This window comes from Gossypium hirsutum, chromosome D02 (assembly GCF_007990345.1).
Source record: "Gossypium hirsutum isolate 1008001.06 chromosome D02, Gossypium_hirsutum_v2.1, whole genome shotgun sequence".
Lineage (NCBI taxonomy): Eukaryota > Viridiplantae > Streptophyta > Magnoliopsida > Malvales > Malvaceae > Gossypium > Gossypium hirsutum.
Window position 1 is genome coordinate 70,481,285 of NC_053438.1, and position 133,600 is coordinate 70,614,884.

Consider the following 133,600-nt stretch of genomic DNA (forward strand, 5'->3'; position numbering starts at 1 on the left):
GTGTTAGGCCGTGTGATCAATTTTGAGCATTCTGTTTTAAAATTTTAAGATGCAGGGGACACACGGCCAGAACACATGCCCATGTGCTAGGCCATGTGTCACACACAGGGTGAGACACACGCCCGTAAATAAAGCCTTATAAAACACAAATTACTAATTCAAAAATCTTTTAAAAACCACATTTGGCTCTTAAATATTAAATAATAAAAATTTACGAGCTTATTTGCCGAATTTGGTGGTCTCGAACCACTGTTTCTGACATCACTGAAAATCGGGCTGTTACAATATTCAACCATGTAAGTCAAAATTCAAACTCGTTTGCACCTGCTACATGGACAACTTATATTGACTGTGCTAGAAGAATAACATCAGTAAAATCTAAGAGAGTTATTTCTTCTTATCTTAACACCTTAGATTCAAGTTGTCCAAATGATAGTTTATCATATGTTTAAAATTTAACCCATGTACTCAACATCAAACTTGAGCTATCTTCTAATGTTTAAGCTGACAGCTACATTGACAAAAAAAAACTTGATTAATGCAATATTAATACTTTAAAAGCTCAATTAGACTACTCTAACATTTAAAAATATATATTTTTTGTAAAGGATTATGGGGATGCAAAAATACGTGTTGAATTACAGGATATATTATATTATTTTATTTGGTCCATTTAATTATAATATAATATTTTATTATTTGATTGGTAAAATATAATATTCTAATTAAGTACTTAAAGTATCAATATCATATATATATATATATATATATATATAAAGGGGTTTTTTATTTGCCTAATCATTAACTTTGCCATTAAATTTTAAATACGTTTATAGTTATTGCATGAAGTTTTGGACCAACCATGGAACTACAAAAGAGTTGGAATCAACACAACATTGGAGCATGTAGCATGTGCCTTCTTAATGGGACTTTATTAATTGGACCAACGCATGGAACTGCAAAAAAGTTGAAATCAACACAACATTAGAGCATGTGCCTTCTTAATGGGAGTTTATTAATTGGACCAACACATGGAACTTCAAAAGAGTTGGAATCAACACAACAATGGCGCATGGGCCTTCTTAATGGGAGTTTATTAATTGGACCAACGCTTGGAATTGCAATAGAGTTGGAATCAACATAACATTGGAGTATGTAGCATCTGCCTTCTTAATGGGATTGATGAGTAAGAGTATCGTTAAAACTTTTTATATTAAGAATTGGATTACATTTTGTCTTTTCTATTCAAAAAAATTTCACTCATTTCTACTGTTAAAGATTGATCTCTATACGTCAGAATGAGGTACACATGACATGTCACGTGTAACCGTCTGGTTATTCTATAAAAGATAATGAAACTTTTAATAGAAATGATCAATTTACTCTTTGATCTAACATACAGATAAAATTTTACCCATTTTTATAGTAAAACGAGCAAGACTGCTGCTTTGCAAAAGAACATGTGTGTATGAATATAGTTCAAGGTAGGTAAGAACAATGGAATTAAGCCCACTGGTCACTGATCAGTCCAACCCATGATGAAAGCAAACACATAAAACACACATGTTGCACAAGATTCAAGTGATAGCTTAAGTTTTCACCCCTACACTATGAAGCCAACAAGATGAAATTATTGGAAAAAAATATCCATAAATATTTATTATATTAATATTTACGAATAGTAAAATACAATATTTTAATTTTAAAAGGAAAAAAAAATGGATAGGATCACTTCCTTAAAAAGAAATTAATGACTTGTCTCTTGAATTGTCGCAAAATAATGATTCATTTTGCCATTTAATTATATAAAAACGTCATTTTAATTTTTCGTTCAATTTTTTATCTCTTTTAGCCCATGAACTTGTATATTTGTCAAATCACCCTAAAATTGATGGAAAAACTAACGTTCGTTAACTTTGCTGATGTTGCATCCACGTGGTAGTCTATGTGTGTGCCACATGACAATTAATTTTTTTATACACTATACGAACTTACCTAAACTGAAATAACAACAAACACGACACTAAGGACTACTAAGCAATTCTTCATTTTTTGCGTTTGTCTACTGGTTGATTCGTTTTGTGATCTATATGATAATTTAATTCAATTAACCATTCAAATACCTTAAAACATTTAAATTCATGCATATAACCTCTTTATTAGAATTTTACCCTCAATTTTTACCTTTTATTCAATTTAGTCCCTAAAATCGAAACTTACATATTTTTCATAATTAAACCCAAGACTTTCCGGCCAATTCATATACCATCCCTTAACAGCTCCAATTCAACTAAATTTTTAGAAAATTTATTTAAATTTTAATATTTTAACATTTTAGTCCCTAAACTCAAAACTATCCAAATTCACTTTACAAATTAATCCTATTTCTTAATAAAGTTTCATATTCTACCATTTAGCATAAAAAATTGTAAAACCCTTGATGGTAACTTTTCAAACATTTAACAATTTTACGAATTAGTCTTCGGGTTAGCTAGATTAAGTTACAAGGATTTCAAAAACATAAAATTTACTAAAAACAGAAGCAAAATTCACTTACATGCAAGATAGATGCTTGGCCAAACTTCTCAAAGCCTTCCAATGGTGATTTTCGGTCAAAGATGATGAAATGAAGAATATGAGTGTTTTGTTTCTTTTGTTTATGTTTATTTATTTATTTACTAATTTGCCCTTTAAAACATTTCATAATTTCCATTCAAAACATACGTAAATCGTCCACCAACATACATTTTTGTCTAATTACCTTATAAACCCTCCCACTTTAACAATTAGCCTTTTTAACTGATAAAAATCCATACCAATCAAATTATTCATCCTCCTATTTATAGTATAGGTGAAAATCGTCTCTTGTTCGATAATTAAAGCAATACATAGTTAATTAGCATAAATTGATTTGTAAGAACAAATTAATATAGTCTAAGTGAAAAGGTAATCAGGTTATGTTAAGGGATTGAATAGTTGGGTCTATTAGTTAGAGTTTGGTTTTTCTTTATCATAAAGCTCGGTTAAATTCTAGAAGCATCTTTTTAGGACTCTTGGATTGGCAAGAGTCCGTTGTCGAGCTATTCACATAAGGAAAAATTGGTGGCCTGAAGTTGTTCTTCAACCATTTCTTTTTTTGTCATAACTAGGGTATCTACTACCGATAGTCATGACTAACCCCTTTGCTACAGGTGCTTTCAAATTTAGAATTTAGTCTTTATATTTATATTTATATTTTTAAGATTTTTTATTTTTTTTAAAATTTAAAATTTAGGTATAATTGTTAAAATTGTTAATATTTTTTAAATTAAATTTATTGATGTGATAATTTAAAATTTAAAAAATGCTCGCTTGATAGCCATGTAATTAAAAAAATGGTGTTGTAATGAACCTAAATTGACCAAAATAATTTTAGCAATTTGAAAACTAGAGAAACTAAACTCCTATAAATAAAAACACAAAAATTAAATTCAAAATTTATGAACAGTATAAAGACTTATATCATATTTTAATGATAATAAGTGTTATGAACATAGTACAAGGCAGTTGAGACCATTGGTTCCCTCCCAACCATGGAAACAAATGCTCCACGAGATTCAAGGTATATTCTATTTTTAAAGAGAGGACTCAAGTCTGAGTCTCAGAAATTAATTATTTAGAAGGGTAATCACGAAATTCAATAGAATTAAACTTCATGGATCGTAAAATAAACATGGAAGATACATTGGTTCTATATATATATAGAACAAGATTACTATGTTAGGTCAAATTCTATTGTTATGTGTAAATTGTGGGTTTAGTCATTATATTGTAATTTTAATCATAAGATGAAAAATAATTTTTTATCTTAGGGTCCCTTTAGATGGATAATTTTATCTACGATTAGTGTAAAAATAACGGTGATGGTGAGATTAAGTATTATAAAGATAGAAAAAAAAAATTAAGTACGTCACACTGAAAATAAACATCCGTCCAAATAACCGTTATAGTAAATGAACATATTTTAATAATAATAAAGCTATGGAGAAAAGTAGAAGGAAGATAGGTAAGATAAGACCAAGTAATACCATTGGCCTTCACAACCATTGAAACACATGCTCCACAATATTCACAAGTCGTGTATAACGTGACACGTTCGTTCAAAAGGTTGTAATAAAATTCTCAAAAAGAATTTTCGATATTTATTAAATTATCGGATATGTTACGTTATCTTTAGACGTGTATAAACAATATTAGCATATAAAACATTTCTTTTATTATCACTAAATTTGTAAATTTTACAATAAAATTAGTAAAATAGCATATATCCCGCGATACATATTTAAATTTTTTTTTCAAAATTTATGAAATTAAAAAAAAAAATTCTTTTTTAATAATTTAATATCACATTAGTAATTTCAAGATTTTTCAATTAAATTTAATTTTATTTTAAAGATAAAAAATATTGATGTGATGTTAGATTATTACATCATTTCCCAACGATGACGTGACACCAACTCTTGAATTCATGTCGCTTGAACTGTGGCTTTCGAAAAAGAAACGTGGTGCTCCCAGTACCAATCAATTCAATGACATAAATAGGTTTAATTTCACCTGACATCCTCAATTATTGTCCAAATTTCAATTTAATTTTTAAACTCCAAATATTCTCAAAATATTAGTATCATTCCAAGTCCTTTAGTCAACTTAATTGTTAACTTAAATATAGTGTAAAACATATTTAAAACTCAAAGATAAATTTGTAAATATATATACTTGAATTTGATTTGTAAAAAACAAATTAGATATGAGGTTATTTTTTTTAATATTTAAAATTTAAATTGTTCATGCGATAAATAAATGCATTTTCGTTTTAAATAGGGTAAGTAATTACATTCATGGCCACTTTGTTAGCATCAGGTTACATTTTAGTGACTTACGTTACCGTGTTACAATATTTTAGTCACTGAGCCGTTAATTATCATTAACAGTGTAACAGTAAGCTAACGTGACATATTAAATCATTTCAAACAAAAATTTTAGGTTAAACTATATAATCGATCCCCATATTTTTTCGAATTGACAATGAAGAAATAAGTAAAAAGTTGAAAGCCATCATTGTCTATAACCAAAACCCATAAACCCATACTATGCTTCTTTCTTCATTGCCAGTTTGACTTACTGATATGTTAAAAGAAATGGAAAAGGTAGGAAAATATAAGGAGAAGCAGAAGAAAATGGAAAATAATGAAAAAAAAAAGAAAGAAAGTTAAAAGAACATAAAAGAAAAAATTAAATTGCTCAAAATGAAAAATATGAGGACCAATTGTATAATTTAACCTAAATTTTTTGTTTGAAATGATGATTTAACGTACTACGTCGTTACACCGTTAACGGCAACTAACAGCTTAATGACTAAAATGTTACAACACGTTAACGTAAGCGACTAAAACATAACATTTCAAACATAAGTGATTAAAACGTAACCTGAGGTAAACAAAAATGACCATAAATGTAGTTTACCTTTTTTAAATATGTTCCACCTTATGTTTAAAACGACATTTAATGTTTATATTATTGAATAAATTGATAGAAAAGCTTAATTAATACTTTAATAATTTAATTAAAATATTTTTAAAAATTTATGCATAGTCAAAAGTTATTTCATTATTAAGAAACTCCTGATCTCATAATTAATAAATGAGGTTGTTTTTTGAACACATAACACATAAAGTAATGTCTATTCATTAATTTCTTGGGGTAGAGTAAATGTATGAGATAGAGGTGCCGGTGCTTTGCTTCTAACATATTTGTCATACTTAAAAGTCAATCAAAGTGTGCTGTGATGAAGTGAAGAGAGGTCAAGTTTATTGTCGAGTTATCCTCTTATTTATAAGTTGAGGAGGAACTATAAATAATTCTTTTTATGAATATTTTTTTTTACTCTGACGTGATTCACATTTCATTAACAGAAGCAAATTATTATCAAACACATCGTAACTATATATTAATCTATATGACTTGAATATACGACGTGATCATAAGATAAACATTCATGACCAATAAATCGAACAATGAAATTAACATTGTTACTCCAATTTAATAAACTACAAATAATTGAATTGACTATAACTTCCGGTAAACCCTTATATTAACTATTTCGAGAAACATAGTGAGAACTTACCACATTTAGTCCTCTACGTTTAAATATTAAATTAATATTTAAATACATAAAAAAAATCGATAATCTAATCAATTCGATTTACATTCAAATTTTTGGAGATTCGAAAGAAAATCTATTTGATGTATTCAATTTTAATCCCTTCAATGGATACATTACTACAACTTGTAGTCCTCGGTACGAATGTTACCCATATACTTTCATCTTCATCAGCTTTCAAATCTTTCAACAATTCAGAAATTCCCAGTTTAAGCTTCATCTTCTTCAAGTCGTGGCCGCCGCGGCCACCGCCGGGGATATAAGAAAAAGTGCCGGCGAATTCCCTGAACTTGGGGTTCATTTTCGTGTCATCGCTTAAATTCACGTACACATCGAACTTCACGTATTCATTCCCTCTCACTACGATACCGTACACAACGACGGTCTCTTCTTCGTCAACTTTCTCCCTCTTTACCGATCTGTTCACCGTTACCGTTAACTTACCGTCTAAAACTCGCCGGAAATCGGAGGAAAAAACTGGGTTTTCGTTTTGCTTCAATTTTATTATCCGGCGAGCTTGTTCCGGTGGTACAGACGGCGGAGGACGGTGGTTTAACCATGGACGATCAACTTCTTCGTATGAATAACCGAGTTTTGTTATATCAAGAACATCTTTAACTTTAATCTTTACTAAATTCAGATTCTCATCGTAGAATAAAAAGAAAGAATTAAGCCAATCGGAATCGTCGATATCCAGTTTCCGATCGTTGATATCCCGCCAAACTTCCCAAAGACGATCGATATTTGAATGATGAGCGTAAAAAACCGGATCTTTCGCCGCCGAGTAAAACTTGCCCATATCTTCCCTTCCCGGGTTTAAACCCGACCCGATCCATGTATGTAAAGTATTATGAGGTGCACTCTCTATAGTTCCCGGCGAATCACAGTTCTTGTCGCCGGCTTTATATGTACATCCCATGAACAGCTCCGTTTTCTTAGCGCCGGACACCATTCGATTATACATAAAAGCCAAATTGGTTTCCGTTTGTTCTTTCCCATCAAAACGTGGATCGTTATCATCGGTGCTATAATCTAAATCCGCCACCCGAGGTGGAAAATGAGAGAAATCGCGCTGGCTGTGAAAAAATGGCGAGCTCTTGTCTACGTAAAAGTCCGGTATCGTCATTCCGTCCGGGATATCCCAAGCCCAAAACGGCAACGCGAAAGTATCGTCTCCGATGAGGCTACCAAGGATTCGTTCGTGAAAGTATATCATCATCCGGTGCCAGGGAAAGAACATCCACGTACGGTGGATGTTCAGCTCCGAGCCGGAACGGTTCAACATCTCGTAAGCGCCGGTACAGAACTGACAGTGTAAATTAGCTTGCCGGAGAAAGCTTCGTGGATCATCGTATGGTAGTGACTTCATTATTGATAAAGCTTTATTATATTTAGCTATAAAACTTTCGTTTAAAAGATGCGCCGGTCGTCGGACCCGGACCGGTGATGGGTCAGGGAACTTAAAATCGGTAAAGGGTACTGGAGTCTGAAACCCCGGTGGACAACAATAAACCAGAAGATCTGGTCGACCGTACGATGAATGACAAGCTGTTAAGTTAGGTCCAATTGCTAAGTTCTTTCCACCATTGTTGAATGGTTTCCGCCATTGTTGAAGCTTTTCAAGCATTATGCTTGCTAGTTCCCTGCAAAAACACAAAATCATTGAACAAATCATGAATTTATACATATATATGTGTATGCGTGTGTGTGTGTGTGTGTGTATGTACGTATACAGTACCCCATGTATAAATGGTGAACTTGAGACACTGCAATGATGAAAGTTAAAAAAAGTATCAGAATCCATTTCTTTTCCGCCATGGCTGGAATCTATAAGCTTGCTTAATTGATGAACAACTAAAAGAAGAAGATGAAGAACATGAAATAAAGCTTGAAGGACTTAAATAAATAAAATATGCTATTGTGGAAACTTTTCAATTCATTTATTTATTTATGTGAATAAATATTATATTAAATTCTCGATAGATTTCAAACAATTTTAGTCAAAATATAAAAAATTTTAAAAAATATATAAACCAATATTAGGTTATTTACATTGAGGAATAAAATTTTTTTTTTATAGAAAACCGAACAATTATACAATATTTGTTCTAAAATAGAGGTGCTGATGAGCTATGTCAAGTCAGGTTGGATTTGAGTCGAATCTAAGTATGATATTAATATATTTTATGTTTACCTAAGCTTAGCCTGGTATGAAATCTAGACTTAAAATTTTACCCAAACTCATTTTAGGTCTGCTTATATTATTTTTATTTTTTTAAATATTTATATTATATTATTTTAATATTTAATAATTTTATACCTTTTTTATTTATTGAAGTTTTCTATATAGTCATCTTAACATTATTTTAATGTTTACATTAGAGTAATATTACATAATTAGTATAGGTTTATTTTTTTATGTATTTTAAATTATATAATATAAAGTATTATAAATTTAAAATTGGTCGGGCTGGGCTCAGATCTTGAATGTTCAAGCTCGAGCTCGGCTCATATTTTAAATGGGCCTAATTTTTTTGCCCAAGCCCATTTCCAGGCCTAATATTTTTGCCCTAAACCTTCCTAAAATTTAGGTGGACCTTCGGGCATAGGCTAATAACCCGACTCATGAATAGGTATATTCTGAATTTGATTCTTGATTCAACCGAAGGACTAGTGGAATTATATATTAAAAGATTTTTTTTTTCAAATTTACACTATGAAAGGAATGATAAGACGTTTTAATTATTTTCTTCAAACACGTAACTATAAAAATAAAGTATAATATCCACTATCAAATTTTTTTTCAAACATAAAGTTTTGACCATAATCCAATTGACAAGGAGTCATCCCTCAAAGTCAGGAATCTTATTTAGGAAATCGAGATAAATATAAAGGGATTAAAAATGAAAATTTCCCACTTATTCAATAACTATAAATATTAATTTGAATTATTTATATTTGGAAAAGACAAAATAAATTATTACGAATGGACGAACTGCAAATTTATACCACTCTGTCCTTTTTACCACATGCCTTTTACATTATTGATGGTTAAATTTCAACTTCAATCCCTATATTACTCTCAAATTTAATATTTAACTTTTATACATTAGCTTTTTACTTAAATGTCATTAGTTAATTTCAATATTTTATTTTGATTAAAATGCAGCGGTTAAAACTCTCTATCTGAATTACAATATGTTTTTTTATCACGCAGCCGCTAAGTTTTTTCTTTTTAATTTTAGAATATTACACCAGCAAAATTAATAAAAGAATCTTAATAATGTAAATAATTAGATGGGTATTTTTAAATTAAAAAAAATAGGAAAAGCGAATTCTTGAAATTAAAAATATAAGACTAAATTTGAGCATATTAGATGAAAAGTGACAACACAATGGTGATTGAAACTATTCGCAACGGGTTGGTTACGGTAAGTAGTGTTGCTGAAGTAAGACAGATTTACGATTGGTGTTTCAAAAATTAGAAAGTCAAATTTTAACATATTCAGTGGAATGTCAATAAAATTGTCGATTGCATAGCTAAGGCAGATGAAGGCATAATTGAGCAGCAGGTTATTTTAGAAGATCCTCTGCATTTTTTATTAGGACTAATACTAGCTTAATTTTCTAAGCTTATGTTGAACACACACAAAAATTCGACCATATTATAACTTTTAATTTTTAATTTTATAAATATCGTGTCGATTGAAAATCATTTAATTATATATTTAAAAATATTATTTTTCCGAATTGACACAGGCAACATATGTTTGCCTTTATGTGTTGTATTAATTATTGCAATGAGACAAGATGTCTAAAAAGTAGCAACAACACTTTTTAAAATTTTATTTCAAACACATACACCGTTAATTTAGTACTATGTCAAATCAGTTTTTCTTAATGTATTAAAATATTAATTTTTTAATGATATATTGATCAACAACAATATATTATGTCGGCTGTTTTACCAAAATAGTACAAAAATAAATTTTTGAGACACTCAGCTTCATCTTCACCACAAACAGAAGTGAAGTTAGGAAATTTTTTTTTGGAAAAGATTGGAATTAAATTGTATATTTTTATAATAATAAAAATATAATTTTACTATTTTAATAGTATATATTTTTTATAATTTTTAAAATATTAAATTAAAATTTTTATCATTTTGAAGAGGTAAAAATATAATTTTACTATTATTAATTTAAAATTTTATAAATTATAAAAAGCCTAAATGAAAGGACTGAGGCCTCTGCTAATCCCTTAAATTTAATCCAAACTCAAAACTTCACTTAAAAATGTTTGAACTTCTTAATATACTTCCAACGTTAGCTTTAAAATCCATGACTCGTCAATGGGTCCTAAATATGTGGTCTGTCAGCCACAGGGATTAGAATTGAAGTGGAAAATGACATCTGTGGACGTGGATCACATATTATTTCATTAAAAAATTATAAAATTTAAATTTTGTTGAGAACGTGATTAATTGGATTAAATTGAATTTAAATTTGAAATATGAAAATAATTTGAATTTTAAAATGATTTAAAACAACTTGAGTTTGAATATCAAATCCAAATGAGAAAAAAAAAGTACTCTAAAAAAGGCCAGACCTGAAAAATCCGAATAACCCCTCGTATTTTTAATATTAATTTACGATTAGTCTAGTTGAATTTGGTATCATGGATCAACGGACATCAATTTATTTAATGAAACTGTATATAAAAAACAAATCTTACAATAAATAAGTAAAATATGTTATAAGCTTTTGTACTCTTCAAAAATTTAGAATTTAATCATTGTAATTTTATTTTAATATTTTTTGTTTAAATTGATGTTAATTAAAACGTCTTTTTTTAATTACATGACTAACAAGTGATTTTTTTTAAATATCACGCCAACAAATTTAACAAAAATAATTAAGTGTATTAATAATTGGACCTAAAATTTGAAATATAAAAAGTATAAGAATTAAATTCCTGAAAATAAAAATATAGAGACTAAACTTCAAAATTTTCAAAAAGTATTGGCATATTTTAACCTATATTTATCTGCCATCAAATGATTTTTCATGTATTATTAAAAACAATTTATTTTAGAATTGTTTAATGCTTTTACATTGGTCACACATATTCATGTCGTGGTAGCACTGAAGCATTAAAAATTTGAATTTCGTGTGTTGGCCTAATGATTAAGGTGTTTGTCGTCCGAGTTATAGTTTGGGTTTGAATCGTACTAGTCGCATTGCTATTAAGACTTTGTCCTCCTCTTATAATTCATCAAATAATTTTGTCTGGTAGTGTAGAAAAGGGGAGTAGGAATTCATAAATGGATTTAAATGCATTTTGATATTCACATTTGTGAAATATGTGTACCAAAACAACATAATTCAATGATCATAAAAAAAGAACCAATTTTATAAAATATTCTAGCTATAATATTTTGGTTCTATTTTCGGTTTGAGCCCTCTACTATATCGAAAATTGAAAGTTAATAATTTTACTGTAATTTGATTACTCTATTTTTATAATGTTATTAGCAGGTCTAATTTGATAACATTATAGGTTATGATTATATTTGTTCTCTTTGATACAATGCCTAAAATTACCTATAGTCCCTCCTCAACATATAAATACGAGGATAATACGTTTTAGTACACTCAAACTCCTGTTCTTTTGCATTGACAATAATACTTATACCAATTCAGTTAAAACTCAATCCACATTTAATTGAATTTCTTTGTAAACCTAGTTATGTGATGGAAAGATAATAGAAAAAAAAAACCATACCATCGCTTTAATGACAGCTACTAATGACTTTAATAATTATCGAATATCATCGCCACAATCATCTTCTTTTCCAAAATCTTTTGATATTCGATAATTACACTAAATTCTAATCACGTCTAGAATGAAATTAAGTCGAAACCTAAACTAAAGGTAAAGCTCTTCAAATATTATTTTGTTTATTTACTATAAATAAACTCGAAACCATGTTTAAGAGATATTAAATTCTTTATTATTCGATTTATCATACGTTGGAATATGATGAACTACCAAGATAACTCAATTACTTGTGTGACATATGTGGTCAGCCAGTCACCTCCACAAAAATTGAAGAGAAATTATTAAAGATTCATAGTGTCCACTTGACATGGACCGCTCCCCATTACATTTGTAGGGAAATGTGATGCTTGACTCCCACTGATAATGATATTTCTGCTTAAAAAAAAACTTGATTCGATTTAAAAAATTCGACTCTTTTATTATTCAAAATTTCTATATTAACCTAAGGTTTTTATAATCAAATATGATATTATAATTCAATAGACTTCAAATTGAAAACCGATTTAAACCGTAATATTTAATCTGGTTTTATTAAAATTGGTTTGAGTATTACTTAAATTTATTTAATTTTAAAAAATTGTTGTTATTCTATTTTATTCCATCCGAATTGAATTTTATTTTTAATCTATAATTTTTCAATAAAATTTCCCACTATAAAAAGTATTACCCGGGGGTTTTTATTAAAATAATACAAAAAAATTAAAAAATTATTAAAATAGTATACTTTTTTTTATTTACCAAAATGATAAAAAAACAAAACAAAACAGTTAAAAAAAAAAGCTGAAATATGGGTCTGCCACAGGCGGCACCTTTGGCAGCACCAACATCATTATTTCAGCCATTTGTTTGTATTTTTTTTTAGATTTTATAACTTAAAAAAATACTATTTTCTAATTTTATTGTTTTACATTATTTTAGCACTTATGTTTGAAATGTATTAATTTAGTGTGTTTTTTATTGAAAGTAATAAAATTCGGGAAAAAAATACAAATAAATGACCGAAATAAGAGTTTTTTTAATTTATTTAAAAAACATACTAAATTAATACATTTCAAACATAACGTACTAAAATAATGTAAATAATAAAATTAGAAAATAATATATTTTTTAAAAGTAATAAAATCAATAAAAAATACGAACAAATAGCCGAAATAAGGATATCGGTGCTGCCTCTGCAACAGGAACCAAAGGTGCCGCCTGTGGCATGCCCATATTTCAGCTTCTTTTTTTTGGTATCATTTTAGTAAATAAAAAATATATATACTATTTTGGTATTTTTAAAAAAAAATTTATATTTTAGTAAAAAACCCTATTACCCGACATCTACAATTTTTTTTTTCTAACAATCGATCCCAACCCGATTCATTATTACACCAACTCATGTCATTCCTGACTTTCCATATTATTAAAACATTTTTTTATTAATCACGTGAGTGGCATCCAACTGATCACACATTGGCAGTCATTTTGTCCTTTTGTCGTTTAATGTTATTTGGTAGAGTAGAAAGTGGTTAAGAAAATCAAAGTGGTAGGTGGTAGGTGGGAAAGTGAAAAAATGTAAAGTTATTAAATTATTACTACATTTATGATTTTATCAATTAATTTTGAAAAGTTATAAAAATATTTATTGAATTATCAAAAATTTTTATTCAAGTCGTTGGTTTGTTAAAATTTTTTTAATCAGGTTAGTGAGCTCTAAGTGACAATTTTATAATCAGTACGGTGGATTAGTACACATTGACAAGTAGAAAGGAAATATCTTAGATCCGAATCGATTTGATGACAAGTAGAAAGTTGTTTAAATTTTGATTCACAGATTCTTAATGTTCAAAACTATTTCATGAAAAAAAATTAATTATAGAAAAAAAGATAAAAATGAGCTTTCGATTAGGATTAACCGTGCAAACAAAGAAGACCATATAACGGCGATTTTAACGGTCCAACAACTTAAATTGAAACTTTCAAATAACTCACTGACATTGGATGGGTTTACCATTTTATTTAATTGGGTTAATGAAAAAAAATATTAAATAATATTGAGAGTGACTAAATTGTAAAATTTACCTGTTCTCACATTTAACGTTTGTTAAGAACAATATGAAACTTTCTAATAGTTCAGTAATCAATTTATAACTTTTTAAAATTAAATGATCAAAATATAATTTTACTAATGATTTAACGACATTAGATACAATTTACCCTTAATTTTAAAAGGCAAAGATTTAAAGATTTTAAAGCCACCGCCAAAATAATTTTTCATGCATTATTAAAACATTTTTTTTAAATTAAATGCACGAGTTTCATATTATTGTTTGGTCCTTTTCATGCTGTTAGTGTCCAGCTAAGGGTTAAAAAGGTGTTTGGTAGAGTGGAAAATGTGAAAAATGTGTTAGGTTCGGTAGACAATGGTTGAAGAAAGTACAGAGTTGGGTGGGAAAGTGAAAAAAAAAAAGTGGGTTAATATACTTTTTAGGATCTGAACTTGGTAATGTTCTTACATCGGGTTTGAATTTTTTGTCTAAGATAGTTATTGAACTTGACAATTGTTCTCATATTGGGCCCTAAATTTTTTTTATCTATGTTAATCATTGATATTTCCTTGAAAACCCTAAAGTTTACGCTCTAATGTGGGAGCAAATGCCAAGTTCAAGGATTAACTTGTATAAAAGAAAGTTCATGTAACAGTCTATTTTCAGTGAAATCAGAATAGTGGTTTCGGGACCACAAATCTGAAGTCAAAAAAATTATTTTTATTATTATATGGTCTACAGTATGATAGAAATACCGTATAAGAATTTCGTTAAGAAATTTTACTGTTTACATACATAATTTGATGAAAAGGACTAAATTGCATTAAGTGCAAATTTTGAGTTCTAATAGCTATTGGTATTTAATAGCTATAGAATTTGAAATTGGAGGTCCTTATATAGTAAATAGACCATTAAGGTGGTTAGTGGATAAGTATGAATAGTCATCATTGAAAATTTCATGAAATATTAAGGTTAATTTTGGAAATTAATGATTAAAGTTATAATAAATTAATAAAATAAACAAATATCATCTATTATCATCTACCATAAAAAAAAACAACCTAGCCATGGAAGCTTGAGATATTAGCAAGCTTGTTTTGCTTAATTAGGTATGTATTATTGTCCCGTTTTTAATGATTTCTATGTTTCCGAGATCGTAGTAGCTTAATCTAGCTAACTCGGGGATTAATTTGCAAAATCGTTAAAGTATTAGGGTTTTGATATTAATGAGTATGCTTGAATTTTGAAGCTTTATAATAGAAAATGAAGGTTGTGTTAGATAAACAACTTTTGTAAAGAGAATTTTGATGAAATTACCAATTAGGGATTAAATTGAAAAAGATGATAAATTTATGGTAAAATTATGAAATTTTGAATTATGTGGGCTGCTATTAATATGTATAAAAATTTGATTAGCTTGTGTAAGGATTAAATTGCATGAAAGTAATTTTCCGAGCCTAAGGACTAAATTGTAATAAATTAAAAGTATAAGGGTAAATAGTAATTTTTCAAGAAAAGTGTGTTGGACTAAATTGAATGAGAATTATATTTAATTGAGTTAAATTTATTCGTATAGATCCGGTTAGACCTAATACGGAGTTAGATCAAGGCTAAGAAAAATATCGAATTAGTCGCCTTCATATCTAAATACATTGTCGAGGTAAGTTTGTGTAATTAAAGTTTACATTTATATGTGTTTAGTTGAATTATTGTTTGTGAATTGTATAATTGCCATGAATAAATACCAGTTGTATATTTGACAATTACCGAGCCCCGTTTGAACATTATGAAATTTGTAGGATACAAATGACATGTCATTAGGGTTACCAATTTGGTTGGGGTCTTGCATGTGTTGCGGACACACCACAGTTCACATGAGCTTCCTGTTATACAGCTCGCATGAGCTTCCCATTATTCAGCTTGCATGAGCTTTCCGTTATTCAGCTCGAAAGAGCTTACTGTTTACAGCTCGTATGAACATACATGAATATGAATTGACGGATTACAGTTCAGTACACCTCGTGTGTCCCCTATATCTTGAAAATTGTGCAAGTCAGTATGCTCAACACGGCCTAGGAAACGGACGTGTGACTTGGTCGTGTGACTCAAGTTAGAGAGTTACACGGGCACAGACACGGGCTGGGACACGGCCGTGTGTCTCTATTTCGAATGCCCATACGGCCTGAGATACGGGCGTGTCTCCTGACCGTGTGAGTCACACGGTCTGGCAACATGATCGTGTGTCCCCTGCAACTTTGAAAAACTTCAATGTTTTCCGAAAATTTTTTTTGAGTATCCGAACTAGTCCCGACTTGTTTCCAACGTGTATTTTGGGACTCGAGGGCTCGTATAAGGGACAATATGTTTAATTTTGATTGGTTTCTGAAATGAATGTTATATGATATGAAATGTCTGTTTATTTGATCTGTAAACTTTGGTAATACCCTGTAACCTTATTACGACGATGGATTTGGGTTAGGAGTGTTACAGTTCAAGCCCCAATGTGAGAAGAATTGATTAGTTTGAGCCCCAATACGAGGACAATTGCTAAATTCAGGGATTAATTTGGACAAAAAAAGTTCAAACCCCAATGTGAGAACAATTACTTAATTTAAGCCTAATATAAAAATAATTGCCAAGTTTAAGGACTAACTTAGACAAAAAAAAGTTCAGACATCAACATGAGAATTATTGTCAACTTAAGGCTCCAAGATTTAATTCCAAAAAAATGAAAAAATTGATTAAATTGTAAAAATTTTAACGATACTGATAAATGATAATTCACATTTACTTCATAATTTTTTTAAAAAAAAATTATTAAAAAAATTAACTTTTTTTAAGTAAGGTGTAGTCTTCAATGTCATTGTTGAATGTTGATAAGGTGGAAGACATGAGGCCATTTATGGCTCAAATATATAGGGATAAGTCAACATTTAGTCCTTGAACCTAGGTTTTTTTTTCTTAATTTGGTTCTTAATTTTTTTATATTAGTCCTTGAACTTATATTTTTTTCCTAATCTGGTCCTTGTGATTAGTTAGCAAATTGCAAGACTAATGTGGACAAAAATGTTGCTTTATCCCGAATATATATATTGAAAGAATGGTTGAAATATTAAAGGGTAAGCTACGCCTTGTTAGTCACACTAAAATTAAATCATTCTTATTTTAGTCACTCGAAATTTTATTGTTAATTTGATCACTACCGTTAATTAAATTGACCAAATTAATCACTTCGCCGTTAAATTTCACATATACTCTCATATAATTTTTTAATTTTTTCTTTCTTTATTTTTTTCATTCATTTTTTCTTCCATTCTCTCCTCTCCCATTTCTCATATTCTTCCTTTCCCTCTCTTGCTTAAACACATCTCTACCTTAATATTTCAATCATTCTTTCGATATATATATTTGGATTAAATCATAAACTTAGTTTTTAGATTTTCAATAGTTCAATAATTGTTTTGTATCTTTTTGAAGTTAAATGATCAAAATGTAAATTGATTAATAGTTTAATAACCTTTAGTGTAATTTACCCCAAAAAATTTGAATTAAGAAAAAAAAACAGAAAATTTAAAGAAAAAAAGAGAAAATGATAACATTCTATTAAATTTAAGGATGGAATGGCCAATTTGATCAATTTAATTAATGATGGTGATAAAAATAACTTTTTTTTAGTGACTAAAATAAAAATAAACTAATTGTAGAGAGATTAACGGGTAATTTACCCAATATTAAAATATAACCCACCTATCAAACAAAACAATAAAAAATAAAAATAAAATTTAAGCCATTGAAATTCAACAATTTATCATAAAAGAAGTGCTTAAACCACAATTTAATACAATATTTTAAAGCCCAAAACAGCCAAATTTATCCCTTTTTCCTATTAAATGGGTAAATTATAAAAATATTCACTTTTTTTGTCAAAGATATTTTAATTATTTATATGTGAAATTTTATGTTTTAGTCAGTTACGTACATTATTGTTTTGTTACGAAGTGGTCACTCTACTGTTAAATTCCGTTAAAACCCATTTGAACTATTACATAAGACTGCCGTTAGGGAGCTAACGCAGCTTAACAGTAGAATGACTACTTCGTAATAAAACGATAACTTAACTAACTAAAATGTAATGGAGGGAAAAGAACCGACTGTTTTTGTAGTGTAACCAAAAAAGTATTATTCTTCTCAAATTCACTTACAAAGACCCATGCCGTGAAAAACAAAGGTTTCTCCCAATTTCTCCATCAATGGAGAAGAGTAAAGTCCTTATAATAGGAGCAACTGGAAGATTAGGTTACCATTTAGCTCAATTCAGCCTTCAATTTGGTCACCCAACTTATATTCTCATAAGAGATTCTTCTTTAAATGACCCCAACAAAGCTCAAAAACTCAACTTTCTCTCCACTGCTGGTGCCATTCCTCTCAAGGTAACATTTTTTCAGCTTTTTCCTACTTCTTTTAATCATTTATTAATACCCAAAGGACTGGTTTTTAATTTTGAATTTTCAAAAATTGGACTTTTAGGGTTCACTTGAAGATGAAAATAGTCTCACGGAAGCAGTGAAACAAGTGGATGTAGTTATTTGTTCAATCCCATCAAAACAAGCTCTTGATCAAAAACTACTTCTTAAGGTTATTAAAGAATCTGGGTGTATTAAGGTTAGTAACCCTTCAATTCATTTTGGATATTGTCTTTGAAGATTGCCCCTTTTTTAAATTGGCGAAATGGGACTTTTAGGAATCAAGAAAGGTTTTTTTTTTATGGAACCCTAATTTTATATTGGTTTTAGATTTTAGAAAGTTTTGATGATTTCATTGTAATTTGTGAATCTCTTGGATTAAGCTAATAGTAGAATATAAACCCTAAAGTGTTCATCTTGTTTGAATACAATAATTGCAATGGTTTAGACTATGAAAAGGGGTGTACTTTAAAGGTCCCTCCATATCAAATTAGTCTCACTACTATTAAGTGGATCAATTTAGTACTCGTACTATCAAAATGAAACAAATAAGGACAAGTTAGAATAGAGTTAATATTTATAAAGCTTTTATGGTTTTGTAAATGAAAATTTTCATTTGGAATTGAACTGCAATTGGAAAAACATAATTTTCAAGACATTTTTATACCGTAAATGTTAATTCTATTACAATTTGGACTTATTTGATTCCTCTTACAGGGATTAAATTGATTCATTTACTAATAGAGAGACTAATTTGATTTGTTCCTATAATACAAGGACCTCCAAGGTACTTTAACCCTATGAAAAGGTTTAATAATGGTATTGTTATTTGTGAATCTTTTGGATTAGCTGCTAATAATGAAATATCAATCATTTAAGTTCATGTACACATATTTGAACTCAATAATTGCAATGGGAACAGAAGTTCATTCCTTCTGAGTTCGGTGTAGATCCCAACAAAATTCAGTTATATAACTTGGCTCATCGTTTCTATGCTGGAAAAACTGAGATTAGTCGTCTTATAGAAGCTGAAGACATTCCTTATACTTGCATTTGCTGCAACCTATTCATGGGTTATTTACTTCCATCGTTAGCTCAACCTGGTTTAAAGGCTCCCCCGAGGGACAAGGTCACTATTTTCGGAGATGGAAATGCTAAAGGTTTGCTCATGGCCTGCTAGGGTTAATATATTCGTGTTTTGATATGGACATTAGGACATTTATGAAGCAATGTGCTTTTTCTCTTTCTTGCAGCCGTCTTTGTGAAGGATGTTGACGTTGCTGCATGCACCATCAATGCCATAGATGATCCTCGAACGCTTAACAAGACATTGTATTTGAGACCCCAAGGGAATGTATACTCCATCAATGAGCTTGTAGCAATGTGGGAGAATAAAATTGGTAGGGAACTCGAGAAGATTCATGTACCGGAAGAGGAGCTTCTTCTGAAAATCAAAGGTATGTATAATGTGCCATTATAGAAGGAACCGTCATAGCTATTTTTTGAGTTATTGGTAGTTTGGTTCTAGTTTTGATATGTATTAAACTCGGGTTGATTGCGGAATTTGCAGAGAGTTCATATCCGGACAACTTGGAGATGATTTTCATATATTCAGCCTTTGTGAAAGGAGATCATACATATTTTGATATTGACGAGTGTGGGGTTGATGGGACTAAACTCTATCCACACTTGAAATTCACTACAGTTAATGAGCATCTAGATACTTTAGTGTGAATAAATCATTACTTTATAAACCAACTTTTTGGTGTTAAATTCTAACAATTTCCTTTTTGTTACTTTTTTTTCCCTTTTGTCAAATTTCATTAAAATAGTCTCTTGATACAAGGAGATTGTAGTGGATTGTGACGATTTACCCCGTGGACGAAGAGCTGTAAGGATGGTAGGATGGTAGGATTGTGGGTTGCCAGAGAAGATCGGAGAGGGGGAGAAGAGAGTATATTGGTCCCTCTATCAGGTTAATTACTTTTAATCATTTTCAAGATGTCATGTGTTGTCCATTGACCTACTGATATCTTATCATCATAGGTATGAGCTGTTATGCCAAGACAACGAGTATGTGTAATGCGTGAGCATGGTATAGGGTCATAAGGTCATGGGCTTTCTAGTGTTTTCAACTCACGAGATGATCCCTCTTAATCAAGGATATTGACTCACGAGGTCAAGAAAACGTGTGGTATAACTAGATCAAAGAAAGCAACAACTACCATTCGTCCACCAGAGCTTATAGCAAGAGAATCAAATCTTGCAAAGATGGTTTCAGTCACTTGACAAGGAAAACCCTAGTCATCACGTTGGTACCGATAAGGAAGCAGGCAATGAAAATGCTAACAGTGAATGAACAAGCAAACACCCCTTAATCAAAGGAATTGGGGTCAAAACAAAGCATGATGATCGGCACAAAACCTGGCAACCCCAAAGTTGAAAGAATTGGGGTCAAAATAAAGAACGATGATCGGCAATATTTTTTAAACCGGATTGATAATTAAATCGATCAAATCATTAATTTACCGCAATATTTTTTAAACCGGATCGATAATTAAATCGATCAAATCACTAATTTATCGATCTGATCAATCTGATAATTAATTTACCGATCTGATCAATCTGATAAAAAATTATTAAAAATTCAAAAACTAAAATATCTCAAGTCAATTGATTTATATTGATTCCACTTTTTAGATCCAACTGACTGATACAAGGCATGGCGGCAAATATGTACATAAAGTAATAAAACTACATGTGCATTAGGCATTATCTGGACGTACATTTTGCAAGCAAAATATATCAGGCACTTCAATACATAACAAAATTGACTGCCAATAGATAAACGGCAATATTTATGCCGCAAATGGAACAGGCAAATTACACTTTGAATCAACAAACACTCAAAAAAGCATCGTACTTTCAATTTAATCTATCAAGTATCAACCACAACAAAAGAAAACAGTTCCTAAATGTAATTTATTGTTCAATTTTTTATCTAAAATTGCATCTTTCAAAACTTGTTCTTTCATGAATGGCTACCTTTGTTTTTGTTTCCCTTCCTCCCTGAAGCCTTGCCAGAACCTTTACCTTTCTTATCAACTTTACCATTCTTTCCCTTCTTTGAACTGCCTTTTCCGGATTTACCCGTTGCTCGTGCCCTAGCATCCTTCTTCATCCGTCGATCAACAAGGACTTTCCCCTTGCCAGCCCTAACTTGAACCCCTTTCTTCGCGACCACGTATTCCCTTTGGGGCTTTTTGGGTGTAGCCTTCTTGTAGAGTTGTTCAATTTGCTTCCTCTTTGACCTTTCGGAGATGTCAGCTTGGTCTGAAATACTGTTTGCTTTCTGCCGTACCTTTTCGAGCTTTTTCATTGCAATCCGCTTCTTTCGGGCTTTTGCCTCTGCAACTTTCTTAGCTGGTCGAGCATTGATCTCTTTGAATTGTGCACGCATTGCAGCAATCTCTTCTTTTGTAACGGGCTTAATTGGTTGGCGATGCCTCTTTTCCTCCTCTAAGAACCATTTCGGTAAACCGTCATCATCAAACATATATTTATTATAAGCATCATCAAGAATTTGATCCCTTTGCTTTTTCCTTAGCATCTTCTTAGCACAAGCTAATATCTCAGCTTTCGTTTCAACATCGTCATCCTCTGAGTCATCTGAAGATGAGTCGTCACTCGAATCTGTAGCCGGTGCCGGGACAATCTCGAAATCGTCCTCTGCTTTAGAAGCACCCTGGAGTTTGGTGCTTTTGGGGCCGGCAGCATTGTTTACTTTCTTCTCCTTGGCCTTGTCAGGAATAGAAGATTTTTCATCCTGCTTTTTCTTTGCTATCGACTTCTCGGGAATAACCGGCTTTTCATCTCGATTATCGACCTCCATTTCATCACCACTGTCATACTTCCCTAAATCCCCCTGCTCCACAGCTTCACCAAAAATATCCTGACTGAACCACCTGTTTGTAATTTCCTCCTCAGTTGGTCCTTCCCCATTGTCTAGTGATACCATAAGAGGATTTGCTTCAAGATCAGCCACATCCTTGTCTGAATCATGATCGGAAATCATAACATCATCGTCATCACCACCCTGAACAGCCCAAGAAGGAAAATTCAATTAAGGGATAGGGATATAGAAAAGTTCTCTAGACACACTTTAAGAGCTTCATACCTCCAATTGCTCATAGGCTTGTTTCACACGCTTCCTCTGCTTTGTTTTTCCGTCCTTTTTGGCCGCATACTCTTCATAAGCATGATCAAGGATCTCTTCAATTCTTTCATCATATCTAGCATTAAAATTACAAGGTTAACATACAGAGACACTATAGAAATTATGTATCCTGGACATTTAAAGCAGATACCAACCTTCTTCGTTCTTCGTCAGAATCGATATCACTGAATGACTCATCTTCAGTGTTCTCTTGGTTTTCTTCATCTTCGCTACCCCTTACATCAACATTCCCATCATCATACTCGTTGGAATCAACCGCCGCAAGATCTTTCTTACCCTAAAGGCAGCAATAGATTAGCATCAATAAAAAATTCTGCAGAAGTAAAAAGATGAACGTATAAAGGGTTGTCATGATGTCATTTAGAAAACCCAAGCACCATTTCAGTAAAACAGAAAGATCCCAATGCGTAAATGGAAAATATGTTAAGATCAAAACCGGCTTCTAATCAGAAATGGCATATTAACACCCAAGAAGATCAAGCATCAACTATGCCTAGGTCAAGCCCATTACAAAGGGGCTTACAAAGGTTAATCATCAACTTGCCTCTGGTTCAAATGACATAACTTCAGCCTTAAGTTCAGTTGCATTTAGTAGTTACGAAACATTGGAGTTATCCGATTTTGTCTTCAGTGATGAAAAACGAACCTTAATAGAAGAAAGAGAAAACAACTCATGATCAACATAACCATCTTCCAGGGCATCGATTTGCATTCCCGTTGCCTTTCGTGATTTGTCCTGCAGAACAGTGAGGTAAAAAATCAGCAACAAAACAAGTGCGAAAGGCAACATAATACAGTTTGAAGTAGGAACATGAATTCTGACAAAAAGGACTATAAGAAAAGCTAATCATTGGTATAATCATTTAATTTACTATCATGTAGAAACATAATCATTGGTATAAACACAAAATTCAATCCATTTCATTATTTTGTCATGTAGGGATGAGGGTTTTCTCAAATAAGGAATAAACCTTTGCCTGTCTTTTTGCGAGAAGCTTCTTCTCTCTTTTCTTCTTACGCTCCATGGCATACGTGAGCTCCTCCATCTCATTGAGTAACTTATCATCTTCATTCTCCTCATCCCCTTTATTGACATCAGTAACAGTACTAGGAGTAGGAGTAGGAGTAGCCTTTTCAGGAGACAAAGCTTTTCTCAATTGCATCCGCCACCTACACGACAATCAAATATCAAATCAAGGTAATCAAGTCACCTTAATACATGTCACATTCATGCGCATTTTCATATTAGCACAAACATTTCAAAAGGTAGGACTTCAAAAGGAAACATGTTACTTACTTCAAAAGGTACTTGAAATCTTGCTTTCCTAAAACACGCAAATCATCGCAAAGAGCTTTGACCTGTCAAGCAGAAGCAAAGTAAGTAATCACAAGTAAACTTAAGGCAAGCCAAAACAATAGCAATACTGATACGATAATCACCTCTTCTGTGGTGGAGCTGTGATCCTTAATAGGCAATGAAGCCGGATCCGCAAAGGTTATGGAAGTAACCGAACCAAGGATTTCAAGAGGAGAATCGGACCAAATGAAGTCAGCAGCAGTAGATGCCTTCTTCGAGATTGTCTCTCCATCTTCATAACTGTAATGGAAAACCAAGCATAACCAGAGGAATCAATAACAATAATAACAAAGCAGTCGAATTGCTGTATGAAAAAAGGGAAAAGCTTACCCATCACGGTGTCTCTTTTGTTTCGATACCCTAAGTACATCAATCACCTACATCAATCATCAAACATAATGAGCAAAAGATACAATCAAAGTTTGGCCTTTTAAAGAGATTTTGAAACATAAAATAAACCTTCTTTTGTGGCTCTGTTGATCCTTGAAACAAATGTTTAACATCAAGAAGACGTGGATCAATCTTTGCAGGGGCTTTATACTTTAAACCCAAAAGATAAATCTCAGCTGATGCTGAACGACTAGCTGCTGGTTTATCAACTTCAACCTTCTCAAATAACTACAAAAAAGACCAAACCAAATCAAACCCAAACCTTAACAGACAGATTATAACTATGTTTTTTAAACAAATGAATAAAATTATTACCTGTTTGAGACAATAAAGAACAGAACTGTAATCTTGGGACCTAAAAATCTTGGTAACAAAAGTGCCTTTAGGGGCTAAAAACTGGGTAGCCAACTTAACAGAATCAATAACCAAAGCATTTTGACTCATTGCTTCTTGAGCCCAAGCTCCACCAACATTAGGTGACCCATCATGCAAAATAACATCAAAAGCCATAACACCATGTTCTTCCATCACCCGTTTAACCTTGGATTTACATTCGGATTTAGTTATGTCTTGTTGGAGAGCGACGGCACCTCGTATAGGAGCGATGGGAACGAGATCGATGCCCAGCACGAGGCTGCCGACGGGAACACGTTGAACCGCGACTTGCATCCAACCACCCGGAGCGGCGCAAAGGTCGAGAACGGCGTGGGCTGATTTTAGGAAGGAGAATTTGGAATCGAGCTGAACTAATTTCCATGATGCTCGAGAACGGTAGCCGTGTTCTTTGGCTAATTGGTAGTATTTATCTAATCTATGCTTTCCCTTCACTTTACCCATAGCTTCAGTAAGTTCGAATAAGGCAAAGAAGAAGAAGCTACAGCAATAGCAACCGAATGAAGCCGGTAGAGAATTAGGGTTTATATATTTCTACAATTGAATACATGGGGTTTAGGGTTTAGTTTTTTTAATGGTTGGTTTTGGGCTTGATGGATTTTTTTATATAATATTTTTTTGGGTAAATTTCACTAGTAATTACTATTTAATTTTTTCATTCAACTATAAAAAATTACAAACTTGTTATTAACGAAAGATAACTTGTAAGCTTTTAAAATTGCCGTTATACAAATTATTTTAAATCAAGACTAAATGGATATAATTTATAAATGTTAAGGTTTAGAATTACTATTATGTCAATTTTAAAAGCTACGGCCGTTAGCAAACTAGTGACCAAAAAAGTAAAATTGAATAGTTAGAGATCATTTTGTAATTTTTCCTATTCAGATATTCACGACCAAGAAGTACTGGATTCTCTTTCGGATAGGTCCTGAAATGAGAAGGAAAGTTGGAATGCCACCAGACGTCTATTATTGAATTCACCCGACCCGATAGTACCCATTTTTGGAACGTCCAGTGCCAAAGTCATGGAATGGGTAAGTCGCCAATCCCTAAAACGGGCTATGTAATGTACTTTATCCTCTGGGTTACTGGGGAGGGGCATTTTACCAGAAGTTTATATTGTATCAATCTACCCTTGGAGCCTTGGAAAGTTTTAATATAAGCAGTAGGGATTCGCAGATCCTCTAGACGTAGAGCGCGTAGGGCTTTGAACCCAAATACATTATCCACAATGGAAGTAAACATGTTAGTAACAGAACCTTCTTCAAAAAGGTCTAAAGGGTAAGCTACATAACATATATATTGATCTTCTTCTTCAGGAATGGGCTCAATGTGGTAGCATTGCCCTTTGTAATGATCAAGGCTGGTAAGCCCATCGGTCCACACGGTTGTCCATGTACCAGTAGAAGATTCAGCAGCTACCACGGCCCCTGCTTCCTCAGGTAGAACTCCAGGTTGAGGAGTTACTCGGAAGGCTGCTAAGATATCAGTATCTTTGACTTCATATTCAGGAGTATAATAAGTCAATTTATACTATTCAACACCAACTTTGAATCTAACACTTGCTTTAGCCTCTGTTCATGGCGACATAAGTCCCTCCCTACAACTCATGAATTAAGAATTCTCGTAACAACAAGGTCTACTTGATATAAATGAGGAGTTAATGAAACCTTTTCGAATAAATCTTTCAAAAAATTATCAACGAATCCGAAAGGTTCCTTATTAGACCATGGTATTTGATTCGCCAAATACATCATTATTCTATATTCTTTCAAATGTATGGCGCAACCCGATCCCTGTTTTTTAAGTTTATAATTCCTTACTTTTTTTTGAATCTAAATTCTAAATGTAAATGAAATAAATGAAATAGAAACAGAAAAATAATATAAAAATAATATAAATATGATATTCTAATATATTATGAATAAAATATATAAATAAATTCTAATACTAATATATATTAGAATATATAATGACAAAAAAAAATTAATAACTGGATAACTACTAGAATATTTTACCCTTTTTAATATAGGTAAACTATAACAATGGTCACCAAACTATTTCCGGTGTTTCTATTTTGGTCACCTAAATTTAAAAATTTTCAATTTAGACACTAATATTTAAATTCGTTCATGTTCTGATTATCCACCATTAAATTGATAATGGAAAGCCTTTTGTTCTAATGGGTATAATAACAAATTTAGTCATCAATACTTACATACTCTATTAACTTGATCCTCAAACTTCCCAACCAAAATTTTTAGCTTTTAAATCAGAGTTATTCTACATCTATAAATTTGTAAAAACCAAAAAAGAAAAAAAAATTCTCTCAAGTACAAATTAGTAATATAATTTAAATAACTCTTAAATCACCTCTATTTTTTTAAAAAAATTTACTATTAAATTAGATAATAAACTATTTTGATAAAATTTTTAATCTTTCATGATTGTGCTTAAAATGAAAAAAATGAAAATTCATAAGTATATTTAAAGAAAGATACATGAGCATGAACAAATTTACAAAATCACTACAAATTTACTAAATATAAATATATTATTAATTTATAATTGAGATTTTTTTTTTAAGTTTTACAAATTTATAGCCTTGAAATAAAATTGTTAAATTTATAAATCCAAAGGAATAAATTTATAAAATATTAAGAATTAGAATAAATGAAAACTAAATGTATTATTATGTCGATTAAAAAAAGTTTCTATTATCAATTTCGATGATCAAAATAGAAAATAGGCATAGTTGAATCACTATTTGTATAGTTTACCCTTTTTATATATTAGCCATTAATTTTCCATTTACTGCGGAAAACCCCATCATTGCACCAGTTATGAAAAAGCACATCAAAAGAGAAATTAAGCGCATAATCAACCATTGATGGTTCCTCCTAAAAAAAAAAAAAAGATCTTTATCACTAACAATTTAGCTACCAATATCAACCATCAGAGGACTGAAACAATGATTTTGTTGCATGTATACATTTCTGCCCAATAATCCCCCAAAATCTTTTATCATATCTTTAAAAATGTGTATAAACAGGGTCAAACTGAACTTATGTTTTTGTAATAAACTGCATACTTAAAAAAAAAAAAAGAATCCATAAACAGCATAAATTCATCTTCTCCAAAGATGAAAATCAATGATCATGTATGTCGTAATCCAAACCGGCCGAGATTCAATCCCCACGAGAACCACTGCTACCAGCAGAACCTTTCTTACCGGAATATTTCTGTAAGAAAAAAGATTTGTTAAGATTTCCTGGTTGGCCACGAGTATAAACTAAAGGCGAAGGTATAATTGTGTTGTAAGCCGCTGACCTGTTTTCCGATGCTGAATGGGATATACTTGTATTTGATCATATGTCCGATTTGACGCCTCATTGTAAGAACGAAGAGAACGATCCAATAACAAAGTAGTATAGGCCAAAAGACAGGAACATCGAATACAGAGAAGAAAGTCATGACAAATGCTATGCAGAAAGCCTTGGTCATGGAGTACCTGCAAGACAATGAACTCCTGAGATCAAGAAAAAGCCCCGCAAGTTTAATAGTTTATCTAAATAAGCCCTTATTCTATACTTATAAAGAAACAGTGAAATGCATGAAATCGGAATAATCGACAATGACGAGGTAATTAATGATGAAATTGACAGATAAAGAGCAAATATGCTTTCAATCATATTCTTCTAGATTTCCAAAATCAGAAACTTGCAGCAGAACACTGTCGCCTGTGCTCGTAAATTGTAATGCAAGATCATTTCGTCTCATATTCAGCAAGTATGCTAAAAAACACCAAATAGAATAACAAAGGTTGGAATCTTAGCGATTAAATCATCTCCAAGAAACTCTTATGCTACATTGCAGTTAAAGACAGGGTTAAAGTTACATGAATCAGATTGCATTTTACCCTCTCTATTAAAAAATTGAGCAAATTAGCCCTTGTGTGTTATATCAAAGAACAAATAGATCCTTTTTATTAGAAATTTCATCCATTTGTACTGTAAAAAACTAGCATAACTACTAGAATAACCAGACAGTGACACATGATGCGACATATGTACCTCATATTGATATACAAGAACCAGTTTTTAACAGTAAAAACTGATAGAATTTTTAATAGAAGAACGAATTAGCTCTTTGAGCGAATTTGCCCTTTTTGCCCATTTTTTAAGTAAACGAGGCAAAATGCAATCCGAATTCTAATATAAGGACTTTAATGGTACTTTTACCTTAAAAACAGTAATTGCGTGTCCCTTAAAGCATGCCATTTAGTTAAAATCTTAAATAATGCAATAATTATTCCTTAAGTTTCATGATCATCTATGACAAAAAACATGTACATATTCACACACATATTTCCTTGGTAAACAACAAAAGGTATGTTTCCATCTATCACGAAAACCGGACTATGCTTTAGACTTAACCAAAATATCACGAAAGATTTAGGCACAGAGCACATAAAACAAACTATTACCGCATCATTACAAGTAAGAACATGAATGATAAATTTTCAATTACCAGAACTTAAACTCGGGTAGCCTACGAATAAACGGCTTGAACTCGTCTGAACCTTTTGTTGGCAACAAAGGTCCATCGGAACCTTCGAGTTCAGGATCAACCAAAGGAGACAAAAACCCAATTAGCAAATTCAGTAGGTAAATCCCTAGACCGTACGCGACTATGTAAAACCCTTGAACGTAATAGACCCGCAAACAATAGATAGCTACTATAACAAGGGTTCCGATCCACCTATAAGCCGAATGAGGAGTCGACTTATCTAGATAATACTGATACATCCTCCAAGCATCATGTCCCCATTGAGGCATCGGTGATGCCACCGATGCACCGTCCCCTCCGATTCCTTCCATCGGATATTAGCTTCAAATCCTATGTCATAAGAAAAGAATCAAATCAAAGTAAGAATCAAATCAAAGTAAGCACAAAGATCCATTAAGTTCCCAAAATAAACACCTAAAAACCCTAATGCTATGTTTGTTTACCAAGTACATGCTTAAAATCTCATGATTCAGAAATTTGGAACTGAGATTTTGAAAAAAAATACACAAAACCCACCAAAAGGAAAATCAAACCCATATCACAAAAACCAAGAGTTACCCAAAAGAACATGAGATCCCATAATTTCCCTTCAACTTTCTCACTGAACAAACAATAACCCATTTTTTTTTCTTTGAAAGGAAACAAGTAAACCTCAAAAACCCAGATCCAGAACAACCAAAATCGTTGAATTAAAAAAGGAATCTATCATGAATACTAAAAAAAAAAATCGAATGCTTGAGAAAATAAATTGGGATCTTTAAGAAGAATCAATATAAAACTAAAAAATTGGTTTTAAATATAGTTTTTAAAAGAACTCAAACCTCAAAAGGAACCTCCGTTGTTCAGCTTTGGACTAAGAGGAATAGTTTTTTCTGGTGACAAGAGATGAAAGCAAGAGGCGATAAACAAGCAGATCTATTCGGAGATGGGCATCTTTCATTTCAATTTTTTTATAAATATTTTCTCTTTTTTTACCATGTTTTTCCCCCTTGTTACAGCGTTGATTTTTTAGTTTCACCGACAGTGATGTAAACGGAACGGCAAACCGTACGCCTTTCTCGGCCTTTGTGTATCTATATTAAATGCTAGACTACAGTCATCTAGTTAGTCAAGTTGTAAAATTTTCTTTTTTATTATCGATCATACAATTATTAATAATAAAACTTAACAGCGTCAAAAATTCTCAAAATTCAAAAAAAAAAAATTAATCCCCTAATTTTTTTACTCATTGAGTACTTAATTTGAAAAAAAATTATCAAAAAATTTTTTATAATTAATTTTAAAAGTTAATCGTTAAAACTAATTACTCCTAGTTTTTCAATTAAAATCACCCGTGTCACAATCACAGCGGGATATGTAATAAAAAATTATAAAAAAAATCAATAAAAATTATTAAATTTTAATAAAAATATAAAAATATCTAAATTTTATTAAAAACTAGAAACTTACAAAAAAATATAAACTTTAAATTAATAAAATTATAAAATAATATTTTAAATACGAATCTTTTACGAATTTTATATTTTCTTTTACATTATTTATAATTTTTTTTACTATTTTTATGATTTTTATAAAGTTTTATAGTTTTTGATTTTTACATTTTTCTTGATTTTTAATAAAATTTTAATATTGTTATATTTTTAATAATTTTTTTATAATTTTTTTGTTAACAATGATTATGACACATCATGACTTTAACTGAAAAATTAGAAACAAGTAACTGTTAAAATTAATGATCAAAAAATTTTTTTTATGCATTTTAATAATTTAAGTACACAATTAAGTGTAAAAAAACTTTTTTGATGCATTTTAATAATTTAAGTACGTACTTGAGTGAAAAAAATTAATGGGTTTTTTTAAATAATAAAATTTGATTTGATACATTTTAAAAATTTAAATATTCAATTGAACAAAGAAAACGAGACTTAATATTTGCTTTAAAAAGTTTACACTTTTAAGCTTTAATACAATGATAATTTAAAATTTTTAAAAATTGATATAGCAACAACTTTAAAATTTAATATTTACTCGTTGTGTCAATTTAATAATAATTTAAAAATCTTTAACAATTACATAAACATATTCTTCCAAAATCGTTAATCCTTTCGGAGCCGTTCCTGACAATGTTGTTTTCTGTTATGGTTAAACTCGAGTAGATGATGGAAGGACAAGTACCTCGATAACCCAAATTCTAAATGTGGTAGGATCGCCTTCTGTAATGATCAAGGCTGGTAAGCCCATCGGTCCACACGGTTGTCCACGTACCAGTAGAAGATTCAGCGGCTACCGTGGCCCTTACTTCCTCAGGCGGAACTTTGAGTTGAGGAGTTACTCGGAAGGCTGCCAAGATATCAATATCTTTGACTTTATATTCAGGAGTATAATAAGTCAATTTATACTCTTTAATATAAATTCCTTACTTTTTTTATCTAAATTTTAAATGCAAATAAAATAAATGAAATAGAAATGGATAAATAATATAAAAATGATATTAATATAATATCCTAATATATTATGAATAAAATATATAAATAAATTCCAATACTAATATAATATATATTACAATATATAATGACAAAAAATTAATAATCGGATAACTACTAGAATAGTTTACCCTTTTTAATATAGGAAAACTATATAACAATGGTCACCCAACTATTTCTCGTGTTCCTATTTTGGTCACCTAAATTAAAAAATTTTCAATTTAGACACTAATATTTAAATTCGTTCATGTTCTGATTATCCACCATTAAATTGATAACGGAAAGCTTTTTTTTCTATGGGTATAATAACAAAATTAGTCACCAATACTTACATACTCTATCAATTTGATCTTCAATCTTCCCAACCAAAATTTTTAGCTTTTAAAGTATTCTACATCTATAAATATATTATTAATTTATAAATTTGTAAAACCCAAAAAAGAAAAAAAATTTATCTCAAGTACAAATTAGTAATATAATTTAAAAAACTCTTAAATCACCTCTATTTTTTTTAAAAAAATTTTACAACTAAATTAGATAATAAACTATTTTGATATATTTTTTAATCTTTCATGAGTGTGCTAAAAATGAAAAAAAATGAAAATTCATAAGTATATTTAAAGAAAGATACATGAGCATGAACAAATTTACAAAATCACTACAAATTTACTAAATATAAATATATTATTAATTTATAATTGAGATTTTTTTTTAAGTTTTACAAATTTATAGCCTTGAAATAAAATTGATAAAATTTATAAATCCAAAGGAATAAATTTATAAAATATTAAGAATTAGAATAAATGAAAACTAAATGTATTATTATGTCGATTAAAAAAAGTTTCTATTATCAATTTTGATGATCAAAATAGAAAATAGGCATAGTTGAATCACTATTTGTATAGTTTACCCTTTTTATATATTAGCCATTAATTTTCCATTTACTGCGGAAAACCCCATCATTGCACCAGTTATGAAAAAGCACATCAGAAGAGAAATTAAGCGCATAATCAACCATTGATGGTTCCTCCTAATAATAATAAAAAATGATCTTTATCACTAACAATTTAGCTACCAATATAAACCATCAGAGGACTGAAACAATGATTTTGTTGCATGTATACATTTCTGCCCAATAATCCCCCAAAATCTTTGATCATATCTTTAAAAATGTGTATAAACAGGGTCAAACTGAACTTATGTTTTTGTAATAAACTGCATATTTAAAAAAAAAAAAAAGAATCCATAAACAGCATAAATTCATCTTCTCCAAAGATGAAAATCAATGATCATGTATGCTGAGATTCAATCCTCACGAGAACCACTGCTACTAGCAGAACCTTTCTTACCGGAATATTTCTGTAAGAAAAAAAAATTGTTAAGATTTCCTGGTTGGCCACGAGTATAAACTAAAGGCGAACCCGTTTTCCGATGCTGAATGGGATATACTTGTATTTGATCATATGTCCGATTAGACGCCTCATTGTAATAACGAAGAGAACGATCCCATAACAAAGTAGTATAGGCCAAAAGACGGGAGCATCGAATACAGAGAAGAAAGTCATGACAAATGCTATGCAGAAAGCCTTGGTCATGGAGTACCTGCAAGACAACGAACTTCTGAGATCAAGAAACAGCCCCGCAAGTTTAATAGTTTATCTAAATAAGTCCTTATTCTATACTTATAAAGAAACAGTGAAATGCATGAAATCAGAATAATCGACAATGACGAGGTAATTAATGATGAAATTGACAGATAAAGAGCAAATATGCTTTCAATCATATTCTTCTAGATTTCCAAAATCAGAAACTTGCAGCAGAACACTGTCGCCTGTGCTCGTAAATTGTAATGCAAGATCATTTCGTCTCATATTCAGCAAGTATGCTAAAAAACACCAAACAGAGCAACAAAGGTTGGAATCTTAGAGATTAAATCATCTCCAAGAAACTCTTATGCTACATTGCAGTTAAAGACAGGGTTAAAGCTACATGAACCAGATTGCATTTTACCCTCTCTCTTAAAAAGTTGAGCAAATTAACCCTTGTGTGTTATATCAAAGAGCAAATAGATCATTTTTATTAAAAATTTCATTCATTTGTACTGTTAAAAACTAGCATGACTACTAGAATAACCAGACAATGACACATGATGTGACACATGTACCTCATATTGGTATACAAGAATCAGTTTTTAACCGTAAAAACTGATAGAATTTTTAGTAAAAGAACGAATTTGCTCTTTGATCTAATGTACAGAAATTAATTTGCCCATTTTTTGAGTAAACGAGGCAAAAGACAATCCGACTTCTAACATAAGAACTTTCATGGTACCTTTACCTTAAAAACAGTAATTGAGTGTCACTTAATACATGCCATTTAGTTAAAATCTTAAATAATGCAATAACTATTCCTTAAGTTTCATGATCATCAATGACAAAAAACATGTACATATTCACACATAAATTTCCTTGGTAAAAAACAAAAGGCATGTTTCCATCCATCACGAAAACCAGACTATGCTTTAGACTTAACCAAAATATCACAAAAGATTTAGGCACAGAGCACATAAAACAAACTATTACCGCATCATTACAAGTAAGAACATGAATGATAAATTTTCAATTACCAGAACTTAAACTCGGGTAGCCTACGAATAAACGGCTTGAACTCGTCTGAACGTTTTATTGGCAACAAAGGTCCATCGGAACCTTCGAGTTCAGGATCAACCAAAGGAGACAAAAACCCAAATCCAAATAGCAAATTCAGTAGGTAAATCCCTAGACCGAACACGAATATGTAAAACCCTTGATCGGAATAGACCCGCAAACAATAGATAGCTACTATAACAAGGGATCCGATCCACCTATAAGTCGTATGAGGAGTCGACTTATCTAGATAATACTGATACATCCTCCAAGCATCATGTCCCCATTGAGGCATCGGTGGCCCTCCGATTCCTTCCATCGGATATTAGCTTCAAATCCTATTTCATAAGAAAAGAATCAAATCAAAGTAAGCACAAAGATCCATTAAGTTCCCAAAATAAACACTTAAAAACCCTAATGCTATGTTTGTTTACCAAGTACATGCTTAAAATCTCATGATTCAGAAATTTGGAACTGAGATTTTGAAAATAATACACAAAACCCACCAAAAGGAAAATCAAACCCATATCACACAAACTAGAGGTGAGCAAAATTCGATTCGACTCGAAAAAATCGAAAAAAATTCGAATTTCGAGTTAAACGAATCAAATTATTCGAGTTAATCGAGTTATTCAAATCAACTCGAATTTTTTCGAATTTCGAGTTTGAATCGAGTTGAGTTTTCGAATTCGAATAACTCGAATAATTCGAATAATTAGAATATTAAACTATAATATTTTACATGTTTACCCCAAACTCCTAAACATTTTTACTTTTCCCTAAAAACTTTTATTCCTTCCCACTTTCCCCCCAAAACTTTTACTCCTCTCCTCTCCCAACTCCCTAATCTACCCAAAATTCATTTCTCACAAAAAATTTACTCTCCCATTTATTTTTCTCAACATTTTACTCCAAAAAACCTCAAAACTTTTTATTTTCCCCCAAAATTTTTACTTACTCCTACTTTTTTCCTAAAACTTTTATTCCCTTCCCATCCCACCTCCCATTTATCCCAAACCCTCATCCCTCCAATTTTTTTTAATATTTTCCCTACAAAATTTTACTCTCCCTATTTAAATTTCCTCAAACTTTTATTTCCAAAAATTTTTTATTTTTCTCCTAAATTTTTATTTCTTACCCTTTATTCTCAAATAAAAAATTAAAATTATCCAAAAAAATCACTAAATATAAATAGTAATAATTTTATTTATATATATTATTTATATTATTAAATTAAATTTTATATTTTATATTATTTATATTATTGAATTGTTTAGCCGTATTGAATATTTATATTAAAATTGAATTATTAATTATGCCATAAAATATTCGTGTTAAAATTTTATATTTGTATTAATTTCACATTTTATTTTTAAAATAAATTTTATTAAAAAAATATATTTTTACATTTAATATATTTTTTAATTCCAAAATAAATAGTGACAAGAATCTGAAGATAATTGAAACAACTAAGCAAGCAAAGAAGCTAACTAGTATATAAAAAATTAATAAATAAATTATGAGGTGATGAAAGTTAATAAAAAAATTTGATTACAGTGGATAAATTTTATTACAATGGGTGACAATGGTTACAAGGACCCAAAATTATTTTTTAAAATTTAACTCGAACAAATATATTCGATTCGATTCGAATTATATCTCACTCGACTCGATTCGAGAAAACTTCAAATAAAGTTAGGATGATAAAATGAGATTCGAAAACTTGATTAACTCGAAAATTTTCGATTCGATTTGATTCGATCAAATGCTCACCCCGAACAAAAACCAAGAGTTACCCAGAAGAACATGAGATCCCATAATTTCCCTTCAACTTTCTCACTAAACAAACAATAACCCATTTTTTTTTCTTTGAAAGGAAACAAGTAAACCTCAAAAACCCAGATCCAGAACAACCAAAATCGTTGAATTGAAAAAGGAATCTATCATGAATTCTAAAAAAAAAAAATGGAATGCTTGAAAAAACAAAATTGGGATCTTTAAGAAGAATCAATATAAAACTAAAAAATTGGTTTTAAATATAGTTTTTAAAAGAACTCAAACCTCAAAAGGAACCTCCGTTGTTCAGCTTTGGACTAAGAGGAATAGTTTTTTCTGGTGACAAGAGATGAAAGCAAGAGGCGATAAACAAGCAGATCTATTCGGAGATGGGTATCTTTCACTTCAATTTTTTTTATAAATATTTTCTCTTTTTTTGACCATGTTTTTCCCCCTTGTTACAGCGTTGACTTTTTAGTTTCCCCGACAGTGATGTAAACGGAACGGGAAACCATATGCCTTTCTCGGCCTTTATCTATCTATATTAAATGCTAGACTACAGCCATCTAGTTAGTCAGGTAATAAAATAATCATTTAATTATTTCTTTTTTATTATCGATCATACAATTATTAATACAAAAACTTCGTCAAAAATTCTCAAAATTAAAAAAAAAACACAATTAATCCCCTATTTTTCTACTCATTGAGTACTTAAATTGAAAAAAATTATCAAATTTTTTTTATAATTGATTTTAAAAGTTAATTGTTAAAACTAATTACTCCTTTTTTTCAATTTTTTAATTAAAATTACCCGTGTCACAATCACAGTTATAAAAAAATAATAAAAATTATTAAATTTTATTAAAAATATAAAAAATATTTAAATTTTATTAAAAACTAGGAAATTATAAAAAAAATATAAACTTTAAATTAATAAAAATTATAAAAAATAAAAAATAATATTTTAAATACGAATTTTATATTTCCTTTCACATTTTTTATAATTTTTTTACTATTTTTATGATTTTTATAAAATTTTATAATTTTTAATTTTTACATTTTTCTTAATTTTTAATATTTTAATATTTTTAATAAATTTTTATAATTTTTTTATTAAAAAAGATTATTACACAGCATGACTTTAACTGAAAAAATTAAAAACAAACAACTATTAAAATTAATGGTCAAAATTTTTTTTGATACATTTTAATAATTTAATTATGTAAAGAAAAGTTTTTGATGCATTTTAATAATTTAAGTACGAACTTGATTTTTAAAAGAAATTAAAACTTGATATGATACATTTTAAAAATTGAATGAAGAAAACGAAACTTAATATTTTCTTTAAAAAGTTAACACTTTTAAGCTTTAATACAATGATAATTTAAAAATTTTAAAAATTGATATAACAACAAACAACAAATATTTAGTCGTTGTGTCAATTTAATAATAATTTAAAAATCTTTAACAATTACATAAACATATTCTTCCGAAATCGTTAATCCTTTCGGAGCCGTTCCCGACAATGTTGTTTTCTGTTATGGTTAAATCGAGTAGATGATGGAAGGACAAGTACCTCAATAACCCAGATTCTAAATGTTAAGCATCTTCTTTACCAACATGCTGCTGTTCGTCGACATGTTCTAGGACCGGAGCCGAGCAGATGTGTTAAAACATCTCAAGTTGAGCACACTCCAGTAGATAGAAGCAATGCCAAAACTGGAACCAGAACCGGCACTCGCTCAGACCGAATGGTGACTCTTCCTGAGGACTAAATGCATTAATGATCACAAACTAGTGTTCCACCTTTGATCTGACAACCAGTCAGTTCGAGTGCAGTTTCAAAGAAGCCTCCTCCATCGATATTAGAGTTCATTGACGGTGGCGAAAACTGAAGGATAATGTCTCTCAACGTGAGTATGCCGAGTAAATGCTGTGAATCATCGACTTGGAAACAGAAATCGCTTTTAGTTCTTGCTACATTCTTCATTGCTTCCTTGAGTGTATCGGTTTTTTTGTTGGTGACCGGTGAGTCCATTCTCGGACGGTATTTATTTCGTAGTTGAAGAACCCCTGCCGATAAAAGAGCCCCCATGTCTCGTTCGATGGTAGGATCGGGATCCCTGTCACTAGTCTCGATACGAATGAATTCCTCCACGGTCACAACCCTGTAAAACCGTAAAAATTTCTGTAAGTTGTACTACTTGTCAACGGTGGCAACAAATACAAACATTACTCACTTTCGATCACGGAAAATCTTATCGTTCTCCATAAGAAGGTACACATCGCCGTTTCTAACACTACCGATCAGCATTCGAGTTTGTCTATTGATAACAGCAACTGCACCGGTTTGGCTTTTAAACAAGACATGAAGTGCATCGGCTATGCTCTCATCACCATACACGAAACTTACACTCTCGTTTTCGAACCTGAAAAAAGATGTAAAAAAAATCAAAACTTAAGCAATAATTGCTCGAAAACGATACACATACCGGAATTCCGATAGCGGCTTTTCGGCAATACTATCGAACCAAGTGAGTCCATCAGATTGAAGAAGCAATTGGATAACTGCATTCTATCATAAAATAGGCAACAAGTTAGCCTTCTATTTGCAATATATGGCTTGGTAAGCTCGATTTATAAGTACTTGTACCTGTGTAACGAAACCTGTGACTTTAAGATTGGATTGTTCGACAACCGGCACGACTTGGATTCGGTGTTTCGAGATCAGCAACAGAACATGAAATAGGGTATCCTATAAGCGTACAGGGAAAAATGGATTCCATAGGAAAGATTTTGCTAACTCCCCTACCTAGTTCCAATTGGTAAAATTCAACACATGAGGGATAATATAATTTTTAACCCTGAACTTCATTTTAGCCCCTAAATTTAGATTCAATCAAAATAATCAAAATTTAATAACGTGACTAGTATTCTTAAAATATGATTGAATTAATCAATTGAACCAATTAAACCGATATATTAATTTAAACAAGAGGTTAAATAAAACTGTTCAAAATTGATAAAATTTAAAACTGAGACAAAAATCAGTTGAACTGATTTTATTTTTAAATTTTTATTTAATTATTATTAGTCTAGCAATTGAACTAATCAAATGGACTGGATTGAAAAATAATAATATGATCGACTCATCCATCGGTCCAATTATTAGAATAAAATATATGAAACTCTAATATTGTATTAGGTCATCAACTAAAAATTTATAGTATCGTGTTATTAAGTTTTTATATTTTTCAAATTTAAGAAAAAAATAAATCCAATTACCAAGTTCAAAATAGAAAAAATATCGAAATTTAATTACTAAATTCAAATTCTTATCCACCTATAATTCACCTTAAAAGGCATAGAATTCAACAAGAGAAAAAAGGCCAAAAAAAAAAAGAGACCTTTGTATTGCCAATTTCAGGATTCTTTTCAAGCAAGGACATGAAATTGCCTTTGCCAGTCTCCTTGCTAGCATTCTGCAAAAGGACATAATCATACATACATACATACATACTTACACCAGTCTCCTTGCTAGCATTCTGCAAAAGGGCATAACCACACACACACATACCTGAAGGGACCAGAGAACCAAGGTGGCAAAATCAAGGAAACCAATGTAGCGATCTGGGAATCTGGTTAATGGGATTTCAGGGTCTAAAACATCAACAATGGGAGCACCGAAGGCATTCTTTGTATACAAAAACTCAATTGCATCCTTCACAGTATCCCCAGTTTTCAATTCCACAACTATATATAAAACCCAAGTTTAATTTCAACAACTACATATTTTGTCTCTAAATACATATATACATATATATTGCGTAAGAAATGAATTACCAGGTGAGTTTTTAATGCCAGGGATTGAATTGTTAATGGGGATACGATCAAGAAAAAGTTGCAGAGCAGTGGCTGAATCTGAATCAGTTTCAGGGTTGTTTCCGACATGATCAGCTTTGATGGTCTCTTCTGCTTCCTTTAAGACACCTCCTTCTAGTAGTTTCAAATCAGTTCTCGTATCTTGCATGGTGATTAGGGTATTACTATTATTATCATGTTCTTCATTGTTTCGGTTTTATGAGGAAACTGTTTTTGTTTTTCATGCATTTTGTGGCAACATGTTTCTACGTAAACTAGGCCACGTATAGAGACAAAAGCCAGAACAAGAGTGTGTCAATATGGTGACCTGCCACGTGGAGCTTAATGGTTTCACTTTTGCGGTGATGGGTGTTGTGAGATTTTTACGTTTTCGAAGTATATCTTGAATGAATGGATTACTCAACATCGATTTAGTTCGTATAATCACCTACCTAAAGAAATGGGAGCGTTTTGCTTATGGTAAGGTTTCAACCACAACTAATAATATATAAGTCATTAGAGGGGATGTATGGTGTCACTTGATTCGATAAGTGAATTTAGATGTATAATAATGTCATATATAAGGGCATGATTCAAAGCTCATCATAACTTAATGTTTGGCAAAAGTATCGTAGAGATTCTTATATGCATTTTGTTCCATTTACTAAAAGGAAATAAGTAAATTAATCTTTATATATTAAATTAAAGAATAAAATAGTCCTATTAAAAATTACGTTCATTTTTATTGTTAAAACTAACTCCTATACGTTATAATGAAGTACACGTAGCACAACACATGTAATTATTTGATTATTCTGTTAGCTGCGTCAGTTTTTAACAGTAAAAATGAATTAAGTTTTTAACAGAAAAGACCAATTTGCTCTTTGATTGAACATATAAGGACTAATTTACCATTTTTTTAGTAAAAAGAAGTAAAAAACAATCTGACTCTTAATGCAAGTGCTAATTTTTAATAATAAAAATAGATGAAATTTTCAATAAAAAAAATTAATTTGATCTTTAACTTAATATATAGAAACTAATGTTCACATTTAACCATGCATCCACCTATAGGTAATTTTAGATAAATTTCTTTTAAAATAGATATCTGAATCCCAAGTATAACCCGTAATAATCTATAATCTATCTTCCAGAGCGTAGGCGTTAATTTACCTACTAAAATAAGCACCCAAGATCCCAACATCACAATTCCACGAGTAAATGCACACATTTCTTTTGATAGATGAACCGTTCACCGAACCCAACCCGACAAAATGCTTTCGTGCAGACCCATGTCCCAAGTAGCCACTTTTTGACACTCCAACTCACTCACCATAAAATTGTAAGATTACCATAACTTAATCCACAAACAATACCAGGGTTTGTCGACAAACAACACTTCGGATGCTTCTTAAAACGATTAACATCAAAACGGATAAAAATAGATAAAAGAAACAAGCATCAGCCATTTTAGTCTCTCAAAAGATATATTATTACTCTACTAATAAAAGGAAACAAGGGCTGCTAAAGCGCTAGCCATCTAATTTTCTTAAACTTATTTCTATGAGAACCATATTTTACAGTACATAAAAGAACTTGTAATTTACATAATAAGTTGCAGCTTTCATTTCTTTTTCTTCAAAGGCAAATGCTGCATGTACAGCATTCCGCCATATCCGACATTCAGACTCGAATTCAATCTTCATCGGTTGCTTTTTTCGCAACTCGAATTCCAATCTTCAAAGCTGCCCCCATGGATGTCATTTTTAAGGTCCCCCATTTTTATATAACTGTGCCATCTGCTATGGTTGCCTTCTCCATTATGATGGTTAAACCTGACCTTATGTAAAATCCTTCTTCTGGTCTATCTGCTTCTTCAACACCCTAATCAAAAGAAATAACAGCAGTTCATTGATAGTTTAATTTGATGTAGCCATGGTTGAAAAATAGAGGCAAATAGACCACTCAAGTCCTCTCAATTTCGATATTGAATAAATTATCATATTTTTTAGTTAATTTATCCTAGTTTTGATTGGTATAATAATAAATCTAGTGTTTAACGTTTATACAAATTGTCATTTTGGGTATGATTCTAAAAAGTTTAACAAATTACTATCCTATTGGATATTAACAAATTTAGAACCAATACCAAATTGACAGAATGTATAAATATTAAGGGCTTTTGTTGAATTTTTTAAAATTAGAACCAAATGGATAGAACGTCTAAACATTAAAGGTTATTATACCAATCAAAAATAAATTAATGAAAAATCAATAGTCCTTAGTTGCTCAAACTTTCGAAATTGAAAGAGACAAAATTACTCGATTTTTTCTAAGAGTGACCAATTTGCTCAATTTTGAAATTGAAAGGAACTAATGAGGTCTTTTTACCAAAAATGGAAGAAATAAGGATTTCAATGATGGCTATTATAACAATCAAAATTAGGATAAATGGATGTAAAAAGTGAACATCATGATTAATTGATCGAAATTGAGAGGGACTAAATTGATCTAATTTTTTTTAAAAGGGATCAATTTGCTCAATTAACTGAGAAGGACCAAATTTCTAAAAGTGGAAGGGATAGTATACTTACATCTTTGTTCACAATGACCACATCTTTTCCAATCTTAGCATTCTTGTCAATAATGCAGTTCCTATAAAAGCAAAAACCATACATTTTTTAGAAAAAAATAAAGTTCTTGTATTTCATTCGACTCTCGAATTTGTTCTTCATGTTAAGTTACCTGATTTTACTATTGCGTCCAATTCCGATCGGGACCTTACCCTCTGCCAATAGAGAAGCAATTTCGGATTCAGTTTGGTAATAGTCTGCTCCCAACATTACCGTGTCCTGTTAGATAGCAAAGAGTGAATAAGAGGAATCAAAGAATAAACGTTAACGGAAATTGGTTTTTCCTTAAATGGAAAAGGATGAAAGTTAAACCTGAAGCTCAACACCATAGTCCAAACGCGAGCGTTCACCAACTATCGAGTGTTGGACACTGCATTCTCGTAAGAAGCATCCATGGGAGATTATTGCATCTTTAATCTGTAAAAACGGGCCAAAACGTGAGAAGTAAGAAAACAAAAGTGCCGGAAATAAAACCGAAAGTAGACCAATCCCATACCCTGCATTTGTCGATTTTGGTTGGTGGTAAGTAACGGGGAGATGTATAGAAAGGTGTCTTTGGATCATAAAACTCAAATCTCGGAAACTGAAAAAAGGAGACAAGTTTTAGAGGTTAAATTTATTTCAAGAACCGAGCGGTAAGTTCATATATAAGTTTCACCAACCTCTTCAGTGAGGGCCAAATTGGCTTCGTAAAATGATCTGATCGTTCCGATATCTTCCCAGTAGTCTTTGAAAATATATGCCTGTACATACGAGAGACACTCAGAATTTAGTGCATAGCTTTGATAGGGGTCAGTTGTGCATTTGTAGCTTAAACAGAAGTTCCGTTTTTAAAAGTTCTTACCTGGACATCATGCTCCATGACAGCAGCAGGAATGATTTCGGACCCGAAGTCATTTGAAGTCGGATATCTCCATCTTAGAAGCTTTAATAACACATCTGTCCTAAATACGTAAACTCCCATCGATGCAATGTAAGGAGATTTCATAGCTTCTTGGGGAGACAACCCGAGAAGTGTGGTATCGGTTTGCTACAGAGAATCATAATAATAAAGCACATAAATAATACAGTTTCTTATCGTAATGCTACAGAGAATCATAATAATAAAGCACGTAAATAATACAGTTTCTTATCATAATAACCGTGATAACATCGATGCCTGAACATGCTTACCATTGCTTTCAAATCGGCACCCTTTGGTTTTTCGGCAAACTGGACAATACGACCCCTTCCATCCATCTTCACCAGTCCATAATCCGATGCACGGCTAGAAAGTAACACATTATGGTCAGCTTTTTAGTTGGAGTAAATATATATCCAACAAGAAGTACGTTATTAAAACAAGAGAAGATATAAAAACCTGTTGTCCACTGGCACACACGAGATTGTAATATCAGCATTATTGTCGACGTGACTCTGTTATGCATCAGAAATTAGTTAGTTAAATGCCAAAAAACACGAGTCCCAATCTCGTAAAAAGCAATCAATACCTGTAGAAACTCCATATAATCCATTCGATAAAGATGATCACCGCACAAGATAAGTATATTCTCGATATCCCTATTCTTTGCATCCTACAAGAATAAACTTAATTCATCACAAAAACAAACTACACGAAATTAGAAAGGGAAAACGAAACTCGGGTTTTACCTCAAATAACCAAATGAATTGTCTCACAGCATCAGCGGTTCCTTGGAACCATTTCTTCCCTGCTTCTCCCGATGTTTGAGTCGCTGCCAGAACCTGTTAACCGAATGAATCGTTCAATAATCTAAGAACAAATGAATCCTTAATACTGTTGATACTCAAACATCGTACCTCGACAAAACCATCTCCAAAATTGATACCATTGCCATAATATGTACGAGCAAGGTGACGATTAAGGGAAGCCGAGTTGAACTGAGTCAAAACAAAAATCTTGTTGATCCCACTATTGATACAATTACTCATTGGAATATCAATCAGCTTATAACATCCTCCGACTGGAACCTAAAAACATCATAATTCACATAAAAAACAACATTCAACATGTTTTATATGAATCAAAATCAGTAAAAGTACCATAGAAGCCCCTGTATTAGAAGCCAGATAGCATTTTGGCCTCTCTACTAAAAAAGAGAAAATTAGTCCTCGTAAGTAGATTAAATGACCAATTTGCTCTGGGACTAATCTGAGTACAAGGAGTACAAGGACGTCTATGGTACTTTTGCATCAAAATCAAGTATATATCATCAAATTCGTGTATATATATGTTCTTACAGCAGGTGTAGCAGCCCTTTTAGTAAGTGGAAAAAGACGAGTCCCTGCACCACCTCCTAATATGATTGAAGCTACATTTTTGGGGTCAACTCTTGGTCTTTCAAACCGACGTGGTTTCAATGTCTAAACAGATAAATTTTCTCAAATAGTCATGAATCATACATAAAAAAAAATGCAAAATACAAGATCATGTAGGGACATAAACGGGAAAAAGTTTTGAAACATACCACAGCTTCCCTTGGTGTATCTGATGTAAGAACAGCAGAAACACCAGATTTTATCTTATTTTCCTTCTTATCATCACCTCTCAATGTGTTTGAGAGCTGATTGAACCAAACACTCCCTCTTGTTCTTTCCCCTAAAAATGTATTTTTAATATCTCCATTGCCATAGCCATAGCCATAGCCATTTCTTGTATTCAATAAAGGAGAATTGGGTTTAAAAGCTACACAACATGAATCCATTGAAGCTCCTTAGCTGATATAGCAAGAAAAAAGATGGCTCAGATTGAAAAACCCTGAAATTTAAGTGTAAATCACATAAAGGTAAAGTTGTGTTAGATACTTAAAAGGGACTAAAACCCAAAAAAGTGAGTCACGAAAAAGAGGCTAAATGATCGGATCAAATCCAAGTATTTTAAGATTACATAAACAACCCAGACCATAAAACTCTCGAAAGAAGCTAAATTCTCAAAGACCCTGAGATCAAAGAACCATTAAAAGAGGAACTAATGTGTACACTAAGTGGAAGTTGGGGAATTTGAGTAAGAAAAAGTGATAAAAAATGACCTTTTTCTTCTTCTTTTTTTGCAGATGAAGAAGCGGACGTAAAGGTGTCTAGATTCAATGGAAGATTTAGCAAATGTGTGACTGAATGTAAATGAAGGTGGTGAAATGGTTGCAAAGCTATAAGCTTTCTTGGCTTGTGAGCCTTTTTTTTTTTCACGAGATACCCTGCAAAGGGGTATTTATATATCTGGTATAAATAAAATAAAAAAACAAATGGTCAAAAAATGACTAATTTCATTGAACCCCCTCTATCTATCGCTTAAATTTCAAATTGGTCCTTGAATTTCCCATTGTATAGTTGTACGTTTATGATTTCAATGCTAGTTAAAAATCAAATTATAAAGGAATGGACAATATGAATCTAAGATGTTTAGAAAAATGCAATATTAATAATATTTTTAGGGGATGGATTTGAATTATAAATTTTTGAGTGGCCAAAATATAATTTTATCATGTAGTAATTTATGATTTTATAATTTTTGAAGAGGCTTAATCTTTTTTTTTTTCATTTCGAGAGTCAAAGTATAAATTTAATTTATATTAATTTACAATTTAGTCATTTATTAAAGGACTAAATAATAATTTTTTTATTTTTTGGAGAACCAAAATCATTGTCTGCCCTTTTAGATTAGCCTCTCTCTCTTTATATATATTCATATTCTTTTTTATTATTATTAAGGGTAGGGAATGAAGTATAATATACTTTAAACTAGGTTTGTTCATAGGTCAGATTACCCGTCCAAGTTCAAAGGCCCATCCAAAATTTGAAAAAGTTTAGGCAAAAATATTAGACTAAAATTTGGGTATGGACAAAAAAAATTAGGCCCGTTTGAAATATGGGCTGGACTTGTGCTTGAATATTCAAGACCCAAGCCCGCCCCAACACATTTTCAGTTTATATAATATTTTATATTATGTTATTTTTATATATTATGTAATTTAGAACACATTAAAAAAATAAAACTATATTAAATATATAATACTACTCTAATGTAAACATTAAAATAATGTTAAAATGACTGTATAAAAATTTTCAATAAATAAAAAATTATTAAATATTAAAATAAAATAATTTTTTTAAATATAGACGAACTTAAAATGTGTTTGGGTTAGTGTTTTGCAAATATGAACGAGTTTGAGTAAAATTTTAAACCCAATATGTTAATACCATGCTTAGACCTGAACCTGGCCCGATCCGTCCCATGAGCACCTCTACTCCAAACTAATGATATAATACTGATTATTTTGACAATTCAATTAAAATGATTTGTAATTTAGAATTTCGATATTAATTTTAGGATATATAATGAAATTAACCCATTACAAAAAAAATCTTTCAAAAAAATGACAATAAATGCCGATCCAAGTTTTTCCTAACAGGGAAAGCCCTTGGTAGCCTAGCACATGTCTTTTTTCAACCCATAAAATTTATAATTAATAAAATAAAATAAAATAAAATAAAATATTTCCAAAAAAATAATAAAATAAAATACATAGATTTGTCGTTTTCAGAATTTTCAGATATTTTTTTGCCCAATTTCCAATTCTCTAGAATCCAGCTGTTGATTTATAGATTTAATTTTTTTGGTGATTATGAAAAAAATATATATATATATATTGACGGTTCTACTGCAATATTGGACATGTTGATGATAGCAACATACCTCCCACCCAGTTGGACATGTTGCCTTCCTTGTCTTAATTTAATTTAATTAATATAATCAATTTTTATAAGTGTAATAATATGATCTAAGATCTTCCTCGTTAATCGTAACTAGTAAATTATATTCGAATCATATATGCTCTTTTTAGTAAAAGAAAATGTCTAAAATTACTTATAGTTTATTTCTAATCCATAAATAAAAAGATAATACGCTTCAATGCATTTAAACTCACGTCCTCTTGTATCGACAATAATGTTACCAATCGAGCTAAAACTCAATCGACTATACACTATTTTTTATACAAGGAAATTTCTTCTCGTTGTAGCTACATTTAATTAACCACGTTTAAGAATTGAGTGTTTTAATTTTTTATAAGAATATTAGATTTGAAATTTAAAATACGAGTTAAATTTATGTTTTAGTAATGAAGACCCAAGATTATTATTATTTGAATTATATTTAAATATAAATAAAAAATGAAAAATTAAACATGCTCGATTTAAAATTCTATTATAAATTTAAAAAAAAATAAAGAAAATGGGTTCCATTATTGCTGCAAAGAATACCTAGAAAAAAGAACATATATTCGATCTGTTCATTATTTATTCACTCATTTATTTATTAATTTGCATAAAAAATAAAACATTGCAAATTTTATTTTTTTATTATTTTAATTTATTGATAGAAGGAGTTAGTGACAAGAGTATTTTGTCGTAAGTATTAGAGTTTGGGTTCGATTCTAAGTAACTTTGTTTCCTTCTCTTGTAAAAAAAAATTTGTTGATACAAAGGAGAGTTGGTAATTTATGACGGTTCACTTAAGAGATGGAGAATCACAGATACATTAAGATGATTGAGACGTGAGTGTCGAGAGATGATTAGAAAGGAGGAAAATAAGAGTCAATAGTCTTAAAGGAGAAAAAATGTCCAGGTCCATCATCTAGGGTTCAAATGTCTTTAAGAGAGTTATCTCATATAGTTCTTGAAATGCGTCGGGTCTAGACATGATATTAACACACTCTAAACTTGTCCAAACTCGGTTTGACTTGGAATATGGGCTTAAAATTTTTCCCAAGCCCACCCAAATTTAAAAATATATATTTAAATTATTTTTAATTTAATATTTAATAATTTTTTATATAGTTATCTTAACTTTTTTTTAATGTTTACATTATAATAGTATATAGTATATTTAATTTTTATGTATTATAAATTACATAATATATAAAAATAACATAATATAAAACATTACAAATAAAAAAAAATCAATTCAAACTCGAGTCTGATCTATATTTTAAACCAGCCTACATTTTTTGTTCAATATCATTTGTTTTAGGCCGAATATTTTTCTCAAACCTTTTCAAATTTTGAGCGGATTTTTAAACTTAGATGAATAATTCTTCTCATAAACAAATCTAACTCTTTGCAAATTAGTCGATTTACTGATATTTTTTTCATCATAGATTATCTTAGGGTGAGTTTGGATGGGCGGTGCGTTTACCTGCGGTTAGTGTAAAAACAGCGGTGGTGGTGAGATTAGACACTGTAGCGATACTGTAGCATGAGACAAAAAGTAAACTAAACGCACCGCACCGCACCCAATCGCCCATCTAAATCCACCTTTAAGCAGACATTAATGTCTAAATTATCATAAATATACGCTATATATGAATGACAAATGTGATTATCATGAATGTGATTCCGATGGACATGATTAAAACATTGGGAAAATAAAAATCCAATTAGATTACTAGTGTTTTGGAACATCATGTGATGACATGTATAGTACTTCCAAGTCCAAACAAGTAGATATTTACTCAATCATAACAGTGGCAACCAAATACTAGATCTTGGACCCCATACATTCATTACCTAACCCCATTGACGGTTCTCATTTCATAGAGACCAAACATCCCCATGTTGTGCCTTTCACTTGACCCATGTGCCCCTTTCATGTCAACCCTATCTTCTTGTTTGGTTCCCAATTGCAAAAAAATCCTTTCATTCATCTTTCTTTTTATATCTATCCTCTTAATATAATCAATCATTACAAGTATTTAATAGAATAATGATTTCAATAGTTAATTCGGAGTAAAATTTGAGAGAATTTATACATTTACATTGAGCGAGACTCGAATCTGAATTCTTTAAAGTTCATGTCATTAAGCTAAGATTCCATTGGCTCTGTTGCCTATTTTCTTTTTTGGGAAGTATTTTCTATATCCGTTTTACTGTTCATGTTCAAGGTTCGTGGTTGTTCCTCTTAATAGTGTCGTCTTCAATGTTCGAACAATGTTCTCCCATTGAGAGGACAATGTGCCTTATTACTGCACCCAACACATTTCCTATTTTCAATTGCAAATGAATGGTAAGTTTCTTTTACTCCATGGTTGATTGATTGAGTTCTCATTGATAATTAATATCCAGCGAAGCCAAAAAAACAAATTATGAGGAGTCAAAGTTAAAATATAAATTTTATGAGAGATAAAATGTAAATTTACCACTGTATTAGATTATAATTTTACAATTTTTTACAAAGAATAAATCATCATAATGTTATTATTCTTGGGAAGTCAAAAGATAAATTTACCTTATATTAGTTTAAACTTTAGAGAATTTAGAGGGTTTAAAGAGAAAATATTCCATTTTAGAGGGTCAAGGTTATTTCCAGTCGCTTGTGTCACCTCTGACTATTCCTTCGATACATTTAAGATCTTTCAATCGGGTGGGTCATATTAATTTTGGGTTCATTCAATCTAAATAAGGTCAAATCAATTTTTAAAATTTTGAGTCATTTTAATTTAGGATCAATTTAGATTTTAATCATTTCAATTTTTTCGTGTTGGGTCATTATAGGTTCCAAAACATTAAAACTATTTATGTTATATAAAACTAAAAGCATTTATAAATTAAAAAATATAGTTTCAATTCGAATAGTTGCAAATTTTAAGCATATCAGCTGTAAATCAAATCAAATCGAATATATTTAAGTAATAACATAAATGAATTTAACAAAATCGAACCAAATACTACCATTCAAATTAATTTTTCGTTTCTTTTTAAATTTCTTTGCTTAATGTCGTTCAAATTCAAATTAGTTTTTAGTTCAGGTTGGACGAATTTAATTTATTAATTTTTTATATCTAAATCAAATCGAATTAAATTTAAATTCGAACCAATGAAATCAAGTTTTCAAATCCGGAAAAAAAATAATTACCCTAATATGAAATAGAGAGAGAGATGTGATTGTTAACTAAAGAGACCAATCATGCAATCTGATTTGTCAAAATAAGTTAAAAACAAATTTCGAGGAAAATTCCAAACCCTAATGAAAGCCAAAGCTGATAGGTGCTTTGAATCTTTGATGGTTCAAAGTGGGGGGAGAAAATGTTCTCTTGACCGTACACGTGGCTATTAATTAACGGCTCCTAATTGTCTTTTGTTTTTAAGGGATGTGACCCTCGTATCCATGAAAAGATTAATTTTAATGGATCATAAAACAAAAATGGAGGCTACATCGGTTTTATAAAAAATATATTTTTCATGTTAGTTTTACGTTGTACAGAGTAATTTCTTTTTGAGATTCATAGTTGTCGTTTCTAACAATCTTATTTCTAACAATGGAGTGGGATAGGGTCTAATGTTGTCAAATTCACCACCACTCCATTTGTTAAACACGCGTTTTGCTTTACCACCTACCTTATTCTACCATGGATGTATAATTTAAAAAATCATTATCACCTCCAAAGGTGTAGATAGGGGGGGTAAGCCACCCTTAACGATAAAATATTTACGCCCCCCAAAAAATTTATGATTCACCTTCAACTCCTCTAAAAAGTTTTTCTAACTTCGTCCCTGATCACCTCCGTAGACATTGGATGCATTGATCCTTATCTCATCCCACATATTAGTTCTTTTATAATGCATTATTATAATTTTATCCTTATAGTAGTTATAAATAAAATAGTAAAATGATAATTTAATATAATAGACGAGATAGAATGAAACAAGTACTTATTATGACTGCTCCATATTCGTTGTTAAAAAAAATTTCACCGCACTCCGCTTTATTTTCCTGACATTCACTTTAAAAAAAAAAATCTCTCCAATCAAAATAAATCGATTCAAAATTTATTAAATGGTTTGAATTTTATCATCCCTAATTATAAATACCAGTAGTCCAAAATTGAACGCTGGAAATTGAATGAAAAACTAGAACCATTGATCATTGATCAATAATTAATCATAACAATAATCTCTCCACTTGAATCTTGATGGTTTCAGTTGTGTCCTAAGTGGAGATTGGGGACCCCAAACATGATGGGAAATATGCTACAAAGTGGGGTCTCAACTTTATTCTAAATTTTAATATTTGAATTCGAATTTTAAAAAAATTATTTCAAAATATTAAATAATACAATATAGAGTTTTTAGATTTCATAAACGGGTTCAATTGGTGATATATTTTAGTAAAAAAAATACAATGTCAAATTTAGTCTTTAGCGTTTATAATTTTTTTTGTCAATTTGGTCCTTATTATTTTTTAAACTAAATCTGGCTCTCAAATAGTTAAAAAGAGTTAAATTTGATTATCGACCTTTAAAAAAGAGTCAAATTATTGTTTTTTAAACGAAAATACTGATTAAAACGTTAAATTTTTAAATATAGTAGTCTGTATGACAATCCACATATACTTCACGCTATTTTTTTTGAATATTTATAAACTTTCTATAATTTTTTTATTATTATTTGTTGGCGTGTCGTATAAGTTAAATAGTGTCTTGTCAACATGAAGTACATATAGACTATCACGCGGTATTCGCACATATCATTAAAAAAATTTATGTATTAATCAGGATTTCATTAAAAAAATAATTTGGTACATTTTGAAAGGTTAACGGCTAAATTTAATTTTTAAAAAGTAAGATTCAAATTGACAAAAAATGTAAATGTTGATACCCGAAAGAATATAATAGATATTATAAAACTTTAAAAATTGGTTTCATCTAACCCCAAACCCGAACTTGAAAATTTTATTAAAAAAAACATGTCTTATTCCACCTTTGAATCTGATTTTTCTTTTAAATGATTCCTATATGATAGGGTTGAGCCAAAAATTGATAGATTCATTTTATATTGTCATCCAAAATGAGTGGTATTGGACCTCTCAAGGAGGACCTATTTGATAAGAACAAGTGATTGAGGCCCTGAAATGTAAAAACAACTGAAAATGGAAGGAACAATGTATATTATGTGACAAAATTTCACGTGGGATGCTTGTGAGCCAAGGGTGCAAAGCTCCATTTTCGTGATATCTATATATGTATGTACATAGGATTATATATGGATATATTTATATATGTACAAACAAAATTATAATGGTGACATGTGTCTCTCTATTTAAATTTATTCAAAAGACATTCCATGAATGCATATTTATATGGTTAAAATACGTAATAAGTCCCTATACTTTTCGAAAATTTGAAATTTAGTTTTTCTACTTTTTAGAATTTATAATTTAAGTCCAACTATTAAGGTTGTTAAATTTATTGATGTGCCATTTTCAAATAAAAAAAAACTTACTTGGTAGCCATATAATTGAAAAATGACGTAACGAACTTGAATTTAACCTTAAAAAAACATTGTTAAGAATTAAACCCTACATTTTAAAATCTGAAAAGTAAAAAGACTAAATTCTTAAAAATTAAATATAATGACTAAATTTCAAAATTTTAAAGAATATAGAAATTTATAACATATTTTGGCGTAGTTATATAAATAGATAGATGTAGATATATCATTAGAATGACTTTTTCTCTCTCTTTTTATGAACCACAAATGCTAATGGCGAGTTAGGGTGAGTTTAGATGGGCGATTGGGTGTGGTGCGGCGTGGTGCGTTTAGCTTATTTTTTGTCTCACGCTAAACGCACCGCCCATCCAAACTCACCCTTAGTAAAGTTAACCGGTCAGCTAAAAATCATGGCAAATTGTAGAAGTGAAATCCAATTTCAAGTTGTTCCAAATCTTATTCAATTTTAAAAAAAAATTTAATATAACAATTGGTATATGAATTTGGCTTACTTAGTTTTTTTTTTGTCTCAATTTGGCACTTGAGTTTAATTTCAATATCAAATTGGTATCAGATTAAATAATAACATGTGACTCAATGAATATGTGCTCTAATAAAAAACATAGGTACTTAGTTGAGATATATATCAAATTGAATATTGAAGCCAAATTTGGGTACTTAACTAGAGCAGAAGAAAAGTCAAGTATCAATTTGAAAAAAATTCAGTACCAAAGTGAACACTAAAGTCAAACTTGAGTACCAAATTAACAAAAAAACACACACTCAAGTACCAAATTAAATATAAAAAGCAAACTCAAATATCAAATAATATATTAACATTTTAAAAATATCAACAACCCAAAACCAAACAACCTAAATCGAAATTGGCACAAACTTAAAGTGAACACGACTAGAAATAATCCAAACATGTAATAAACCTCCCCAAAAATCAAATCTTCAAATTCGAACATAAACTAACACGAAACTGAAATGACCCACAATCGTAAATTGACCCAAACTTGAACTAATTCAAACAAAACTAACCCAAAAAACTTCAAATCTACATAGATTCAATTCAAATTGATCCAACACAAAATGCACAATTATCAAGTCTAACTACCACATCTTCTTAACCAGAAATGGCTGGGGAGAGGAAAGGTTCTGTTTTTTAGGATACTACTGGAAACAGATCCAATAGAAACGAGGTGGGGCTTGTAGCTCAGAGGATTAAAGCACATAGTTACGAATCACAGTGTTGGGGGTTTGAATCTCTTCTACCTTTCCCTCTGGGAGTAGAAAAATCATGATCGGGATGGTGGACCCAAAGCTATAGAACTTGGGCGTGAGTCTTTTGCTGAAATGGGGTGACCTTTTATTTATTATTTGTCGTATATTTACTTTTTTATATATACAGTATTATTATGCATAACAAAATAAAATAAGCATATATACTTTTTTGTTTTATGTCCCGTAACTTTTGCTCAGCTAGGCTTGAGCAGAATAGCAGGGCAACTATATCATGGGCTAAGGAAAAGGCTTATATGCAAAATAGTACTCAAACTATGCAAATTTCCCATTTAGGTACCTAAAACTTTTTGGGGTAAAAGTAGGACCTAAAGTTTTATTTTGTTACCACTTTACATACCAGCTGTTAACTCCTCATAATTTTTTTAATCAATCAAATTATGACACATCATTTTTAATTAAATAAAATATTTAAAACTAAGTTTCAATAAAAAATTAAATTTAAAAAAAAAAGAAAAAGAAAAAACAATTCTCCCCATCCCTATCACTCCCCTTACTTCATCTTCTTCCTTCATCATGAGTGAAATAAAAAACCCCATAAAAAGTGAAATTAAAACCCCATAAAAACTTGTCATAGCCTCAAAATGGAGCAAATGTGGCTTTCTTTTGTCATTTTTTCCTTTCCTATTTTGAAATCTTAATATTGAAAATGGGAATACGTTTAAATGACAAAGAATGAGGGTTTATTTTAACACTGAAAATAAAAACTTTATTTCAATAGGAGAAATTTTAAGTACCTAGAAGAAGTTGCATAGTTTAGGTACTCATATACATTTGGGCTACACCTGTTTCAAAACAAACCAAAACCCATTCCTGGCATCTCAAGCCAGAGTCAAATTGCTATACATTTGGTAATTTCATCACCAAATATCCATAAAACTTTAACACACATACACACATATATGTATGACAATCCAATATGCGATTGAACAAAATAAACCACATATCAATCTCATTTTGAGGAACAAAAAATTATCCATTAAACCAGAACAACAAGAAACTGTAGCTCACACATTATAGATGGAGGTCTTTAGCAAAAGGAAAAATCGTTCACAGAAAGTCAAGAAAGGCAAATACTACATAGAACTAATTTAAGCAAAACTATAACAAAACATCTAGGTGTTGGTTGCCCTAGTGTAAATCTGCTGGCTTGAATGGGCAGACACCAAACGAATCGATCCTCTTGCCATCAATTCCCTTATAGCCTTCCTAGCAAGGGATCCATTAATCTGCAAATGCGTATGAAAAAACATATTAGACGTAATAACAAAATGCTGGCTTTCACAAGCGGACGTATATAAAAACAGCAATCTAGCCGAGGACCAAAATCCTAACTATAAGCCTTATTTTTGGACAATACATTCTGTTATATCCTCTGGACAAATCCCCTCACTGGATTGTCTTAATGGTGCAATCAAGTATCGGACTAAGGATACACGTAAGTTTTTGCAAGGCTGTGTATATATAATATATTGGCCAATCAAGTTTATCTACAAAATATGCAATTTCTTATTGGCCACCGTACATGATTTCCTTATGGTCAATAATTGTTGGTGAACTCTTATTGAGTTTGACATTATCCCTTTCTTATTAGTAAAAAGTTCAATCATCCAGGTTTATCTAAGTCTACTGCCTTACAAAAAAGAGCACCGAGGCACACAAGGCGTGTTCGCCTCATTAAATGGGCCTTGCCTGGAAAGGTCTGAGGCATTTTTGTTGAATGCTACAAAGGCACAGACGCACCTAGGTACATGCCTTGACAACACTGACCCTACTATTCAGCCTCAAACAAGGGACCCAAATTTCATCCATCCAAGCAGCAAGTAAATTATATATGGTAACCATATACCACAAATTCAAATTCAAATTCAAAGCTAAAAAATACTACCAAATATCCCTATCTCCAGAAAAAACGCAAAAACACAAACAATGGTCAAACAAAAATCATATATACAGCAAAAAAAAAATCTACACGCAAACAGGGAAAGCACATAACCAAAAAAAAACATAAAAGAGGTAAATTTGAAAAGTTACCCTCATACGATCAGACAAAATTGAGGGAGTGATGAGCTTATATTTAGGAGCCTCAGATAAAAGCTTATCATAAGTAGCCTGGTCAAACAACACCATGTTGTTCACCTTCTCCTTTTGCTTTCCCTTGCTCCACTTCTGTTAAAAATAAAGGAAACCCGGTTTATATATAACTCTAAAAAGCATAAAAATCAAACCCCATTAAATGAATTTTAAAGGATAAATGACCTTCTTCTTTTGCTTGCCACCACCAGACTTTGCTGGCTTGGAAGAAGGTGGAGGGGCCTTATCTTTCTTTGGTGCCTACAAAAAGAACACAAAAAAAAATTAGAAAAAAGAATGTATTTAGATTGAATAAAGACGAGATGAAGATAATTGGATGAACGTACCATCCGATCTGCTCAAACCTCAAAGTGAAGAAAAAATTGGGAGAGGCGCAGTTTAGGGTTTGGATTTGGTTGAAAAATGAGAGCTTTTTAACTATAAGGGGGTTGTTTGCCCTAGATTTGGTACGACGCCGTTTTTCTTTTTCTTGAAACGGTGTCGGTTCTCATCCGCTTTTGGGGAAACAAAGGGCTTTTCAGCAGGCCCAAAAAGTGATTTTTGTAAGATATTTCACTGAAAGCCCTATTTATATTTATATGTAATTACAGTAATTTTATCAACAAGTAAGAAAAATTAAAAATGGACCTAAATCGAAATATTTGGACGATTTATAAAATAAAATGTTAAAATTTTTAATTACTCATAATTGAATTAAATTTTATTTTTATTGAATATATAATTAATTTTAAATTTTTATGATGTAAAAAGAAACCTTTTATATTTAAAATGATGAAAATAATTTAAAATTTATTGTTTTTTACAAATACTTATGAAAAAAAATTAAAATATTGTCAAATAATATTCATAAGTTGTAAAATAAATTTGGTTCGTCAAAAATTAAAAATTAATATGAAAAAATCGAAAATCGAAAATCAAATTGAATTAAATTATAATTACAATTTAGAAAAACTTGACTAAACCGAACTAATATCACTCCTACTTTTCGTGGGTAAAAGAAAAAAGTTATCCAAACTTGATATCTATAGGCTTTTTTTTTATCACTATACGAGTGACTTAGCTTTCACCATTAAGTACTTTATTGATGATATCTTTTACCCCAAATTGTGGATTTTAGTAAAATATTATCTTGCCCCTCTCTCTTTTTTTTATATAAATATTAATTAGTAAAATTTGTTGATATCAAGAGTTTCAAGGGTGAGTTTGTGATTCAAATATGATCGGAAATGTCTAAAGTTGAAGGTTAAATTAAGCAAAATAATAATTGGGTTTTTCACCTTAAAAGTTGACAAGGTCTCTTGTGGCACAAATGACGATCATAGGGATCTATCATTGTTACGAGGGGTCTTTAACATGTGTACAATGATGTAATTGACTAGAGTTTGTTATTTTATTGTGCGTTTTTATGTAAATCTTGATGTAAGGGATATTTATGTTTTAATATGTTTTATATCGGATTTGGATTAATATTTAATGCGTAAGTCAAATTTAATCTGAATAAAGAATATGATTGATATAATATTAGTATTTTAAAGACTCAATTGAAAAGTTACAAATTATTCTCGAATCAACTTTTATCTTGTATTCGATATAAGGGCAGTGAGTGTAATTTATTAGGATGTGATGCTAACCACAAATCGATGTAAATACATATATTATATTTTTGATATGGATATATTTAATTTTTGTAAAGAAATTACATGAAAATTCGTATTCTAACACTCATGTAGTTTGGAAATGTGGAAAAATATTCACTCAATTTATTTTATGGGAATGGTGATAATCACATGCATGGAGATTTAATTCACTGTTAGACCAATACAAAGTGCAAAAAAAAAAAGAGAGAATATATTTCAAGACACATAAAGGTTCTAATCATATTTCGACTCGTGATCAATCCATAAATACTGATAGAAAATAAATAAGCACTCAAAACAAGTATATGTTCGAGCATCATTGATCAACTCCTTATCAATTTCGATTCATTATTACAGATCATTTGATTGACTAGAACATAACAAAAAAAGATCTATTGGAGATATATCGAATAAACAAATTTCTATTTTATGCACAAGCAATCTTCAAATAGAATTCAAAGAAAATAGATGCGATAAAATAGAAAAGCAGAAAAATATTTAATCCTAGTTAGAAAGATTTATTACCGACGAGCCACAACAATTGCACCTATCAAAGCAACTAAAAGATTTATTGAATTGAATTCAAATGGAAGAAAAAAAAACCGGTTGCTAAATGAATTCCAATTTGTTGACTACTACTTATCAAATCTTGTTCTATAATTTGATTTGATCTTGTAGTCCAAATTTGATTTGACTCGAATAATTAGTTCAACAATTAATTCAATTAAAATTAATTAATTAACTAATTATAATAAATATGAAGCCAATAATCTTTTAATCCAGTGGCAAAAGTAGTATATTGTAGGCATAAAAACTGGCGATCCCAAGCAACCCCATTCCCTTCCCTCAATTGTATAAAAAAAAACCTATAGTAAATACGAAGGAGAATCCACATTTTAATAGAGGGCAAGACTCATAACATAAGATCTCACAATTCTCACTACCTCAACCTTGCAATTGAGTCAAAATTTTGTAAAAGTATCATGGAAGCTAGATTGCATATTGCAAAGGGCAGAGCTACAAAATTTTTTGAGGGGGCCGAAATAAAGTTATATATTTTTATGATAGCAAAAAGTGAAATTTCATCATTTTAATAGCCTCTATCTTCATAGTTTTTAAAAGATTAAATCAATTTTTCTCATTTTTGGGGGGCCAAAGTATAATTTTACCATATACTAATTTAAATTTTTTAAATTATAAAAGGACTAAAGGTGAAATTTTCCATTTTAGTAGGGGTCGAGGCCCCTGTCAGCCCCTTGGCTCTGCCCATGCATATTGCCCCATTTATTTAAAAAATTGGCAAATTAGTCCTTTTACGTATTAGATCAAAGATCAAATTGGTTCTTTCTATTAAAAATATAATATATTTTTACCATTAAAAATTAGAAATTTACATGTGGTGTGCCATAGAAAAGGACCAACTTACTCTTTATCTAACGTACAAAAAATAATTTGCCCTTTTATTCAGTAGAATGAACAAAATGCAATTTTGACACAATGCTTAGAACTACTCATAGTACCTCCCCAAACCATAAATAGGAGGATAATGCGTTTCAGCACCTTGAGCCCACATGGCAACAATGCCCATTCCAATCGAACTAAGACTCAATTGACAAATTATTATCTATTTAGGTAAAAGATTGAAATGGTATACTAATAATATATGTTGTTAAGTTTATCAAGTATAAATGAAAAAGAATCCATTAATGGTGATTTATTGTGTATTAATTGGTCAAATTAGATTTGGTAATAGTCCATGACAGGTGAAAAAGGTTTGGTCAATGACCCAAAAATAACAAGATAATATTACTTAAATCAACACTTAATTAAGTTTGATTAAGATAATGATATCTAATCAACAATCTCTTAAGATCTAATTAAATTATTTGGATTTTTTTTAACTTGATAAAAAGGGTGTTAAATGTAATCCCATTTCAACATGATAAGATCTTTGATGTAATATGATAAAGTCAACCCAATGAAATAATGTTATTTCAATTTTTTTAATCGATGCTTGTTATAATAGATGTGGTAATAGAACAATCGTAAAGTAATAAGAAAATAAAAAATAAAACACAAATATTTTATGTGAAAACTTTTTCGGGGAAAAACCACAGGCAGAGGAGGAGAAATTCATTAATGTCGATAACTGAATGATAAAAAATTCCCCCCAAGAAGTATCTTATTTGTAATAGCTTTTAGGATGTTGGTAAAAATAAAGAAATAAAATTAAAAGCACCAAAAAGAAAGAAGAAAAATAGTGGGATTCCAACTCAATAATCTAGGAATCCAACGTATGTTTGATTTGAGAGTGTTGGCATGTAACCATACCAATGGCATAATTCCCATTATTATTTTATTTTAACTTGATTCTTGCTCTCGTGTTCTTGAATCAGCTCCTACTTCATTTATTCCATCACTATTCCCTTTCAAAATTATCAAGAAAAAGAGTTTAAATCAATCCGAATATATCCAAATTTAAATCAGAATAAATCCGAGTAGAGTTCATGAATTGTAAAATTTAAATCCAGAATAATTTAGATGATAATTCATACTTGTTATTTGCGCATAGTAAAAGAAAAGTTAATTCTGTGAAATGTTTACAAAATATTGTTTAGATTTTTATTTTCTAAATGTTGTAATTGAATTTTTAAAATATTAGTAGTGTTAAATGTCAGTTTGGATCTAAAGTTAGATCTCGGCTTGAAGGTCAGCTCAAAAAGTAGGAGGGCTTGGGTAAAAAAATGAGGCTTGTTCCCTAAACGGGCTTGGCACCGGGTAAGTTTTTTTTTGCTCAAGCCTGACCCAAATTTGCAAAAGAAAAACGGTTGCTTTTTGGTACTGTTTTGGTGTCGTTTCGCTATTATATTGTTACTATTTTGTTGTTATTGTTTGGATATTGTATAACTCTTGTTTTATTGTGAATTTTGTTACTATTTTAGAGGTATTTGTCTGCTAAGTTGCATTTATTTTAATGTTATTTAAGTATAAATAAAATTTTTAGCTTATTTTCAATTTGTTGGGAAATATTTATTTTAATATTTTCATTGTATTTGATATATTATGTTTTTTAAAATTTGTTTTTATATAAAAATAATAATATAAAATATTTTTAATACGGTCGGGCTAGTTCGGGCTCGAGTTTTAACAGTTTTATCCAAGCCGAGCTTGGACAAAAATTTTAGGCCCATTTCGAGCAAAAATACGTGTACCTATTACATTTTGCTCCCCAAATCTATTATTTATTCCTGATCCCTTTGAAGCAATTTTATGACTTTGCTCATTTTTCAAGGGCAACTTGAATATAACATATTTTCTTTTTTAACACATAAAATTGAAATTGTCCACATTTGATACATATATTTACGGTTTAATCCATATGTTCTAAATATACTCTACGTTACTATTATCCAACTCAAAAGACTAAACTACTAAAAAGAATCCAATTAATAATATTTTTAAAAAATTAATTAAAATATTATAAAATTTCAAATACATGGAGACATATCATGCAATTAACCCTAAAACATGAATGGGTTTTTTGTTGTTGTTGCCCTCAAGCCTTTACAAGTAAGAAAAGTGAAAGATTTATATTTTAGTTATATCCCTAATACATAATTTACAAATAATTTATTATTTTAATTTTATGAATAAATAGCATAATTTGTTTTCCTTTTTGGCCAGAAGAAGAAGATGGATTTACGGTGGAAAGGTGTTGAAATGGATAAACCCTAAAATAAAGGAGCAAATGGAGCCCAGAGATCAATGCTATATTCTCTCTTTCCCCTAAAACCCCAATCATTTTTAATTTCGTCCTCCAAGTGGGGATTTATTTATTTTAATAATAATGGGCAGCTACTAATCTAAGAATCATTTCCTGTTTCATCAACTTTCCTTTATGCTTTACTCAAATGTCATGAGAATAAGATATTCTTGTAAATTTAGGGTGAGTTTGGATGGGCGGTGCATTTATCTGCGGTTAGTGTAAAAACAGCGGTGACGGTGAGATTAGATACTGTAACGATACTGTAGCGTGAGACAAAAAATAAGCTAAACGCACTTTAGGTCTCTAAATACATTCTTTCAGGCTTATCGATACTACTATAAAATCACCCCAACCCTAACGCAACGACAGTAAACAAAGGTTAAAAAAGGAAAAATAAAAAAGTAGAGCTTACGTGGCAAAGGCTTAGTGAGGAAGGAATTGGTGTTGGAATCTTATTGAATACCACGTGGCTAACTCTTTTTTTTCAATGAGAAGAAAATAAATTTTATTAAATAAAGTCACTCGTTCTTTTCTTTAATAATGTTAATTACTATTATATCCTACCATTTAATTCTTAAAATATATTTATTTTTTTACTCTAATTTTTAGCAAACGTTAAAAAAAAAATTCTTATAATCAATCACAAAACGTTATGTGTTGTCTTTCCGTAAATAAATAAAAAATTTCTTTTATTAAAGGTATATACACATTAAAAAAATATAAAAAATATATATGAAAATTCAAAAACATATATTATCTAGAAAAAAAAACATAAAAACTATTAAAAAATTACATAGACGAAAAGCAATTACTTGAAATTAATAATATCATTAAAAGAATGTTTAAAAATTATAAATATATATTTTATAATTTTATTATATTTTTAATCAATATAATATATAATACTAAAAAAAAAGAGATACATGACATGTTCTAATAGAGCCATATGACCGGCCAATGGAGGTCAACAATCGATAATGCTAGTCAACAATTGGTCAAAGTTAAAATTTAATATTTAAATAATTGATTTATAATTTTCTATTTGTTTAATTTAAATTTAATATTTTTTATTTTAAATATTCTTAATTATAATATTTACAATTTTCTTAACGTCCATTAACATAGAGAAAATTAATACTTTAAGTATCAAATTAAGACAATTTTTTAAAAAAAATCCAAAATAAATATACTTCATGAACTAAATTGTGAATTAAGACGGTATCAAATTAAAAGATAAATATTTAACTTAATAAATAAGGGTGGGTTTGGATGGACGATTGGGTGCGGTGCGGTGCGTTTGGCTTACTTTTTGTCTCACGCTACAGTGTCGCTACAGTATCTAATCTCACCGCCACTGCTATTTTTACACTAACCGTAAGTAAATGCACCGCTCATCCAAACTCACCCTAAATCTCAAAATTGTATATATATATTTGGTATAATTATATATAAAAAAAATTAATCTTATGTAAGAATTTTGATTGAGAGTAAGATTGAGATGTTGGAAGAGATATTTTTCAGATTTATTCTAAGTTAGATCAATAAGGCTAACATAATTTTCAATGAAATAGTAAATTGAAGGAATATAAAGTTTTCCTTTAAAAAAAAAAGGAATATAAAAAACATTAAAATAAAAAAGTTGATATTCCTTTTATCCTCAATTCTCTATATAGCACTCCCTTCACATTTCAAGCAAGTACCCTTAATATATTCCTAAACCATTGAACAAAACAGCAGATTAAAATCTTGTAATCCATATATCCTCACTTCTCTTTTGTTGTAAACCCAGAAAATTCAAAGAAAACCCAGTTTTTTCCATCGATTTGTTTGCTTTTTTTACTGTAAATTATGGATGCATTTGATATTAAATTGGAGAAGAAAAATGCGATGTTGAAGCATCATCAGTTATACAACACAGCAAATTTGCTGAGATTCGTCGAGGTTTTTGTTCTTCTCGTGGTGATCTTCCGGTTTACAACAACTCATTTCCCGGTTGCCGTCAAAAACTCCGGCGAGTGTTTCCGTGGGTTATCGGTCACTCTCGTGAGTCCTCGTTTCGTTTTCGTCGTCGGGAACATCATCATCATCACTCTCTTCGTAAAAGCCGGAAAGTTTTCGTCTCACGATTCGACGAAAACCGACCTTTACGAAAAGTTTGTCGAGAAAAGCCACGCGACCCATCCGTACGTAACCGAAAAGAAAAGCGTAGTGGTGGCCGACGAGAAAAGAGTAGTTCGTCTCGACGTGCATGGTCCAAAGAATTTACGTAGGACGCAATCGGAGAATATGAAGAAGACGAAAAGCGATAAACATTGCAGCCAACTTCGGAGGTTGGGGTCCGAAAAGTGCGTTAAATGCTGCGGTTCGGAAGAGAAATCGACGACGAGATCATGTGCCGAAGACGGAATGAGTAACGAGCAGTTTCGGAACACGGTTGAGACTTTCATTGCTAGGCAAAAGAAGCTACTAAGGGAAGAAGAGTACTCGGTGACTTGGAAAGATTTAGAGTGAATAAAAAAGTATAGTTCTTTTTTCTTATAAATTTGTATGATTTTGTATGTTCATATGTACATGGTTTAATTAACATATGGTTTTTCTATCTGACTAAACTATTAATAAGTTTACATTTTGATCCTTCAATTTTAAAAAGTTATTAATTTTTTTTATTTAAGTCATTAAACAATTTTAGCTTTCTCTATTCGCACTGTCTACTCTAGTAAAAAACTCTCGTTTCCTTTTTCTTTTACAATTTAATTTTTTTCATCAAATAACTTTAGACGCCATGAATCTGCAAACCAAAATCCAAGCAACTTTCTTTTTCGATCTCTAATATTGACCGTCAGATTGACATAGATCTAAGGTATGTCTTTCTACTCGTCAATGAGTGCTAATTCACCAGATCGATTGTTGAATCGTCACTTAAAATTCGCTAGCTGAATTTTTTTCTAAATAACTTTGAAAAGTTCAATGACCTAAATGCAAAATTTAGAATACTTCAATGGCCATTTTGTAACCTTTTAAAATTGAGTGATCAGAACATAAACTTACTTGAAGATAATTTACCATATCCAAAACTATTCTAATTTGACTCCAAATATATTCATATTATTAGTATAATTGTGCTTTGTAATGCTTGTTGTTGATTATAGTTATGTATTCCTTGTAATTGTAATTACAGTTGTAAGCTAAAAAAAGTCAAATTTTTTATTAACCTCTGTACTTTGCGTAAATTGTGAATTTAATCATTGTATTTTATTAAATTTTACTATTAGTCTTGAATTATACTTTTTAGATGGAAGATATTTGGGGGTGAAAATGAGATTTTATGAAGATGAGAATAATTTTACAACTGTGTTACCCACTAAAAAGTCTTAGTATATGCTGATAATGTCATCATGGTTTGGGAATGTATTCCAAATTTTTGTTCTTTGAAAATTGTATCCTTTTCCCAATACAGAAAATGGAATCTTAAGTAAGCAGTAGTGGTGCCTCATGGCCTTTGTATGTAAATTGGGGAGTTAATTTTGATCATAATAAAATATTTAAAATTTGTCGGAAGAATTTCATTTAATTCGATTTTACATGTGAGCCGTTATTATTTAATGTTCGAATTTTTTAACATCAAATCATTATGTTATAGAATGAGATGATTTAGAGTTTGGGTTACTTCAGAGTTAGATAATTTCAAACTATTTATTCAAGTAATTTTAGATTTCAATTAGTGATTCTTTATGATCAAATCGGATTGAATTAAAATTAATTGAAACCCAAATTTTAAAAAAATAGGAAAAATAGGAAAAAAAATTTTAAAAAGGAGTTAATTATATTAAACACCCCAGACTATAATTCATATTCTAAATTGGTTTCCAAATTTTAATAATATCTTAATTACACCCCCAAATTATTAAAGTTATATCAATTAGGTCCTTTCATTATTAAAATTTTTAATTTAACCATAAATGACACGTCAAATTTTAGGTGATATAATTTAAAAGTAAAAAAAATTAAAGAAAAGTAAAACATTGCCACATAACTTTTAACCGTAAAAACTAAAAATTATAGTAAAACTGAAAAAAAATAAAGAGTGTGAGGGATAAAACTTTTGTAATAGCTTTGAAAACCTCAAAAACCAATAATTTTACTACATCTACTTTTACTATATTAATTTTCCTTTAAAATTTTCATTTTAAATTACACTATGATGTGTTATTTATCAATTAAATTAATGATTTTAGTAATGAAATGACTTAATTGATATAAACTGGATAATTTAGATATGTAATTAGAATATTTTGAAGTTTATGGGCTACTTTAAAATAAAAGTCACAATTTGAGGATGTAAAAGAAGAAAGACAGAAAAGGTAGACAGCTGGGTTTAACTCACTCGAGTGTTGGGTTTAGGCATAAATTCTAAGTCCCAACAATGTTTTTTTTCCTTTTTAATTTTAGTTTATGGGATTTGGATAACAACCATATTGTTGTCTCCCCCAACTTGGAGAATTAGAATCTAAGCAACATGCAGACAAGTTTCAGCTCTCTGTTGGCTTATATCTATGGGAAATTTTTTTTATATATAACAAGCTTCATACAAAGTGGATTTTACAAAAAAATCAACACAACTGGTATAAGTTCATAGGCCCACTACTAGAGAAAAAGTGTGGAGGTTGAATAGACGAGGACTTGAATCCTAGAGTCGAAGCCAACAATACCATCTGTACACATGTGGATCACACATAGAGAGGAAACACGATAGGAGCGTCACGAGCACAGTTATGATTAAAAAGTACATATTCACCTTAATTAGAAGCAAAGATCAGTGGTGTACGTTAAGAAAATGAGTGAGAGAAGAATCAAGCCTAGAGATAAAAATCTCATTTGAGGGGCCGGCTGATGAAGGCCGCAACATTAGAAGGAGAGGAAAGAACTGGCAACACCCACTCAAAAAAAAAAAGAGAAGGGACAAAGGAATGGAGGGTGCTGGTGAGGTGGGGCCGAAAAAAGTGGTGGTGAGGGGTGGCGAGGTGGATCAGGGAAGGGGATTACTTAAAAAGAAAGGTTTTTTTGTTATAATTTTCTTCAAATTTCAAAGGTAAGTCTATTATTTCAAATTTCTTTTTAAACTCAAATTGGGTTGCTAAACTTGGTTGTTGAGAAAGAAAAAAAAAGTGTTTTGGTTGGTTTGTTGAAATATGAAATGATAGCATTTAGGAAAGAAAGAGCTAGTAAATTGGTTGGATCGAGAATAAATAAAACAAATCGGTAGCATGAAATTAGATGTAGAGTAAATTGTTGTGAACTGATAAAAAAAATCAGAAATTGAGACAAAAAAAGTTGATGGTTAAATCGACTGAACTTATTTGTAATTTCTTAATATTTTTCTATTATTTTATGATTATTTTTTATATTTAATTTGAATTGGTTGAGTCGAAAATTAATGGTTTAATCAATTCAACCACCAACCTAATTTTTATAAGATTGATTAAGCCTTTTTATTTGTTTATTTTTCATTTTTAGGGTTGAAGAAAATAAAGAAAAAGCATCTAACACCACAACATGACAAAGATTTTTGGTTGTTAAAATCTTTCGTTAATTCTACAACCTAGCTATTAATTTAGGTGTTAAATATAAATTTGGATATGATAGATCATATTTAAAATATATGGATAAAATTATAAATACGTATGTCCTTATCACACGGAAAGGTTGCATCGTAAGAGAGGGGGTGGCTGGGGGGGGGGGAAGTAAGGGTTTTGGCTCTCCAAAAATGATGAACTTATAGTTTGGTCAATCTAGAAATTATAAAATTTTAAGTTAATATAATGGTAAAGTTGTAATTTGCAAGAAAAGTTTTTGGTTTCACCCTTAACCGCACGGACAACTTGGATATAATGAGTCAAAAAAAAATGTCAATAAAATTTAGGAGGACTATAGGGGTGAGTGTTCAATCGAATCGAGTGAAAAAATTTCGAGTTAATCGAATTCACGAGTCCTATTTTATAATCCTAACTCAATTTGAATTTTTTTTGAATTGAGTAGAGTGAAATGAAATTTGAGTCGAATCAAGTAAAATTATTCGAGTTTAATTAAAAAATTAAAAATGTGAAATAAAAATATTGTTACAGTATGACTATTTTTATGTTAGAGCACATAAATTTGAAGCCATATATATTTGAAATTTTTTTTAAAGCAAAATAATAAAAAAATAAGATACTTGAGTATGATAAATTTGAATCATTAATTAGGTCCCAAAATTATTATTTTAAATTTTTTTGGAGGAATTTTTTTAAAATATTATTTTTTATATATATTTTAGAATTTTTTAAAAATATAAATTTTGAAATTTTTATAAATATTTTGAATTTTAAAAATTATTTTGAATTTTTGAAAACTATTTTGAATTTTTTTTGTAATTTTTGTTGAGAGAGACCAATTTACTTATTTTCAAAATTGATAGTGACCAAAAGGGTATTTACACCAATATGTTATTCAAATTATTTGAGTTATTCAAATTGTGAAATTCAACTCGACTCGAACTCGAAACTTGACTCGAATAATTTGAATAACTCAATTCGATTAACTCAAAATTTGATTTTTATTTTTATTTTTTCAAATCGAATCAAGTTTTGCTTATTCTTAGAGGACTGTAGCGACGTAAAAATTTTAGCTTAGTTTGGTCGTTAATTGTGGCGATTTATTGAAATTTTTTTTGAAATTTGACGTTTGATTTTTGAAATAAATAGGGAGTCGCCACCGATCCTTTTTCCTAGGTGTGATCGGACACCTATTAGATCTTTTATTAAAATAAATAAAAGACTGAGTTTAGGTCTACGTTAAAATCCAGAGAAAATTTAGGGTTCGGGAGTCGGTTACGCACGAGGAAGGTATTAGCACCCTCGCGACGCCCAAAATTGGTATCTTATTAAACACATGTTGTCTTGATTTTCAAAAATACGAATTCAATTTGACATTTAAGTGTGATCCGATTGAAGGAAATGAGAAGTTGCAAGTTTTTTTGTTTTTTAGAAGGACGTCCCGTTTTTAACACGAGCCGATTAATTTCACCCAACATAGTGATGAAATCAATGACTTAATGTTAAAATCGGTACATTGCATTATTCTTAAAATTAAAATGTAAAAAGTTTTTAAAATGATAGTAAAAAAAAATCCAAGAATATTATTGTCAAAAAAATGCGAATAATGATGTGAATTAAAATATAAAATATTAAAATATCAAAATATTAGAATAATAATAATTAATATTGACAAATAAAAAATAAAATAGAAATAAAAAAATGTACATAATATATATATATTAGAAATAATAATGATGTTTAAAAATCAATACTATTAATAATACTACATCAATATGTACATATATAAAAAAATAAATACGTGATAATATTAAAAATATGTACATAATATAGTGTTAAAAATACATATATAATATAGTTAAGATATATACATAAGATAACATGTAAAAAAAAATATATATATATAAATAATATAATATTAAAGATATATACATAAAATAGTATAAAATATATATGTAATATAGAATTTAAAATATACCTAATATATTAAAAGAATATATATAATATAATATTAAGAAATATAATAATAAAAAAAAGAGAGAGACGGAGAGGGTGGGTGATTTTCGGCCACAAGGTCGGCCATCGTCCGGTCGCCGGACCGTCGCCGGCGCCACCGTACATGGCAGCCGGACCTCAAAAAAACTTTTTCGGTAAAAATGGGTAAGCTTCCTCCTTTTATTTTTTTTACTTTTGTATAAAAGAAACAAAATAAGATTGAAAGGAAAACAATAAGTAAACAAAGAACTTAAAATGAGAATAGACAAAGAAACCTCTTTTGCTTTGATCTTTGATTAATCTCCCAAAAAAACTAGCTTCTCCAAAAACTAGCCTTTACAATAACTCTTCTCCTTGATCACTTTAAAAAGAAACCTCTCCAAAAATCCTTTACAATAACTTTCTCTCCCAAAAACTCTCGAAAAAAATCTCCCCCATATACAAAATATGAGAAGGCTTATATAGCCATTTACAAAATATTTTTTTATTGTTTATATCTTCATTTGTAGGTACAAGTGGTGGTGGATCTAGTGTGGTTAGTGGAGTAGGTAATGGAGCAAGTGTGGCTAGTGGATTTGGTGGTGGAAGAGGTGTGGCTAGTGGAGTTGGTGGTGGAAAAGGAGTGGCTAGTGGAGTTGGTGGTGGAAAAGGTGTGGCTAGTGGAGTTGGTGGTGGAAAAAGCTAAGATTTAATTGAGAAAAGTTTAAGTTGTGGGCTAGGGTTTTTTTTATTTTGATTTGGGCTTAGGGTTTGGGCCATTGGGGTTTTGATGTAAATTGGGCTTTGGGTAGTTAATATTTTGGGTTTTGGGTTTAATTTTGGTGGGTTAGGTAAGGCTAAATTGGGTTTTGATGTAAATGGGCTAAAATTGGCCTACAACAGCTGCCCCTCTTTGCTCATTATCGTGTAACGAGAATAGAGCAAAGATACAAAGAAAGGCCAATTTTGCCCGGTCTTGCTAAGTATGGACTTCATTGGTGCTCTTCTCATCCAGATAGTCTCTTTCCAGTCCATCGCATCTTGTAGCTTTGGTTCAATCCACTGCAAATTCGGAGATATGCCTTGTAGCTTCAATCTGTTCCAATGTAACTTCAAGGATATGAGATTTGTGGCTTCGACCCGCTTCACTGTAACTTCAGAAAGATAAGATCTACAACTTCAATCCGTTCTTCTATCGCTTTAGTGGGATAAGGTTTGTGGTGTTTTCTTCTCTGACTTCAGAAAGGTAAGATCTAATATCTTCAATCAGCTCCAACGAAAATTTTGAAGAAACAAAAATCTGGTGTCTTCAATCAGCTCCAATCTTTATTCTTTACTCAGCATGTGATCCTGAGCTCAACTCATTTCTCGCAATATGAATTGGCTTTTTTTGAAAACAGACATTAAAACAGAAATAGCTCAGCACGTGAGCTAAGGCTCAACTCACCTCTCGCCATATGAGTTGGTTTTTTTGAAACTTAATTTGAAAAACAGATTTTGAAAATACCTCGACATGTGAACCCAAGGCTCAACTCACATCTCGCGATATGAGTTGATTTTTGAAAAATATAAATTGGAAAAACAGAAATTGAAAAGCAGAAATTAAAAACAGAATTTGAAAAGACCTCAGCGTGTGGCCCGAGACTCAACTCACCTCTCGCAATATGAGTTGATTTTTGAAAAGCAGAAATTGAAAAACAAAAATGGAAAACACCTCAGCGTCTTGAGGTTCAACTCACCTCTCGCAATATGAGTTTTTTTTTTGAAAAACAGAAATTAAAAGGCTCAACTCACCTCTCTCAATATGAGTTGATTTTTGAAAAGTAAAAATTAAAAACAGAGTTTGAAAGACAGAATTTGAAAATACCTCGGCATGTGACTCGAGGCTCAACTCACCTCTCGCAATATAAATTGATATTTTGAAAAATATAAATTGAAAAAAACAGAAATTGAAAAGCAGAAATTAAAAAGACCTCAGCATGTGAGCCGAGACTCAACTCACCTCTCGCAATATGAGTTAATTTTTGACAAACAGAAATTGAAATTACCTCAGCGTGTCCCGAGGCTCAACTCACCTTTCGCAATATGAGTTGATTTTTTTGAAAAACAGAAATTTAAAAATACATCAGCGTGTCCTGAGGCTCAACTCACCTCTCGCAATATGAGTTGATTTTTTTTACGAACAGAAATTGAAGAACAGAAATTGAAAAGACCTCAGCATGTGAGCCGAGGCTCAACTCATCTCTCGCAATATGAGTTAATTTTTGACAAACAGAAATTGAAATTACCTCAGCGTGTCCCGATGCTCAACTCACCTTTCGCAATATGAGTTGATTTTTGAAAAATATAAATTGAAAAAACAGAAATTGAAAAACAGAAATTAAAAAGACCTCAGCATGTGAGCCGAGACTCAACTCACCTCTCACAATATGAGTTGATTTTTTTGACAAACAGAAATTGAAAAATACCTCAGCGTGTAAGCCAAGGCTCAACTCACCTCTCGCAATATGAGTTGATTTTTTGAAAAATAGAAATTGAAAACACCTCAGCATGTGAGGCTCAACTCACCTCTCGCAATATGAGTTGATTTTTGAAAAACATAAATTGAGCAGAAATTGAAAATACCTCAACGGGTCTTGAGGTTCAACTCACCTCTTGCAATATGAGTTGATTTTTTGATGATAAATTGAAAATACCTCAATGTGACTTGAGGTTCAACTCACCTCTCACAATATGAGTTGATTTTTTGAATTAAAACAGAAATTGAAAATAGAAATGGAAAACACCTCAGCGTCTTGAGGTTCAACTCACCTCTCGCAATATGAGCTGATTTTTTTGAAACACATAAATTAAAAAAAAAATTAAAAATAGAATTTGAAAGGACCTCGACGTGTGGCCCGAGACTAACTCACCTCTCGCAATATGAGTTGATTCTTTTAAAAAGCAAAAATTGAAAATACCTCAGCGTGTCCCGAGGCTCAACTCACCTCTCACAATATGAGTTGATTTTTTTGATAAAAAATTAAAAATACCTCAATGTGACTTGAGGCTCAACTCACCTCTCGCAATATGAGTTGATTTTTGAAAAATAAATTAAAACACAAAAATTGACAATACCTCAGCGTGCCCCGAGGCTCAACTCACCTCTCGCAATATGAGTTGATTTTTGAAAAACAGAAATTTAAAAATACCTCAGCGTGTCCTGAGGCTCAACTCACCTCTCGCAATATGAGTTGATTTTTTTTTTTACGAATAGAAATTGAAAAGACCTCAGCATGTGAGCCGAGGCTCAACTCACCTCTCGCAATATGAGTTAATTTTTGACAAACAGAAATTGAAATTACCTCAGCGTGTCCCGAGGCTCAACTCACCTCTCGCAATATGAGTTGATTTTTGAAAAATAGAAATTTAAAAATACCTCAGAGTGTCCTGAGGCTCAACTCATCTCTCGCAATATGAGTTGATTTTCCTTGAAAAGCATGAATTAAAAACATCAAAATACCCAAAGCCTGTCCTTTGGTAGAACTCGGGTGTCTTTTCCTTTGATTCAGTGCGACTCTCATTCAAGATTTCTTGCTCTGCTGGAGTACCTGTATATGCTATGTATGATGTTATCATGATATGCACATGTTTGTCTTAAATGCTTTTATGCCTACATGATTATGCAGTGCTCCTTAAGCATGTTTGTCGTATGTCCATTTAGCCACGATTGTTGAGGATCTGTGTTCATTGCTTTGATTCTCGACTTTCTCTTCAGGCCTTATACCTACCTTCAAGCTTCACGAGTAATCGACGTTCCTCAGATATCACTCTTCTGCTCCCGATTGAACTTTGTTCTTACTTTGAGACTCTTGTGCTTATCAAATTTTCATCCAGGTAATGCTTAACATTTCTTTTGTTTAGAGTATGTCATTTCTCCATTTATCATGTAAATAAACACATAATGAGATGCATGAAAAAGGTCAGGTAGGAAAAAATGATATTTCATATTCATCTATTTCAAATGTGGCAAACAAAGCAAGTTAACCAATGAGAGTAAAAAATGTCAAAAAGAAAGAAAGGATCGTATTCAACGGATACAAATACTTTAGATATTCGACACATGAACTCTTCCACGTTCCTCAATCAAGAATCTTTTCGAGTCTGGCTCTTTGCGTAGAAGATTTCGAGCTTTCAGAAATGCTTCAAATACTGTAGTCTCATTGTTTGACCCGCTGTTAAAACGCCACACTCTTTAAGCCAGGTTTACCTCATTAGGACGCCCTCTCGGGTTTTCATCCTAATCTTTTGTGCTAATCAAGACGCCCTTTGCGGGTTTTCGCCTTGATCCCTCTTTTTTTTTGGATGCCCTTTTCAGGTTTTCATCTCAAGCATAATATTTCTTCACAGCATCTGAGTTCACTGGATTCGGTAGCTCCTTGCCATCCATCTCGGTAAGGATCAAAGCTCCTCCTGAAAATGCCTTCTTTACAACGTATGGTCCTTCCCAATTTGGTGCCCATTTTCCTCGCAGGTCTTTTTGTATTGAGAGAATCTTTCTCAGAATGAGTTCTCCTTCATGGAACTCTCTTGGTCGTACCTTCTTGTCATGGGCTGCGATCATTCTCTTTTGGTACATTTGCCCATGACAAATTGCCCTTAGACGTTTTTCTTCAATGAGGTTCAACTGATCATATCGAGCTCGAACCCATTCTGCTTCTTCTAACTTTGATTCCATCAATACTCGCAGAGAGGGGATCTCAACCTCGATAGGTAGCACAGCTTCCATTCCATAGATTAGAGAGAAAGGAGTTGCTCCCGTAGATGTTCGCATAGATGTGCGATATGCAAACAAAGCAAATGGAAGTTTCTCGTGCCAATCTTTATATGTCTCAGTCATTTTCCCAATGATCTTCTTAATGTTCTTGTTAGCTGCTTCAACAGCCCCGTTCATCTTTGGGCGATAGGGCGAGGAATTATGATGCTTTATTTGGAACTGCTCGCACACTTCTTTATCATCTTATTGTTCAAATTCGTGGCATTATCTGAGATGATTCTTTCAGGCAAACCATATCGGCAAATGATTTCCTTTTTCAAAAACTTGCACACTGCAGTCTTCGTCACATTGGCAAACGAAGCGGCTTCAATCCATTTTGTGAAGTAATCGATAACCACAAAAATGAATCGATGTCCATTTGAAGCTTTTGGAGAAATTGGCCCTATGACATCCATGCCCCATATAGAAAAAGGCCACGGAGAAGTCATGACATGAAGGGGTGAAGGGGTTACATGAATTTTATCGCCGTAGATTTGACATTTGTGGCATTTTCTGGCAAAATTGATGCAGTCACTTTCCATTGTCAGCCAATAATAACCGAGTCTCATGATCTTTCTGGCCATATTGAAACCATTGGCATGCGTTCCGCAAATTCCCTCATGGACCTCTTCAAGTATTTTTCTGGCTTCAACATCATCCACACATCTCAAAAGCATCTGATCCTTTCCTCTTTTATACAGGATATCCCCATCAAGAACAAATCCCGCTGCCATTCTTCTAATTGTTCTTTTATCGTCCTCATTCGCTTGTTCGGGATACCTTTGATTCTTGGTATATTTTAAGATATCATGGAACCAAGGCCGTCCGTCTACTTCTTTCTCAATGCTACAACAGTGTGCAGGGACCTCGTATATGCTCATTTTGAGGGGCATTATTTCTGCTTCTCTACTTACTTTGAACATTGAAGCCAAAGTGGCTAGGGCATCAGCCAGTTGGTTCTCTTCTCGTGGGAAGTAATGAAAAGTTATTTCTTTGAATTCCTTGATCAATCCAGCCACTAAATCACTGTACTTAATCAATTTTGAGTCCCTCACTTCCCATTCTCCATGGATTTGGTAAATCACTAGGGCTGAGTCCCCGTACACCTCCAAGATCTCGATGTTTCGTTCGATAGCTGCACGAAGCCCCATGATACATGCCTCATATTCTGCGATATTATTGGTACAGAAGAAGTTCAGTCTTGCAGTGAACGGATAATGATTCCCGTCTGGTGATACCAGGATTGCTCCAATTACATGCCCTAAAGCATTTGACGCACCATCAAAGCACATCTTCCATGACTTCTCTTTTGATGACTCGGATTATATTTCTGTGATGCATATTAAGTCTTCGTCTGGGAAATCGAATCTTAAAGGCTCATATTCCTCTGTCGTTCGAGTTGCTAAGAAGTCAGCTATTGCGCTCCCTTTTATCGACTTCTGACTTACATAGGCAATGTCATATTCCGAAAGGAGGATCTGCCATCGTGCCATTCTTCCTGATAGTACCGGCGATTCCATCATGTATTTTATTGGGTCCAGCTTTGAAATTAGCCATGTCGTGTGATACAACATATATTGTCTGAGTCTCCGAACTACCCAAACCAGAGCGCAACAATATTTCTCAATGGACGAATATTTTGCCTCATATTCAATGAACTTTTTGCTGAGGTAGTAGATCGCCTTTTCTTTCTTTCCTGACTCGTCATGTTGTCCCAGTACGCCACCCATTGAACTTTCGAACACTGTCAGATACAAAATTAATGGTCTTCCCGGAGTTGGCGGTATTAGCACTGGAGGACTGGACAAATATTGTTTTATCTTATCAAAGGTCACTTGGCATTCCTCATTCCATTCTCCCGGGTTATGTTTTCGAAGAAGCCGAAAGATTGGGTCGCATTGGTTGGTAAGTTGAGCGATAAATCGGGCGATGTAATTTAATCTCCCTAAAAATCCTCTAACTTCCTTTTGCGTGCGCGGAGGTGGTAATTCTTGGATGGCTTTTATTTTATCTGGATCAACTTTGATACCTCTTTCACTGACAATAAAGCCTAGCAACTTTCCCGAGGTAGCCCCGAATGTACTTTTGGCTGGATTAAGCTTTAGCTGAAACTTTCTCAGCCTTTCGAACAACTTCTTGAGGTTCATTACATGCTCTTATTCTCCTCGAGATTTAGCAATCATATCATTGACGTAGACCTCTAGTTCTTTATGCATCATGTCATGGAATAACGTCACCATAGCCCTCTGATATGTTGCCCCAGCATTCTTTAACCCGAATGGCATCACCTTGTAGCAGAACGTTCCCCACATTGTTGTGAATGTAGTTTTCTCCATATCCTCAGGGGCCATCTTGATCTGATTATACCCCGAGAATCCATCCATGAAAGAAAACAATGAATGTTTTGCTGTGTTGTCCACCAACGTGTCAATATGTGGCAAGGGAAAATTATCTTTTGGGCTTGCTCGATTCAGGTCACAGTAATCCACGCACATTCGTACTTTTCCATCTTTCTTTGGTACCGAGACTATGTTAGCCACCCATTCTGGATATTTGGAGGCTTGTAGGAAGCCAGCGTCAAATTGCTTCTTGACTTCCTCTTTTATTTTCAACAGCATTTCGGGCCTCATCCGTCTTAATTTTTGCTGGATGGGCTTGCATTCTGGCTTTAATGGGAGCTTATGGACCACTAAATCTTCATCTAGCCCTGGCATGTCCTGGTATGACCACGCGAAAACATTTTTGTATTCGCGGAGTAAAGTGATCAAACTATGCCTGGTACTTTCTGAAATAGAAGTCCCAATCTTCACTTCTTGTTTCCTCTCTTCAGTGCCCAAAATTATTGTTTCCACAGATTCTTCATGAGGCAGAACATGTTTATCCTCTTGTTCCACCATTCTTAACAATTCAGGAGACGAGACATAATCTTCAGCATTTTCTTCGGCTTCAAATTCTCCTAAGCAAACAGCCTTCTCAAAATCAATTTCAAGATTCGTAACGGGCTAATTCATGTCGTCAATATCTGAGCACCTGAAAGTTGAATGGAAAAGAAAGCTATCGGGGGACATCCAAGTATTGGAAACAACAAACAAAATGTTATGTCATGGCAATGAGGCAAATGTAAGGATAGGCTATGAAATGAGAAAATGATTATGAAATTAGTGATAATGCGAAAAATCGTGACAAAATGCATCTTCATTGATATTCACTTAAATGATAAAGAGCAAATTCAAGCTCCTACAAAAAAATTCTATTATATCTAAGGACACAATAGAATGTTAATGTTTGAGCATTACTCAGAAGACTTATAAATTACAAGAAGGTCCTCGGCAGTCTAATTGTTCAACATGAAACCAGGGGGACAAAGGCGTATCCTTGAGACATCTTTACTTGTGTCAGCTCCTTTGTCAATGACATTTATACTGATGTTCTGAAAACCCTTTTCGATCATTAACATTGTGCCTTGTGCATTGTCCTGCCTCGGGTATATCATTCCCGCAGACGTAAATGTTCTTGACAAAGGAGGGAATTCCATAGGCTCCCATTCTGGTTCTCGGCCTAAGGTTCTCGCGATCCTTCTTTCTTGATCTTTCTTCCACTGTCTTATTCTTTGACGCATGTCCGGCTGGAACTCCAAACCGTATCGGGCCTTATGATGCACTGGTTTTAGAGCCCTGACTATTCCTTGCAGATATCTCCCTAAACCTCTTCTCACTCGAGCTCCCCTTCCTACAGTCAACTTGACACCCATTCTAATATTTCTCGACAATTTAGGCATGGGAATTTTGTTTCCCTCAGTGAAGAATATGGCATTGACGAATTCAAGGGATCGGAAGGAGCATTCTACTACGTCCTTGCTCACTTCAAGGTATGGCGCATCAGCAGAGATAGATGCGACAATGTCTTCTTCTCCCTCGACAGTGACCAAACAGCCATCCATGATAAATTTCACCTTTTGATGGAGGGATGATGGGACCGCTCCAGCAGAATGGATCCAGGGTCTTCCCAAAAGGCAGTTATATGAGGATGTAATATCCATGACTTGGAACTCGACATCATATATGTAGGGACCCACTTCCAGAGGGATCTCAATTTTTTCCATGACTTCACGCCTTGTCCTGTCGAATGCCCTTACCGTAGAATGACAGGGCCTTAAATGGGACAGATCCATCGAAATTCTAGAAAGCGTGGCCAAAGGCATAACTTTGAGTGCCGAACCATTATCGATGAGCACGTTCGGTATTATGTAGCCCTTGCAACGGGTTGTGATATGCAATACTTTCACTGAGCCTCTACCATTGGGCGGTATTTCATCATCACTAAAAGAAATGAAATTATCCACATTCAAGTTGTTCATCCACCTATCCAGTTTTTCAACGGATACATTGTTTGCCACATAAGCTTGATTTAACACTTTCAGCAGAGCGTTTCGGTGTGGTTCTGAATTCAACAGCAGAGATAATACCGAGATTCACGCTGGCTGCTTACTCAATTGTTCTACCATGTTGTACTCACTGTGCTTGATAAATTTTAAGAATTCCTATGCTTCCTCCTCGTCCACAGGATTTTTAGCTTCTTGTTCAGGCGCAGTTTCATGCTCATCATCGGTCACATGCATCGGTGCTTTTCCTTTCTGTTTCAAGTCACTGTTCTTCTTTATCTCCTTCGAATAACATCTTCCACTACGAGTGAAATGACCTAATTCCCCGACGCTTCCAGTTATGGCTTTGGGTTTTTCATCTTCAGGTGTGACGATATTAACGTCATATTTCTATGGTACTGCTTTATTGTTCTTGTAAGGGAAAGAAGATGGTACTTCGATTATCATTTTTGGTTTCACCGGCTCTTTCGTCGCATCGTAATAAATTACTAACGGTTGATCAGCGCTATAAGGGGGACCTGATGGCTGGCTATCAGAGGCGCATACTTCTCTTTCATTGGTCTCTTCCCTTTTGTTAAGGATCTTAATCTCCTTATTATCCATCCGGTCTTGAAGCAACCTTTTAAATTCCTCACACGACTGAATGTCGTGTCCCACAATTCCATGGAAATTGCAAAAACTTTGACCTTCTTCTTGGCGAATTCTATCGGGGTGACAAAGCAATCCTTTCTTAACCAGTACCTCCCAGATTTTCTGTAGAGGCGTCCTTATTTCTGAAACACATCTTCTGACTTTCCATTCGTCCACTTTCCCCACTATGCTCACATCCCTTTCGATATGGTTAGGGAATGGGTTCCCAGTTGCATTACTGGCACTATCGAATCGTAGGATACCTGCATCAATGAGTCCTTGAACTCTTCTCTTAAAGGCTAGGCAGTTTTTCGTGGAATGTCCCTGGTTTCCCGTATGGTATGTACAACTAGCGAATTGTATGTTTTAACCTCAGCGAACGAGTATGGAATATGCAATGAATGAATGAATGCATGAATGTCAAATGACTGTTAGTCATGAAAGAAATGCAAGAAATTGGTGTTAATTTCAAGATAGCCCCTATTTAGGCATTTCCTTAATCAAAAGAGTCTATTACACAACGTTTCGGTCACTCGTGTAATTGACTCCTCTATCAGAAACCCCTTTTTGGCAACCAATCTCTAATCAACCCTTTCCTAACAAGATGTATATGATGCATGATGAAAAATAGAAATACAGACAAACAAAATTGGTTAGCAAAACACATATGATTAGAGAAAAATTGTGGAAAATCTAACAAATTAAGCTACTTGGTCCAATGGACTCGATTCCCTTGCATAGAAAGCGAAAGTGCAAAAGGTAAGAGGCGTTCCTCCCGTGCACTTATTTTGGTGACTACTAAACGGACAGAGGTTCAGCATGGCTCTAGTTAGGTGGCTCGTATGGTTCATTATATGCGGTTTTGGTTCTAGATAGGTACTCGAATTGCCCGTACTATTATCTACTAAGATTAACACGGAGCCTCGGTCATAGCCTATCACAGGCTCACGAGTTCAATTCGAGGGGTTACATTTACTTATGCCTATGCGGAGGGACAAGTTAACTCACGAAAGCATAAATCATATGTAACCCGAAAGTATTCACTAGCCTGTGCGGAGGGACGAGTTAACTCACGAAGGCGTAGCGTTTACTTTCACTTAAACGGACGGAGCCCGGGTAGAGAGCTCATGTTATGCGAAAATACAAGTGCACGGTGTGTGGGGAACAACTCATAAACCTTTACGTTTCACTTAAAGAAACTAAACCAAAATTAAAACCATAAAAATTAAAAACTGAAAAACAACCAAATAAGCAAGTTAGAAGAAATATTTACAGCACGATACAAATGCATGAATTTTGAAAACGAGATTTTCAGATCACGACCAAATATTTACTTTGAACAAGGAAATTTGAAAATTTTGACAAAACGTGTTTAATTCCAGACACAACTCTCAAAAAGGCTTTCCCCAGTGGAGTCGCCAGCTGTAGCGACGTAAAAATTTTAGCTTAGTTTGGTCGCTAATTGTGGCGATTTATTGAATTTTTTTTTGAAATTTGACGTTTGATTTTTGAAATAAATAGGGAGTCGCCACCGATCCTTTTTCCTAGGTGTGATCGGACACCTATTAGATCTTTTATTAAAACAAATAAAAGGCTGAGTTTAGGTCTACGTTAAAATCCAGAGAAAATTTAGGGTTCGGGAGTCGGTTACGCACGAGGAAGGTATTAGCACCCTCGCGACGCCCAAAATTGGTATCTTATTAAACACATGTTGTCTTGATTTTCAAAAATACGAATTCAATTTGACATTTAAGTGTGATCCGATTGAAGGAAATGAGAAGTTGCAAGTTTTTTTTGTTTTTTAGAAGGACGTCCCGTTTTTAACACGAGCCGATTAATTTTACCCAACATAGCGATGAAATCAATGACTTAATGTTAAAATCGGTACATTGCCTTATTCTTAAAATTAAAATGTAAAAAGTTTTTAAAATGATAGTAAAAAAAATCCAAGAATATTATTGTCAAAAAAATGCGAATAATGATGTGAATTAAAATATAAAATATTAAAATATCAAAATATTAGAATAATAATAATTAATATTGACAAATAAAAAATAAAATAGAAATAAAAAAAATGTACATAATATATATATTAGAAATAATAATGATGTTTAAAAATCAATACTATTAATAATACTACATCAATATGTACATATATAAAAAAATAAATACGTGATAATATTAAAAATATGTACATAATATAGTGTTAAAAATACATACATAATATAGTTAAGATATATACATAAGATAACATGTAAAAAAATATATATATATAAATAATATAATATTAAAGATATATACATAAAATAGTATAAAATATATATATACGTAATATAGAATTTAAAATATACCTAATATATTAAAAGAATATATATAATATAATATTAAGAAATATAATAATAAAAAAAGAGAGAGACGGAGAGGGTGGGTGATTTTCGGCCACAAGGTCGGCCATCGTCCGGTCGCCGGACCGCCGCCGACGCCACCGTACACGGCAGCCGGACCTCAAAAAACTTTTTCGGTAAAAATGGGTAAGCTTCCTCCTTTTATTTTTTTTTACTTTTGTATAAAAGAAACAAAATAAGATTGAAAGGAAAACAATAAGTAAACAAAGAACTTAAAATGAGAATAGACAAAGAAACCTCTTTTGCTTTGATCTTTGATTAATCTCCCAAAAAAACTAGCTTCTCCAAAAACTAGCCTTTACAATAACTCTTCTCCTTGATCACTTTAAAAAGAAACCTCTCCAAAAATCCTTTACAATAACTTTCTCTCCCAAAAACTCTCGAAAAAAATCTCCCCCATATACAAAATATGAGAAGGCTTATATAGCCATTTACAAAATATTTTTTTATTGTTTATATCTTCATTTGTAGGTACAAGTGGTGGTGGAGCAAGTGTGGTTAGTGGAGTAGGTAATGGAGCAAGTGTGGCTAGTGGATTTGGTGGTGGAAGAGGTGTGGCTAGTGGAGTTGGTGGTGGAAAAGGAGTGGCTAGTGGAGTTGGTGGTGGAAAAGGTGTGGCTAGTGGAGTTGGTGGTGGAAAAAGCTAAGATTTAATTGAGAAAAGTTTAAGTTGTGGGCTAGGGTTTTTTTTATTTTGATTTGGGCTTAGGGTTTGGGCCATTGGGGTTTTGATGTAAATTGGGCTTTGGGTAGTTAATATTTTGGGTTTTGGGTTTAATTTTGGTGGGTTAGGTAAGGCTAAATTAGGTTTTGATGTAAGTGGGCTAAAATTGGCCTACAACAAGGACTATTTCTCTTCTTCTTTTTTTTTTTAACATCAAATCCAATTTATCCATATTGTAAGTACACATTGCTATAGGCTTAACCAGACCATCATTATTTTATTGTTGGTTGTAGGCTTGGTTATTTCTGCCTTGCAGTGAACATTGGAATCCTTATATATATCTACATGTTTTAAAATTAATCCTTATATCAACATTCAAGCTAATAGTTAGATTAATAGAAGGATCTGATTGATATGATATTGCCACATTGAGGATTCAATTAAAAATTTTAAAATTTAAGGGTTAATTTAATATTTAGTCCATAGTTTGAGGATATCAGAAAATTTAACTCAAAATCTTTTAGAATTAACATTTAACCGCCTGAGCAAAAGTGTTGGACAAATATGGATCCATCCCACCTAATATTCACACTTCCTAATATTCTTTTGGGCTGGTAATGCAACGGGATATTAATAATTGCACCCAACAAGATGTCTTCACTCTATGAACCCATTGCCTCTTCAAAAACTCAGAGTTTGGAGATAAAACCCCTTTAATGGAGTCGACCTCACTTCAACAAATATCCATTTATTTATTAGATTAAAATATGCTATAACTCCCTGCACTCTTTGTAAATTTGGAATTTAGTTCATTTACTTTTATTTTTAAGAATTTAGGTTCAATTGTTAACACTATTTAAATTATTTTGTTAAATTTAATTTCATTACAACGATATTTTTTAATATTTTGCTACCAAGTGAGTTTTTTTTTAAATGTCACGCCAACAAATTTAACAAAAAAAAAGTGTTAACAATTGGACCTGAACTTTGAAATCTGAAAAGTTGAGTAACTAAATTCTTGAAAATAAAAGTATAAGGATTAAATTCTAAATTTGTGAAGAGTACAACGTCCTATAATATATTTTAACCTATTTATTATGAATAAAATTTATATATTATTTCCATAAATTCAGGAGATACATGAGATTATAACCCTCAATATATTTTACATTGATAAACAAGGATGATGATATTAAATATAACCAATCACAAGCAATGAAATATGATTGTATATATATATGTGTGTATCGAATCATTTGAGTACGACAGATTGAAAAACTAAGTACATAATTAATTAAGGTCAGTTAGTCATAGACAAAATGTAGGTTGTTGAAATCATATAATAATGTGGTATATTAAACCTTAAATCAAATAAGGGTAAACTATCAAAATAATCACTTTTGTTTACCTCAAGTTACATTTTAGTCACTTACGTTATCACGTTGTAACATTTTAGTCACTAAGCCGTTAATTGATGTTAATGGTGTAACGGTAAGCTGACGTGGCACGTTAATCCCCATATTTTTTTCCTTTTGAGAATTTTTTTTAACTTTTTTTTTCATTCTCTTCTGCTTCTTCCTCTCTTCTCCATTTCTTTTAACGTAGTTTTTCTATGTTTTCCATTTGTTAAAACTGGTTCCTATACTTTGATTTTTTTGAACAATTTATTTTTTGAGTGAGGCGAGCTTGTGGGCTAGTTTAACAAATGGAAAACATAGAAAAAAATACGTTAAAAGAAATGAAGAAGGGAGGAAAACAGAGGGAGAAGCGAATGGAAAGTAAAAAAAAAAAGGAAAGTTAAAAGAATATAAAAGGAAAAAAATTAAATTGTTCAAAATGAAAAAATATAGGGACCAATTGTAGAATTTAACCTAAAATTTTCGTTTGAAATAATGATTTAACGTGCCACGTCAGCTTACCATTACATTATTAACGATAATTAATGGCTCGGTGACTAAAATGTTATAACGCGATAACAACGCAACATTTCAAGCATAAATGACTAAAATGTAACCTAAAGTAAATAAAAGTGACTATTTTAGTAGTTTATCCATCAAATAATTAGCATTCTAGAGTTAAAATTAATTAAATTATTTATTCATGCAAGTTAGAAAAACTAATCGAAGTACATTTAAATAAGATTTTGTAGCTATCTTTATACACTATGTCCAACTATATGTGACATAAGGGTAGTGATGAAATCCATATATATTTAAATTAAATTAAACCCAAGGTGTATTTAGCTAGGGTTTCACTAATGACGGTCCATGTTGATATTTTTAATAATATTTGTTGTTGGTGTTATTATTTTGAAGAATGTATGTGAACACTTTGACATACATATAGGACTTATAAAAATGTAATCACATGCAACTTGTGTTCATAAAAATAAATGGGAAAGGTCCCCTAGAACATGCACAAACAAATTTAATTTATTTGGAATTGAAAGAGGGTAGATGGAATTGTCTGTATGTTTGTTTTATGATTCATTAAGATGAATTATTTCAGGGTTCGTGCCTGTTTTCCTAAAAATATCATCTACAAGGTTTAAATATGAAATTCTCTCCCTGAAGTAAGTCTTTTTAAAGGACATTGGATTCCATCTACGATAAAATGTAATTGATTTTAGTGAATATGGTTTAATTTCTAGGTATAATGATAAATGTTATCCTCAATATTTACATTTTTGTTAATTTGCTATTACTTTTTTAACTAAATTTGGTCATTAACCTTTCAAAAAGTACCAAATTGCTTTTATTTTAATGAAAATAATGACTAAAACATTATTATTTTTTAATAAAGTTGGTGTGGCAGTTCACATGCACTTCATATAGACATGAAACTATTCATCTTATATGACACATTAACAAATAATTTAAAATTTATAGAAATAAAAATAAATAAAAATTCAAAAATAATTATAAAAAAGTTCATAATACTTTAAAATCATTAGCATGAAATACATGTGGATTATCATGCTAGTTGAGATGTTTAAAATTTTAACATTTTAGTCAATATTTTCATAAAAAAGAAATAAGGTCCAAGTTGACAAAAACATAAATATTAAGGGCTAAATTTGACATTATATCTAGTTTCTAAAGCAAAATAATAACAACAATAACAAAGGCTAATATTTGATTCACTACAGGAAAATATTTTAATTCCACGAGTAGGATTCAAATATTTTAATTGCTGCCAATGCAGGAGACATGGGTTCGAGTGCACTGAAGCGCATTATCCTCCTATTTACGAGTTATGGGTAATCCCAAGTATTGTGTCAAAATAAACATATATGATCAAAAACTATAATGAAATTATTCAAAAAAAAATTGGCGTTTATGAAAAATTAACTCTCAAATTTTATACGTTTTGTTAACTTGATCTTAACTCTTTATATTTTAAAGTAATTTCGCCACTCATCTTTTATTTTGAAACAACTTGTCGTGATTTAAATGGCAAGTTTGATGGAGTTTATGTGGTATAACCCATTTGTATTTCATCAACGAAGGGACACTTTTTTTAATAAAAAAAAATATCTTTCTATATATTTTTGGCTTAAATAAAAAATTGACCCTCAGACTAAAACGTTCTTTCATTTAAGCACCTAAACATTTTTTTTATTAAAGCGGTAGCTAAACTTTCATTTCGTTAATATTTTTAGTCCAACCGTTTATCTCTGTTAAATAAATTTCCATCAACCAATTAAAGTATTACACGTGACAAAGATTTGCTGAAATACATATGGACAACCATGCATGTTATCATATTAGTATTGTCAAACTCTTGACAGTCGAGCCATTATTTCTATTAAAAATCATAACAGTTCTGCTCAAAATGAAAGATTGAGAGCCAAATTGCTAAAAAAATAAAACGAATCAAAGCGAAATTGACATCAGATGTACACTCTTTGGGCTAACTTTGTCCTTGTATATTTTTTTATTCCTTTTCAACCATCTCCTTTTAATGAGATAAAAATAATATTTAGTTCCTGAACTTGATAACTCTTTTCAATTTGATCCCTGAATTCTTTTTGTCTATATTAATCTTGGAACATAAGATGTATTGGATTCCATGACATCACACTATTTCATCACCTAAAATTTTGTTTTGAGAGAATTGGCATAAAAATTTTGAATTCAAAGGGTGAGCATGCATATTCCCTGCTAGGCTGAGGTCCTATTACCATAAGCTAAAAATATATATTAAAAAAAAAGGGTGAGCATTAAATGATGGTCCTATATTTGATTTAACAAAACTAGATGTTGATTAGTGCCTATAAATACAATGAAAATGTATTCAGTTTAAGACAACCAAAGTAAAAAAGAAATTGGAGTTAACTAAGAGCCTTAATTAGTTTTCCATTTTTTTTTCAAAGTATAGCAATGAAGGTAGAGCAAGTTCTTCACATGAATGGAGGAATGGGCGAATATAGCTATGTCAAAAATTCTTCTCTTCAAGTTACTTTCTCTCTAATCTCATGTTTTATTTTCATTCTTTATATATATATATCTTTTGATATTTGGTAGTTATATTACATTTTGATTAAATTTAAAGTTCAAAGTTTAGATCGAACTTTAAGGGAGCTGGTAAGGGTTAGGGCTCTTTAAAATAAAATTTAATCTTTTTGCTCAATGATGTTTGAGATGGACAAGATTGGAAATTGGTCGAGGTACCCGTCCGGAGAATAGTATTGAACTAGTTGTATTGAGAATTGACATGACTAGAGTTTATTTTCATAATTTTTTATCTCTCTCTTATTATCCGGTATCAGGGGCAAAGCTAGAATTTTTTTAAGAGGGATCAAGATTAAGTTATAGGGAAGGGATTGTTTGAAACTGTGATTCCACATCATTCCTATTCATTTTCAATAGGAGAATGACAAATTAGATTTTTTCTCTTGATTTTCAGCTTTTTCCTCCTCAAAAAATTTAAATCTAACTAAAAATGCTAAAAATTAGGAGGAAAAATCTGATTTCATAATTGTATTGGCTTATATATTTATGGTTTTCAAAAGGACTAAATCAAAAGTCTAATATTTTTTGGGGCCAAACTATAATGTACCTATATATTAACTTAGGATTTTATGAAATTTAGGAGGTCTAAAGCAGCAATTTTTAATTGAGGGGGTCCCTTGCCTGCTCCTCCCTTCTCCCCGGTCTTCTAGTCTTATTGGATCTCAGAAGACAAGCTCTTCCAACACTGTTTTTCCTACGTCCACATGACTTGTACCTGAGGTCTTAGTGAGTTTCTTTGATATATATATATATACACTTTATCCTTTTTGTTCTTGGGTTTCAGGGGACAGTGATATCAATGGTGAAGCCAATGCTTGAAGAAACCATAACAGAGCTTTGCAGTGCGATGCTGCCTGGTGCAGATTGCTTGAAGGTTGCAGATTTGGGTTGTTCGGCTGGACCCAATTCTCTTTTAGTGGTGTCTGAAATCATAGACACCATTGACGAAACTTGCCGAAGGTTGAAGCATCCACCGCCATGTTTACAAGCATTCTTGAATGATCTTCCTGGTAATGATTTCAACGCCATTTTTAAGTACTTGTTGCCGAGCTTTTACGACAGATTGGAGATAGAGAAAGGCAACAAGTTTGCTATAAACAAATGCTTCGTTGCGGGAGTTGCTGGGTCTTTCTATGGCAGGCTTTTTCCTCCTAATAGCTTGCACTTTGTTCATTCTTCTTATGCCATTATGTGGATCTCCAAGGTACATTACACATATACATACATAAATACTAGGGCATGGAATATCGTTGAAGTTAATTATCAATCTGAAAATGCACCAGAATAAGGATGACAAAGTAACCTCAACTTGTCGAGTTTTGTCGAGGTTTGTGTCGGTGTCGGGTTTAAATAAAATATTAGTATAAAGAAAAAAATGTAAACTTTTAGAGCAAACGGGTTAGAGTTAAAAGAGTTTTTTTTGTAATTCATGATCGGATGTGGGTCAGCGTGATATTGTTGGGTGGAAGAATTACGAATCTTGAATATAAATTGTAAAATAGATATGAAAAATATCTGAGTACTAAAATCATAAATGGAATTAGATTTAAGATAGATTCAAGACATAAAAAAATGGTAAATGAGCTTGAGTTCAATAAATTGTTACTGTATAAATCATATAAAGCCATATGGTATAATATATACTTAGGAATCAACTCATTGATTTTGTAGGCACCGAAGGAGTTGGTTACCAAAGCAGGAACAGCATTGAACAAGGACAACATTTGTGTAGCCAAAACAAGCCCTCATGCAGTGTTTGAAGCATACTTGGATCAATTCAAAAGAGATTTCACATTGTTTCTAAGGTGTCGAGCCGGTGAGATTGTCCCCAATGGTCGCATGCTTTTAACCACCATGGGCAGCATCAAGAGCAATGATCCCCTTACCATCTGGGAATTTGTTGGATTGAAACTACATGACATGGTCGCTGAGGTACTATAATTTATTTATTCATTTATTCGGTTTATTTCATCATGCATCATCAATTATGACCTAAATTTTAAATTAATCTCAACTTTTAAAATATTTTATGAATTAAATTTTATTTTTATTCAAATTGTGTTTAGATAAATAATAACACCAGTTGCATATTTATATTGACACCAACGTCATATCTTTTTAATGGAAGTATACAGCCAATTGCATAATTGATGTTGACAGCAACTTCATATCAATACGTGTCTATCTTATCATAAAAAAAAGATAATCACGTAATGCATAAGTGGAGTTTTTTTAGATTTTATAAGTAAGATTAGGAGTTGACAAGTGTCTTAATGGAATGACATTATTTTATGGACCCTTCCCACCGAGAAATTATTTTGTGGATCTTTCCCACCACATCAAACTTGATCCCTATCCAATTATTTAATAACGTTTCAACAAATTTTTCTATGTCATTAACACATAATTTTAGTAATTTTTTTACTCTAAATCCCGAATCCTAAACATTGAACCTTGAACTCCAAATCCAGAACCCCGAACCATGAACCCTAGACCCGAACCTAAACCATGAACCCCGAACCTTAGCATCGAATCCTAAACATTGAACCCGAACCGCGAACCCCGAACCCTAAGTTCAATGTTCAGGGTTCGGCATTCAAGTTCGAGGATCAAGTTTGGGGTTCGAGTTTAAGGTTCAAGGTTTAGGGTTCGGGGTTCAAAGTAAAAAAAAATACTAAAATTATGTGTTAGTGAAGTAGAAAAAATTGCTAAAATGTAATTAAATAATTGAAAAGTGACCATGAATAATGTGGTCGGAAAGGTCCATAAAATAATTTCTTCTTATTAAGTATAATAAAATATTAAATAAATAAATAATTTTTTAAAAAGACACATTTCAATTTTTTTTTAAACTGCTTATAAAATAAACAACTTATACTACTATATATCTACTCACCCTTTATCATAATCCATTAACAATGGTGCATACAAGGCTTAATTGAGGAAGATAAATTGTCATCTTTCGATTTGCCATATTATGCAATAAGGACTTAAAAGTTTTTTTTTTCAAACCTAAATTTGTAGTCTATTGGTTGAGTATTTTTTTTTTTTTCGAAAATTATCTGGGTTCAAATAATAGGAGTGGTGCCTAATGTGGAGGTGGTAGTAGGAGCCCTACCTCCATAAAATGAAAATTTTCAATTTTAATCTTTTAAATACATTTTAAAATTACACTTCATCCCTAAATATCAAAATTTTGATTTATTCCTTCAAAAAAATATAACTAAAATTTACCCCTCAAAAATATTTTCTGACTTTACCCCTATAGTGTGTTCGCAAGAGTGATTTTATACCAATGAAATATCTTTCATGTCGGATCCACAAAAATTAAACCTCTCGAAATATGTTTTATGGTGCATGCAGGGGTTGATCGAGGAAGAAAAATTGGGATCATTCAATTTGCCATATTATGCAGCAAGTACAGAAGAAATCAAAAGTGTGATAGAAGCTGAAGGATCTTTCAAGCTGCAGAACATGGAGGTTTTCAACGTGGATTGGGACGATTACATTAAAAAAGCCGACACCAAGCAGGTGGTGGACAAGACAACAAGAGCAACAATGATTGCAAAAGACATTAGAGCAGTTGGTGAACCTATTTTGGGCAGTCATTTTGGTGAAGACATCATGGATGACTTGTTTCGTAGGTTTAAAGAAGATGTCTTTGACTACATGGAAACACATAAATGTCAATTTGTTAATGTAGTTATGTCATTGATAAAGAAGGATATATAATGTATTTGAAGGTTTTTCAAAGATGGACTGGTTGATGGATATGATTAATGGGTATCGATTTTTAAGTAATTTAATGTTTTTTTTTAATTCAATCAAAAAATGTTTGATTGGTGAATGTGATTTCATCATTGACAATTAAAGAAATTGATTTTATTTTGTTTTGTTTTTAATTTAGTCATAATCAATTTATTGGTGAATGTGACCTAAGGAGCTCGCAGGATGGAGACCACGTGTTCTGGTAGGCAACCCAGAATGGAGCACGTGCCCAGCATGTCCGAAGTCTGCTCAAAGGGTCAGTCTTAAGAATAGTGAGATCAAGTCATATACAGTAGGGTCATGTCATGAATAGTGGTATTATATATAAATATTTGAATGTTATCGTTAATAAGATATGAGACAAAATTACTCAACAACAGAAAATATCGATTTAGTCATGTAAACTAATTTGTGTCAAGTTGATTATCCAATTATTACTATTCAAATCTATGTCGAATATCCGAATTTAAAAAAAATTCAAAAATTTCAATAATTAGAAAATTTAGTCCATTTTTAATTTAATAAAAATCAATTAATTTTTTACTTTAATAAGTACTTGAATTTTATTGATAGTAAAATTAACCAATATTTTATTTCAATAAAAAATATTGAATAATTAATTTTAGAACTTTTAAAGGAAAAATATGGGTTCACCAATATTTCATTCTTGAAAAAAACTCAATTCAATGTAAATATAAAAAATTAATAGACAAAATTAATCAATATTTAATTTAATAAAATTACTCAATTAATGAATTTTAGGTTAATAATAAAAATAATTGAAATTTTATTTTAACGTTGAACAATTTAAAATTTATTCACAATAGTTTATTTAAAATTATATATATATTTGCTAAGCAAAATTGATTTTATTAATAAAAGGAAAAAGTACAAAGGTGCAAGAAGCTACAACCAAGCCACAAAGAGTTAACACCAAGTTTAGCAAGGGAATCAGCTATACATGATTAAAAGAAACACTGTTAATGTCACCGATGGAATGATCAATCTCATTAAAGATCCTCCATAGTTTCCAAGGTCGACCATTCTTACATTGATTCAGACTCAATCACCAAAGACATGCATCGAGACCATTGGGAGAAAATTGCATGGAGTTCGGCACTATTAGAGCATATATAGAACACCAAAAGGGCCAGAGAAGAGACACTTTAAGTTGCCTGAAGCATCCCTTAAAACATCTCCACGGCCAGACGGTCCCGGTTTGCCATGAGACGAGGAATTTAAACGAATTCGAAGCTGGAGGAGTCCAAGACATACTACCTCTGTACCGAGAAATCGAGGCACCCAAGTCACAAAAGAGAGGACAGATCCACCAGCATGCTTCTTTAATCGATTCATGGCCTTCCAAGGCATTGATCCAGAACATGGATCTCATTTTACAAAGGAACAAAGCCTCCAAACCCTTCCAGCCCTTGTTATTAAAAACCGAGTCATTCTTTTGCTTATATCTCGAGCTATTTATGAGTATAAAATGTATTAATATCACATCTAAATATACTCCATCGTACCTTTTAGTCTCAGTTAACAAATTATGGTCAATTGAATCTCACCTCACTAGTGCGATCCAAAGACAACCTCTACCTTCAACGGGAGGATTTTTTGCCTTGAAACACAACTCTTTTTGCCATCCAAAAGAACCCTAAATGCGGATTTTTCTTTTCCTCCCGACTTTTTTCAAATCCTCGGGATTGTTATTGTTCAAATAAATATAGGTAGATAATAATGTCTATAAATACAATGAAAGTACATCAAATCTAAAACAATCAAAGAGTGAAAAGAAACTAGAGATCAAGTTCTACACACGAATGGTGGAGTGGGAAAATATAGCTACGGCAATAGTTCTTCTCATCAAATATACATACGTTATTTCTCTCACTATCTTTCACTATCTCGTATTTCATTTCAATCTTTTTTCCACATTGGGTTTCGATTAAATTTAGAGTTGAACGAGGAAACCATAACAGAGCTTTACAATGCAATGCTGCCTGGTGCTAAAGAGCGGTTGAACTTTGCGGATTTGGGTTGCTCAGCTGGACCCAATGCTCTTTTTAGTGGTGTCTGAAATCATAGACATCATCGACGAAACATGCCGAAAGTTGAAGCATCCACCGCCATGTCTACAAGCATTCTTGAATGATCTTCCTGGGAATGATTTCAACGCCATTTTTAAGCACTTGTTGTGTTGCTTTTACGAGAGAGTGAAGATAGAGAAAGGCAAAAACAAATGTTTCTTTACGGGTGTTGCTGGGTCTTTCTATGGCAGACTTTTTCCTCCTAATAGCTTGCACTTTGTTCATTCTTCTTATGCCATCATGTGGATCTCCAAGGTAGGTACATACATACACACATACATATACATACATACATACATACATACACTCTTTCATGGGCATGAAATATGGTTGAAGTTAATTATCAATCTGAAAATGCACTAGAATAGGGATGGCAAAATAACACAAGTTGTCGAGTTACCATCTAATTCTAGAATTGGGTTTGGAGTAGGATCAGGATAGAAATCATAAAATCAAGTCAAAATCTGGGTAAGCAAAATAACCTAAGCTCGTTGGGTTCCGACCTGATCCTATAGAGTTCTCATTTCCCTTCTCTCTGAAAAATCGAGTTACGGGTGAATCTGGTAAGATGAGATATAAATTCAATTAAAATTTTGGATTTAAATTAGTGTCAAGTTTAAATCAAAATTACTTAAAAAATTCTATCAAAATACCAAAATGAGATAGAAAGATTACTCTTCTCCTCTTCTTCAAGGCACTTCAAACTCAACTCTTCCTATATTAACAATACTCTTGCCAATTGAGTTAATACTAATATTTAATACTTAAATTGACTGTTAGGCTAATAAAATGACGTGATTAATATGATACTAATAATTTGATAACTCAATTAAAACATTTTAAAATTTAGAGATAAATTTTAATTCTTGATCACAATTGTGCCATACATCTTGAAATTGTGATTCAGATTTTAAATTGGGTTTTCAAGACATTTAGACACTAAATGTTTGCTCCAATATGACATACAATACATTTAAACAGTTTTTTTAACATGCAAATTCTAAGTTATTCATACGATAGGTACACTCGTGTTTACAATTTGGTTCACCTGTTTTACATACTCTCTATTGTCATATTTAAACTAATATTTAACGCCTGAATTGATGGTTAAGATAACAGAATGACGTGATTGATATAATACTAATAATTTAAGGATTAAATAAATTTATTCTAAAATTCTATTTAGGGATTGATTAAGGAAGAAAATTTTGCATAATTTGATTTGCCATATTATGCAGCTAAGTAAAGAAGAAATTAAAAGCATGATAGAAGCTGAAGGATCTTTCAAGCTACAAACCATGGAGGTTTTCAACATGGATTGGGACGATTACATTAAAAAAGCCGACACCAAACAGGTGTTGGACAAGACAAGAAGGGCAACAATGATTGCTAATGACATCAAAGCAGTTGGTGAATCTAGTTTGGACAATCATTTGGGTGAAGACATCATAGATGATTTATTTCGTAGGTTTAAAGAGGATGTCTTTGACTACATGGAAACCCATAAATGTTAATATGTTAACATAGTTATTTTATTGACGAAGAAGGTTGAAATTTATTTTGATTTAGATTTGGAGATATTTTAATTATTAATTTTTTTATATTTTATAATATTTGATTATGATTATAGTTATTCAGATGTATATTGTATATATTAAGTTAATGTAGTTATTTTTAAAAAGTAAAATTCAAATTTTAATGTTGATCAAGTGTTAGCTTAGTTGATATTGATATTGTTAAAATTTATTGAAGGTTATAAGTTTGAGTGAACTTAAACATCTTTGAATAAGTGTTATTACTTTGGGGTTGGAGTCATAGAGTTGTTCATGTGTCGGCCCACCCGGCACAAAAGTTCGTCCAAAAAATAGGTCTGAAAATTGGGCTTAGATAAAAAATGGGTCGAGCCTCAAGTAAGGGTTTTTTGTCCCAGGCCCAACCCAATCCAAATTTACCATTAAAAAAAAACGCTGTTGTTTTGTTGTTATTTTTTCATATTTTGTTGTTGTTTTCTCACTTTTTGCCATTGTTTTGCTACTATTTTATTGTTAATATTTGGATATTGTATAACATTTGTTCTATTATTAATTTTACTACTATTTTAGATGTATTTGCTTATTAAGTTGCACTTAGTGTTATTTAAATATAAATAATATTTTCAATTTGTTGGGAAACATTTATTTTAATATTTTTAGTGCATTTGGTGTATTATATTTTTTAAATTTTTTATATAAAAAATATAAAAAAATTAATACGGATCGGGTTTGAGTTTTAGCATTTTTATCCGTGTTGGGCTTGAACAAAAATTTAGACCCATTTTTCGAGTATCAATCAAGTCTACAATTTTGTTAGAGCCCGGCCCATTGACAACTCTAGTTGGAGAGATTAAACTTTGTATATTAACTCTCGGGTATATTTATATTTATTTGGTAACTAAATTTTTTCTTTGAGACCTATCTAATACCTAAATTTGGAAATCGTAAGTTAGCTTGATTTTTTTTAGGAAACCAACTAAAATTCTTAAAATATGATAACATGGCACTAATAATCAATAGCATGATAACACATGTGAATCTCACATTTTGATATGAGACAAAAATAAAAATTTTAAATATTTTGTTTTTATTTTTATTTTTATTTAGATTAACTAATGAAATTGATAAATTTATGTGAAATTAAATTGTAATTGATTAAATGAATATAATAAATAACAAAAACCAGAATCTAACCTAAATTTTGTGACTCCATGAAACTAAAATGGATTCAAACATGAATTTCATTTGTTTGCATATGGCAAGAGGAGAACAAGTGCCAAATGTATTCAAATCTATTCAACCCCAAATACATACAAAAGCATGAACTTGGGAAGAATCGAAAGACAGCCTTCCTACAAAATTATTACCAAAATCGAAACTCTTGTTTTTGTCATCACACAATCTGCATTTAAATCTTAAATCCATGGCAGCTACAAGAAAGCCATTGATAGAGGCAAAACCAAGAAGAAGAAAAAAACACCCACCAAACATGTTTGCCAAAAACAACATACCCTCAGCCCAAACAGTTATGTCAACAGCAGCTTCATTTGCTGCTTCAGCCATGGTTATTCAAACAGTAGCTCGTAACCTATTACCATATGAACTTAAAGCTTATATCTTCAACAACATAAGTAAGTTTTTCAAATCTTTTTCCTTTCAGACAACTTTAATCATCGAAGAATTCGACGGTTTAACGAGAAATCAGATATATAGAGCTGCTGAAATTTATTTAGGTACCAAAACCTGTTCTTCCATGAAGCTTTGTAAGGTAAGCATGGGTGAAAAGGAGACTAAGATTGTTGTTTCCATGGCCAAAAACCAAGAAACTGTTGATGTTTTTGATGGGGTGAAGTTCAAATGGAGACAAGTTACAAGACAAGTTGAGTCGAAAAACGTTGTGTTTCAAGGTCAGTCTTCGAATGTTCGGTCCGAAAAACGATCTTTCGAGCTTAGTTTCCATAAGAAACATAAGGAGAAGGTTTTGGATTCGTATTTGCCTTTCGTGTTGAAAGAATCTAAGCGTTTAATGGAAGAGAAAAAGACATTGAAGCTACATACTTTGGGTAATGATCATATGAGAAGATACGTTGGTGGAGCTGAAACATGGCAACCGATCAAACTCGATCACCCTGCGAATTTCGGAACACTGGCAATGAATACGGAGCTCAAAGCAACGATAATGGAAGACCTTGAGAGGTTTCTGAAGAGGAAAGATTATTACAGGAGAGTAGGGAAGGCATGCAAACGAGGGTATTTGTTGTATGGCCCTCCTGGTACCGGCAAATCGAGTTTGATCGCCGCGATGGCAAATTATCTCAACTTCGACATTTATGACTTGGAACTCACTGATATTCATACAAACTCTGATCTTCGGAGAGTACTCATCGCAACTGGAAACCAATCGATACTCGTGGTCGAGGATATCGATTGCGGCCTTGAGTTGCATGATCGGCAAACCGAGCCACAACCCAATGCTGCTATCAAGCCAAAGAGATCAAGCCAAGTAAGCTTTTAAAATTACCGGTTGAAATGGTAGTTTTTAACCTCAACATTTATACATTTATACATTGTATCAATTTAATATTAATTTTGAAAAAAATTAACTCTCAACATTGACATAATTTAAATTTATTTTTTTTACAATTTTGGCTTTTTTTTATGAACCTTTCACCTAAAAACTAAAAAACAAATTTATCAACTAAATTTAATTAAAAATATACCCAAAAAAATGAAAACACTCAAAACCCAAAATTATAATTTTCATCCTTTCTCATTCATTTAAAATTAACCTTTAATGAAAAAAAAACAAATTACAAAATACATAAATATTGAAAGTTAAACATTTTTAGAATAAAGACTAAACTGACAGAATCTATAAATGTTAAAGAATTAAAAGTTGTTATTACGATAATTTTAAAACTATTACCATTAACAAGCTAATGACCAAAATTTTTTTTCTAATTTCTTAAAAATTCTTAGATTAACCTTTTATGTTTCTGTTTTCCATAGGTGACACTATCTGGATTGCTGAATTTCATCGACGGACTTTGGTCAAGCTGTGGAGACGAGAGGATCATAGTGTTCACAACGAACCATAAAGACCGGTTAGACCCGGCTCTGTTACGACCGGGTCGGATGGATGTTCATATCCATATGTCGTACTGCAGCCCTACTGGTTTCGACACATTGGCAGTTAATTACCTTGGGGTAAATGATCATCACTCTCTTATGTCCATAACCAGAGAGCTGTTGGCTAAAACATCAGTGACACCTGCAGAAGTTGGTGAGCAGTTACTTAAGAATGCGGATCCTGAAGCTGCATTGAAAGGCCTAATTGACTTCCTCCAACAAAAGGTAAAGGAAGAAGATGAAGTTCAAGTAAGTGATAAATCGTAAATAGACGGTAAAAGTATCATAGAGGCTCTTGTATTAAGAGTCAAATTGTATTTTACTCTATTCAAGAAATGAACAAAGTAATCCCTATACATTATATCAAAGAGCAAATTAATCTTTTCTGTTAAAAACTAACACGGTTGATAAAATAACCAGACAGTTACATACCACCTCATGCTGACATACATAAACCTACTTTTAACAATAAAAATGAATTGATTTTCTAACAAAAGGACTAGTTTACTCTTAATCTAGCTTACAAAAACTTTGAAGGAGGGATAATGCAATCCGACTCATAGAACAAGGGCTTCCATGATACTTTGGCTAAAAAGACTAATTTAAACCTGTTTATAGAAATTGATTCGAATAATGCACCAAAAAAATAAATAATAAAGCACTTTAATTTTGGCCTTTCAAATCCCAGAGTCTATTTCAAGAATGTGTTAAGGCAAATTCAGAGAAAGTGATTGGTTCATGTGACATGAAACCTCAAAAAAAATGATAAAACATAAACTTGCAGGACAAGAAAATACAGTATCCTAAATCACCTTAGAACCACCCAACAACGATGTGGAACTAAAGGATTCTCGCTACATATCATCTTCAAATTGTATCCAACTAGCAAAGCTCTTTTTTTTTTTTATTTTGCTATCGGTATAAGTCATTACATCACCATAAGCCTCCAGTAACTGGCCCTGAAAATATTGCACAATAAAAACATTCAGTCTCGCAGAAAAAAATTGTTCATTTTTGTGCAAGTCAAATGCTGCGATGGAATCGAATGAAATTATTTGCAAAACACATTTTAGCAGCATGTATGGCCCACACTGCTAAAAACTATACGTAAGCATTATCAAAACAATGTGTTTGGTCGAAACAAGTAGCTAAAAACAGAGCATCTACATGGAAACTGAAAAGGATGCACACCAACTTAATATAGTGTAATCAAAATCATAAGTTTACCTTAAAACTGAGAAGATGCTGTCCAAAATTCCACTGGAGACTCTGGGTTTACAGAACCTAAAATAGAGCTCTATACAGCCATTTTCATCTCTATTTTCTTGTGAGGATCATAGCCTATGAGTTTGAAATCAGAAGCCACAAAGGAATCTATATTGTTTTTCTCGGGATTGATCTTCAAAATCTGCATTTCAATATGGTAAGAAAATGCTCTACAAGGAATGAGGTGGTGAACTAGAAATGCCTCACACTATACTCACCGGAAAAGGCTTTGGCAGTTTCTGAAGCTGCTCTTGCAGGGGCCTGACATGAGTGCTATAAACATGAGTATCACCAAGCACGTGGATGAAATCACCTGGAACAAGATCTGATAGAAGAAAAAAATTAAGATAGGTTCTTACAATCATACAATTGTGGCATGTAGTATCAGTTTCAATGGCAACATCATACCACAAACGTGAGCAATCATGCAAGTCAGAAGAGCATAAGAGGCAATATTAAATGGCACACCCAAGCCCATGTCACAAGAGCGCTGATACATTTGACATGATAACCCCCCATTTTCTACATAGAACTGAAAACATTCATATTGGACAAGGCTTAATTTAAGTACAAAGAAAGCAGAGACAAAAAAAAATCACAACTCAATACTAACCTGAGCAAACATGTGGCAAGGTGGAAGTGCCATCAGTTTGAGATCAGAAGGATTCCAGGCTGAGAGTATAATCCTTCTATCATTTGGATTATTCTTAATCTTGTCAATTACATCCAACAACTGATCAAATCCTTGTCCGGTGTAGTCAGCATGCATGTCAGTATACCTGGAAAAGATCAAATACAAAACAAATGAAGTAACACCGTAGCAGAAATATGTATTGCCAGCCAAGAATAGGAAAGATGAAATCCACCAACCTGGCACCAAAATGTCTCCATTGGAACCCATACACAGGTCCCAAGTCACCCTCCTCCCTATCAGTCAACCCGATACTGAGATTGGCGATTCAGAAGTTAGTAACAATAGGAAAAACAGTAGAAATTGATAGCAAAAGAGTCTAATGATACCTGTCAAGAAACTCCCTGGACGCATTACCGTCCCATATATGAATGCCCTTTTCTTGAAGGACCTGTTATTGATGAAAATATGATCAATGCATTTTTGGAATAGGAAATAAAAATATTTAAGGCCCATAGAAAATACTAAAAGCCTAAAACGACCTCTACAAGAAACTAATAAAATATCAAGGGGAAAAATTGGAGAATAGTAGCTCTACCTTTATTTATAGAAGCATAAAGTAAGTCTAGCAAAGTAAATGGAGCATGTTGTTCAAGAAATTATTACCTTGGCATTGGTTGAGCCACTGATGAACCAGAGCAGCTCTTCAACAACACCTCGCCAGAATACTTTCTGGAGACAAATCGATACTAATGCAAATCAATTTATCTGTTTGATCAATACTGAAAATAATATACAGAAGGCCTAGCTCCATTACAATTCAAGTATGTAATCATTACATAAACCTAATAATAGCAATATACATGCCTTAGTTGTCAGAAGCGGAAAAGTCTTTCGCAGGTTGAATCGCATCTGTCAATAGTACAGAAAAAGTATGTTAATCAGCAATCACAAACCCAAAAAAGGATCACTGGAAACCAATTTCCACAAGCAAGACAGACAGGACTTTAACTTAGAGTTACAGATTACCTGGCAACCAAACTTTGATAAAGTACCAGTCCCGGTCCTGTCACCCTTCAGATTACCCTCAGATATGATATCTTGAATCATATTTAGGTACATGTACTCCTCATGTTTCTCAAAAATCATCTTGGGCAGGAAAGAGAAATTCTGAATCTCAAACTTAGAGGAATCTAGTTTATTATCAAGGACCTGATCGCAGTCCTGGCTGAAATGCTCAACTGCAGAGGTTCTCACACGAACATACGATGTGAAGCAATACCGAATGTTGTTTTCCACCACAGGAAATGACGAGTACCAAGGCTGGAATACAGACGAATCAATGGCAGGCATAAAAGTGTCACATTCAATGCTCGTCTCAATTTCTGTAATATGAATAGCATCACATCCAGCTGAGTTAAGGGATTCCCTGCATCAAAAAGGTAGTGCATATAAGAAAAGAGGGGAGGAAAAGAATGAATTAAGAGATCTAGCAAACAATTAAAATGTATGCTCTGCACCTAAATATCTGGCCACCACCTATTACAAACACTTTCTCGATTGAAAGACAATAAGGAGAAGCAGCTAATAATTCCAAAGCAGATGTCATGCTTCCACATATAACAACATTCTCAGCGGTTGCAATATCAAAACTTCCAGAACGAGTCAGAACAACATTAAGACGACCCGGAAGAGGCCGATATTGTAGGGGAATACTTTCCCATGTTTTTCTACCCATTATGACTGCATTCTTTTTCCCAGAGTCTGATGTAGTCAGAGTGACATCTTTGAAGAATTTGAGATCAGAAGGCAACTTCCAAGGCAACTTCCCATCCTTACCAATACCCCAATCTTTAGTCGCAGCCACAACGGTCTGGTAAGTTCGCCGTGGCTCAGGTTGGACATTGCCATTTCCATTGCTGTTTCCATTAGGAATGCCCATCATGGTATCAGCAGACATAATCGAACTAAAAACAAAAACAGAAAATCAACAAAGTAGGCTTCCAAATTAAACCACACAGCCGACTTCGTGCGGTAAAACCTATATCAGAAACAAGACTAAGAGTCAAAAAAAAAATGTAAACAACTCTTTGATCATTGTCAAAACCTATTTAAACAACAGTCACAAGGGTCACTAAAATCACCAAAGAACATCAACTTTAACCGCTCATTTTTCTATTTACTTCTCTTTAAAAAAAAAGTTAATCTAACACGTATAATAAAATAATGCACAAAATTCATATTCAAGATAAATATATATATCAGAGCAAAACAGATTCGAACTATCACTGCATGTGAGAGACAGAAAACTAAAATAATAATTTTAAAATAAACACATAGAACAAATATTTTTCAAGAAAAACAAAAGCAGAAAATTCCTATATACTTTTAACAAATAATGACAGCACTAGATGAGATTTTCCATAGCAAATTCACAGGTTAAAGAATTTAAAAAAAAATCAAACTCATCGATAATCTCACCTCTACCAAACATTTCACTCTTTTTTTTTTTACAAAACATTCATGGAACCAGGCAAATCAAACCAGCTCTCTCAAGTCTAATCCAGTTACGAAACATTTCAATAAAAAAATAAACTAAAAAAATCCAAAAAAATATTTTAAAAAATGAGAAATGCCAACAAATTACCGACCGATCGGAGACGGAAGCACGAAATCTACTATCAGCAACCGGGAAAGGTTCCACTTCTTCTTCTACTTATATAAATAAAATAAAAAGAAACAGAGAAATTAGGGTTTCTTTTTTAGGGGAGTTTTTGAAAATAAAAATAAAAATGGTAGTTGAGTGGAGAATCAGTATTTAGTAGGTAGAAGAAAGAGAGTTTTTTTTTTTTTTTGAAAATTTTAATTTAAAATTAAAATAAATGAAAAAGACGCTAAGAAAAATACAAAAATTGCTTTGTTGACGAGACGCGGAGTGCCGCCAAGCGCCAAGGCTTTTTTTTTTTTTTACTATTTATGACTAATAAAAATATTTAAGTTATTACCTTTTCTTTAATTTATTATTTATTATTAATGAATTTAAAAAGTTAGACTCTTTTTTTATAGAAAATATATTTTTATATATAATAATTTTAAAAAAATTTAAGAATATGTCTTGTATTTTTATTTAATTGAAAAAAATTGTAAATATATTTTTAAATATGTTTGATAATGATGTTGAATTTTTAATTAGTACTGAATTTTCAACAAAGTTGAAAATGTCAAGCTTTTTAAAAAAAATTACATTTGGAATAAATGTATTTTATTAAAAATAAAATATTTAAATAATATTAAATGTCATATTTATAAAATTAAAATTAAAAATTAAATAATTATAGGTTTTGATTATAGATAAATAGGAGTATAATGCACTTCAGCACACTCGAACCCACGTCCTCTTACATTGATAACAATATACATGTAAATAGAGTTAAAACTTAATCGACATACTTTAATAAATATTGAACCCTAAAGATGTTAAATAAAGGCTAAATTATGTTTTTTCTTTTATTTTCAAGTGATATATTATTCGGTTATCATGTGTTTTATTCTAAACGTATCAGTATTGACTTAATTTTTACTGCAATCTTATTTGACTTAGGTGAATGTTGACATGCAAAGATTTGACCATTATATGATAGTTTGAAAGGTTCAATCGAGCAATCCTAATTTGAGTATTTAACCTAAAAATTCAGTATTTAAATTTTGGAGATAAATCTCAAAATTATACATGAACTTTGCTCTAATTTATAATTTTATACATAAACTTTGAATTTGTGTAAATTTATAAATGAAAATTTGATTTAGTCTATTTCTCACAAATTATTAACACAATTATTGATATAATATCATTTTATACTTATATATTACATATACAAATAATTATATTTATTTAATATGAAAATAAATTGATGCATTTATTTTTTTAAAATGTGTATGGTCGAAACAAAATTAAAGTTTCATGTATACATTTAAACCATAATCAAATTTTCATGTATATAATTGCACGAAATCAAAATTTATGTATCAAATTGCACATTAAATCAAAGTTCATGTGTAATTTTAAATTTTATCACTAAATTTAAACACGTAATTTTTCAATTTATCAACTAACAATATACTAATTCAATTAAAATAAAAAAAATAACATTTTAAGTTTTTTAAATGTATTTAGTCATTTCATTTTTTTTTTAACTCACACACGGTGAGGGCAAAAAGGTAATTTCCTCCCTTTTAGATGCGACCCATGAACGTACGAAATGGCTAATCCAAAAAGAGTAAAAGCAAAGGAAAGAAAAGAAAAAGGGAATATTTAGTTATTTACGACCCAAAGGCGGGAAAATCCATAACCACCAATTATTATACGCCACGTGTCGTGCATACATTGGTTACTTTGTAGCAATCTTGATCATCCACTTGGTAGTGATTGCTTTAGATACCGTCAATGTTCAAAAGAGTTCTTTTATCTTTTAGGGTTAAAATTTGATTTTGGTCCCTCTACTATACTAGAGTATTATATTTAGTCTTTTTACTTTAATTTAACATAATTTGATCCTTTACATCAGTAGTTAGTTCAAACGGTTAACATATCTAACTGCTCTAATTAAAATAATGGCATGATTTTTTTTTTAAATTTTAACATTAATTGGAAATAGGTTTATAAAAATATCGAGTTGCTTGGTGAAAAATAAGCCTTAAATTCATTTGATGATCGATCCGATAATTAATAATGAAAATTGAAGGTTAATTTTGGGTTAAAAGGCTAGATTTAAGGATTTTCGAAGTTTGTCTCTAATAACCTAAGCTGGGAAACAAGAGTAGTAAGGAAATAGTTTTTTTTTTTTGTGGTGTACGATCGATTAATGAAAAACGATGTTGGTGGTAGAGTGATAATGACGTTGGGGCTTGGATACGTAAGGCATATTAGTAATGCAAATTTATTTGAGCAGTTACAAACCATTATTTCTAACTGTTACAATTTGTTTTTTACGGTTACAAAAATATTAAATATTTTTCTGGCCGTTACATGAAAATATTACCATTTTGCCCCTGTTGAATTATATTTTGCCCATTCCAAAATCCTATAAACAGGAGTCATTTTTCATTCATTTTACACACAACTGAAAAGTGAAGCTTCTTCTATTCTCTCTAGACTCTCTCTCATTCTTTCTAAAACTTTAGAAATTTTCTTAAATTGCATTAGAAGAAATTATGTCTATGAGTTTGGATTTTAAGTGGGACCGTATGTGATCCCTCTGAATTTTACTGGGGATTGATCCTAGTATGATTTTTTCGATTAATTCTATTTTTAGATTATTTCAAAAGAGCAATACCAAATGAGTTCTACTTTCCTTATCCGAGTGTACAAATATCGAAGAACCGTGTTAACCTTGGGGGACGACGTCCACTCTACAACTACACCAATCAAGGCGAATTCGTTTCTAATGCAGTGATTCTTCCACGACACAATAATATTTTATTTATTTAATCTTAGTTTATTTTTCAGTCAATACTAACGAGTTTATTTTGCAGTCGTATATTTTCCAACAAGACAAAATAAATTGGAATTCGTGATTTTGATAAATCCACATGAGTGCTTTAACTGGAATAATTAACTATGCTGACTATTTAAACTAATTAATAATGTTATAAAAACAAACCTATTAAATTATGTCCAACTACATTAATAGGACTAAATCCCTGATTTGTGAACAGTAAATGGACTAAAATGAGAATTAGACCATTGGTTTCGGATAGAGAATTGCTTGAACGTCTTAATTACTCCCAAGTCCAGCAATCAAAGATCAATCAGGGAAATGCAACCTCAGCCGTCCAAGTCACCATCTTTTAAATGATTTTGTATTTTGCTTGACATACATAAATTAAATAATTCCATTTATGAGAAAATTCACCTAAGAATTTTTCATTCAAAAAAAGAAAAAAAACTTTTTAAGAATTTTACTCAGATTGTTGCCAATGCTTTTAAAATTATTTTTCCTTTTTCCAAATTAGTCCTGATTTGTTGGTAAAATTTTTTGAAATGAATTTTGAGTACTCAAATTCAAAACTATTATATGCGATTATCTATGTAGGTTTTATAGTCTCATTATATGCGAATTTTTGTTCGGTTACTGGACTTATTTTGGATTTTCAATTATCAGGGTTGGTTTGAATGAGTAGTGCGTTTACATGCGGTTAGTGTAAAAACAACAGTAGTAGTAGAGATGTTCAATCAGTTAACTGACTCAAACTAGCATTAACCGAATTAACCAAACTTTTTAAACCCTTAAATGTTAACCGAACTGAAAATTTTTCAAAAAAAATAACCGAACCGAACATTTTCAGTTAATTTGATCGATTAACCGAAATTTATTTATTTTTTGGTTAAAACAAGTATAAAACATATAAAAAAATTAACCGAATTAACCGTTAACCGAACTTCCAAAAAATTATTAACCAACCCCGACCAAATTAATTCGGTTAACCGGCCGATTAATCGAATTAATTCGGTTCAGTCAATTAAATTTGTTATACCCGAAATTTGCACACCCTTAGGTGGCAATGAAATTAGATGTTGTAACGATATTGTAGTGTGAGACAAACAGTAAACTAAACGCACTGCACCCCACCGCCCATCTTAACCAGCCTGTCTTTTTGTGTTGTAATAATTAACTTTGTCTAGGTTCACTAATATTATTGTTTAAATCATTTTGTGGAATTCGTAAAGTTACATTTCAAAATAATAAAAAAAATCACTTGATAGTCAGTTAAAAAAAGATATCGTAATGAATCTAAATATGAATATGACAGTATAATTTTAAAAATTTAATGGTGTCGAAAGTTTAACTTTTAATTTTGAAAAATAAATAAATTAAATTCCGAAAAAATGAAAATTGTGAGCTAAAATTCATATTGAGAAAATATATATTTAAAATGTTTGAGGTTGATATGGTCATTGATGTCCTTTTGATTTGGTATGCCATCATTACCAATAAACGTAGCTTTCATTACTTTGACAATGTTAGGCATGTAACATAATCAACACTACCAATAAAATAAAAATAAAAACCCAAAATATTTATATCCTTTAATTTTATAAAAATTGAAAAGTTGGTATCTTATCATCCATTAGATATGATTTTTGGAAGTTAGTTAATTTTTTATAAATATGTGCGGATTGAGTCTTAACTTTATTGGTATCGATATTATTATCAGTGTAGGAGGACGTGAGTTCAAGTGCGCTGAAGCGCATTATCCTCCTACTTAAGGACTGGAGAGGAATTATAGGTAGTTCTAGGCATTGTATTAAAAAGAACATATATGATAAGAATAATGAAATTAACGTTCAAAAAATTTATTTTGTTGTATACTTACATATAAATGGTTGAATTGTTGATTTTAAGTTAAGGGTAGGCATCCGATTAAATGGTACAATTTTATATTTAACTCCCTTGAAAATTATTATTTCAACTTAACATACAATAACATAGAATTTTTAGTTTTTTCTCTCTAATTTCCTTTTTCTTTTTCATCTCAACATACTAACACGAAATTTTTGGCTTCGCCCTTATTTTCAAGTTAACAATTTATCGTCAAAGTTTAACACTATTACCCAGTTGGACAAATTTTTAATATATTCGTATTGTACGATGACCAAATCTTACCAAAATAAAAATAGATAGAATAATTAGTTTTTTTTCATAAAATAGAGAGATGAAATTTCAAAATAGACCGATCATTAAATTCGGTAAAATTTCAAAGTCACTTTTATAAATTATATTTTGTTTTCAAATAATCAGCAACTTGTATAATAAAAAACATTTATATAACTCTTTAGAAAATTTTATATAATATTTTTAAGTCATTTTTATTAATTTAAATATAAAAATTAAAATTATTTGAAATAAATAAAATATAAATTTCTATTGGATTCATATTTTTTAAAATTAATTCGAATTTTCGAATTTTCGAATTTTTTCAACATTAAGGCACATCGTGGGCCATGCATATCCAAGCCCATCAACACATTCTTTTGGTTAATGTGAAGGGACCACATTGGGGTCACCCTCACATAAAAGGACGAAATTGTCAAATATCATCGTATAAACATGATAAATCTTTAAGGAAAAAGAGTATAAAAATTCAATTGAGAAGTGTTCATAGATTAGATCGGTAAAAATTCAATTACGTGCATGTATATTTATTTTAAAATGATATAATTTGTAAAATGTATAAAAATAAAAATAAAAAGTATAAAGTTGACAAATAAATCTATTTAAATTCAAAATCGAATGAATTTTCGAGTTTGGAAAAATATCTTGACCCTTTAAAATGTATCGTATAAGATGTTCAATTTTCCAATAAAATAGTCACGACCTATCAAACACTTAATTAACCCAATTTTTCATTCGAGTTCATACAATAAGGTCAAAGAAGCTACCAAGCTCACATAGAGTACGACCCAAATAATTTCGTGCAGTGGGGGCATCCAAAAGTTGCAAGAGACAAACCCTTTGGTGCCTAAGAAAGACTATAGAAGAATCTAGGTAGCTCTCCACCACTTTACTTAAGCTATAAAATGTTTTAGTGTAGAGATTTTAGGCTAAAATTGATATCGATCGTGAGTGAATAACTATAAATAGGGGTCATCTCACCCTACTCTTGTATATATTAAATAAATGTATAACGATATTTGCGCCCAGCGCTAGTCGGATAAACCGACGATATAAATAGTGAGTCCAGCTCTAGTTAGATTAACCAACAATGATTGTGCCCAGTGCTAGTCGGATGAACCGACAATATCAATTACTCATTTGCAAGTCCATAAAATCACATTTCATAACTCAATATCACATTCACTTCAATTATCTATTAATCATTCATTAATTTATTTCATAATGTCACATTCTATCTATTTATGATTATGTCAATATCCATTCAACAGAGCTTAACCAAACACAAATAAAAACATACTTAAATAATAATTAACAATTAACTGATTAAATTAAGTAAATGACGTTCGAGTTTCAAGACTACGAACTTACCTAGCATGTAAACACGAGATTTTATTTAACTCCATACATTAACTAACATTATTCAACTTCAATCTCATCATTCGACATTACATCTCCACATATAACATTCCCATACTATCGATTTAAATCTAATTACTTATTGATTCATTTCATCATGTCACATTTCATAGATATATATAATACACGGTTTCTCATCTCATAATTTATTCATTTGCATATATGTAAATATAATTAAAATATCAAAGTAATAATTAAGTATTTAAATTAAATAAATAGAGTTCGAGTTCAAAGACTACGAACTTACCAAAATACGACAAGGCTAAGATTCGGAGATGACTACTCGGCAATCTTTTTTTTTCCACGGTTGATACCCAATCTTGATCTAAAATAATAATTTAGTTTAATTAATTAACCCAACCACCAAGAATATTTAAACACCAGCAATTAACCCTTCTTAGTATTTTTTTTCTTGAATTAAATATCAGCTAATCGAATCTATAGGCAGTCCCTTAATCACCAAAATTTACAGTTTTAACCATGCTATTTTAATTTTGTAACACCCAACTCCTTAAAGATAAATGCTAGCAAAGACTATTTTTATCCACCTCCTTAACCAAATTCCCAGCTAATCGTACATATACAACTCTCAAATAGTCCCCCCAAACCTTGGCAATTTATTGATTAACACCATGTTAATTTAGATTTAAAATATCTAAGTCACTAGGGATTAATACAAACAACAATTACTACATAAAGTAGCTAAATTACTCAAAAAAAAATTAGTCACTCATCTACATTTTTCCAGCACAACGAAATACCTCGAAAACCAGTCCCTAAATTTATTATAATTTAGCAATATAATCCCTTTATTAGTTGGGCCTAACACCAATGGTTCCAAAAATACAAAATTCACCTTTTAATTTGGTATTAATTCTTACTTTTATCACTTATTTGATTTAGTCTCTTTATTTTAATTAAACACTCTTTCTTCAAAATTACATAACCAAAAATTCAATTCACTTCTAATATAACTCTACAAATATTTTTATTAAATATTTACGAGTCCGGTTTAGGGAAACGAGGTCCCGATACCTCAATTTCCAAAGCCATCGACTTTAGAACTGATACACTTGTATCTTATCTAACTTTTCAATAATTAAAATTATTAGACCAAATTTCAATATAATATTGTAATGTCCTCGCAAATAATAATAAATAATATTCACTCATCCTATCATAGGAAACAGTATTCTGAAACCACCGTTTCCGACTTCATTGACTTTCGGGTCGTTACAAAATAAATCATTACCCCTTGATAAAATTCATTTTCCTTGATAAGATGATAAGTCCCACTAGTATAGAAATGATAAACCAAATTTGATTAATAAACAATCTCATTATAGGTTCTAATCACTTGTTCTTTTTTAGCATAATGTCTAAAATTATCTATAGCCCCTCCTCAACCCATAAATAGGAGGATAATGCATTTCAGCACACTCAAATCCACGTCCTCCTGAATTGACAATAATACCTATAAAAGAGTCATTTTAACTTTAGAGGTTAAATGCTATCAAGTAGTCAATTGTCTATGTTTTAGCAATTCTATGGTTTTTACCTTTAAAAATAATATAATAAACCCAAAATAATATTATTAAATATGGTTAGATATAATATATTTATTTTATACATGTAAACACTATTTTCAATATTTATTCAGCTATAAAAATGATATAATAAATCCACAATGACATTATTAAATATTGTTAGATATATATATTATATTTATATGAAAAAAAATTGAGATCAAAGCATTGGAGACATGGCTGACATGTAGTATCTTAGTGCTAGTCAGATTGATTAAATTAGAGCTTTTCTAAGTATATAATTAAAAATTAATGAAAAATAATGCTCCTTCGCCAACTAAAAAGAAAACAAAAATGAGCAATTATTAGTGGAGAAGCACTCAGGCAAAAGTCAACTTGATATCTTAATGAGAGTTATGTTCATGATTTTCGAGTATCTCTTTAATTTGGATATTTTTAATTTCGTTTAAATATGCATGTAAAATAGTGTATATATTGATTTTTTTTAGAAAAACTCGAGCTTTAAAGTATCAAAATGTTTTTAATGGTGTAGCATACATAAAGGCCACAACTAAACACAACAACAAATTTTATGTTTATTTTTAGACTTAGTCAAGATTAGTAAACGTTAATAAGAATCTAATCTTCCAAAAAAGAAAAAAAATCTAAAAATGTCATTATCAATCCAGTTTGTGTTGTATAGACAAATTCCAAGGGGGCACTTATTCGGTGATTATATACACCTCTCCCTTTCTCTATTGCTCTTCAGCCTCCTTTCATATGGTATGCAATTTGTTTTGATCCTGCATAAGGCATTTGTTTATATACTTTTTGTGCTTTATGATCATTAATGTTCATGTGTTCAAACATGGCAACCCTCTGGCATTTTTCTTTTGGTTTCAATGGCTTAATTTTTAGTTGTTTTTTATGTGATTTATAGGTATAATTGGCCAGGTTATATATTTGAACACATTTGCACAAGTTGTGTTTGAAGTAGGAGCTGAAAGACATTCCCAAAATTTGTAACCATGGCTGATACCTTGTCTTCTAAAATGGGTGAGTTTTAGTGTAACCAAAATGCAGCTTTTTTTAGATCATTTATGAGATTCATGAACGTTAATGTTAGATTTAGATGTGTATGAAAGCATTGGTTTATGGTTGAAATAGGAGAAAAGGGTTGTTGGAAATGTTGATATTCGAATCTTAGACTTACGAAAGTTGTGTATCAAACATTGGTTTTGGTTGAAATAAGAGAAAGGGGTTCTTGTAAATGTTGAGAGTCGAATGTTGGACTTATTAAAATATGAATATGACACATTAGTTATGATTGAAATAGGAGAAAGGGTTGGGTTGTAAATGTTGAGATTCGAATATTGGATTTACGAAAAGCTATATATGAAACATTGGTTATGGTTGAAATAGGAGAAAGGGGTTGTAAATGTCAAAATTCTAATCCCTAACTTACTATCTAATTATATCAAGGGTGGTTGATGAATCAATTGAGTTAATGGTTGATGAATCAATTGAGTTAAGTCCCGAGTTCGAACGATACATATTTTGAATGTCATGTTTGCAGGTCATGAAAAGTCTGATATAGACAACTCTGAGGATGAGAGGAAAACAAGGCTTGGGTCACTTAAGAAAAAGGCAATCAATGCCTCAAGCAAGTTCAGACATTCCATTAAAAAGAAATCCAGGAGACATAGCAGAGTTATGTCCATCGTTAGCATAGAAGACAACCTCGATGCCGAAGAGTTACAAGCTGTCGATGCATTCCGCCAAGCACTCGTCTTAGATGAACTATTACTCGCCAAACATGATGATCATCATATGATGCTAAGGTTTCTAAGGGCAAGGAAATTCGAAATCGAGAAAGCAAAGCAAATGTGGGCTGATATGCTTCAATGGAGGAAAGAATTCGGAGCCGACATGATCATGGAGGTAAACCAGATGCAAGGCTGCTTTCTTGTTGCACAAGCTATTGATGCAAATGTCTAATCTTATGTTTCTTCTTTGTAAAGGAATTTGAATTCAAGGAATATGATGAGGTGGTTAAGTGCTATCCACAAGGATATCATGGAGTCGATAAAGACGGACGACCTGTTTATATTGAAAGACTTGGTCAAGTCGATGCTAATAAGCTGACTCAAGTAACAACAATCGACCGTTATTTAAAGTACCACGTAAAAGAGTTCGAGAAGACCTTTGCCATTAAATTCCCTGCTGCATCAATTGTAGCCAAAAAACACATTGATCAAAGCACAACCATATTGGATGTTGAAGGAGTGGTACGTAAGATTTTGTTGCTCGGTTTTTTCGAATCCTGCTTCTTTTGCAGTGTTCTAATACGCCGTAAACAAACTTTGCAGGGGCTTAAAAGCTTCAACAAGGCTGCACGGGATCTCCTTCAACGACTTCAAAAGATCGATGGTGACAATTATCCCGAGGTAGTCATTACTTCATATGGTCATGAAACATTTTTTTTAAGTCATGATGAAGCTTAATTAAATGGCTTACCAATGTTTTTGCAGACTCTGAACCGGATGTTTATCATCAATGCCAGATCGGGATTTAGGCTCTTATGGGGCACGGTTAAATCTTTCCTCGACCCGAAGACCACTGCAAAAATCCATGTAAGTATGAATCAACCGAATTCAGTTCTCGATACATAATGTTGCTAACACAACTTTATGGTATATACTTTTCATCAGGTTTTGGGTAACAAATACCAGAGCAAATTGCTTGAAGTAATTGATGCTAAGTGAGTATCTCTTAATAAGTATATATGTGTTTCAGTCTCTCTCTCTCTCTCTCTATATATATATATATGTAAATATTTGTTTGGTTGCGGTTTTTAAACAGTGAACTACCGGAGTTTTTGGGTGGTAATTGTACTTGTTCCGACAAAGGTGGTTGCATGTTGTCCGATAAGGGTCCATGGAATGATCTCGAAATATTGAAGGTATTGGCTATATTATCTCGAATAGGATGAGTATGGTATATGAATACGTGTCTAACATATGTATAACTTCACTGCATAAGCAGAGGGTTCAAAATGGTGAGGCCAAGTGCATGAGGAGGAACACGTCTGGGGTCGACGACAAAGCATGCCTAGAGGTATTTTCACTACTAGGAAAAGGAATTTTCGATTTTCAATCATCAATGCCTAACTTTTTTTTCTTTACATTTGATGTTGCAAAACCGAAGATGAGTCACTCATTCAACGTGGAAACAGCTACAGGCACGGGTGAAAGGATTGCCGAAAACACACCTTTATCACCTGTTGCCGAAGTAAGTGGATCTCCTTATCATGCCATGTCTGAAAATGCATTGCATTCATGTTTCATGATGCATTTCTTTATGTATTTGTAGTCTCCGATTAAGAACGAGTCCCGGGATACCTTTACTTATGACAAAGTTATTCCGATGGTTGACAAGGGTATTGATGCTTGCTGGCCTAAATTGATGGCAGATGAAAGTTTTGCCATATTGAAAGGTATATATATATATTTGCTAATCCGAAACGGTCCTATAATGTCAAATTACCATCTTACTTGTTTATAACTTGCAGATAGTTACCATATGAAGGATGATGGGAAGGTTGTTACTACAGGAATGGGCAACAATGTTTTCGGAGGAATCATGGCATTTGTTATGGGAATCATGACTATGCTTCGACTGTCCCGCAACATGCCGAGGAAATTAGCCGAACCAACTATGTACTGTGGTGGTCAGGTTTACTATGCTAACCCGATGATCTCGGGTAATGCCCCTCCGTTAGCACCACCAATCACTTACGCTGATTACTATTCCATGATGGAACGTATGGCTGACTTGGAATCCAAGGTAAGTGTTCTTATGGGGCAGCCGGCAACTATGCCGCCCGAGAAAGAGGAGTTGTTGAATGCTGCTTTAAGCAGGGTTTGTACCCTTGAAGAAGAGATATCTGCAGCTAAGAAGGTACATACATACATACATACACATACCTACATACATGCATACCTACATACATACATACATACATACATACATACATACGCACATACATACGAATCCGAAGTTTCATTACTTATTTCCACTTTCTTTTGCTTATGCAGGCACTTGAGGAAGCTCGTGATAAACAACAGGAACTTCAGACCTACATTGACAAGAAAAACAAAAAGAAAAAGAGATTTGTAAGTTAATAAGAAACCATGCAAACTTCAAGTCATATATTTTTATATACTTCTCACATTTCATTTCCTTGGAATGTGATTGCAGAACCCATTCCGCTCGTAAAAAGGGTAACCGATCCGAAGATGTCGGTGGCGTGGTTATATATTCAGCCCCACAGATGAATATATATTCCTTACTATTAGTAAATTATTCAGTTTCCATGACTACAAAACCTTGGGAGTTTGGCATTTTGATTAAATTGTTGAGTATATGTATATGTATATGTTTTTTCAACAGTTATTTTGCCTCAAAATTTAGAGAAAATTGTTGTCTTGGTCAAAGTCCTAGTTGTAATGTGCAAAAGTTTTATATACATATATGTATATGCATATATGCATATTCTATATTTGTGGTAATAAGAGTGAAGAAAAGAACAGGAAATATTTGTAACCTAACACCAGCAATGTTTGCCATGAAAGGTTCTCTGTAAATATAAGTTTCTTCACTTTAGGTAAGTAGATTTCAAATCATTTATCTTGAGTTTAGACCATTCGAGTTTGAAGCAAATATTTTTAAGTTGCTATTACACAATTCAAATTATTTTCGATTCTGGTCACTTCAAACTCCGATCATTTCGGATTCAAGTTAGGTTTTGATAAATTCTATTTCAGGTTATACGCATTAATATTTTTAACTTTTTATGATCAAATCAAATTGAGGATATAGGCCAAAATTCCGGGTTAAAACCAAGTTACCATGCCTAAAGCCAGTAGGCAATTCGAAGCTTAGTTTGAAAATTGTGATATCAAAGTTTTATATAACTCAGCAAACCAAACTTTTCGACAACAAAGTCCCAAAGCATCATATGAAACACCCTTAATATTTAAGAAGTGCAGCAAATCAAACATTACACTGAAAAAGAAGAAGGGAATTTAAATAAGTTAACAGAGTTCGATTACAGTTTTTGTGCATTTCTGTGCAGAATGATTTGTACTCGGAATGGCAAATACGTTGGTTAAAGACTTATAACCTCCACAAGATCGATATAGGGAGTTGTATGTTAACCAGTGAAGTGGAAACAGATTGACGATAGATTAGTGGTTTTTGTAAGCTCTCCATCAGCAGCAAAAGCATCACCAGCAAAACTTCTTTTTCTGAATAAAAGGAATGTAGTGTAAGTCACAACCGTAACACGGTAAAAGAACATCGAAGGTAACCATCAAAAAGTATGTAAACATGATAGGAATATAGACGAAATGGTGGTGTACCTGCAGTTTCAGAAAATTGGCTTTCTCTTGACGGTCAATTTCAGCAAGCAATTCTTCATGTCTCATCAAAGCATTGTAAAGTGCCTGTTAAATGCAGCACGTAAGAAAATGAAAGCAAGAACATACAGAAAGCCTAGAAGGCTCCAAAACATGACAAAATAAGGGATTAGTCAGTTGACAACAAAGTTATCCCGTAAAGGATTCTGGAAATTGAGTGCGGCCTGGAGGATCGGTAAGCCTAAAAGCCTTGAGGTCTTTTTTTTTATTCGTTAAATGCCTACATCAATTACGGGTAATAAATCCAACTTCTGGAGAAGATTTATTACCAAGGTTGCACTAACGTAGAATGTAACGCAATATAAGTAAAATGGAGGTCCCTATATAATGGGTAAATTACTCACAATACATTAGATCAAAGAGCAAAATGATCATTTTGTTAAAAATTTTATCCATTTTTACTGTTAAAAATTGGTCTCCATACGTCAACATGAGGTATAATTGGCATACCACATATTACTGTTTGATTAATCCATCAGCCACGTCAACTTTTAACAATACAAGTCGATGAAATTTTTAACAAAAATTACCAATATGCTCTTTGATCAACATATACGGACTAATTTGCCTATTTTTTTAGTAGAAAAAGCAAAATACAATCTGACTCCTAGTACAGGAGCTTCCATGGTACTGTTACCAATGTAAGACTGTTAGCAGTGGAGATACTTTGATGAAGATAGCTTTTAATACATTATGGAGCCATGTAAACAAATTCAATAAATAAAGTATCAAGGTTCAGACATTTCTAACTCTGGCACTAGAAGTCTAACCACCTGAAAGGTAACAGAAATGTGGACAACATTTTGCAAAATAAATGATAAAATTACGAGCGTCAATGGTACCTGCTTGGTAGCAATCAGCTCTGCTTCTAGGGCATCAACACGACATACGGCAGCATTCAACAATTCCTCTTTCTCGTAAGGCATCTCAGATGGCTTTGCTTGTAGTATATTAACTTTCTCCTCAAGTTCACCCAATCTTTTGAGAACAGAGGATAAAAGATCAGCCTGGGTAAAAGGAGGGATCGGAGACGGTGGACGAGACTCAGCTTGTTGAGTCGCATCAGAGGTAAGTTTAGTAACATTTTGACAATGATCAGAAACTGTGTCAGGAAGCTTTTTAGTTATACGGCGTGCTGCCGTGTGGAGGATAGTGTAAATCATCATGAAGAAAGACAAAATAGTCAACAAAATCCGAGATACAATTCCTTCTGGGGTCTTGGGAGTTTCAGTCAACTTTAACGTATCTGTAGTGCAAAACAGCATTTTATTTTCTTAATAAAAGGTTTAAGTAAGCTTTTAAGAAGAAATGAAGCATCTAAAAGATGACGAGCTTTTAAGAAGAAATGAAGCATCTAAAAGATGACGAAGTATACAAGATTTATATTTGTTAACCTTTGGAAGCAGACAACCTCTGAAGGGAAGTTTGTTTCATCCAACTCGAGTCAACAGCTTTGTCAACCATGGGAACATACTCATCATAGCCTTTGAAGCTACCGGCATAGCTTGTTTTACCAATGACCTTAGCCTGCATAATTTGCAAACACAAGGATTAGCAACATTGCCAAGAATGTTTTTGATATTAGTGTTGGGTGTATGACCTTATAAGGACTCATCTGGAATCATGAAACTCATAGGTCGTACAACCCTATAAGAAGTAATATACTCATAGGTCATATTGTTAATTAACAATCAAACAAAAGGAAAAAAGGAACTCTAAAAAGAGCAAAAAGATGATTTAAAGAATATTTAGAGTAAATACAATTAGTCACGGTGAAAGATTAAAAGGTTGGGAAAAAAACCCACTTCTTCACGAACAGGAGTCAGCCGGAGTGAAGAATAACTCTTCATTGCTTTTGGTGATGCAATATCTTCAGCTTCAGATCCAGATTCTGCAGTAGAAGTATCACTACCTCTTAACTGCATCATACCGCACATAAAGCAATCAGATAATGCAAAATATATTACCACAAAGGAGGAATATAGACAACTACCACTGAAAGTTAGGGAGATCATATACCATTGGAAACTGTGGCTTAGCATAAGCAATAACTTTCCCTTCACTACTTAAAACTTTTACAACTTGTCTAGCACACCGTGCCTCGCCGTTAACAACCATCTGAGATAAAAATACGTATAGCAAAGTGTTAGTTCATTAGAAACAAGTACACTGTTGAAGCGCTTGAAACTAAAAGCAATAGCAATATTAATTAAATGCCAAGGATAGTTTATAACCTTCACGATTTCTGGATTTTTCCAAGGCCCCTTATCGGAGCGAAGGCAACCTCCCTGATCTGCACATGTACAGCTACCACCCAGAAATTCTGGCAACTCGCTGAAAGGATTTTAAATATTGCCATAAGCTTTAAAACATAGAGGCAACCGTGAAGTGGAACATTGTAGAAGAATACATACACTTTTCGGAAGGAGACAAATGATTATGTAAAGTAGATTGCAAAAAGAAGAAAATAAAGATCAAGATAACAAAATATCATGTCATGAAAATTCTAAACCTATTTACCTGGCATCAATAATCTCAAGCAATTTGTTCTGGTATTTGTTTCCAAGAACCTAAGGTCATTCAAAAACATATAGGCATATAATTATAAATCACCATCAAATAAATGGAATAAGAAGTCAAAAAATGCAGAAAAGTATTAACATACATGTATCTTGGAAGTTGTCTTGGGGTCTAGAAATGTCTTCACGGTGTTCCACAGCAGCCTAAACCCAGGTCCAGCATTGATGATAAACATTTGATGAAGAGTCTGCAAAAATGATAAGACCACGAAGCAAAATTCCAGCTCAATATAAGATACAAAGTTTTTGCTTCAAGCAAGCATGAGTTCATAATTCATATGCAAGTACAATGCAACTACAGACCTCAGGGTAATTGTCACCGTCAATCTTTTGTAGTCGCATAATCAGGTCCCTTGCAGACTTGGTAAAATTCTTAAAGCCCTAATACATAGATAAAAGAAAACGATCAGCAGCTAGCTACTATTAAGCAGCAAAATGTTCAGGCATTAACATGGGATCAAGTGTTTGAATGAAACATACCACACCAAGCACATCTAAAATTGTTGTGCTAGAATCTATGTGTCTTTTTGCAGCAATTGTACATGCAGGAAACTTCACAGTGAAGGCCTTCTCAAACTCACGGACATGGTATTTTACATATCGGTCCATAGTAGTAACTTGCATGAGTTTGTTGGGATCAACTTTTCCCAACCTTTCAATATACACAGGTCTTCCCTCCTTATCAACACCATGATGACCATGAGGGTAATACCTTAGAACCTCATTCAACTCATTGAACTCAAAATCCTGAAAGATAAATGATAAATTCAGTAAAGAACATGGATTACTAAAGATAATATTCCGGGCAATTTGTTAACAATAATTACCTCCGTGATAGTGTCGGCACCAAACTCTTTCCTCCATTGGAGCATATCTGCCCACATGTGCTTAGCCTTCTCTATATCAAACTTCCTTGCTTTCAGGAACCTACATAAAAATAAGGCTATATTACTTGTCCTAGTACTCAAAGTTGGCAAGGCTAGTAAACAAGAGGAAGGGGGCAGAATGATGCAGAAGGCTTCAAGCAATAAGAAAAGGTGATATCACATCAGCAAGCAGAAAATAAATCTATGAGTTGGGTAAACAAAACATAGAGCATGAAGAATAGAATCACAATTTTTCTTCCTGGTTTCCCTATTGACCCAAACCAAATTCACATAAAACATTTGAACAAGTGAACCATGAAGCATACCATTCACAATTCATTGTGGAAATTACTATATACTGTACATAGAATGTTCAAAACTAAGCTGTAGACTGCTGCCAAGACAAGAGAACAGAAGTAATAAAACTTGCTTTGTAGTTTTCAAAAAGAAACATCCAACAGTTAACACTACTATATTTGGGGAAAGGAAAGCACCTCAACATCATGTGATAGTCATCATGTTTTTCAGGAAGCAGTTCTTCCATAATCAGTGCTTGTCGAAATTGATCAACAGCCTGTAGCTCCTCAACATCACGAACATCTTCAATGGATACAGAGCTAACACGGCCATCACTTTTCCTTCTACTGCTCTTCTTTTTGAGAGAATGCTTAAATCTAGTAGATGCATTTATTGCTTTCTTCTTCAATGATCCAATTTTAGTGCGTCTTTCATCCTCGGAGTTCTCAAAATCAGATTTCCTCTCTCTTCTCTCATCACTACCTGAAAACCCCTCAAAGCCTGCATCATTATAGACGAGTATTGTTATTAGCTCTTTCAGGGAAAGAAAATAATAAAGAGGAAAAAAAACAGAAAATCAAATCCTAATTTGTTTTCTTCTCGTTTTCATATATATATTTTATTTCTGAAAATTACAGAATCCCTAAAAAAATAAAATAAACAAAGCATGCCAAAAACAATTACCAAAATAAGAACTCACATAAATAAATATACACAATATGTACTAATAATTAAAGAAAACTACACCGAACAAGACCGAATCCTTTCCTCTTTTGCTAAATCGAGTATAATTCATCTACACTACAGAAATTTTCCAACTAACCAAACAGAAGCCAAAGTGAAACCCTAGAATTAATAAAAAATCAGCTCAATAAACAGAAGATAACTCACAAGGTCTAGCGAATCGATCGAGTGGCCCCGACATCTACGCTTCCACACGAAGAATCAAGGATCCGCCGCCAATGATCTGATTTTCAGATCCACAATTTCAACAACAGGGAAAATTTTAGCCGCGCGCACCTAATCCAAACCCGCATTACAATCAGCAAGCGATTAAAACGTAAAATCAAATCCAAAATTTCAGGTGCTTTGAATTTCGCCTCTATTACTGAACGAACGAACGAACGAAAATAAAATTTAAAAAAATGGAGCAATAATACCTTGAAAAAAAACCAGTAGAAAAAATAATGTCGTCGTCACAGATCACGAGCTTGATCCGACGGTCATAAATGCTTCTGACGAGAATTTTGACCGATTTTCGAGACTGTAACGGAAAATATATTAATTTTGTTTTTAAAAAAAAGAATTTTTGTTGTAAAATAAAATATAAATTAGAAATTCCCAGAGAGAGAGAGAGAGTTGTTTTTTTTTTCGAGAAAAAGAAAGTACACAGATGAAATGAAGCAAGCTTATATAGGGGTAGATTGGGCAGTGTGGGTCCTAGGAGAACTTATGATGGACACGTGGCGATAAGTTAGGGATGGAGTGTAAGGAAACGAGGAATCTGTCGGCGGTAGGTGAATATTACAACGATATAAGGGAATTGTCAATTGCTGAGCTGGCAGTGTCAGTGTAATGTAATTTTGTGAAAAACGTAAATTGTAATTATAATTGCGTAATGATTTTATTGGCGGTGAATTTGCAGTAAATGCGGGTTTTTATTTATTTCGGCACGTGGTGTGTTTTTAATAATATGGTTCCAAATGGTAACTTTCTCTCTTTTGACTTTTTTATTTTTTTAATGAAGGCATTTTTTACTGTTCTACACTTTTTACTCTATTAATTATTTTCAATTCCTTAAAAATACGTAAAACACTTAAAAAAGAGAAAAAAATTAATCACTATTATTGATAATAGATATCTAAGTTACTATCAGTCGAGACCATAAAATGTCTCCTTTTCACTTTCTCCTTCTTACAATCCCTTCATGCACCTCCATTATTGAACATCTATGACGAATATACATTTCTCGACCTTTCAAATGAATCATATCTTTGTATCAATAAAGTCATTTTAATTTTGGGTTGTTCTGGATTTTCGGGTTTGAATAATTTATTTTACTAGTTAAATTTTTCGAATTAAATAATTTTAGGTCTATATCATTTTAGAACATTTTTTCAAGTTTAATTAGTCTACATAGTTCGATTTAAAACACCATGTGACATGTGGTTACCGATAATTAAATATTTAAAACTTGTAATAAAATTACAAAAATTGGAAATCTCAATCACAAATTAAGTACATAATTTATCCATTTACGTACGAAATAAAATACTATCAAAATCAATCCATTAATCAATATAAAAAAACAATCAATTAATTATTAAAAAATTCATCACCACTCATACTATTTCGTCACAAATATATGCAAGTTGTCAACAAATTCAATGCTATTAATTATTCAACTTAACCATGCTTTGACAAATATATATATACAATCACATTATAAGAAAAAAAAATTATTTGACCCTAGAAATTACATGACTTAAAGAGTGACGCATCTCACAATTTCTGAATAATAAAAAATAAAATATTAAATATTAAAATAATTGAACATGTGGTGGTTTAAATGAAGTTGAGTTTTAGCTCGATTGTTATAGGCATTGTTGCTAATATAAGAAGATGTTGGTCTGAGTGTACTGAAACATATTATCCTCTTATTTATGGGTTGGGGAAGAGTTATAGGTAGTTCTAGACATTTTGTTAAAAACATCAGGTACCGCCATGGGAGCAAGCAGGGGCTTTGGCCCTAGTCCCCTTAAAATGTCAATTTATCATTTTAGTTCCCTTAAGTTTTTAAAATTATAAGTTAGTTTAACGGTAAAAATATACTTGGAACTTCAAAACAATGAAAAAAAATCAGTTTAATAACTTTAAAATTTTAAAATAAAAACAAGTACATAAATAGATAAAATTTTACATTGACCCTTTAAAAACATGAAAATTGAACATCAATGATGGCAATTAATCGCAACAAAGAGAGAAAATAGAACACACTGAATTTTACATGGAAACCCTTTCGGAGAAAAAATCACGGTAGAGGAGAAGAAAATTTATCATGTCGAATTCAAATGAATACAGAAATTTTAAAATTTTAAAATTTAATTGTGCCCTAAAGATAAACTTCTGGCTTCATCCTTATATCACCATCAATCAACAATGACATGGCTCAATCACATGACACCACGTGACATAAGTAATTTCGATTAATCGAGTGTTAAACTACATTAATCAATCAATTTTTTTATTTTTAAATTTATATATCTTGAATTATTTACATTTTATATAAATTATATATTACAAAATTAAAAATTAAAAATTGATTTTTATATAATTTTTAAAATTTTATTTTAGATGTGTAAATATTTTTTGAAAATATATATTTTAACTTTGTGATGTATTTTTATTTTATATAATGAATACATTATAAAAATATTTTTTTCATAAATTAAAAAATTATATTTCGAAAAAAAGTTCAGAATTTTAACTTTTTCTCTTTGTATTATTTTACAATGGTGGCAGTGGTTGACCATTGACAAATCGTCGCTAAAGTGAAAAAGAAAAGTTACATAGAGAGGATTGGGAAACGACAAAGAAGAAAAAGTTTTACTGACGACAAACAGAATCGCTGCAGAAAAGGCCAAATGGAGCAGAAAGCATAATTTAATAGCTGTACTCAGCACCCAAAAGGGTCAATGAGTCGGATCAGTGACTCAGTGATCAGTCTATTATTTTTCTTACATTTTGATGTAAACATACCATAACGAGTCACCATGCTTCTAATGGTCCACGCTCCACTCCACACCACGCCAGCAATTATATATATACATTGGGGTAAATTACACCTAAAATTATTAAACTATTAATAATTTACATTTTAGTCACTCAACTTAAAAAAGTTACAAAATGATCATTCAATTATTCGACAGTTTCCATTTAAATCATTGGGTTGTCAAAATCGTTATTTGTGTGACCTTCTCTGTTTGTACCGCATGCACCAATAAAAAGCTCTCCTTTCCTTTCTATAAATAAGGTTTTTTTAATAAAAATAACTTTGAACATCACGAATCTATAAACTAAAAATCCAGACAATTTTTTTCTCCGATCTCTGACATTAACCATCAGCTCTGATCCAACATACCCATCATCGGATTGTCCCTTAGAGCTTACTAATCAAACTTTATTAAAAGAAAATTTAATTGCTTGGTGACTTAAAAAAATTTTAAAAAAATTTAGTGATTTGAACGAAAACTTTCAAATAATTTAATAATCAAAACATAAACTTACTACTAGTTTAGAAACCTTAGGTGTAGTAGTTTACCTAAAGTTTGATAGTGCGACGCTTTGTGACTGTGTCATGTCATCAAATTTGATGAAATTTAAATTTAAGGATCAAAATGACAAAAAATACAAATATCAAAATGAATCTAATTATCAAATTTAAGGACTAAAAGGTATATTAGCCCTGTATATAAAACTTTCACTTTTATTATACTGGGCTGGGGCCACCGGCAACTGTCGGCTCCGCCCGAATTTGAAAAGTCTCTATTTTGATCCGGCCTGTACTTTTAAACACATTAATGAATCTACTTTATATATACACACAACTTTTTTTTTTCTTTATAATTTTCAAAACCCAGAAAAGTTGGCACAAATTCCCTTCATCGCTAAGCAACATGCAGCTAACCCTCCAAAGTTTTTCAGAATCGGATCGGTATTTGAATTGGTCGAGCAAGTTTAATTAAATAAATTATTAATTTTTTTATAAAAATATTAAAATTTCAATGTTTTTGATTTATTTATTCAATTCAATTAGTTATTATCCGGTTTAACTGGTTAATTAATTCAAAATCTCTTCTCGATTTGATATCTAGATCAATTCTCAATTCAATTGATCTGACTGACCAATCCGGTTCAACTCAAACAAACGCAAAGCCCTCCCATTAGAGTGTAACTTATTAGTGATGGCATTGTTTTAGTTATATGCTCTTTTAATTATCTGAATTTAAATATTTAAAAATTTTGTTTATTATTTGTAAATTATTCGAGTATTATTATCTAAATTCGAATACAAATTAAATATTATTGTCTACCAGATATCTAAATCCGTAAAAAAATAATTTCGAAATCTTTAATTATTTTTTCGAATATCCAAATACAAAAAAATTCAAATTCGAAAATGCTAAATTTCCTTTATATATAAGACTAAACAATGTAATCAAATATCCGAATAAGCAATCCTGATTTAAGTAATAGGGATTCGGGCCTGCTCTAAATCTACGTCATATAATAAATTTAAAATCTGAATTCGAATACTATTCATATATGCAATATTCAAATCTGCAAAACAATAAATCAAATATTCATAAATATCTAAATCCACAATTCGAACGCTCATCCCTATCTCAAAATTTGGTAGTTTTTTTTTGGGGTCTAAACAGTGACTATTATTAACTAATATTGTTGATTAAATGTTGATAGGAAAACACAATTCAGATTTAGTCCTCAATGTTTACATCTTTTATTAATCTGGTATTTATCTTTTTAGTTAAATTTAGCTTTAATCTTATGAAAAAAGTTGACTTTGACCATTAACCTTTTAAAAAAGTTAAATTTAACCATCAACTTTTCAAAAATAGTCGATTTATTATTATTTAGCGAAAATATTGACTAAAATATTAAATTTTCAAATATCACAATTTGCATGGCAATATGCATGTACAACATGCTTTTTTTGTGAAAATTTTGTATTGTTATATTTTTTAAATTATTTGGTGACATAACATATAAGACAAAAAATGTCATAATAGCATGAAGTATAGTTAAACTACCATGCAGGTTGCTATCCCAATATGGTTATTTTAGTCAACATTTTCATTAAAAAAATAAATTAACTCGTTTTGAAATGTTGATGAGCAAATTTAACAAAATATGTAAACGTTGAATGCTAAATTCGACATTATGCTAAAAAAAATTTCTTTATGGAAAAACAAAATTCATTAAAAAAAAACACAAGACAAAATGAGCACAAAAGAGAACTAGACCACTAAACTCGAGTAAATAGGTTCAACTCATTAACTTGATCTTATCATCTGACATCTTTTGTCGCATACTCATTTTACACCGTAACAATATATTCCGAACAACAATAAAGGAGAAAAATAAAAATCTTCAATTAATATAAATTCAGATATTTATTAAAAGTTGCATCTGAAAACAAAAAAACTTCAAGTAATATAAATCCTTGCAATGAAAATTCTGATGATTAGCTCTCTTGCCTAATTTCACTACCTAAATTCTAGATTTTCATGTAATTTCCACCAAACCCGATAAAAAGAATAATATTTTTTTGAACATTAATCTCATTATAGATTCGTATCATATCAGCTCTTTTTGATATAATGCTTAGCACAACTTATAGGTCCTCCCCAACCATTAAATAAGAGGATAATGCTCTTCAGCGTACTCAAACCCACCCACGTTCTCGTGCATTAGATTCAATCAAGAAACAATAATATTTTAAATAATAATATAATAATAAATGTATAAGTTGTTAGCTTGTAGGTAAGAAATTAAGAAGTTTCAGTTCACCAAACATTTACAGCACAGCATTAATATTATGAAATTAATGAAATAAAGTCAAAATTTACAGATATTTAGACATTAATTACGAAACAAGTAGCTGATATAATTACTGGTTAAAATACCTAAAAGGTCCCTGTATTATAGAGAATGGATCAAATTAAATCATTTTATTCTTAAATGGATAAAATTATAACGGAGTTAACATTTACTGCATTAAAACATCTTAAAACTTTTTTTTCCAATTGTAGTTCAACTCCAAATAAAATATTTAATTTACAGACCTATAAATTTTTTAAAAAAAAAATTAACTCAGTTATTTTCTAAACAGTAAATGTTAGCTCTATTCCAATTTGACATTATTTGATTTTTTTAATAGCGTAAGAATTAAATTGATCTATTTAACAATAGATGGACTAATTTGATCAGGCCCATATAGTAGAGGGACCACTAAGGTACAAGGTAAATAATATTATTTTGAAGGTGTTTTTTATGACTGGTCCATATACATCCGAATGAGTTACACGTGTTTTTTATGCCAATCACGCTAGTTTTTAATAGCAAAAATGGTTGAAATTTTAACAAAAAGGACAAATTAACTATTTGATCCAACATATAATGACCTCTAATTTATTTATTTTTAAGTAAAGAGGCAATATGTAATTTTGAAGGTGTTTTTTATGACTGGTCCATATAGATCCGAATGAGTTACACGTGTTTTTTATGTCAATCACGCTAGTTTTTAACAGCAAAAATGGTTAAAATTTTAACAAAAATGACAAATTAACTATTTGATCTGACATATAAGGACCTCTAATTTATTTATTTTTAAGCAAAGAGTCAATATGTAATCTTACTTCTAGTACAAGGGTCTCATAAGACTATCATCATTCTTAAACTTAATCATTACAGGCCCAAATCCAAAGTTGATGGACCAATGACAGATATTATTGTGGGCCATAAATTGGAATACAAAAGGCAGCTAATGTATTGGTACCCAAATAAAATAAGCCCATTATTTAATTAAATTAATAATATGGATATATTATTTAATTTTGGTCAAAATACCATTTATTGGGACAAAATTTTCACACATTGAAAAAACTTACTCATTATTTCATATTTTATAAAATATACTGTACATGAAAAATATGGTTTAAAAGGCTTTTATTTTATTGAATAAAACACTTTTTTTTCTGGTCAAAAGTTGCTAGATGTATGTTTTAAATATATAGCTCTATTAGTTTCATTGCATTAAGACAATAAGTGGACATTTTGTCACTAAATATTGAAAACACATATTATTAGCATGTTTATAATAAATAGAATAGAATAGAATATAGCGGATTGAGTCTTAGCTCGATCAGCATCGACATTGTTATCGGTGCAGGAGAACTTATAATGAAATTAATGTTAAAAAATATATAGTATAATTTACTTGCTATCACGAACTAATCAGATACGAATTTAAAAAAAAAGATATTTAGAAAAATTATTAAAAATAATAAATAATTATTATAATGGTGATATTATCTTTTTATATAATATCCATGAAAAAAACTAATTTAAACTAAAATAAATGTAAAATGTGATACTTGAATTTAAGACACTAATGGTGGGGTTTGGATGGGCGGTGAGGTGTAATGCAGTGTGTTTAGTTTATTTTTCGTCTCGCGCTATAATATCTAATCTCACCACCACTGTTATTTTTACACTAATCGCAGGTAAACACACTGCCCACCTAAACCCACCCTAGAATCTTCTAGAAGTCGCGTCCATTTTTAAGGTAGTTTTTTTTTTCACTCATACTATGGTATACCATAATTTACGAAGGTAAATTACACTAGTAGTCATATAACTATTAGTAACTTTATTTTTTGGACACTCAACTATTCAAATTTGTCTTTTTTAGTCACCGATGGGCTATTAGAATTGACATAATAGCAATTTAACCCTCAACATTTACAAATTATGTCAATTTAATCTTGATTCTAAAAAAAATTAACTCTCAATATTTAGACATTTGTAATTTGGTTATTTTTTGCAGTTCTGCTTTTCTTTATCTTTTTAGGTAAAATGGTCACAGAGAAAAGTAAAACTGCAAAAAGTGATCAAATTACACAATGTATAAATATCGAGTGTGTCAATTCTTAGAATCAATATTAAATTGACAGTTACAATTACTAATATGCCAATTCAGTCGGTGACAGAAAAATGCAAAGTTAAATATCTGAATGACCATTTTGTAACTTTTCATAATTGAATGACCAAAAATAAAATTTGATAATAATTAAATGACTACTAATATAATCTACGCATCTAAAAAATGTTTAAAAGTCGAGTAAGTAAATGGTGTATTGACAAATCAAAATAGAAAGCCTCATGCGGATTTAAGTCATTTCAAGTTCAATTTTTAGATAACTTTTTTCGTGTACACTGGAAAGGAAAAAATAATAAATAAATATTTAAGAAACTGACCCAAATTTGTCTAAAAACAGAGTATTTGGACATGAAAGATGCAGTTGTTTCATTTTTTCCTATTTGGGCGGCCTTACCCACTCCTCTTGTTTTCTTTTTCTTCATCACGAAGTTAACTCAAAACAGCCAATGAAGAAAATGACATTTAATTTTATTAAAAACCTTTTATATAAGTAAATTTGCTAGTTAAAACATGTAGTTTGATAAAATTTACGATTTAGTCTTTAAATTTAAAAATTAAATTCTCACATTTTTCTATTTAAAAATCGCAGTTCAATTATTGATATTATTTCTATTTTTCTATTTACATGTTGATTAGATTGTTTTCGTATAAGTGGCAAAATGAACTGAATAACTAAGTTAAGAAAACGAAGTAACTAGCCAAAATAAGTATGGAGTATCAGCACAATTATTCAGGGGTGTAGCTAAGAAATTGTTTTAGGAAGGATAAAAACGAATAAAAAAAAGTTGAGGGGCAAAGTGTAATTTTACCATTATATTGACTTATGATTTTCTAAACTTATATTATAGGAAAATTTTCATTTCTGGTGGGCCAATGTCGCTACTTAATACTTACCCCTCTCTTACCCTTGGGACTCGAACATAAAACCTTAAAATTTTCAAAGTAACACCATTGAACCAACAAGGTCGTAGCTAGGGGGGTTGGTAGGGCCTGACCCCCCTAAAATGATTTTTTTTTTATTTAAGTTTTTTAAAATTTTTAAAATTTTAAATTAATAAATATAAAATTACACTTTGATCCCTCTTAAAAATGATAAAAAATTAATTTAATCCTTTAAAAATGATAAAGTTAGAGGTTATTAAAATGGTGAAATTACATTTTTACTATAATAAAAATTACAATTTAATTTCGACCCATTAAAAAAAAATTTGACTTCGCTCCAACGAGACAAAGCCTCGTTGGTAAATTTAAATGAAAATTGCTAGTGGGACTAATACATTAAATTGAAAAAATAAAAAAAAATTATATTTTTGCCTTTTAAAATACAAAAATTATTTCTCAAATTTTATAAAAACATAGACAGAAGCAACAATATGTTTTGACCTAATTACTTTTTATGTAACATAAACATAATTATTTAAATTATTGATAATGATGTTTTTAAATTCAAAAAATTTAAAAAATTAATAAGACATCATTAAATCTTGGACTTTTAGAATATTATGGAAATTACTGCTAAAGTCAAGCACTAAGCACCATCCACTTTAACTCAAATTCAGTGATTAAACATATTACGTTTCTAATTTTACTTGCTGCTTTGGCTGCTAGCTTTAAAGCTAATAACTAGTATTAGTCCACTAATCCCCAATTTTAAACTAATTTCTTATTCGCCGATCGAGTCTTTAACTTGATTGTTATGGTTCGTATGGGCATGGTTATCAATGCAAGAGGATGTAGGTTGTAGTGCGTTGAAGCATATTATTTTTCTATTTATGGGTTGAGGAGAGACTATAAGTAATTTTAGGGCACTGTGTCAAAAAGAACAAATATGATCAGAACTCATAATGAGATTATTAAAAAAACTAATTTCTTATTCGAAAAGGTAGGATAGCAAAACCTAAACACCACGATTGATTTCAAATAAACTTTTTCCAAATGGAACGATTAATTTTAAAAAAGGATAAATTATGTCGATAGTTACTTAGTTATTGACGAGGTTTTTTTTTATTATTCAATTATAAAAAAATTACAAAATGATCACCTAACTATTCAATTTTTTTTTTGTCATTAGTAGTTAAATAGCTAATGAAAAACAAACGTGGTAGCTTTTAAAATTAGTATAATATCAACTTTAATATTTAACATTTATACCTCGTGTCAATTTAACCTTGATTCTAAAAGAATTAATTCTCAACATTTGCACAGTATGTAATTTGGTCTAGACCTATCCATGGGCCGGGCGGCCCGGCCCGACGGCCCGCCCGAAATATGGGAGGGTTTGGATAAAAATATAGGCCCGAAATATGGGCTTGGGCAAAAAAACGAGGCCCGTTTAAAAAATGGGCCGGGCTCAGGCTCAACTTTTTTGGCCCGGCCCGAATATAATAAATATATATTTTTTATTTTTATTTTTTAATTTTAAAATACTTTAAAAATATTTTTTATTTTTTATTTTTAAAATATTTTTTTGTGTTTATTAAAAATCGGGCCGGGCCGGGCCGGGCTCGGGCTTACTCTTTTTTTCGGGCCGGGCCTGGGCAAAATTTTAGGCCCATATTTCGGGCCGGGTCAGGCCCGGGCCTAAGAGTCAGGCTGAAATTTTTCCGGGCCCAGCCCGAACCCGGCCCATGGACAGCTCTAACTTGGTCTTTCTGCTATTTTATTTTTCTTTGTGACCCTTTTAGCTAAAAAAATAAATTTATTATGATAAAAAAAATGCCAAAAATAGAAACGCCAAGTGTGGAGCAATACTGGATTTGTTGACATCCACCCCTCCCCCTTCACAGGGACGAAGCCAAGAAATTATTCTGGGAGGGCAAGAGATGAGTCCTAAATTTTTTAGGGTCTAAAATCAAATTTTACTATTATACTTAATTATAATTTCATAAATTTCAAAGGGTCTAAAAGGACATATTTGCTATTTTTGAGGGCGAAGGTTACTGTCTAAAAAACAATTGGTTTCATACACATGTTTTAATATATTTTTTTGTTTGTGATAATCTAGTATTCGATAATAATATTATCGATTAAATTTAGAGTCGAATCGAATTGAATCTTTAAATGGTGATAAAATTCTATTAGTACTATTTTTTCATTTACAAAAATTAAACTCGAAATAGTAATTAAAAAACATAAAATTACTTTTGACACTATTTTGGTATAATTAAATTAATTTTTAAATATACTCCAAAACTTTTAAGATTTTCATTATTTTCATAATTAGCACAAACTTTTTTCAATTGTATTTTCTAGAAAATAAACAACCAATATTCAAATTCAAAGTTTTGTTTATTTTTCCTTTTAAATTAATAGTTTCTGTATTCGAGTTTAATTATATGTAAAATCGTTTTTAATATAATGTTTAGAATTACCCGTAACCCCTTCTCAATCTATAAATAAAAGAATAATATGCTTTAGTACACTTAAATCCACGTTCTCTTACATTGGTAATAATTCGAATTACTTTTCCGACATTTAACTTGACGGTCTAACGGTTGAAAATTGTGGAAATTATAAATAATGAAATTATAGATTGATTTGACATTTAAAAGTTAAAATTATGGATAACAAAGAAAAATCAGTCACTAAAAACTTATCTGTAAATAAAGTTTTAAGTTATGCAAAAAATAATATTATTTTAATTAATATTTAAGTTATATAATTAAATCACAGTCACTAAAGATTTTAATAGATATATCTTTATCCAAAATTTGGAAGGTTTTCTAGAAAATCAATGTTTCGGGGGATAATTTGGTTTTATTTTTTTTTAAGGTTTAAATACAAAATTAGTCCTAAAATTATATATTTAAAATTATTTTGTCCATATATAAATTATCAATTTCATATTATTATACCTTAAAATGCAATACCAATTAATGAAAACATGACATATGGCATATTCTTATTGGAAGTCGTAAATAAAATTAGATAAAATTAATAGTTTCATACCGATTTAAGGATGGTTGGTTCTATTGAATTTAGGGTCTCTTTGGATGTGTAGTGCATTTATGTTAGTGTAAAAATAACTGTAGTGGTGAGATTAAATACTATAGCATGAGATAAAAAAAAACTAAACGCATCGCACTGGAAGTAAACGTACATCCAAAAGGATCCCTAAGTTAACCAACTTCAAATATATATTATAAATGTTACAATATTTATTTATGTGTTATATTACGCTTACTATATGTTAAAAATATATTTAAAATTGTTTCAAAAAAATATATATTTAAAATAAATAAAGTAGTATATATTAAAGTTAATTAAATTGATATTTTTAATTATAAATTTTAATAACCGATTAACTTAATCTATTTTATTGTTGTTTGGTCCAAAACCCTAAATTTTTTCTATTTTGTTTAAATCAGTGATGATGTCAACCTCTAAATTAACTATCGCCCGTCTTTTTCTCTATCCACTAACTTTTTGTTTATATAACTAATTTGGCCTTAATAACAGATTTAACTGAAAATAAAAAAAAATCAAAATATTTTACTAAATCGATTTTGATTTTGCTCTCTTTTTTATTGAATTAATGTAATTTTACCTTTTATAAATCTTAAAAAATAAGACAAAAAAGTAATGAAAATAGAAAATAAAAATGAAACATAAATAGTAAATTAATTATTTATTGACTTATTGTGTCGTTTTTCGTCTACTTGAAACAAAAATATCTTAATGTTGAGGTAGAGATTTTAATGGAGGTAATTCTATTATAGAAATTTGATTAAATTAGTCTTTTAATTATTAAATAGATCAATTTAATTCACGTGTTATTAAAAATGTTTAAATAAAGTCAAATTGGAATTGAGTTAACATTTTATGTTTAAAAATTATCATTTATCGTTTAGCAAAGTTAATATTTTTAATGTTTTGATGATATTGTAAATGAAGATTTTTGTTTGGGATTGAATTGCAATTAAATAGTAATAATTTTCAATACATTTTTTATACAGTAATTGTTAACTCTGTTGCATTTTGGACTTGTTTGATTCTTTTTAACAATATAATGACTAAATTAATCCATTTAATAATAAATAAACTAATTTGATTCGGTCCGACCTCTCAAGTACTTTAATCATGAAAACCGTAGCAATCAAATTTTCAATTGATCAATCTTAAATTTGAACGTTAAATTTAGGTAGAATTAGAGATGGCAATGAGGTGGGTTGGGACAAGGCGGTTTTTTGCCTGCTCATTAACATAAGCCGACCTCAATCCAATCCAAAATTAAACATTAATTTATTTGCCTTGAATTCGGTTGAAAAAAAAAATCAAACCTATACCCAATCCAACCTAAACTAACCCGATATACCGCCGTTTTTAAGTTTTTAAATGTTTTTTTTATCAAAATAGAATAATATTTTTTATTTTTAAATAATTTTAATGGTGCTATTAATTTTTTTTTCGAGTATAAATATGTAAAAAAAATACCAATATAAATTTTATCCTCATATATTTAATTATTATATATAAAAAGGTGTTGGTAATTATCCTGGGGCAAGACAGGACGGGCTAGTTTTTTTAAATCCAATAAAAATTAAATTTACTCGATTCGTCTCGAAATTCGATTTTAAAAAAACTTAATTGTATCGGATGGGATCGAAACCTATTGAATTCGGAATTTTATGTCATTCCTAAATTAAATATAACATAAATCATATTTTAAATATATGAATTAACAA

At 31.2% G+C, this 133,600-nt stretch overlaps 15 protein-coding genes and 1 pseudogene across 26 annotated transcripts; 6 read left to right on the plus strand and 10 right to left on the minus strand.

Annotated features, from left to right (window-relative positions):
• Positions 1 to 6,054: 6,054 nt before the first annotated feature.
• On the minus strand, positions 6,055 to 8,197 carry LOC107908785 (polyphenol oxidase I, chloroplastic). Its single transcript, XM_016836050.2, has 2 exons — positions 7,938 to 8,197; positions 6,055 to 7,842 (listed from the first exon to the last, which is right to left on the minus strand). The coding sequence occupies exons 1-2, from the start codon at positions 8,015 to 8,017 to the stop codon at positions 6,276 to 6,278; spliced, it is 1,647 nt and encodes a 548-aa protein (XP_016691539.2). The 5' UTR covers positions 8,018 to 8,197; the 3' UTR covers positions 6,055 to 6,275.
• Positions 8,198 to 18,215: 10,018 nt separating this feature from the next.
• On the plus strand, positions 18,216 to 21,061 carry LOC107908787 (probable pinoresinol-lariciresinol reductase 3). 3 transcript variants are annotated; one of them, XR_001687108.2, is made up of 7 exons: positions 18,216 to 18,500; positions 18,598 to 18,732; positions 19,456 to 19,693; positions 19,787 to 19,990; positions 20,104 to 20,237; positions 20,366 to 20,508; positions 20,580 to 21,061. XR_001687108.2 is itself a non-coding variant. In XM_041089242.1 (6 exons), the coding sequence occupies exons 1-6, from the start codon at positions 18,321 to 18,323 to the stop codon at positions 20,387 to 20,389; spliced, it is 915 nt and encodes a 304-aa protein (XP_040945176.1). In that variant the 5' UTR covers positions 18,216 to 18,320; the 3' UTR covers positions 20,390 to 21,061. The 3 variants fall into 3 exon arrangements, 2 of the variants coding, with proteins under 2 accessions (XP_040945176.1, XP_016691542.2); XM_041089242.1 differs by having other exon boundaries at positions 20,366 to 21,061; XM_016836053.2 differs by lacking the exons at positions 20,366 to 20,508; positions 20,580 to 21,061 and having other exon boundaries at positions 20,104 to 20,329.
• Positions 21,062 to 21,351: 290 nt separating this feature from the next.
• On the minus strand, positions 21,352 to 25,485 carry LOC107908786 (adoMet-dependent rRNA methyltransferase spb1). Its single transcript, XM_016836051.2, has 10 exons — positions 24,833 to 25,485; positions 24,587 to 24,745; positions 24,458 to 24,504; positions 24,211 to 24,367; positions 24,068 to 24,129; positions 23,742 to 23,940; positions 23,417 to 23,506; positions 22,905 to 23,047; positions 22,711 to 22,825; positions 21,352 to 22,629 (listed from the first exon to the last, which is right to left on the minus strand). Exons 1-10 carry the CDS (start codon positions 25,352 to 25,354, stop codon positions 21,565 to 21,567), a joined length of 2,559 nt encoding a protein of 852 aa, XP_016691540.2. The 5' UTR covers positions 25,355 to 25,485; the 3' UTR covers positions 21,352 to 21,564.
• Positions 25,486 to 25,972: 487 nt separating this feature from the next.
• On the minus strand, positions 25,973 to 26,671 carry LOC107907712 (ribulose bisphosphate carboxylase large chain-like; annotated as a pseudogene).
• A 1,162-nt stretch (positions 26,672 to 27,833) lies between these two features.
• On the minus strand, positions 27,834 to 30,538 carry LOC107908788 (protein RER1A). The gene is made up of 4 exons (XM_016836054.2): positions 30,304 to 30,538; positions 29,444 to 29,812; positions 28,244 to 28,424; positions 27,834 to 28,155 (listed from the first exon to the last, which is right to left on the minus strand). Exons 2-4 carry the CDS (start codon positions 29,791 to 29,793, stop codon positions 28,102 to 28,104), a joined length of 585 nt encoding a protein of 194 aa, XP_016691543.1. The 5' UTR covers positions 29,794 to 29,812; positions 30,304 to 30,538; the 3' UTR covers positions 27,834 to 28,101.
• Positions 30,539 to 33,090: 2,552 nt separating this feature from the next.
• On the minus strand, positions 33,091 to 36,849 carry LOC107908790 (protein RER1B). Of its 2 annotated transcripts, none has more exons than XM_041089243.1 (4): positions 36,672 to 36,849; positions 34,592 to 34,948; positions 33,387 to 33,567; positions 33,091 to 33,324 (listed from the first exon to the last, which is right to left on the minus strand). In XM_041089243.1, exons 2-4 carry the CDS (start codon positions 34,927 to 34,929, stop codon positions 33,271 to 33,273), a joined length of 573 nt encoding a protein of 190 aa, XP_040945177.1. In that variant the 5' UTR covers positions 34,930 to 34,948; positions 36,672 to 36,849; the 3' UTR covers positions 33,091 to 33,270. The 2 variants fall into 2 exon arrangements, with proteins under 2 accessions (XP_040945177.1, XP_016691547.1); XM_016836058.2 differs by having other exon boundaries at positions 33,415 to 33,567; positions 36,672 to 36,848.
• Positions 36,850 to 37,811: 962 nt separating this feature from the next.
• On the minus strand, positions 37,812 to 40,437 carry LOC107908789 (uncharacterized). The gene is made up of 8 exons (XM_041088375.1): positions 40,230 to 40,437; positions 39,964 to 40,139; positions 39,911 to 39,931; positions 39,794 to 39,868; positions 39,040 to 39,141; positions 38,879 to 38,961; positions 38,627 to 38,815; positions 37,812 to 38,554 (listed from the first exon to the last, which is right to left on the minus strand). The coding sequence occupies exons 1-8, from the start codon at positions 40,414 to 40,416 to the stop codon at positions 38,167 to 38,169; spliced, it is 1,221 nt and encodes a 406-aa protein (XP_040944309.1). The 5' UTR covers positions 40,417 to 40,437; the 3' UTR covers positions 37,812 to 38,166.
• Positions 40,438 to 41,715: 1,278 nt separating this feature from the next.
• Positions 41,716 to 46,096, minus strand: LOC107908791 (glucose-1-phosphate adenylyltransferase large subunit 1). Of its 2 annotated transcripts, none has more exons than XM_016836061.2 (15): positions 45,928 to 46,096; positions 45,367 to 45,656; positions 45,140 to 45,262; positions 44,699 to 44,869; positions 44,531 to 44,623; positions 44,371 to 44,454; positions 44,241 to 44,296; positions 44,054 to 44,147; positions 43,725 to 43,910; positions 43,543 to 43,623; positions 43,377 to 43,463; positions 43,193 to 43,297; positions 42,993 to 43,099; positions 42,842 to 42,902; positions 41,716 to 42,131 (listed from the first exon to the last, which is right to left on the minus strand). In XM_016836061.2, exons 2-15 carry the CDS (start codon positions 45,601 to 45,603, stop codon positions 42,030 to 42,032), a joined length of 1,587 nt encoding a protein of 528 aa, XP_016691550.2. In that variant the 5' UTR covers positions 45,604 to 45,656; positions 45,928 to 46,096; the 3' UTR covers positions 41,716 to 42,029. The 2 variants fall into 2 exon arrangements, with proteins under 2 accessions (XP_016691550.2, XP_016691551.2); XM_016836062.2 differs by having other exon boundaries at positions 45,367 to 45,616; positions 45,928 to 46,088.
• Positions 46,097 to 55,391: 9,295 nt separating this feature from the next.
• LOC107908793 (40S ribosomal protein S25-4) lies at positions 55,392 to 57,030 on the minus strand. The gene is made up of 4 exons (XM_016836063.2): positions 56,887 to 57,030; positions 56,726 to 56,800; positions 56,501 to 56,635; positions 55,392 to 55,695 (listed from the first exon to the last, which is right to left on the minus strand). Exons 1-4 carry the CDS (start codon positions 56,887 to 56,889, stop codon positions 55,582 to 55,584), a joined length of 327 nt encoding a protein of 108 aa, XP_016691552.1. The 5' UTR covers positions 56,890 to 57,030; the 3' UTR covers positions 55,392 to 55,581.
• Positions 57,031 to 63,653: 6,623 nt separating this feature from the next.
• On the plus strand, positions 63,654 to 64,587 carry LOC107908794 (uncharacterized). The gene has a single exon (XM_016836064.2). The coding sequence runs from the start codon at positions 63,812 to 63,814 to the stop codon at positions 64,472 to 64,474; it is 663 nt and encodes a 220-aa protein (XP_016691553.1). The 5' UTR covers positions 63,654 to 63,811; the 3' UTR covers positions 64,475 to 64,587.
• A 22,139-nt stretch (positions 64,588 to 86,726) lies between these two features.
• Positions 86,727 to 90,690, plus strand: LOC107908179 (probable jasmonic acid carboxyl methyltransferase 2). The gene is made up of 4 exons (XM_016835429.2): positions 86,727 to 86,860; positions 87,702 to 88,121; positions 88,589 to 88,849; positions 90,281 to 90,690. Exons 1-4 carry the CDS (start codon positions 86,786 to 86,788, stop codon positions 90,647 to 90,649), a joined length of 1,125 nt encoding a protein of 374 aa, XP_016690918.1. The 5' UTR covers positions 86,727 to 86,785; the 3' UTR covers positions 90,650 to 90,690.
• Positions 90,691 to 92,742: 2,052 nt separating this feature from the next.
• On the plus strand, positions 92,743 to 94,289 carry LOC121214592 (probable jasmonic acid carboxyl methyltransferase 1). The gene is made up of 2 exons (XM_041088376.1): positions 92,743 to 93,030; positions 94,014 to 94,289. The coding sequence occupies exons 1-2, from the start codon at positions 92,743 to 92,745 to the stop codon at positions 94,287 to 94,289; spliced, it is 564 nt and encodes a 187-aa protein (XP_040944310.1).
• Positions 94,290 to 95,598: 1,309 nt separating this feature from the next.
• Positions 95,599 to 97,945, plus strand: LOC107907713 (AAA-ATPase At3g50940). Its single transcript, XM_016835042.2, has 2 exons — positions 95,599 to 96,810; positions 97,317 to 97,945. Exons 1-2 carry the CDS (start codon positions 95,731 to 95,733, stop codon positions 97,701 to 97,703), a joined length of 1,467 nt encoding a protein of 488 aa, XP_016690531.1. The 5' UTR covers positions 95,599 to 95,730; the 3' UTR covers positions 97,704 to 97,945.
• Positions 97,946 to 98,083: 138 nt separating this feature from the next.
• Positions 98,084 to 102,223, minus strand: LOC107908795 (bifunctional dihydrofolate reductase-thymidylate synthase). Of its 8 annotated transcripts, none has more exons than XM_016836065.2 (12): positions 101,985 to 102,203; positions 100,854 to 101,374; positions 100,363 to 100,762; positions 100,201 to 100,245; positions 100,000 to 100,065; positions 99,723 to 99,784; positions 99,573 to 99,647; positions 99,316 to 99,481; positions 99,111 to 99,234; positions 98,921 to 99,027; positions 98,664 to 98,844; positions 98,084 to 98,395 (listed from the first exon to the last, which is right to left on the minus strand). In XM_016836065.2, exons 2-11 carry the CDS (start codon positions 101,291 to 101,293, stop codon positions 98,734 to 98,736), a joined length of 1,596 nt encoding a protein of 531 aa, XP_016691554.2. In that variant the 5' UTR covers positions 101,294 to 101,374; positions 101,985 to 102,203; the 3' UTR covers positions 98,084 to 98,395; positions 98,664 to 98,733. The 8 variants fall into 8 exon arrangements, with proteins under 8 accessions (XP_016691554.2, XP_016691556.2, XP_016691557.2 ...); XM_016836067.2 differs by having other exon boundaries at positions 100,854 to 101,300; positions 101,985 to 102,136; XM_016836068.2 differs by having other exon boundaries at positions 100,854 to 101,300; positions 101,981 to 102,135.
• Positions 102,224 to 110,645: 8,422 nt separating this feature from the next.
• Positions 110,646 to 114,640, plus strand: LOC107908796 (phosphatidylinositol/phosphatidylcholine transfer protein SFH3). Its single transcript, XM_016836070.2, has 14 exons — positions 110,646 to 110,734; positions 110,892 to 111,007; positions 111,528 to 111,892; positions 111,973 to 112,239; positions 112,321 to 112,398; positions 112,483 to 112,584; positions 112,663 to 112,712; positions 112,814 to 112,913; positions 112,997 to 113,068; positions 113,159 to 113,242; positions 113,324 to 113,447; positions 113,523 to 113,911; positions 114,049 to 114,126; positions 114,212 to 114,640. The coding sequence occupies exons 2-14, from the start codon at positions 110,980 to 110,982 to the stop codon at positions 114,227 to 114,229; spliced, it is 1,755 nt and encodes a 584-aa protein (XP_016691559.2). The 5' UTR covers positions 110,646 to 110,734; positions 110,892 to 110,979; the 3' UTR covers positions 114,230 to 114,640.
• Positions 114,641 to 114,967: 327 nt separating this feature from the next.
• On the minus strand, positions 114,968 to 120,562 carry LOC107908797 (phosphatidylinositol/phosphatidylcholine transfer protein SFH8). The gene is made up of 15 exons (XM_016836071.2): positions 120,334 to 120,562; positions 120,065 to 120,193; positions 119,371 to 119,674; positions 118,838 to 118,937; positions 118,491 to 118,757; positions 118,314 to 118,391; positions 118,097 to 118,198; positions 117,952 to 118,001; positions 117,666 to 117,765; positions 117,451 to 117,549; positions 117,237 to 117,350; positions 116,826 to 116,958; positions 116,274 to 116,677; positions 115,375 to 115,458; positions 114,968 to 115,260 (listed from the first exon to the last, which is right to left on the minus strand). Exons 2-15 carry the CDS (start codon positions 120,096 to 120,098, stop codon positions 115,240 to 115,242), a joined length of 1,890 nt encoding a protein of 629 aa, XP_016691560.2. The 5' UTR covers positions 120,099 to 120,193; positions 120,334 to 120,562; the 3' UTR covers positions 114,968 to 115,239.
• Between the last annotated feature and the right edge of the window lie 13,038 nt (positions 120,563 to 133,600).

What these genes read in the sequence shown, in the direction of transcription:
- LOC107908787 (XM_016836053.2), top strand. Translation starts at nt 18,321, where the DNA reads ATGGAGAAGAGTAAAGTCCTTATAATAGGAGCAACTGGAAGATTAGGT. An exon ending in AAGAATCTGGGTGTATTAAG is followed by an intron (nt 18,733 to 19,455) that starts GTTAGTAACCCT and finishes CAATGGGAACAG; the next exon opens with AAGTTCATTCCTTCTGAGTT. An exon ending in GCTTCTTCTGAAAATCAAAG is followed by an intron (nt 19,991 to 20,103) that starts GTATGTATAATG and finishes CGGAATTTGCAG; the next exon opens with AGAGTTCATATCCGGACAAC.
- LOC107908794 (XM_016836064.2), top strand. Translation starts at nt 63,812, where the DNA reads ATGGATGCATTTGATATTAAATTGGAGAAGAAAAATGCGATGTTGAAG.
- LOC107908797 (XM_016836071.2), bottom strand. Translation starts at nt 120,098, where the DNA reads ATGTCGGGGCCACTCGATCGATTCGCTAGACCTT. An exon ending in CTTGAGATTATTGATGCCAG is followed by an intron (nt 117,766 to 117,951) that starts GTAAATAGGTTT and finishes AAATCCTTTCAG; the next exon opens with CGAGTTGCCAGAATTTCTGG. An exon ending in GAGGTTGTCTGCTTCCAAAG is followed by an intron (nt 116,678 to 116,825) that starts GTTAACAAATAT and finishes TTTGCACTACAG; the next exon opens with ATACGTTAAAGTTGACTGAA.
- LOC107908785 (XM_016836050.2), bottom strand. Translation starts at nt 8,017, where the DNA reads ATGGCGGAAAAGAAATGGATTCTGATACTTTTTTTAACTTTCATCATT. An exon ending in GTTCACCATTTATACATGGG is followed by an intron (nt 7,843 to 7,937) that starts GTACTGTATACG and finishes GTGTTTTTGCAG; the next exon opens with GGAACTAGCAAGCATAATGC.
- LOC121214592 (XM_041088376.1), top strand. Translation starts at nt 92,743, where the DNA reads ATGCTCTTTTTAGTGGTGTCTGAAATCATAGACATCATCGACGAAACA. An exon ending in CCATCATGTGGATCTCCAAG is followed by an intron (nt 93,031 to 94,013) that starts GTAGGTACATAC and finishes CATATTATGCAG; the next exon opens with CTAAGTAAAGAAGAAATTAA.
- LOC107908795 (XM_016836065.2), bottom strand. Translation starts at nt 101,293, where the DNA reads ATGTCTGCTGATACCATGATGGGCATTCCTAATGGAAACAGCAATGGA. An exon ending in TTCCGCTTCTGACAACTAAG is followed by an intron (nt 100,066 to 100,200) that starts GCATGTATATTG and finishes ATTTGTCTCCAG; the next exon opens with AAAGTATTCTGGCGAGGTGT. An exon ending in TGGAGACATTTTGGTGCCAG is followed by an intron (nt 99,482 to 99,572) that starts GTTGGTGGATTT and finishes GATCTTTTCCAG; the next exon opens with GTATACTGACATGCATGCTG.
- LOC107907713 (XM_016835042.2), top strand. Translation starts at nt 95,731, where the DNA reads ATGGCAGCTACAAGAAAGCCATTGATAGAGGCAAAACCAAGAAGAAGA. An exon ending in AGCCAAAGAGATCAAGCCAA is followed by an intron (nt 96,811 to 97,316) that starts GTAAGCTTTTAA and finishes TGTTTTCCATAG; the next exon opens with GTGACACTATCTGGATTGCT.
- LOC107908791 (XM_016836061.2), bottom strand. Translation starts at nt 45,603, where the DNA reads ATGGATTCATGTTGTGTAGCTTTTAAACCCAATTCTCCTTTATTGAAT. An exon ending in GTGCCGATTTGAAAGCAATG is followed by an intron (nt 43,911 to 44,053) that starts GTAAGCATGTTC and finishes GATTCTCTGTAG; the next exon opens with CAAACCGATACCACACTTCT. An exon ending in ATTTGGCCCTCACTGAAGAG is followed by an intron (nt 43,464 to 43,542) that starts GTTGGTGAAACT and finishes TCCTTTTTTCAG; the next exon opens with TTTCCGAGATTTGAGTTTTA.
- LOC107908786 (XM_016836051.2), bottom strand. Translation starts at nt 25,354, where the DNA reads ATGGGTAAAGTGAAGGGAAAGCATAGATTAGATAAATACTACCAATTA. An exon ending in TTCTTTATTGTCTCAAACAG is followed by an intron (nt 24,746 to 24,832) that starts GTAATAATTTTA and finishes TCTTTTTTGTAG; the next exon opens with TTATTTGAGAAGGTTGAAGT. An exon ending in CAAAAGAGACACCGTGATGG is followed by an intron (nt 24,368 to 24,457) that starts GTAAGCTTTTCC and finishes TTTCCATTACAG; the next exon opens with TTATGAAGATGGAGAGACAA.
- LOC107908793 (XM_016836063.2), bottom strand. An exon ending in GTGGCAAGCAAAAGAAGAAG is followed by an intron (nt 56,636 to 56,725) that starts GTCATTTATCCT and finishes TATTTTTAACAG; the next exon opens with AAGTGGAGCAAGGGAAAGCA. An exon ending in TTTTGTCTGATCGTATGAGG is followed by an intron (nt 55,696 to 56,500) that starts GTAACTTTTCAA and finishes ACGCATTTGCAG; the next exon opens with ATTAATGGATCCCTTGCTAG.
- LOC107908796 (XM_016836070.2), top strand. Translation starts at nt 110,980, where the DNA reads ATGGCTGATACCTTGTCTTCTAAAATGG. An exon ending in TACCTTGTCTTCTAAAATGG is followed by an intron (nt 111,008 to 111,527) that starts GTGAGTTTTAGT and finishes TCATGTTTGCAG; the next exon opens with GTCATGAAAAGTCTGATATA. An exon ending in AAGTTTTGCCATATTGAAAG is followed by an intron (nt 113,448 to 113,522) that starts GTATATATATAT and finishes TATAACTTGCAG; the next exon opens with ATAGTTACCATATGAAGGAT.
- LOC107908179 (XM_016835429.2), top strand. Translation starts at nt 86,786, where the DNA reads ATGAAGGTAGAGCAAGTTCTTCACATGAATGGAGGAATGGGCGAATAT. An exon ending in TCAAAAATTCTTCTCTTCAA is followed by an intron (nt 86,861 to 87,701) that starts GTTACTTTCTCT and finishes CTTGGGTTTCAG; the next exon opens with GGGACAGTGATATCAATGGT. An exon ending in CCATTATGTGGATCTCCAAG is followed by an intron (nt 88,122 to 88,588) that starts GTACATTACACA and finishes TTGATTTTGTAG; the next exon opens with GCACCGAAGGAGTTGGTTAC.
- LOC107908789 (XM_041088375.1), bottom strand. Translation starts at nt 40,416, where the DNA reads ATGCAAGATACGAGAACTGATTTGAAACTACTAGAAGGAGGTGTCTTA. An exon ending in ATGCTAGCAAGGAGACTGGT is followed by an intron (nt 39,869 to 39,910) that starts GTAAGTATGTAT and finishes GTCCTTTTGCAG; the next exon opens with AATGCTAGCAAGGAGACTGG. An exon ending in AAGCCGCTATCGGAATTCCG is followed by an intron (nt 38,816 to 38,878) that starts GTATGTGTATCG and finishes ATCTTTTTTCAG; the next exon opens with GTTCGAAAACGAGAGTGTAA.
- LOC107908790 (XM_041089243.1), bottom strand. Translation starts at nt 34,929, where the DNA reads ATGGAAGGAATCGGAGGGCCACCGATGCCTCAATGGGGACATGATGCT. An exon ending in CTACCCGAGTTTAAGTTCTG is followed by an intron (nt 33,568 to 34,591) that starts GTAATTGAAAAT and finishes GTTGTCTTGCAG; the next exon opens with GTACTCCATGACCAAGGCTT. An exon ending in CATTCAGCATCGGAAAACGG is followed by an intron (nt 33,325 to 33,386) that starts GTTCGCCTTTAG and finishes TTTTTCTTACAG; the next exon opens with AAATATTCCGGTAAGAAAGG.
- LOC107908788 (XM_016836054.2), bottom strand. Translation starts at nt 29,793, where the DNA reads ATGGAAGGAATCGGAGGGGACGGTGCATCGGTGGCATCACCGATGCCT. An exon ending in CTACCCGAGTTTAAGTTCTG is followed by an intron (nt 28,425 to 29,443) that starts GTAATTGAAAAT and finishes ATTGTCTTGCAG; the next exon opens with GTACTCCATGACCAAGGCTT. An exon ending in CATTCAGCATCGGAAAACAG is followed by an intron (nt 28,156 to 28,243) that starts GTCAGCGGCTTA and finishes TTTTTCTTACAG; the next exon opens with AAATATTCCGGTAAGAAAGG.